The sequence below is a fragment of the Martes martes genome, assembly GCF_963455335.1.
Source record: "Martes martes genome assembly, chromosome: 12".
Taxonomy (NCBI): Eukaryota; Metazoa; Chordata; class Mammalia; order Carnivora; family Mustelidae; genus Martes; species Martes martes.
The window spans coordinates 2388845-2528378 of NC_137900.1; the positions used below are offsets into that span (position 1 = coordinate 2388845).

Consider the following 139534-nt stretch of genomic DNA (forward strand, 5'->3'; position numbering starts at 1 on the left):
GCACCGCCCCCACGGAGTCCTCGCGAGCTGCTGTGGCTGCCCTGCCTGCTCGCTGCCTTCCGAACCTGGTGCTCGGTGTTGTCACCAAAGGCTCTGGGAGGTTCCTGGAGCAGGTGCCTGAAATTGGGGGGATCTCGGGGGCCGTTCTGGGCAGGTCTGCTCCCTCCTGCCTTCTCGGCACCATCTCGCTCCTGCTGCCTTGTGGATTCCTAGGTGGCATCCCTCTCGAAGGGATGGGGACCGTGCTTCCGGCCGCTGCCTGGCATTGCTGACCTCACAGGTGGTGGGGGGGCGCATGAGCCTTGTGTGCTGGGGGTAGGAGGTGTAGGCCTGGGGTCTGGGACAGAGCAAGCGTCTGTCCTACCAGGATGGCCACGGCGCCTGAAGCCCCACGTCTGGCCGCCATGCGGGCACGGCCAGTCCATATCTTGCTTGTACCCAAGGCTGGCAAACTTGGTGTGCTGCGGCGGTCACCTGCGCCCGCCTGGGTCATGTTTCCGCTTCCCTCAGTGCTGGACAGGTCAGCCAGCCCTCCGTCCTTGCAGCTGCCATGACCAGGAGCCGGCGGTATTGTGGGCAGCACAGAGAGCTTGGTGCCCACTGTCACCAAGCGCTGCAGTGTCCCAGGCCTGCATCCTGCCAGTGTGGAGGGTGCCCTTGCCCGTGGCAGCAGTGGGGCCTCCCTGCTTGCTGCCCGTCTGCTCGTGTTTGTCCATGAGCAGGTGTGAGTGCTGCCGTCCCCTCCCTGTGTGCCTTTCCAGGCCTGCGGGGTCACCCACCCCGCACAGACCGTGGGCACCAGTCCCCGGCCGAGGTGCACCCACGGGGGCCGTGCTAATGGCCAGGGGTCAGGAGGCAGCCCAGCACGTGGCTTGCTCTCCCGGCTGAGTTTTGCTCTGCCCAGCTGTGCCGTGGCCAGCAGCATGGAAGTGCTTTGCCCATGCCCCTGCCTCACCTGGCCTCATTGGGAGCTCCGGCACCCGGCTCTCTCTGTTTCCAAGGCTGGGTGCCAACACTCAGAGGAGCTCGTCCAGGGCCCTTTGGTAGAGCCTGCGAGGGGGCAGCTCCCCCATCCTTGTCCTGGAGCCCCTGGCCCTCGGTGACTGCCGTGGCTTGGCCTGCCTGATCTTCAGACACTGAGGGCCTGGCCCTTGGTGGGACCCCTTGTCTGTCCTCACATGGCTCCACGGCCCCTTTCTCCTGGGGGAGCACAGCTCCTTCCTCCTTCCTCGGCCTCCCCCTGCCCCACGCCCTGAATGAGCCCACACAGGAGAACAGTCAGGCCCACATCATGCACAGCCTGCCATTGATAGGGACGAGAATGGGGCAAGCGTGTTCCACAGCCCGAGGGAGGCTCGTCGTGGGGCCTTGTCCCGCTGCTGAAGGGCGCCTTGTGGTGCCTGTGGCTGGTCCCTGTGGCCCCTCCCAGGCTGTGCCTTGCAGACCCCGCCGTGTCAGGACAGATGCCCCCCCCCACCCCCAGCACAGGTCCCCATGAGAATGGCCAGGCCAGACGGGGTCCTGAGTGCCCTGGTCCCATGAGCAGCGTGGGTCAGGGACCGGCGGGTGAGCGCAGCTGCAGGAGAGGTGAGGCTGGCTGGGTGGGTGGTGAGGGTTTGGCTTGTTACCAGAGGTCCAGTGTTTCTCCCTCATTCCTTCTGTATGGACGTTGCACTGTGGTTTTCTCCTAGGGGAATCAAGAGCGTGGACACATCCGAGTTTGATCTTGTGCTCGGCGCTCACCGTGTGCGATCGCGTTTAGTCCCCTGATGGAGCAGGGGTGACATGGGTCATCCCCACCTGGATGACCAGGGAGGGCCCTGTGGCATGTCCCTGCATTTCTCACCATTCCGGGGCACGGCCCCTCGTGCTCCTGGTTCTCATGGCTCAGCTGAGTGGGAATGAGCTGAGGAAGCAGGCGGGCATCCTTCTGTCCTTGAGTGACCGAGGCACGAATGGCCTTCTCCCCTTCTCGAGGACTGGAGGAGTCTGTCTGTCCAGCTGGCCAGCAGGCATGATTCTGCGGGAGCGCTCGCAGGCCTGGGTGAGCTCCCAGGGCATTTGCCTGGGTGGCTGGTTCAGGTCGCAGGGACGTGTCACAGCATATGTGTCTCCAGGTCTTGCGGGTTCTGTAAGGAAGTCATTGAGGGCCAGGGGCACCGAGGGAGCGGCTGGGACCAGGGTCACCCAGGCCTGGTTGTACAGGGATTGTGCAGGGCCAGGGGTGTGTGGGGTCTAGGACAGGCCCCAGGCCCTGAGGGCTCACGCAAGGAAGCGGCTGAATTGTAGTTGGCACAGTGAGGGGCATGCCAGGCACTCTGGCCAGTCTGGCCCAGGAAAGTGGCCAGTGCTGCCCCTGGGGGTGGTGCGAAACACCAGGGACCCTGCGGCGCCTGCTTGAAGAGGCCGCTGGTGTCTCATCGCTGCATAAAAAGACCCCGTGGGGGGGGGGCAGCCCCGAGGCTGGGAACTGTGAGGGCTTGTTCAGAGCTTGGAATTCATACAGGCCTGGCTCTCAACGGGGTGCTTGTAAGCCTTCCAAAAATCAGGGTAGAATTTGCATCTGAATGACCAATCACGCCAAAGCCGGCCAAGGAATGTGTTGGTTTTCTTGTTATTTTGTGCTCCTTGTTAGCAGTCATTTACATTTTTTATTTACCGCCCCTCCCATTCTTAAAACTAATGTTACCTGGCTGTTGCCTTGCTCCTGATTTCCCAGCGTGCACTTCTGCATGTGCACCTTCCTCCCAGGGGCCCCTTTGCGCCCCCTCCCCACCCCTGTGGAAGGGGTAAGGCAGTGCCCCTCCCCCTGGGGCTCCCCCATCCTGCAGGGCACCCAGGTGGGCTCGGAGCTCTCAGAAGGCAGACAGGTTTGGTTTGGACTTCCCAGAATTAACAATTACCTATGAATTACTTCCCAGCTTCAAGACATTGGAGAATTAAATCTAAAAACTCATTTTTTTCTGGAAGAAGAATACAGGAGTTGTGCCCCTGCTGGGCCACGTAACAGACAGCCGTGGGGTCTGCAGGAGGCAGAATAATGAAGGGCTCCTGTGGACATCCATGTCCTGATCCCTGGAACCTACAGATAGTCAACCCTTGAACGGTGTGGGGGTGGGGCGCTGACCCGGCACCATCAAAAATCCGTGTACAACGTTTGTCACCCCCAAAAGCTTAACTGCTTACAGCCTGCTGTTGGCCAGAAGCCTTACCTAAAACATCAGCCGTCAGTTAACACGTGTCTTGTATGTTGTACATGTTATATGCTGTATTCTTAGAATAAAATCAGCCAGAGAGGAGTGAATGTCATTAAGGAAATCCTGGGGAAGAGAAAGTCCATTTACAGTGTTTCCTGTACTAACCAAAAAAATCTATATATAAGTGGACCCATGCCATTCAAACCAATGTGGCCGAAGGGTCAGCTGTATGTTATCATAGGGATTTTGCATGTGTGATTAAGGATCTTGAGATAGGGAGATCATTGTGGATTCTCTAGGTGGGGCCTAAGTGTAATCACAGGTGCCTAATGAGAGCATCAGGAGGGCAGAGAGGAGAGAACATGCTATGCTGCCGGATTTAGGGAAGGAAACCTTTCCTCCAATCTCTTAGGTTCTGTCCATGGAGCCTGCGGATTAAACAGACAAATAAGAGATAAACGGGAAAAAAGTCACACAAATTTTAATATTGTCACATGCACAGGAGCTTTGCAGAAAAGAAAAACCAAAAAAAGCAGTTAGACTTGGGGCTTATGTATCATTTTAATCAAGAGCAATAAATTGGGAGGCAATAAGAGAAAGGAAAGGTGGTTTGGGCTTGGAGGGGCAGTAACTTGTGGGAAGGTGAGTAGGAAGCTGTGGTGAGTAAGGGATGTTTAGCAAGGTTCGTTACGCAGACTCATCTTGGTGCCTTCTCAGGGACCCTTGTACAGAGGGATGTCTGAGTCCTGCTTTTGGGCATGTGGGGAGGGCAGACAGTTCTTCTCATACCCACCATTTCTCAGTTGTCTTCAATTCAAAATAGTCCTGTCGGGGCGGCTTGTATAGGGATGGTGTGTTCTTATCCTCTCTGCCGGCTTAGAAGCAGAGGGAGGGGCACGAGCCCGGGAAGGCAGGAGGCCTCCGGAAGCTGGAAAGGCAGAGAAGTGGGCTCTGCACTGGGTCCTCCCGAAGGAACCGGCTGGTTCCTGGGTGTGAGCCCAGGGAGTCCCACACCAGGCCCGCGAACTCCAGAGCCGTGAGGTAACACATTACGTTGTTCGAAGCTGCTGAGTTTGTGGTGCGTTTCTACAGCGGCCCTAGGAAGCCAGCACAGGTCCCTGAAGACGTGGGCATGTGCCCAGAGGGTCTTCATGACCACTTACAGGGGGACAAGGCAAATGAACGTGTCTGTGCAGCGGGGAGATCGTGACATCCGACATGAAATGGCCTCAGACTGAGTGTGAGGATTGCTGGGTGGGCTCGTATAGACTCAGCTTGGGGGGTGACCGTGTGCACGCCTGGGACGCTGCTCGCTCCGGCTGTTGGTCTGGGACGGGGCTGGTCTGGAGGGGCTGGCAAAGGACGCGCAGGATGAAACACCAGGCGGAGGATGCTGTGTGTCTTGGGACACATAGGGTCAGAGCAGGACATGTGGAGGGCTCTGCCCTTGGCTCAGCTTCACTGAGAAGGAGTCCCTGCTTGGGGCAGGAGGGTCCGCCGTGGCTCAGCCTCTGTCCTGTCCAGCACCCCCTCCTGTCCCGGGGACCTGGCACCCACTGGGCACAGGATTGTCCATGCTTCCACGCTGGGCCAGCAGCCGCAGGCCCTGGTGTGCGCACACAGAGGGCAGTGTGACAGTGCGTGGGAGGGCGCCTTCCCTGGGGTCTCAGCCCACAGAGCAGGCTGGGCCTGGTGGTGGATCCAGGCAGAGGCGGCTGCCACTCCTTGGTGCTCGTGAGGACAGCTGCGGGTTCCAGGTGCAAGATCCTGTGCCAGCCCTGAGTCCCACGGTGCTCCTGCGTCACCGCTGGTTGGATCGTGGCCTGTCACAGGCTCCTGTGGCCTTGCCTGTCACATAGCTTTGCTCAGGGACCATATACACATGCCACGCACGCCACATACACAGACTACATACACACGCCACGCACGCCACATGCACAGACTACATATGTGCCACATACACTGACCACGTATACATCTTACACATGCCACATACACACACCACATACACCACGTGCACACGCCACACATGCCATGTACACACATCACACACACCATGCATGTGTGTTGAGGCCTACCTCAGGGCTCTCCTAGACGGCAGCCTGGAGTGTGTGGCTGGGAATCTTGGTGGGAAGAGTGGGTCTTAGTCCAGAGGTGGCCAACACCCCTCTGACGTCCTCGTTTCCTGAAGCTTCCTGGAGCCTGGCTCCCCCCAGGACCGAGACCCCTGGCCCTCCCTCCACTCAGAGTCTCTGGTGGCTGGTGGGGGTGTGGGTAGCACGGAGTGGGGACCAGCTGGACGCGGCTGACCGCAACTGCCGGGCGGGCAGCCGGAGCTGACCTCTCCCATGTATTGCTGTGTCTTCAGCCAAGCTCTGCCCATCTTGAATCTCAAAAGGCTGGAAGATGGGTTTATCAGCTGTGTGCCTACAGAACGCAGGTGCTTTGTCCACCTAGAGAGGTGCCCTTGTGGGGCTGGCCCTGGTGGGAGGGCAGGGTCATCAGGGACAGAAGGCTCTGGAAGAGAGCAGGCCTTGGGACAGTCTCATGCCACTGGCCCCTGCCTCTCACTCCACGTGCGGGGAGCTGTGCAACTTTGCGGCCACTCCTGCATCACATCCACACAAGTCGTGGAAAGGCCGAGGGCTGAGTACCCTCCAAGAGTTGGTGTGACCACTTGTTGGCTTCCCGTGCCCCCCTGTGTGCTGGTCACGGTGGGGGGGGGTGCTGGGTCACCTCGGAGGGCTCAGGAGGACTGCCCTTCCCTGCAGGGAGGGACGTGGTGCTCAGTTGTGTGGATATGCTGCACTTTCTTTATCCATTCAGGCCTGAAAGGACACTTGGGTCCTTCCTTCTGGGTCCTGTAGTTGGTCTATTGATTAAATTAACATAAGATATTAACGGGAGAAAAGTGAATTTAATTTTGTACCTACAGGAGTTCCAAAGATAAAAAATTGTAAGAAGTGACCAGAGGGCAATTTTCCTACGTGCCCGATGAAAAAACAATCTGTTTGTGAGGAGTGGACAGGACGAAGGGGTTTGGGCTCGGGGTGGCGCATCAGTGGAGTAGGAAGGCCTCAGCCTGTACAACGCTCTGGGCCCTTGTTCTGCGCCTCTGGCCCCGAGGCTGCCTTCCGCTCCCGGTGGAAGGGGGGCATGCTTCCCCGGGGACGCACTTCCTGCTCCCTGCGGAGGGGTGCCGGTGTCCTTCAGTGCTGGCCGTTCTCACGTGCCACGACTCCAGACTGGACGGGGTGCACGTTTTGGGGCAGTGTGTTCTGCTACCCTGGGACGCTCTCAGCTTTCGGCAGCTGGGAGCCCTGCTGCCGTGAACGCGGTGCGCACGTCCCTGTCGGAGGCCCTGCTTCCACGTCGTTTGGCCGGGCTCTCAGCCTGCCTGGACGCAGGGATCTGAACCCTGAAAGGGGCAGGGGCTGAGGAGAGGAAGCCCTTCGGGCTGCCCTCCGGAGGCCGCGCCTGCTGTGGTCTGGGGCGTGCGTTTGGCTCTGTACTTCCGGGCTCACCTGTCACAGGGTACTGTCAGCCCGCTTGGCTTTTCCGTGTGGTGGCTCCCGTGGCTGTCGTTAGGAGAGAGTGCTGGAGGGCACCTGCTGTGTGGGTCTCAGCGTTTCCGGCTCTCACTAGGGTGCAGTGACTGTGCCCCATGGGAACAGCCTCCCCTTAGGTCCAGGCCACCTGGTGGGTGCTGAGCCCACTCGGCCCGCCTGATCCCTGCTTCTGCTGTCCTTGCAAAGGCCAGTGTGCACTTGGCACCGGGGTTGTCCTGTGGCAGTCACTCAGGGCTTCCTCCCCCGACTGCATGTGCTGTGGGGCGGGATGGGGTCTGCCTCGTACTGGGTGACCGGCGTGGGCCTCAGTGACATGGGTGGAGGGACAGAGAAACTGAGGCGGGGTTAGAAGCTGTGCATGGCCAGGCTTGGCGGCCCTGCGCCTGGCTGTCGGGGGACGGCTGTGCGCCAGCCCTCTCGCTGTGCGGGTGCTAATGGCACTTCATCTCCCCAGAGGCTCACACTCCATCCACTTAAAGACTCCAGGATCCAGGGGCAGCCACTCCCGGGCACGGGGAGGGCCATTTGATTTATATTCTCCGAGAGACAGCACGAGCCTGGCTGAGTCACGCCCGCTGGTGAATGAGACTTAGATCAGTCACTTGAGTGCCGGGGAGCGCTGTGTCCAAGGCGGCCTGGGCCCTGCTCCTGCCGTCCCTACACAGGCCTCCTTTTCCGGGCGCTGGAGGCGAGAAGTAGGGATGACAGGGTGGCCGGGCACTCAGAAGCATGGGGTGTGCCCGGAGGGGACGCCTCTCCTGGCCTTGGCTTTCTGTGCGACCCGACCTCCCTCCAGCCCTCCACAGGCCTTCCCTCTATGCGGGCATCAGGGAGCCCGCATAGGCCTGCGCCGTAGGCGTGGAGCGGATGCCACCCCGGGCCCCGCTGGACGCAGCGTCCCTGCTGCTCTTGGCACAAGTGAGTCTACCTGCACTGGCTGTTTTAGCCTGTCCTCGCTCCGTTTGATAATACACGCGTCCGTCTGAGCGTGTCGGTGAGCACTGGCCCTGCAGTCCGAGTTGCCTGCCTGGCGGGCTGGGACGGTGTTTATTTAGCCGGGTCCTGACCGGGGCACATGTATGCTCTAAGTCCTTGCGGTTGAAGCAGCATGGACGTGCACATCCGTTTGAATGGGCGGGATTGCTGAGGCGGGGGGAGCAAGCAGGCGGTGTGTTTGCCGGACTTCTCTGGAAAGCCGGGCTGGCTTCCCCCAACTCCCCGGGCCAGTGCTGGCGCCCAGGTGCTGCTCGAGGTGGGGGTGGGCGTTTGCAGCTGGCAGCAGGCACCCCCTGTAGGCAGAAAATCACTTCCCGCTGAAGATGGAGGGGCTCCAGCCTGCTGACGGTGGGTCTGTGCAGGGGTGTGTGTGAGGGGCTGCCCAGAGTAGCTGGGATAGAAGGGAGGTGGCCCCCTGGGACTCGGGGGGCCTCGGGCAAGCTCGGCAGGTGTAGTTTTGCATCTGTATTTCAGGAAAAAAACTCATCCGGTCCTGAAATTTTGTGAGGAGTGTTCTCCCTGTGGCTGAAATGTTTCTAGAGCCTTCTGTCACCTGGGACGTTTTGGGCAGGATTGCCTTCTGAGGCTGGGAGCCCGTCCGGGACAGCCAGGTGTGCCCACCTCCTGCAGGGCCCAGCCAAGTCCCGGTTGGTCAGGGAGGAGTCAGCCAAGCGGGTTTATCTTGGGAGGCCCATGCCTGCCGGACGTAGGACCTCCAGCTGCATGCCTAACTTGGAGCATGTGTGAGATGTTGGTGAGGAACCGGATTGACCCAGATGGGGCCAGCTGTGTGTAGTAGCTTCACGAGGCCCCTGGGTCAGGGTCTCCCATGTAGGGGGAACGTTGGCTCTCCAGTGCTAAGGACTCAGAAGGCGGTGCTGGGGACTGGACCAGGGGGGCAGACACCGGGTTTCGGGCTCTCAGTGCACGGCTGGCCCCTGGTGTGACTTCTGGAAGTGTCTGGGCCTTTGTTGTCTCGTGTGAAGGAGGGATGACAATGAGGAGGAGGATGGTCTTTGGCCCATCGGGTTGCTGGAAGAGTCTCTATAGGAAGCCCGCATGTCCCTGGTGGCGCGAGGTGACCTGACCACCTCTTCTTCCCCTCCCCCCCACCCCTCCGTAAGGCTGTGCTGGGATGATGGGGACATAGCTGCGTCTCTGGGAGGGTGGCTGGCCGTGGGGGGCTGCTGGGGAAGGTGAGGATGGGGTCTGTCTCCAGACCAGCGGCAGGTAGTCTGTGCCCAGGGGGGTGGGTGGGGCTGATGGGGCGGATGTGGTGGGTGTGGAGGGCAGCCCCGCCCCTCCCCCAGCCCACACATCAGCTTCCGGTCCCAGAGCTTCCGGGACCTGGAGGGTCTTCGAGGCCAGGCGGAGGTGGGTGGGGCGGGGCCGCGCCAGCCCTTAGGGAAGCTGCATCGGGGTGCGGGCAAGGTCAGAGCCTCGAGGAGCCTTCTGCTTTTCCTGTAACCCTGCAGCCAGCCCGGTGGGATCTGGTTTTCTGCTCTCCGGGTGGCACTTCCTCTCCAGGGGTGCCCCCCGCCCCGCGTCTGGAGGTAGGGCTGGCCGGGTGCTGTTGGGGTCCCAGCACGGAGGGCAGTCCAGTGCAGGGACCAGGCTGTGCTGGTGCGGGGTGGGCGCGGGGCTGTCTCTGCTTCTCCCATCTGCACTGAAGGGGCCAGACTCCAGGTTCTAGCAGGCACCAGCTCACGTGTGTGCATTGTGGGGAGCCGTGCCCGGGGCCTGGCCCAGGGCTGCCCCCTCGCTGCTGCTCCGTGGCCTCCTGGACGGCCCTGCCCGCATGTGGCCTTTGGGGGACAGTTGCAGGCCAGGCCCAGGTCCCTCCCTGTGTCCGGCACACAGTGTCTCCTATGTCCCCAGTAGGGACGTGGCGGTGGTTCCGCTTTCGGGTCTGGACCGTGTCCGTGTGTGGTCACAGGAGGCAGAGTGCCTGAGTCAGGTGGGCCGGCTGCGCGTGTGCTTTGTGAAGAGAGGGGTGCCATCCCTGAATGGAGACCGGCCCCCACAGGGCCCTGTGCCGGCCAGCCCGGCCCTGCATATCCTCGGGGTGAGGACGGCAGGACAGAGGCAGTGCTCTGGAGAGTTCAGTCCTAGGCGATGGCCGTCAGGGACCCACCGAGACCTGGGTCACTGCTCGGGGCCACCACGCGTCCCCGAGGCGGGGGCCTTGCTCAGCCTGTTTCTGTGCTGGGACATACCCACCGTGCTCCCCAGAGGCAGCCCAACACCTGGGAGTGGGTAGCATGTGGGGTGGCCCCGAGCTCTGCCCGTCGGGTGGCACGGCCAGCTGGCCAGGCTCCGGGACCAGTTCTGCAGGAAATGAGACCTCCGGTCCCGGCACCCGCAGTAGACAGGGCCGTGGACATGCGCACACCCCCTGCTTCCTGAGTCCGTGGCAGAATGCGGTGCCGTGTCCTCGGCCCTTGCCGGCAGAAAGAGAGGCAGGGATCCTGTCTTCTGCCTGGTGCTGCTCTGCACCCACGTTTGGGGTCCCCCCGGTCTGTCCCCAGGTCCCTGTCAGTGGATGAGGGGCCCAGCTTGCACGGGGGCACCTGGGGGCAGCACCTGGAGGCCTCTCTCAGGCTTGCTTGGCACAACCGTGGCCCTGCCATGGCTGCCATGAGCGGAATCCTGCCGGGGCCAAGCCGCTGTCCTCTCCAGGGATGCGTGGCAAGGCCCTGCTGGGGACAGAGGGGCGGCCTGGCTTCTACTGGAGCAGGAAGGTTCCAGAGGCTCCTGCAGATCTTCCCGTTGATTTTTGGTTCGTGAGCTATGAGGAGACCCCGCTGTGTCCATGCTGCCTGGCTTCTCCCGCACTCCCCAGCATGGGTCCCAGGAGGGAAGATGGCTCCTCGGGCCGGCTGGGGACCGTGAGGGGCAGCCAGCCCCCAGCCCACATCCTCCCACCCAGAAGATGACATGGGGCGGGGACAGAACCACGGCCATGTTTCCGTGTTTCGCGCCTCCTGAGGCACCGGGGAGGTGACACGGGCCTCAGAAAGGGGACGCCTGCCTGCTGCGCCGTCCACACTGTGGGAAGGCTGGATGCTCTGGGCTGCAGGGCAGGTCACAGGGCCGGCATCCAGCGAGCTGGCCTGCGGTCAGAGGTAGACCCCTCTCCTGTGTGGAGGCTGCAGAGTGGACCCCTGGAATCCGGGGTCTGGGCTTCCCTTGACCTGGGACTTCAGCAGAGGTCGCTCCAGACACCCACTTGCCGTCGGGAGGGACGAGAGCAGTTGCTGGGTCCGGTGCAGTTGTTCCAACTACCCTGGGCATGGGGTTTGCTTGAGGCCAAACCTGCACCGTTTCACGTGGCCCTGGTTCCGCATGCAGCATTGGCCTCTGGAAGCATCTGGAAGACGAGAAGGACCACAGGGGAGGGTCAATGGGATGGGGGAGTCAGGTCCAGCGTGGGGCTCCTCGTGCTCCCCTCAAAGGTCAGGCTGTGGCGGTGCTGACATTGGGGTGTGCCTCTGCGTGTTGTTTGGAAAGTAGAGATGATTGAGATTCGGGGCAGAAGCCGTGGGCAGGGGACTGGGCGGGGGGCATCTTGGCAGCTGTGGAGACCCTGGTGCTGTCCAGCTCCGACCTGCCCACAGCAGCCGCGAGGCCCATGGTTGATGGAGCGTGGGCTGGTGTGGTTAGAACATGGATCATAGGGGCCCAGGCTCAACGTGACAAGCGTGGCTGCCAGGCACTCTGTCAGCGGCTGTGGGGCCTGAGGGGGCGTTTCTGGGGGTCCCCTTGAAGGGGTATAGAAGCTGGCGAATCAAAGCAGACGCCTCTATGCAGGTGGCTGTGCAGAGAGGCTGTCATGGCGGCCGACCGGGCGTGGTGATGGACCCCATGTCCCGCTGGGGGCCAGCCGCTGGGGCCCTCACAGTGCTTTCGCCCACGGCACGTGCCTTCTCTAATGGCTTTCTGCCAAGTGGAGAGCAGAGGCCACGTCCCAGAGGGAGGCCAGGTGCAAGGAGAGGGCCTTGTTCTGGCTCAGCCTTCGCAGACTTGAGCTGGATGGCGGCCTGCGGTCGAGCTGGCCTGGCTCAGGGACCCTGCTGTGTATTTTTAAGGAGTCACTAAAGATGAAGGCAAAGAGAGTGGCATTTTGTGGTTTTTAGACTTAAAAAAGAACTGTCCGCCTAGACCTGGGCTTGTCAGGGCTCCAAGGCCCGTCCTCCCACTGTGGCTGAGCGGAGAGAGTTGCTGGTCGTTCTGCAGCTGGGCTGGGCCTGTGCAAGGGGCAGGAGTCGGGTCCCCTGGTGAGACTGCACACTCCCCCTGAGGGCACTTGGCAGGCAGGACACTGCCCCAGGTGGCCTGGAGCACAGTCCTGAGCCAGCCCCGGGGTAGGCACGGTTCCAGACAATTTTGTGACACCTTCACGCCCTGGCCAACGGCAGAGAGGAGGAGATGCCTGCTGTGGGGTTGGGGTGCCCCTTATCTCTGCCCTGAGCTCCTCGAGAAGCATCCATTCACCGTGGAGCCAGACGCTTCTGCAGAGAGCGGTTTCCATCCCTGCCTGCTGAGCCGTGGCCCGCTCCAGCCCCAGGGTGATGGACTGTTCTGGAAACAAGTATAAGAAGGGTAGTGGACATCAGCTCTTTCGTTGCAAAGAATGTGCGCCTCGAGTAACAGAAGACTTCAGTGGGGGCCGGAGGGAAATATGTTCTGCAGATAGGCTCTGGTTAGAAGAGCTCCTGGGTTGAGTTTGTTGGTAGTTAAAAATCAGTCTTTAAAAACAAATTTTAAGGGGTGCCTGGCTGGCTCAGTCGGTAGAGTGTGGGACTCTTGATCTTGGGGTCGTGTGTTCCAGCTCTATGATGAGTGTGGAGCCTACTTTTTTTTTTTTTTTTAAGATTGTATTTATTTATTTGACAGACAGAGATCACAAGTAGGCAGAGAGGCAGGCAGAGAGAGAGGAGGAAGCAGGCTCCCCGCTGAGCTGAGAGCCCGACGTGGGGCTTGATCCCAGGATGGAGCCTACTTTTTTAAAAATGAATTTTAAGTGAGAAATTGGCAAAGATCTGAATGTCCAACATTATCCTATTTAATTATAGGGTTGTGAATTATAGGATTGGAGGGTTGGAGGAGGCTTGGGAGCGCGGGGTGGTACCCACGGGTGAGCGCTGTGCAGGAGACCCACAGTTCACTCAGAGGTCCTGCCCTCCCCTCTGGCCAGCCCACAAGGGACACCCCTGCTTCTTCCTTGGACTTCCTGGTCTCTGTGGCTGCAAGCCTGCCCCTCCTGTGCTGGGGCACTGAGCTGGGATTTCTCTGCACTCACAGCCCCTGGACCTCTGTGCTCTGTGTCAGAGTCCCTTAGATGGAGGTGCAGCAAATGCACAATCAGTCAGAAATGATGGGAAGTCTGTCTGCTGTTTGTGGAGACTTGTATTTTGATGGAATCGTTTATTAGGCTTCAAACTGGAAGTCATATGTGAGCAGCATACGATGTAGCGATTCGGCAAGTCTGTATTACTTGGTGCTCGTCACTGTTAAGTGTCCCCGTCTGTCACCATGTGGCATTGTGAGTGTTACTGGTGATGTTCCCTGTGCCCTACTTCCTATCCCTGAGACTTCCTTCCGTTATTACTGGGACTTTGTACCTCTTAATCCCCATCTCCCCGCTCCTCCCACCACCTGCCCCTAGTGACCCCAGTTTGCTCTCTGTTTAAGAGTCTGGGTTTTTTGTTTGTTCATTTGTTTTGTTTTTTAGATACCCGTGTAAGTAAACCATGTTTCTCTCTCTCTGAATTACTTAGTGTGATAGTTTCTAGGTCCTTCCATGTTCTTGCAAATGGCAAAATGTCATTCTTTTTGATGTCCACATAATATTCCATTCTGTGTGTGTGTGTGCGCGCGCGCGTGCATGTGTACACACACCACACCTTCTTTATCAATTCATCTATCAAAGGACGCCTGGGCTGCTTCCGTATCTTCGCCATTGTCAGTAATGCCCGCAAGCATACGGATACACGTGTCTTTTCAAACTCACGTTTTTGTTTTCATTGGGTAGACACCCAGCCATCAAATTGCTGGACCGTGGAGTAGCTCTGTTGATTTTTCTGAGGAACCTGCGTCCTGTGTTCCACGTGACCGCACGCGTTCACACTCCCACCAGGAGAGCATGAGGGAGCCGTTCGCCTCGTGCTTTCCCCCAGCAGCACGGGAGTCCACCGTTTCCGGAGTCCGAATGGTCCCCTCCTTGGGCACCTCACATGGGTCGGGTGCATCCATCTGAATTCCTGGTGGGGGACTGGGTCAGGATTCTGGGCCCCGTGCTGCCCTGTGGCCCCTCGTCGCTGCGCCTTATAGCAGCTGGCCTTATGGCTGCCCTTCTCAGAGGTGGGGAGGAGCCTCTTGCTTTGATGCGCAAACCCGTGGTCAGGGTCAGGGGCTTTTGGGAGGTGAGGTCACATCTGCAGAACAGAGACTAGACGTGTGCAGGACGTGCCTCGCCTTTGCTCTCGGCTGTGGTCAGAGCGGCCGCAGGTCCGCTGCCTTCGGGCGTGGGCTGCGGCTCCCACGCTCACCTGCACGGTGGGGTTGGAGGGGTGGGCAAGGCCAAGCTTGTCACGAGGGAGAGGGAAAGGCTTCTCTCTCTCCTGATTAATTTCACTAAGGTTTCACAAAAGGACTGTTGGATTCTTTTCCTGTGCGATCTGAGAAGTAAGGCACAGTGAAGGGAGCCACGGAGTTCGGCAGGATGCTGAGCAATTGTGTGAGGACGGTCCCCTGCACTCCAGTGTGGTGATACTGAATTACAGCGCGGGGAGCGGCGGGGGGTGGGGGTTCTGTCGAGAAACAAGTGTAGACAGGTGGAGAGAGCTGGGGCCTGGGACCCGGCTGTCAGCAGGGCCGGAAGTGTCTTTTTTTTTTTAGTCAGGAACCCTGGGGCTCGGAGCTGTTTGGCGGAGGGCAGAGGTGAGGCGGGGTGAGAGGGGGCTCACATACACACAACCTGCCCTCGGTGCTCAGCGCCATGAAATTCAGGTGAACACGAGACATGCCTTGTCCTACCACAGAGCAAGTAGCTCTGAGCTTGTATTTAGGGATGTGACAAAGGCTTAATTGAATTTCCAGAAGACCGGAGTTTTCCAGTTTCAGGTTTCTTGGCATTCAGGTTGTTCATGCAGTCCTCTTGCGGATGCATGCATCACTTTCTTTTTCCCTGTGTTTTGGGGAGCGCACTGGTGGCCTGCCTGTGCGAACAGGTAAGCCCCATGGTCAGTCAGGCTGGCCTGTCGCCTGTCCATTGATTGTGGCCATGCCTCCCCCAGCGTTCAAACGGAAGACGTGGGTCCTGGGTGCTGGGAGGGCACGGCCTCGTCGGGGGACGCTCCCTGGCATGCTCGTGTGTGAAGGTGTTATAAGTGGGCTGTCAGCAATAGCTGACCCAGAATCAGACAGTGAGATGGAGGAATCTGAAACCATTTCCACCGGTGCTCAGGGGTCGCAGTTGCTCGGGTTCCTGGGACATGTCTTGGGCCGCAAGGGGCCCTGGGAGACTCTGGGAGACCCTGGGAGTCGTGACTCTGGGAGTCTTAGGCATGGGGTGGGGTGCCAGGTGTCTCTGCGCTGCGGGAGTGACGGGTCCCACTCCGGGGGTGCCGTGTGGGAGAGACAGAGTGTTGGCCCTGCTTCCAGCGAACACCTCCTACTTCTCAGCAGTCTTCCAGAAAATGGCACGAGTTGTACCAGCTCTTAAAGCAAAAGAAAACAAAACCATATCCCAACCACCAAAAAATGCTAGTGTTTGATTCTGAGGTTTAGAAACTGGCGGATCACTCACAACCATGAGGGGACCAGCACCGATGTCCTCGACACCTTCACGCACCTGCACAGTGCCTGCTGGGGCTGTCATTCCCATTCTCTTTGATTGTCTGTCATGCCTCTGGACTCAGGCTTCCCTTTTGGGGGCTCCCCCAACTGTTGGATTTCGGGGAGGATAAGTTCTCAAGGATACGGATCTGAAACTAATGGCCTGATTCTCTTTTGGCAAATAGCGAACCAAGACCGTGGGGCGTATTGGCAGGCTTACTTTGCAGGGAAGTGACTGTGGTCAGTTGGGGACCCACCAGGTTACATTTCCTTTATGGGCACGATTGCACACTCACTCCTCCCTCCCGTTTGCACAAGTGCATGAATGCCACACCCGTCCTGGGGTCTGGAGATTAGGAAAAAAATTGCAAGGGTTTCTTTTCAGTGCCTCTCTAGTCGTGATGTTGAGGGTACGTGGACGGAGGACTTACGTGTTGAAATAGTCTCCTTTCCTGTTACTTTCAGAGCCCAGATTTCTGAAGACTCTGTCCTGGAAACGACTGAGGGAAGTTTCTGGAGGCACAAGATACAGGTAAAAACATGGTTTCTCCACATGTGTCCCAGTCTAGCAAAGCCGACACCTTGTAGAAGCCTCAGTGGGGTCCGGCACACGGTTGGTCCCAGCTGCCTGTGTGCTCTGCGGGGCCGGGACGCCGCTGCTGCCATGTAGGCATCTGTCCATGCTGGGCGTCTGGAGCCCCACGCACAGCCTGCCTCTCCCCGTCCCACCCCTGCCCTACCTGCCCTGTGTTTCTGTTGCGGGTCTCTGGGCCGCCGGCCCCTGGGGGCCCTGCAAAGCTCCAGCTTCTCTGGGGGTGCCGGGGGCTTGTCAGTGGGTTCCAACGTGCAGGGAGGGGTTTCTGTGTCACCCTGTCTCTGGATTGGGGCCATTTTGTGATGAATCTTCATGTCAACCATGTAGTTCCAGTTTAAAAGGAAAGAGAAATGTCAGTTTCATGTAAAAGCAGAAGGAAAGCCCGCACCCCACTTCTCTTTGTAGTCATTCCTGTTCTGCGCGGATGTGGCTCTGGCTGGCCTCCAGCAGCCCCACTGGCCTCCACATCCGCCGTGCTGTGCCGGCGTCGGTGCCGGCCCCGGGACCTGCCTGGCCGGCTTGCTGGGGCCGTGTTAGCAAATGCAGCTCTACCTCTAGGGCCCTTAGCACTGTCCGTGTTTACGCATGGGCTCACACGTGTGTGCTTTGAGTTCCCTGCCCCGTTGGGCCGGGCTGCTGGCTGGTGTGGGTGACGCACGGAGTAGGAATTCTAAGCCCTGACACTTGGGTTACCAGTATTTTCCCCTCGGGTCATTGATCTTGGATTTTGTTTGTTGATCTCCTTATGTAAAACAAAAAAAATTGTTGGGGATCTTGGGGGAGTCGGGAGGGACAACCAGGTCCGTGCACTGAGGCTGGGTGAGCAGCTTGGAGGTCCCTGAGGTAACGCCCCGGGGACGGGCCCTCCTCCTACCTGCCTCGTGCTAACAGGCACGCAGCCTAGAGAGCAGACGAGGCCCCGTCCCCTTCTTCGAGTACATGCAGATGGGACAGACAGGTCGTGGACATCTGGTGACCCTGGGGGAGGGGCCGGCGCACGGACGACTTCAGGACATGCTGGTCCGCACCCAGGCAGACTGGATGGAGCGTGTGCGCAGGGACTTGGTTCGGTGGGGCGAGGGCTGTCAGTCTTGCACAGAGCGGTGTAAACGTGTGGCTCACTGTGTACAAGACAGACACCAACAGCGCGCTCCCTGGCCGTTGGCCTCCCTCCCCAGCGATAACCACTGTTCACAGCTGGATGTGCATCCGTCTGTGTTTACATGTGTGTCTGTGGGGGCCGGGGAGCGGCACCCTCCCTGGACACAGTGTGGGTTGTCCCACCTGCTACCGTGTGGCCGCTAGCGTGTGGTCGGGGTGTGCTATGCTCACGAGCCCATCTCCTGGGGCTGCCTGGGTCTCCTGCGTCTGAGGCCGAGCTCCCCGTGATGACAGGGCAGGCCAGCCACATTCCAGGGCAGCCCCGCTGTCCCCCAGGAGCCGGCATCCAGCCTGGACAGTGCAGTGGTTGCCCTGGAAACGCCAGGCTGGCGCTAAGCAGGGGGTCAGGGGCATGTGCAGGTACACACAGCCCTCCTCCTCAGAAGGAGACAGCATTGTTTATGGCCATATGCGCGGGGTCTGTGATGCCGCACAGGCACTCTGGCTCCTCCCTCTGTGGGCCTCCCTGCTGGGGCAGCCACGGCTGGCCCCTCACTGCTGCCCCGTGCACCCGCCGGTCATCAGGCTGGTTATCTGACGGCATCACCCCGCTGCTCTCCGCATCCTGGGTCCCGTCAGTGCACGCATGGCACACACGTGCCCAGGTTCAGGTGAGGGAATGAGGTTGAGGCACGTCGGGAACCCCCCACCCCCTGATGGCTTGGTTGTCTCTGCGAGGTGGTGGAGGGTGAGCAGGTGACCTGGCCACTGTCCCCCTGTCCCGCCGTCCATCTCCAGGGCTGAGCCCATGAGTCACGGTGGAGCTGGGGCATCACTCCAGGGGACTGTTCTGAGTTCTGGGGGAACTGAAGTCCACACAGTGGACTGTTTATCAGGCACGTGACACCGGGAGCTCCTGCAGCCCGTCCTCGGGGGGCGGGGGGGGTGCTGTTTTGCAAGGTGATATCGACCCCACAGCCAGCGGCAGGGGAAGGAGCCCAGGGGCGGAAGCCACCCTGGGGGCAGGCGAGGGAGGTGGGGCTGTGGAGTGGGAGGTCAGTCTGGTGACAAGGGCAGCAAGGGGGCTGTGGGCCCACGGGGGGACAGGGATGGGCGTGGGGGGCGGTCAGCCTGGGGGTAGCCGTGAGAACGAAGATGGGCCAGGGGTCAGCCTGGGGGCAGCAAAGAAGGAGGGGCAGCTGTGGTGGGTGCGTGTCGTCTGCTGTCGGCCTGCTGTGCAGGGGGCGTGCAGCTCTGCCCACCCCGTCTGTGCAGAGCAGGCCCTCGGGCAGGGTGCCCTTTGGCGGATTCCCGGGGTGCCGGCATGTGTGCTCAGAATGTCGGTTTGGCATCCTGCTGCGGCCCCTGAGGCCTTCCATGTGACATGAACAGTGTCTCCTCTGTGACCCACAGAGGTCACACAGCCAGTCCCAGATGGCCCCCCCAGTCCACGGAGTATGGCTTACAGGTCCCCACTGGCAGTCCCCGATCACGAGTCAGAACAGAACACCAGATCTGGTCAGCGTGCAGCGGAGGACACACACACCACCGTGTTTGCATGTGCGTACATACACAGGCGTGCATGCGTATGGGTGTGGGCGTCTGCACACACATGTGCGTACGTACAGCTGCACATGCAGATGCACACAGATGTACGTGCAAATACGGATGTGCGCGGCTGCACTGTACATGTGTGCACGCAGGTGTGCGGTTCATATGCACACGCACGGCTGTGAGCTGTATACACGTAGATCCGTGTGTATACACACATGCATGCATGTCCACACTGCACACGTGTGCACACATGCAGACGGGTGGGCAGTTTGTGAACTGACTCTAATCCTTGCTGGTCGCTGGGTATGTGGTTTTCTGACGTGGTTCAGGGCCACTCAGGTGGAAAGCTGACGTGTGACAGGCTCCACCGGCCTGAGCGAGGGGCTCGGAGACCCCCGCTCACTCGCATGCTCGCATTTAGAGCAGGACCGTGCGCTCCTCGTGAATTTGCACAAGGGCGTGTAGGTACCGGGGCTGACGCTGTGGGACTCGGTCTTCTCTTGGGCTCCTGGTTCTGCGTGACTCTTTCCTACTGGGGACACAGTGCACACCTGGCACCTGGCTCCCGGTGAGATGCCTCTGCTTCTCAGAAACGCCCGGGAAAGCCAACATGACAGGCACTTTGTCCCCTTGTGTCCATTTTAGTGTTTCCACCGTGGTCCTTAATGCCACATGGCCCCATAGTCCCGGAGCCCGGCCTCCTGCAGGAGCACAGGGGGCGCCGCGGTCTGAGTGCGAGTGTGCGTGTGCCGCCGGGCAGTGCGGAAACTCTACATGACGACGCATGCTTATTGAGAAAGAAAAACCCACCCAGCCCCTCTCTGTCCTGAAGCAGAGCTCACAGCCCCACCGCCCTCCCCGGGAAGCACATCGGGGAGCGTGGGCCCCTCACTGTCGGCCGTCAGTGTGGATTCTGAGACTGTTCAGGAAGGAGAGGCAGGGTCCAGCCGAGGCTGTTGGGAAGCTCGTGTGTGCTCCTGCACCAGCAACTCGCTCACACCCTCCAGCATGTTGGTGGCCGGGTGGCCCAGGTGGCCGGAAGCAAGTGGCCGCCCAGCTCCTGGGTGGCAGTGTCCAGGTGGGTCTGAGGGAGAGGGCTGTTGAGAACGCTCCCTCTTCTCACATGGACTGGTTGGAGCAACACGTGGCCGCCAGCCCGCGTGGCCACCAGCCCATGTGGCTGCCAGCTGCAAAGTCTCCAGCCTGCATGGGCAGCTCTCTGGAAGGTGTGCATGCTGCCACCCAGCGTCTGCCCAGGCTCGCTTGGTACGTTTGTCTGGGGCGGTGCAGACACTGCTGGAGCTCTGGCCCGATTCAAATCTGTCCATTGTTCACGCTGTTGTTCATTGTTGTTCACACTGGATATTTTATTCGTGAAACTTCCTGCCCCTCAGGCCTCCCCTTGGCTCTCTCCAGCTCCGGCCTTGGTCTCCTAAGTGGGCTGTTTGCGTTTCCCTGGTCCTGCCCTCTGCAGACGGGGCCAGGGCCACAGGCAGGTTCAAGGCCTGACACTCAGTGAAGAGGATGAGGCAGGAAGGGATGTTAGGGAGGCGAGAGTTTTAGGAACGCTCGTGTTTGAACTCTCCCATGTGGGTAACTGGGCTCAGTTCAGGATTCTGGGAGGGAAGCCGCCCTGCTCTGGGATGTTCAGCACGTGCTTCTCCCTCCCAGCCATCAGGGGTCCCTGGAGAGGTCCCTATACGGGCCTCTTTCCTTCAGGAAGCTCCCAGGAGCCCTTCCATGTCCGAAGGTCTCCGATGTCACGGCCACGCGCTGGGTGTGGTGGTCTTCCTTCCCTCATCACACTGCGGGGGCTTTCGCTCCGTAAACACGTGCGCTCCCACGCTGGACATCGTCGTCCTGTTTCTCTGCCCGTTCTTGGCGTCCCCTCCGCCGCCCTCTGCGGTTCCTGCCGGCTGGACGTGGGCCTTCCGACTCCAGGCTCCAGCTCTCTCCCCCCCTTCCCCGGCCGTTACCTGCGCCGCTTCGTGCAACTTGGACGCTGCCGCCTCAATTTTATCTTCCCGTCCTTCAACTGTACATTCTGTTTCTTTAATCAGAATTTGCATTTCCCAGCTCGCTCCCACTTCCTTGGGTGCGTTCCCGTGGTGCATCCCCACCTCCAGGCTCTGGTCGTGGCTCGCAGGTCCACAGAGCGCGATGATCACCAGCCGTGCGTGGCGAGCGGGCGCTGGCGGCGGGCACGGATGCTGTCTGAGCCACGCGGGCTTCAGAGCCCCACGTTAGACAGAAGGTGTCACTCCTTCCCTGTGCTGTTCGCAGATGCGCACTTGCGGCCGCGGGCCGGCTGGATGCGTGCGGCGGAGGGCAGGCCGCGTGCTGGTGCTGTCATGTGGCACGTCCTGTGTCCGGTGACTTCACGTCGGGAGTTCGAGGGCACCACCTCCGGCCTGGACGTCGGCACATGGTGCGACGCGGAGCCCCCTGCCGCATGGAGACCGGGCGGGGAGGGCTCCCCAGCACCTGGCCAGCGACGCTCGTCTGTTTGCTTTCCGGGTTCCGGGCTTGGTTAGGCTTGCTCAGGCTCCCGTGCTCTCCCGCTGTTGTCCTCGTGGCTTACGTCCTTTAGTGGTGCCAGGCTGGCCTTGAGAGAGTTGAGGCAAGTGGCGTGGACGCCAGCTGCGCAGGGACTCTGCGTCTGGGTCCTTGCCTGGCTGCCCAGAAAAGGGGCTTCTGTCAGGGCCCTGGGCAGGAATTCGGTGTTGCCATTGGGCCCTCGCCAACCAAACTTGGCTCCACGGTGATATGTGGGGTGGGGGTGGGGTGACAAAACAGGCCACTGGGCCTTGAATCTGCAGCCAGCAGGTGACCCAGGCTGTGGGCTTGCTCGTGCAAAACCTCACACGTGCGCCCTTGGGATCGGGGAGTACCTCTCCGAGCGGGTGTGCGTCTTTAATAAACTTATTCTTCTGAGCAGGTTTAGAGTCAACGAAATGGAGCAGAGAGCACAGTTCCCGCGTCCCTGCCCCCCGTAAGCACGGGGCCCTGCTTCAGTCCAGCAAAGAGCCTCTGCTTCTGCAGGACCGTCCCTCCCTGCCCTCCTGCCCACAGCCCCTGCTCATACCCTGACGTGGAGTGTTCCCGAATCCCACAGCTGAGTGGGAGCTTGGAGCAGAGCCGCTCCCCATTACAGACCAGTCAAAGGCAGGGAACGTTTCCTCAGGGCAAGTGGCAAGACTGTGTGTGGGGCTTACACACCTGACCTCCAGAACAGATGTACTTGGAGGTGTTCAGAATGGTGTTGACAGGCAGCCTTGTAGAAGGGCTGAGCTCTGTGTGTCCAGACATGGCCTGGATGGAAAGGTGGAGGGGCCATGAGACGGGACAGGCTGTGAGGAAGGTGAACCACAGCCACTCACGCAGGTTTAATCTGCGAGATATTTCACGTGGGTAAGTATTGTGTTCTGATTTACATCAAAATCCTTACTCTGGTCACCACTGCTGATTAGTTAGTACACTATAGGGAGGGATCTGTTTGGAATTATATCCAACTGCTGGTAATAAAAACCTGAAAACCAGTAATTTAAAGAGATACCGACTTGTTAGCAGGTCTAGAGTAGGCAGAAGAAAGCAGGTGTGAGGTCTCCAGTATGTTGGAAGGGTCTCCAGTGGATTTCTGCTTGGCTTTTTGTAGAATGAGACTCTTGTCTTCATGTTTACAAGGTGGCGCCCAGAGCTCCAGCCATCACATAGGGGGTCCAGGCACCAGCGGAAAGACTGAAGGCAAAAACGCGAGCACTAGCTGAGTCAGCCTTCTTTAAGAGCCTTCCTGGATTCCTTACCTAATAACTTCTGTTCACAGTTTCTCGGCTAGAACCGCCACCAAGGAAGCTGGGAGATGTAGTTAGCTGGCCGCCCTGCCATGCTGACTGTGATCAAGATCCTGTTAATAAGAATGGAGGGACGTGGGATGCTGGGACAGGAAGCGGGCGAGCTCTGCCACAGGTGGCAAGAACGGAAGCAGGGTGGAGGGTGGGCAGCTGTGGAGGGGTCAGGAGTCAGGATGGGGGTGGGTTTTGTGCAGGCTGGAGCGGTGGTGGAGATGGCCCGGGGGAGAGCGGGAGGCATCAGCATCACCTGCACACACAGCCCGTCCCCGGGGCCCTGGTGTCCTGCGGCTGCGGAGGATTTCTGCAGGGTACTTGGTGCTCACCGGACACTGTGGGTCACGTCAGGGACCCGACACAGAGCCCTCCCCTGGCTGGGCTTCTGGAGCCACCGTGTGCCCCATTCCTGTGCTGCGGGCAGGAGCGCAGGGTCCCATGCGTGGCCCACATGGTGGGCACGGCTGAGAGCTGGCTCCCTGGAGAGTGAGCCCCCTCGCGCTCCATTCCTCCATGAGACTGTCCTCCCTCTGTCCCTGCTCCGTCCCCCCCCGCTCCGTCCCCACCCCTCCATCCCTCACCTGTCCCTCCCTCTGTCCCTCCACCCTCCCACCATTCCCCTGTCCCTCCATCCGTCCCTCCCCCGTCCCTCCCTCTGTCTCTCCCCACTCCGTCCTCCCCTATCCCTCCCCCATCCCCCCTCCTCCCCCATCCCCCCTCTGTCCCCCTGCCCCCCATACCCCTCCCCCCTCCATCCCCCAGTCCCCGTCCCTCTCCCCATCCATCCCCTATCCCCCTCCCCGCTCCGTCCCCCAGTCCTCCCGTCCTCCCTCTGTCCACCAGTCCCCTGTCCCTCGCTCCCCTGGTCCCTCCCTCCCCCGGTCCCTCCCTCCCCCGTCCCTCCCCATGCCCCCTCTCTCAGTCCCCCTCCTTCCCCTACCTCCCTCCCTCCCCCGTCCCTCCCTCATCCCTCCCCGTTCCTCCCTCCATCCCTACCCCCTGTCCCTTGCTCTGTTCTCTCCATCCCTCCCTCTCTCCATCCCTCTGTCCCTCCATCACTGCGTGGCGCATCTGCTTCTGCATTTAGCGTCCAGTCCCACCCTCGCTGTGGGGTGTCGGGGCTGGCCCTTCCCATGAACCCCAGACTGGGTTTCGGCTTGCAGACCGGCACCTGGCCGTGTGCATCCCACGACACACGTCTGGGGCTGCTTCTGTGCCACCCCAGGGACTGGAGTACCTGAGACAGAGACCACACGGGCCAAACCTAAGAAGGACAGCCCTCCGGCCGTTGGTGGGACAGGGTGCTGGCCCCCACGCAGGGCAAGCCCGTCCCCGCAGACAGTGTGCGCTCTGCCCTAGTTTCACGGCCTCGTAGTGGCATCAGGGTGAGGACAGGCCTGGCCGGCATGCCTTTGGCAGGAAGGAGAAAGGCAGATCAGCGCCCCAACAAGAAAGGGGGGCAGGCAGCTGAGGCCTGGCTGTGCCCACTGTCAGTCCTCCCCCAAGGCCCCCCACGAGTCCTTCCTTTACTAAGTGGAGTGGGGCAGCGGTGCCCAGGGCACAAGCATGAGAAACAGACAAAGGTGCAAGGAAGACCCCGCGAAGTCCACAGTGACACCAAGGGCAAGCCCTGCCGCATGATGGGATTCCAGTGGCATGAGAGGTGACCTCTGGGCAGGATGAGGAGGCAGCCCAGGAGGGCTTTCCGGAGGTAGTGGCTTGGCTAGGTGAACAGAAGTGAGAACTTCCCTCACACCCTCTTGGGAGGTTCAGTTTGGCTGCGGTGTCAGGAAGCAGCCCGAGCTGGTACATGTAGCTCGCCGGGGTCCTGGGGAGGCTGAGCAGGAGGGAACTGGTGAGGGCGGCGTGGCGCCAGCTGCCCCTTGGCCGTCCCTGAGGGGTGGTGATGGTGGGGGTGAAGGGAAGGCTCCACAGAGGGGCTCGGGCCCACTGGCCTGAGCCTTGCAGGGGGGCTGGCTTGGCAGAACGGAAGGAAGAGAAGAGTGAGCAGGGCCCACTCTGGGGGGGAGGTTGCTCCGCTGCCTCACGGGAGAGGAAACCCTGAGGGGCGCGTCAGTGGCTCTCCTGTGGGGCCTCTTGGGGCAGCGCGCCTGGGAGGGACGGGGGTCCTGCCTCCGTTCCGGCAGCTTCTGGTTGGAGCCCCGTCCGGAGAAGCCAGAAGGAATCCAGGTCACCGTCCCACTGGTGTCAGGGCGAACCCCGGCATTTGCCCTGCCTCAGTGGTCCGCAGCAAGGCTGCCCTGCCCCCCAGGATGGCACGTGGGGCAGGGTGTGGGGACCGGGGCTCCGCACACCCCCAGCCCACAGCCTCTGCCCTCCAACGAGCTGCTTCCCAGGGACCCCGAGAGCCCCTGGACGTGCTTTTGTGGCACGGGGACTTCTCGGGTGTGGCTGGAGGACCAGGGCCTGTGTGCAGCAGGAGGCCGGCTGTCCCGCACAGCGAGGTCACGTGTGCGTGTGTGCTCCTGCGCGTGCAAAGTGGGCCTGCGTGCACGCACACGGCTCAGCCTCCATGCGGTGCTCCCGGTCTTTCGGCCCAGCTGACCTCCCTGGCGGGTGCTACAGGAGCTGAGAAGCCAGGGTCCGAGGGGGCACCTGTTGCCTGTTTGCACCTTTGCATGACGTAACCAGCAGGGCATGCACCGTATCTGCGCACGGGGGAGGCCAGGGAGCTATGTGGGCGCTCGTCCCGGTCTGGGTTCTGGCATCTGCCCTGGAGCTCTGCTCCTGGTGACTGGGTGGCAGTGTCAGCGTGAACTTGCACCCTGACCACCCCCGCCCTGGCGGGGACAGATCCCTGGGCGCAGCGGGGAATAGAAGCAGGTGTTACTACAGGCATCCTGACCTCTGACCTTTGTTCTCACTTCTAGAATTTCTTCGTGAAGCCAAAAAGCAGCACACCGCTTAAAATCTGGACAGCCTTCAACGTTGGCGGTGGTGACCTCGCCCAGCGCCTGGGAAATGCGGGTCCTCGGGGTTTACAGTGCCCACCAGCTCCGGGCTGTGCCACGGCTCACAGCCGCCAGGCTCTGAGCAGCGTCTGCCGGGACACCCACAGCAGCCCCCCGGCCCACAAGCGTTTGCTGCCCAAGCCCGCTCTGCAGTGCGCGAGGATGTGTGCCCCTGTCGGGGGGCTGCTTGCCGCCCTGGCCATGGTGTTCGGGATGGCGGTGGCCTTTGCACCCAAGCCCCGGATCACCTGGGAACACAGAGGTACGGGCCAGCCCTGCTCCCGCGGGCGGGCAGGAGCCTAGGACACGTGGGACACTTGTCCGGCGCGTTCAGGGACTGCCCCTTAGGTTTCTGAATCTGGGGCCCTGACAGCCTGAGGAGGTGCTGTGCACTCCCCGGGCGCAACCACTCCAAATGCTTGTCTGGGGACTAATGGGGCCAAGCTTCCTGCCGGCTGCTTTCCTTTGCCGTCCATAGTCTCTGTCTGCTTCCTCTCCTGGGGTCTGCGTCCTGAGAGCCCCGGCCTCCCCGGCGAGAGGAGCGAGGGCTGCTGGCGGGGCTGAGCCGTCTCATGGGCCGTCCCAGGCCCTGTGTGCGCCGGGCCAGCCTTTCTCCTCGCGGCTTTCTCCAGCCCGGGAGAATCCATACAGCAGAGCGCATGGACACCTGGTCCTTACGTGGAACCAGCGGTCCACAAAACCCGGGCTCACAGCACTCGTGCGGATGCCGGGACGGTCAGATCGAAGCAAGTGCCCCCTGGGAAAACACCTGACACGCTTCGGTCCCTGCCAGTCCACCTGATTCTCGTCCTACTTGACCGTGCAATTTCCTCTTGAGAGAGGAAACATCACTTGTTTCTAACTTCGTGGTGCTTAACTCCGAAATCTGCTTGAGTCAAGGGATATATTTACTGGATGGAATTTTTTTTAAGCTTTTGAGTTAAATCACATTTTTTCCTGAATAAGAAAAGCTTAAATAGTTTACATTCTCATATACTTAATCTGTGTTAAGATTAAACACACACACACGAGAGTGTGGACAGCACAGTGGTCAGCAGCCTGAGATCACCTGGGAGGTCACATGCTTGAAGGTCATGCCCCTCAGAGAGCACAGCCCTCAGAGGTCACGCTCCTGGGAGGCCATGCTGAGTGCAGGGTCTGGAACCCCACTGGAGGGAGCAGGCAGGGGCGCTGGGCCATAACACTGGTCGAGCACAGTGGCTCGGGGGCCTTGCAGGGTTGCATGGTGTTGGTGACTGTCTTAGCAGGTCTGAGTGCTGGCCTCGGGCAGGGGCCGCCTCTAGGGAGTGGATCCACATGCAGCCCCAGCAACATGGCGGTGCGTTAAAGCGGGATGGGATGCACGCCATGTCCACGCTCGGGAATGTCTGATGTTCTCTCTTCCCTCCCCAGAGGTGCATTTGGAGAAGTTTCACGAGCCAGGCATCTTTAACTACTCGGTGTTGCTGCTCAGTGAGGACAAGACCACCCTGTATGTGGGGGCCCGGGAAGCCGTGTTTGCCCTGAGTGCGCACAATGTCTCTGAGAAGCAGCATGAGGTAGGGTGTGGCCGCAGACCTGCCCGTGTTTTCTCCTTGACTCTACCCTGGGCCCCTCCTGGGGCGTCAGGCCCTTTCCTGGCCATGTAGCCTCCTGCCCTCCAGCCAGCAAGGGGCCCGTCCCCGCGAAGCCACCTTCTCACCCTGTCTCCCAGCAGCCTCTGTCCTCCCAGGGCTGGTCACTCACACAGGGGCCTCTGTCCTGCGCTCTTGGACTTTTTACCTTTTCATTATGGAAAATCTTTGGCACACACGAGAGTAGAGGAAGTGGGATCGAGGAGGCCTGTCCCACTTGGCTCCGGGGTCACCCTCCTCCACCCACGTCCCAGTGTCCACTCCCTCTACTCGAAGCAAATTCCCAGACACACTCTTCATCCACGAGGGGTTCCCGAGGTATCCCCTTCATAAAGGAAAGGACTCCTTTTTGTCAGGATTAGCAAAATACCACAGTCACATCCCAAAAATGTCATCAAATATTGGTGTTCAGATTCCACAGTCATAAATGATGTTTGAATCCAGTTGAAATTGGACCGTCTGTGGGGCTGGCCACTCTGCCCCGCAAGTGTCCGCGTCCCGCTGCTGCCCTGGCCTGTCTCTGGGAGAGCCACCGCTCCCACATCCTCAGTGACGGGCAGGCCCCCTGCTGCGGCCATGGGTGCGTCTCAGAGCTGCGTCCCAGGACTTCCCCGCTCGGCCTCTCCTCCACGTGGGAGCAGGAAGGCGTCCACAACGGGGTCACCTTCCCTGGGGCCAGTTGCTCCGCTAGCCTGTTTTTGATGAGCTCCTTCTCTCTGAAGGAGGTAGCGGCGTTTGCATTATTTGGGTTTGCAGAATGGCTTTGGAGAGACGCGCGCGGGATGTGGCTCCTTCCCTTGCCACCCGAGCCCTGCCTGGAGCTCAGACTGTCCCTTCGCAGCCAGTGGCAGCTTGTCCTTGAGCGCTGGGTCCTCACACAGGAGCCCAGCACTTGGGGTTGGTTTCTTGCTCTCTCTCACTGTGTCCTGTGTCCCCTTGGGGTCCGGCGAGCACGGCTGGGACCCTTCCACATGCATGCTCCCGTGTCCTTAAGCGTTTTATATCGATAAGATCATCGGCACTTTACCTTCTGAGGGACGCCGCGGTCGGCCTCGGGACTTGGTTCTGCTTTCACGTGTTCCGATGACAACTTCTGTCTCCCTGGAAACGCGCTGCTCTGGCTCGTGTGCCGGCTGGGCCTTCTGGGAGGCGGGTCCGTGCAGGACACGTAGTGCAGGGGGTTCACCTACTGCCGCGGCTCCGGGCTCTTCCGAAGCGCTGGGCACCGCCCGGGTGGCTGCGACTCTCTGGGCGTCCGTCGTGGGTTGTCATAGGGGGAGACCAAACATCCCGGGGAAGGCAAGGCAGGAACGGGGGAGCCATTTGCAGTGTGGGCCTGTGGCTGCCGGTCCTCTGGGGGGCAGGGGGTGAGGCACCCACGGGCTGCCCTGTTCTCATCACACAACCCGGGCATGAAGGGAGCAGGAGCACAGGTCGTGGGAGGCCGCGTGGGGGTGGGGGGCGGAGCTGCTCTCTTGCCCGCCTGCGGGTACAGAAGACCGAAAGGACCCGGGTCCTGCTGTCCACAGAGCGTCCCAGGAACCTGCTTTGCTGCTTGAAAACACCTGCGGTTTAGCCAGTTGATGAACCGTCGAAAACCTCACTGTTAGCACTTTACATTTGCTGCTGTTTTTAGCAAACAACAAGAATCCGGGAGGCCAGGCACCGCTGGCTTCTGGGGGAGGGTCTGGGGGGACTTCCTGGAAGCCCCGGTTGCTCAGGACCTCGGTTCCGCGCCTGCTGGCCAGGCCTGGCTGTGCCGTTGCTTCCGCTGTCGGGGGAGTATCCGAGGCCGACGTGGCAGCACACACTCTGCAAACCGTCCATTTTAACGCTGGGTCCCCCTCTGGAACGGGGCATGTGTGCTGGAACGGACTCTCCTTTCTCCTAACAGGCATATTGGAAGGTCTCAGAAGATAAAAAAGCAAAATGTGCCGAGAAGGGGAAATCAAGACAGGTAATTTTGGTCCCAGGACCCTTGGGTGGCATGGCCACGACCCATCCTGGGGTTCCCCTCTGTGCCCAAATGCTGAGGCGGGGTCTCTCAATGCAGGAGCCCACAGGGCGGGCACTTGGGAAACCCTTCGGTAAAGGTTAACTTAGTTGCATTGATTCAGGTGGTCTCAAACTTGACAAAGAAAATCGTTTCCCGTGCCTGTTGACTAAAGGTGTGAAATGCAGGGCTCGGACCTCCCCAGCACCCCAGCAGCCTGGAGGGATTGCCGTAGGATTTCTGGATTGGGGGCAGGGACCATCCCTTGAGAATCTGCCCCTTCTCCAGGACATACTGGGCAACTCAGCGCGCTGGCCCAAGGGTCCACCTCCCCCAGGGCTCCGGGTTACCCCACCACCGGCTGGGCCTCCTGCCTGCATCTGGGGCCGGGCCCGTGCCCGAGTCTCTGAGCGTAGAACCTCTGTCTTCCTCGGTAGCTGGGCAGGGCAGCTGAGTTAAGGTAGATCTCAGTGGTCGGCTGACTTCAAAATCATTACAGATGGAAAAAAAATGTTTCTGCTGCACTATTTTTTTGCTGAAATCACTAGATCCAAAGTTGCTTTAGGAAATGGGGAAAATGCAGGCTTTGCGTGGTAATCACTAGTGTCGCAGGGAGTTGTCCGAGAGCTAAATTAGGCCGAGCGCACACCCAGCCCGATGTGGAGGCCACTCAGGGACAGTGGTCTCTCCCGGCTTCCGTGGGGAGGGTGACTTACTGCCAACCAGTTAGAAATGATCCTGGGGGCAAACACACAAAAACCCAGGAAATCTTCCCTGAGCAGAGATAATTTCAGACAATAGCACATATAATCCCAGGACGTTCATTTGAGCCTAAAATAGTGTGTTCTTCTATGGCGTCTGGTTTTCTCGTGTGGGCACAGCCTCGGGCCCCTCCCTCACCCAGCCTGTCCCCGGAGACACGCTGTTTCTGGCCACACGCACTGGGGCAGTGGGCTGGGATCCCCGGGGACGGGGACGGCAGGTGGGATGCCGCACACCCACTGTTCGGGCCGCACCAGGCACGTGGCAAGTGTCGAGCGAGAGTAAATGGGTCTCTCCGGTGGCGGGTGTCTTGGCAGAGGGTGAGTCAGTGACGGGGTGAAGGGTCCTGGCCCCCGATGGCCGGCCTGTGGATGCCACAGACGGGTTTGTCCAGGGGGCCAGGTCTGTGACCGTCCCCACCGCCCAGGCAGGGCCGAGCAAGCGTGTGAGGTGGGGGCCAGCCGAGGTGCCGGGGGGGACGGCAGGGTGCTGGTCGTGGCCAGCGGTGCCCTGAGGCTCGGGTGGCAGTGGGGCCGGTGGGCGGCTGATGCGCACGTGTGTCCCCCCGCAGACGGAATGCCTCAACTACATCCGGGTGCTGCAGCCGCTCGGCCCTGGCGCCCTGTACGTGTGTGGGACCAACGCGTTCCAGCCGGCCTGCGACCGCCTGGTAAGGCTGGACACCCCCTCCCGGCGCAGCGGCGGGGCTCCCCGCTCCACAGAGCAGTAGGCTTTTCTGACGGCCAGCAGGGGGGTGCCTCGGGTCGTTGCGGCCTACTCGCCAGGCTCCCGGGAGCGCACTGGCCCTGAGGGCACGGCAGGGCAGGACTCACGGGCCTGGTGGCACGGAGCCAGCAGTGGGGGGCCCCCTGGGAAGTGAGTTGTCGGCCCTCACAGCACCGGCACGCCGTGGTCCGGCCTCCTGCGCTCTTCTTGCCACGTTCCGTGCCTGTGGAGAGGCCTGCTGTGCCCCGCGTGCTGGTCTTGTGGACGGGTCAGGACGCTGCTCCTGGCGGGCATGTTGTGGGCTCGCCTGTGCTACAGGCTGAATGTGTGTGTGTGTGTGTGTGTGTGTGTGTGTGTCCCCCTAATCCCCCAATGTGAGGGTGTTCGGAGAGGGGGCCTGTGAGCCTCCGGAGCCCTCTCTGCACTCCGTGGGACGCGGTGGGGGGAGCAGATCCGTATCGCGCAGCGACCAGCTGGCGCTCCGGCCTCCAGAGCTGGATGGGGAGGGTGCGGCGGCCGCTCTGCTCCGGGGCCTCACCCCGCGGTGTCTGCTGTGGACACAGAGCCCGCTGACGAGGGTGCCGGAGCACACGCCCTCAAGGGGCAACGGCCTGGGTGTGTGAGCGGCTCCCGCTCCAGCCCACCGCAGTCCTCCTGGCCTGGCCTGCCTCGTGCTGCCTGAGGGGCTTTGCCGAGGGCCCCCACCCCGGCCGCCTGGCCCCTCGCTGACCGGGAGCTGGAAGGACGGAGCACGGGTCGGGGGGGCAGCACCCCCTTTCACTCAGGCACAGCTGAGCCATGGAGGACGACCACGGAGAGAGGAGAGAAGTAATTACATGCACATGCGGATGGCCAGGTCGGTCCTCCAGTGACCGTCCCTGAGTTAGTACCGGCCAGGAGGGAAGGGCGCTGCCGTGGAGAGCGTCTTTTGCTGGAACCCCAAAGCAATGAGAATTGAAACAAGAGTCTCCAACCTGAGTCAGAGATGAACGATGGCGCAAAGTAGGGGCCAGTGAAGAACTTGCGTGGAGACTGTGTTTGCGCACAGACCCCCGGGCGGGGGCGTGGGGCCTGGTCAGCTGGCGGTCTGGGCCCACAGACGCTGGTGGTGTTGGAAGCGGTGTGCTCAGGGCTGGACCTCGGTCCTCAGAGAGGCTGGGCCTCTTCCTGTGTGAGGGGACAGCGTGCCAGGTCGTGTTAGACACGTCTGCACACCCAGGGCTCTGCTGGCTGCACACTGGTCAGTCCGAGCTTCTGGCTCCAGGATGTAGGCTCCGACCCCACAGGCCCGTCCGTTGTTAGGTAAGGGAGTCAGGCTTCCCCTTGAAATCCGGACCTATAATTTTTCCCAGTATTTTTAATAAAAACGTTGAAGCAGACAGGCTGATTGCACAGGTGGGAGCGGGGTAGGGGTGTGCAGCCCTGCAACCCGCGGCCCCCAGAGGCCTAGGAACAGCCACACTTCCATACACGGCCAACGCCAGGCCTGTCGTCCCCTGGGAAAATGCAGTCATTCCCATCGACCGCTCTTCTCGGGGCCGACCCCTCGTTCACACGTCCCCCCGACCTCCCCTACACCTGTGGGCCATTTGCACCCCATCTCATGCTCCTGGGCTTGACGGGGAGTCTGCCCGCTGAAGGCAGGCCCACAGCCTCCCCAGGCCCGCGAGTCCTCTGCACCCTGCGTCCATTCTGCTCCCCCCACCCTCAACGGTCAGCCGGCCCCACACCCACCCCACGCACGGTGCGGTGTTCAGCCGGGGCGTGCTGGAGGGCAGGAGGTGGCGTCCACCGCCGTTCCAGCCGCTCACGAGTCCTTCCCCTGCCGTGCGTCCCCACAGACGTGTCTTGTCTCTGACGTTCCTCCCGGGGTGCACTCAGGCACAGAAGCACCTCGGCCATCCTTGGGCGGGCCCTTCCCCATCATGTCACCTGTCATCAGACTCGGTGTCAGTGTCCCTGCACAAAGCTTTCCTGTTCTTTACGCTTCGGGGTTTTGGGCTCCCTGGTTGGGCCAGGAGGGATGCCCAAGCCTGAGATCACCCCTGCCTGGTGTGAGTGCAAAATGCCATTATTTTGATGCTGAAGTCCCACACGTGGCTTTCGGTCACTCGCAGATCGCCTCCCGCCCTGGGACCTGCAGGGCCGCCACCTGCTCCTCCCTCCCCCCACGCCCCTGACAGCACGTGTGGGCGATGGTTCAGGCAGCTGCTGCGAGCAGAGAAAATCAGACATTTCCTAACACTCCTTCTCATCTGATTGCAGGATTTAACATCCTTTAAATTTCTGGGGAGAAGCGAGGATGGCAAGGGCAGGTGCCCCTTTGACCCAGCACAGAGCTACACGTCTGTCATGGTTGGTGAGTCCTTCCCCCAGGTTCGCGCGGCTCCCTCCTGCTTCCGAGTTCCCTGTCCTCACAGAAGGCACCCGGGCCTCTCCGCAGACCCCCACGTGACTGTTTGAATTCATTGTGCAAGAGGGTGACCGGCCACCGCCTGGGGCCACAAGTCAATTTTGCGGGAGGGGATTATTGTAGGTGGGTCATTAGATGCAAATCGCACATCTCTAGTTCACGGTGTGCACGGCCCTGTTGAAGGAGGTCCCTGAGGTGCCACAGCCTCAGGCCAGGAGCCCCGTGCGCCCACCATTATGTCTGTCACTTCCCCGGGGGCAGGGTCACCTGCCGTTAGCGCCCCAACTCCCGAAAAGGACCTTTCACATGGAGTGCACGATTGTCCTGGCCTTGGAAATGCAAGGGAAGGCTCGAGAAGCAGCAGCCCCACACGCCCAGGAGCAGGGTCATGGTCTGTCCCCTCCCTGGGGGGCGGGGTGCCTGAGCCCAGCTGTGACAGGAGCGCAGCCGCTGACCCCCTTTCCTCTTTCGTCTGGGGCCGTTCAAGACGGGGAGCTGTATTCCGGGACCTCCTACAACTTTCTGGGAAGTGAGCCCATCATCTCCCGAAACTCGTCCCACAGCCCTCTGAGGACAGAGTATGCGATACCGTGGCTGAACGGTGAGACGCGGGTGCCCCTGCTGCGGGGTTTCTGGGCGGCTCTGAGCCTCCCCGAGGGCGCTTGGTTCCCTGCCTCCCCCCAGGCTCGTGGTAGCTCCCACACGGGGAGCTTCTGGAGCCGCTGGGACTCCCAGCTCAGTCCTTCCCCATGGAGCCCGTGCTGCTTTGAGGCTACCTTCCCCTCCCTGAAGACAGATGCGGTCACCGTCCTTCAGGATGCGAAGGCCTGACGGTCCCTGGTGACCTGGGCTGACCGGGCCGCTCCCCTTGGGACGACGTGTGCCCAGCGGGTTCCCGCAGCTCCTGTGGGCACTGGCCAGTGGGCCGTGGGCTTGGAAGTCCCCCGGGCTCCCGGACACGGGGCGTCTGGGGGAGCTGGGACCGCGGGCTGCTCCGTTGCTGTGGGCGGGGGGGGGGGTGCTGGGCGCCTGGATCTGCTGGCCAGGGGTTTGAGCACACGTGGCGTCCTCAGCGGGCCTCCGGGGCTGGGGTGCTGTCCGTTCTCACAGGCCCTGTGGGAGGGACACGCCACACGCCCCCTCCTGAGTCGCTTGGGGGCGGTGCTCAGCCCCCGCTGTGCAGAGGGGTAACCGCATGTCTGTGGCTTGCAGAACCGAGCTTCGTCTTCGCTGACGTGATGCGAGAGCGTCCAGACGGCGTGGACAGCGGGGATGACCGCATCTACTTCTTCTTCACCGAGGTGTCTGTGGAGTACGAGTTTGTGTTCAAGCTGATGATCCCGCGGGTGGCGCGGGTTTGCAAGGTGAGCCCAGGCCCTGCGCTCCTGCTGGCTCCCCCCCCACCGCCCCGGGCACTCCCCTGGACGCCTCGCCGCCTGGCCAGGCTCCAAGCTTCCTCTGGAATGTCGGTCTGCCCACCACCTTGCCTTCCGTGCCGCAGACGGGTGTGGATGGGCTGCCAGACGCTCAGCCTGCCCTGGGGAAGCCTGGGGGGGGGGTTCCCCCTGCAGACCCCAGGAGTGTCAGCAGGCCTGCGTCTGACACACCGTCCCCAGATGTCCCAGGTTATAGGAAGTTGGTTTTCGTTCACTGTGTGAGCTTGAGCCCGTTGGAACTGGGATTTCGGGGTTCCAGCATGTAGCTGGGGCTGTTTCTCATGTCCGACGCACGTACGCTCCATCCCACCGTCTCCGGCATCCAGATTTCTGTGTTTCAGGGCTGTCTCCCAAGCAGGTCACGTCAGGCGTGTCCGCGTCGTCCCCCGGGGCCAGCTCACTAAAATATGTTTATGGAGGATCCCGCAAAGCCCTTTGAGGTGACCTGGTCCTGTGCAAGGAGCACGGAGGCCCATGGGAGCCCCTGGTCGGCAGCTCGCTCCAGGGGTCTGCAGTGCGGGTCCGGCCAGGCACCTGCCGCTCTGAGGCGCGTGCGTGGGGACCACCTGTGGGTCCCTCTGCGGCAAGGCTACTGCCGAGAGGCCTCTCTGGGTTTCGTGCTCGGATGGGAGAGGACAGGGCGCAGTGGCTGCAGGCCGTGTGCGGCCCCCGGTCAGCGCGGCCTCGGGGTCCCTCCGGGCGGAGCTGCCCCTCCCCACCGCGCACGTCCTTCCGGTTTCAGGGGGACCAGGGCGGCCTGCGGACCCTGCAGAAGAAGTGGACGTCCTTCCTGAAGGCCAGGCTGATCTGCTCGCGGCCGGACAGCAACCTCGTCTTCAACGTGCTGCAGGACGTCTTCGTGCTCAGGGCCGAGGGCCTGAAGGAGCCGGTCATCTACGGGGTCTTCACCCCACAGCTGTGAGTGCGCCGGCCCGGGCCGGGGGGCGCCGTCTGCGGGCCCATCGCCCGCGTGGTCACGCCGTCCCCTGCTCCCCAGGAACAACGTGGGGCTGTCGGCCGTGTGCGCCTACAACCTGTCCACCGCCGAGGAGGTCTTCTCGCGCGGGAAGTACATGCAGAGCACCACGGTGGAGCAGTCCCACACCAAGTGGGTGCGCTACAACGGCGCCGTGCCCACGCCCAGGCCCGGGGCGGTGAGTGGGGCGGGTCCAGGGGCGGGGCGGGTCCAGGGGGCGGGGCGGGAGCGGGCGGGCCCAAGCGGGCGGGGCGGGTCCAGGGGGCGGGGCGGGAGTGGGCGGGCCCAAGCGGGCGGGGCGGGGCCGCAGGAAGGCGGGCGAGCGGGCGCCCCTGGCGAGCCGGCTCCGCGGAGTTGACGTCGGTCCGGAAATCGGCCTGTTGGATCTCGTGCCTCCCGCACAGAAACGCAGTGTTTGTCAAGGACCTGTGCTCCCCACCCGGTGGACAGGAGTCATGTTTTTGGTTTTGTTTTTCTAAAATTGGTGAATCTGGGTAGAAGACAGTGTGGCTGCTGGGCCGGTTGGACCGCCTCCGCCCCGCCCCGCCCCGCCCCGCCCCGCGGGCACCGGCCTCCTCGCTCCGGGGCCCGTCAGCGGACCTCGGTCAGACCCTCGCACGTGCGGCGAGCTGCCCTGCGTTGCTCAGGCCCCTGGAGAGCCGGGGACAGAGGAGGGGTCCCGCCTGCGCTGACCGTCGTGCTCTTGGAACTGGGCTGCGATCAGTACTTTTTTGGGTTTGAGGAGCGTGATGCATTTCTGATTTATGAACGGGGACAGATGATTCACCAGTTGTGTGTCGCCAGCAGAATCGCGTCTGGTGGCCTTTCCCACCAGCGGTAGAGCTGTGCCTTCCGGCTGCTAGGGGAAGGCCGCCTGTCCGTCCTCTGGGGGAGGGCCCCCGGGCCGCGGGTTTAAGCCCCTCAGGGCGGTGTGTGCCTGCAGACCAGCCGCTCTCCTCCCTGCAGTGCATCAACCGCGAGGCGCGGGCCGCCAACTTCTCCAGCTCCCTCAGCCTGCCGGACAAGACCCTGCAGTTCGTCAAGGACCACCCCCTGATGGACAGCTCCGTGACCCCGATAGACAACAGGCCCAGGCTCATCCGGAGCGACGTGAACTACACGCAGGTCGTGGTGGACCGGACCTGGGCCCTGGATGGGACCCCCTACGACGTCATGTTTGTGGGCACAGGTGGGTCAGGACACCAGCAGATCCCACTCATCCTTGCTGCGGGGGCCCCACACCTCCCCACAGTGCCCGCGGTGCTCACAGTGCTTTACGGAAGAGTCTCTGGGACTGGCGTCCGAGGTCTGTGACCACACAAGTCCCGGTCCCTGTCTGGGGGTTCAGGCGTGGTAGGTTGAGGCTCGCACAAAAGGAGTTCAAATGCTGCCCGTGGGGCCAGCTGAACCTGTCCTGACCCGCCGTGAGAGCCTGTTCGGGGAGAGGACTAGTGGCCGGGCCCAGCAGCAGCTGGTGGGGCCCCACAATTGGCCCTGGGGGCTTTCCAGCATGCTCTGAGCCAGGTTGGGGGGTCCTACCCTCACCTGCCTGGGGCCCCGCAAGGGATGGCACCCCAGAGGGCCAGTGGAGCCTGGGAGCCACTCTGCTCCCACCTGCCGGCACCATCTCGCTGCACTGACGTCCACTGGAGTCAGCCATGGTTTTTCAGAAAACCCTGGGGCTGACCCAGGCCACACGAGGCCGAGGCACGTTAGCTACTGGTTTTTCCTTTCCCACTTCCAGAGTGCAAAGAGCACCGGTTTCTACGTGTCCCATCGAGGCAGAGAGTTGAGAGTTAGAACAGGGACCGTTTGCTCTATGGCCGATGGCAGGGCCGGCTCTGTCCCACCCTCCCAAGCACGTCTCTGACCTCTAGCTTTGCCCTTGCAGACCGGGGCACCCTGCACAAAGCGGTCAGCCTGGAGAACGAGGCCCACATCATCGAGGAGACACGGCTCTTCCAGGACCTCGAGCCCGTCCAGACGTTGCTGCTGAATTCCCAGCAGGTAGAGCGGCTGCGCGGGCAGCCTCACATGTCCGTGTCACCAGCCAGGCCGGGCCGGCACTCACCTGTCTGGGCCAGAGGGCCTGACCTCTGGGCTCTTACAGGTCCTGGGAACCCTGGGCTTTGGGATGGACGGAAGGCAAACTGAGTGATGGAGTGGTCACCTCGGGTTGGCGGAGCCTCACCGTGTCCCTGGGGGCCCCCAGTGGGGGCGTGGGGGCATGCTGGCTCAGGGAACACTCCTGTGCCCCGAGCTTGACAGGGTCAGCGCCTGTCGGCAGGTGAGCTGTCAGTGCAGGAGAGCCGGCCCTGAGCCGTGGTGATGATGCCCACGCGGCCCCCGTCAGGCCCTTCTCCTGCATCCGGTCGGGGTCAGGATCCAGATCCAGTTCGGCTCTCCCGCAGAAGCTAGGAGTGGGTGGGTGAGGCTTCGCTGGCTGCGCTCTGGCAATGCCTTCGTTACGGGCCCTGAGCTCCAGAGCTCACGTTTCCAAGGGTCACAGAATAGCATGCTTTTGACTTTTTTTCTCTACCATTAACAGTGTGAAATCTGGTATGAGCTGGGGGGTAGCACAGAAATAGCCAAGGGGCTGGTTTGGCTCTGTAGGCCGCCCCCTGCCATCTGTCCCTGCGGCCTGGGACATGGGCCTCCCTCTTTCCCGTGGGGGTTTTGGGGCACGTGAGGGGCAGAGTCCAGGACCATGAGCACATGAGCCCAGCAGGCCAGTCCTGCCTTGGTTTCTTCGTGTACCTGGGGGAGAGCGGACCCTGTGAGTGGCCCAGCCCTGCCCTGTGGCCGAAGGCCTCACCTCTCTGTGTGGGCGGCCCCGTGCTGTGAGCACAAGCCCCAGGCCCCGGGAGCCGGCCGTGTGCCTGTTCCCTTAGCTGCATTGCTGGGCCCCGCCGGCCCCGTGTGTGCAGCCTTGCTCGGCGGGCCCTGCTTTGAAGGGCGTTCTCACCCGCTGAGGCTTCCCAGTTTGACCCAGAATGCTCCCGCGCCTCCTCGCTGGGTGCGGACAGAGCGTCCCGCTGCAGGGGGGGCTCCCACAGCCCCTCCGCGCGTTCCCGCAGCCTGAGCTCCGGTGGGGACAGCGAGAAGCAAGGGGCCCGGCGGCCGGGCAGGAGACGAGGGAAGAGCTGACTTCGCGGGCACCCGCGGGTCCTTGGGTCTGATGTCCGGACCCCCGTCCCAGCGTCACGTCCGCTCCCAGCCGCTGCTGTGCGCCGTCTGTCTCGGCACCTGAGGGAAGACGGCCCTGGAGCCGGCCCGCCCGCGGCTTTGCTGTGGAAACAGGAAGTGGGCCGCCCCCCCCCCCCCCCCGCCGCCGCCCCCCCCCCCCCCCCCCCCGCCCGCCCAAGGCGTGTCGCTCACAGGCAGCGGTCCGGACCCGGAGGCCTCCGGCTCGTCAGAAGCCTCAGAGCAGAGGCTGGGCCCCCGGGGCGGGTGCGCGGAGACCACAGCTCCTCTGCGCAGCGGCGCGCGGCCACTCGGGCTTCTGGGCGCCAGAGCAGCCGACCCGTGGGAGGGGGGAGGGGTGGGGGAGGGATGAGGGGTGGGGGAGGAGGAGCTTAGGGCTCAGCCCGGTGCTCGTCTGCGGGGAGCCAGGACTCGGTCACGTGCCCGTGCCCAGGGGGCAGGCCACACAGGGAGCCGTCGGGGGCCGTCTGTCTGTCCTCACGGGGGCCCCTGCACTGGGCCACCTAGACCGGCGGGAAGGCGGCAAGCGTGCCCGGAGCCCCGCGCCTCCTCCCAGGGTGTGCGGCCACGGCAGCCGGAAGTGGGTGTCAGAGGGAGAGAGACGCCCCTCCCCCCGCCAGCCGAGTTTCGGCTCTTGCGGGCAGTCACGCGGGCCTTGGCGGTAGGAAGCCAGCGGGCCGCCACCACGGTGGGCACAGAGAGAGGCTGGGCCGTGCTGCCCCAAGGACACGCGCATTCTTTCATGGTTTATTGATGGGGTGAACACGTGTGGGTCAGTTACCGTTTCGACCTATGTGCACAGCTGAGGAGCATTACCATTTCCAGAACCTTCTCAGCTTCCCAAACGGAAACCCTGTCTCCACTGAGCACTAACCCAGCCCCTGGCACCCACCATCCACATTCTGTCTCTGGGATTTGAGGACCCTGGGGACCACATGTAAGTGGGATCAGTATTTGTCTTGTGACCGGCTTATCTCACTGAGCACATGTCCCCAAGGGTCAGCTGTGTGGCATGTGACAGGATTTCCTTCCTTTTCCAGGAGGAATACTTCACAGTTTGCACACGCACATCCTGTGTCCCCACCATCTGCGGGTGGGCACGCGGGCTGCCTCCAGCCGGGGCTGCCCTGAGCGGGGTGTACAGACATCGGAGTCCTGCTTTCGGGTCACGTGGAAATAGGTGGCAGACGTGCTGTCTGGTCCCCTCTGAGCCAGGCGGAGGGCCGCATCCGCGTGTTGGTGGGGGCGTTCTTTGCAGAACTCCTTCAGCTCCGGACCCCACCACAGGTCGGACGAGGCTGTGCACACAGTGACTTAGCCGGGAGGGCCTGAGCCCTGGGCTCCCAGGGCCGTGGGGACCCGTGAGGGCCAGGGCACGAGCGCGTGCACCAAACCTCACGCCTGGTCAGGTGGTTTTTCTATCGTTTTAAACTCCTTTCATACAGAGGCGTTGGGATGAGGGGCGGGGACCCTGGGCCTTCTTTCCGCGTGGAGGACCTCCGCAGGCACAGCGCCCACGGGACCCCAGACGTCTGGTCGTTCCCCCACCCCACCCTGGTCCGAACAAACATCTGCTCCACTTCCGGAGCCTCGCTTGGCCTGGGGCGCCTCAGTCCTCAGCCCCTGGGGCCGGGGCCAGTCCCCATCGGTCTTTGTCTTGGCGGCATGGTGAACTGCAGAGAGCCGGTCCGCGTTCTGTGCAACACCAGTCTCCTCGTGCGTGGATGGGGCTGAGGGTCTGGGTCTGCCGGCTGGGGCGCGTGGGCCTATGTTCAGCCCATGGTGCCTGATGCTTGCTTGTGGGGAGACCTCAGGGCTGCTGTGTTGTTCCCTCTGGCCCCCAGACTTATGCCCCTGCTGACGATCGTGGCCCCCGCAGCTGTTTTCCTGTGCCTTCTCTCGGTATGGGGTACCTGGTGGCTGTGCTTTATGGGAGCCCAGTCCCAGGGACGGGGTGTATGCGGAAATGGGAGCCTGCGCCCCCCAGGGTCCCTCGAAGTCGCCCGCTCGGCCCTCCTGGAAACCCTCAGCTCTGAGAGCCACGTGACCCCTGGACCGTGATCTAGTGTGGCATCCTCGGTCCTCCTCTGCCCGGTCCCTGCCGATAGGGAGGGGCTGGCCCTGGGCCGGCTGTCCGCCGCTTGTTATTACGGGACAGTCAGCTGTGCCTGTGCAGAGCGGGGGGGTGGGGAGGGGTCACAGGCTAGGAGACAGGCTGGTCTCGGGAACTGGCGCACCAGCCAGACTCGGTCTCCCCAGGGGAAGGCTGTGCCCCACCTGGGTCGGAAACTGCAATCTGTTAAGCTTGGAAATCTCAGGGTTAACCAAAAGATGGGGCGGTGGGTAGGGGTCGCGGGGAGGAGAGTGTAGACGCGAGTGCGGGACTGCAGTCCTGCCGCCGTGGCTGCCTGTCGGGCGGCGTCCCCGTGCGGGAGCCCCGGCCCCGCTGCGTGGACAGCGGTCAGGCATGCTGTGAGCCAGGCTCTCTGACGCGCGGTCTGCTGGCCTCCCCGTCCACGTGCTCCTCCCTCACAGACCTGGACATGACAGCACCTGGCACGTCCTCGGTCCCACGTGCTGGGATCCTGCACGCTCCCCTGCCACTGGGCACCTTTCCTGGTCCTACTGGGTTCGGACGCGCTCAAGCCGTCTGGGCACGGCTGCTCAGGCTGGGCAGGCCTGACGTGGGGCTCAGAGTTGTGCCGTTTGATCTCCGACGGGTGGCGGGGCTGGGAGCGCGCGGCTGGAGGGGCTCTGTGCACACGGAGGGAGACCCGCATCCACGCAGGTCCCTGGACGAGAGGGAAGGGCGCGGGGGCCCGGAGGGCGGAGCCCATGCGTGGACTCGGCTGGGAGACCCCACGGTGCCCGCCTGCTCATGGTTCTGGAAGCTCCTTGATGAGCAGACGCCTGCATGCGCGAGCTGGAGAAGGCCCTGGTGCCGCGTCCACGACGGCTGCCCCCTCACCTGCCTGCCCCATCTCACCCCCGCAGGGCAGAAAGTTCGTCTATGCGGGCTCCAGCTCAGGCGTGGTGCAGGCCCCCGTGGCCTTCTGCGAGAAGCACGCCACCTGCGAGGACTGCGTGCTGGCCCGTGACCCGTACTGCGCCTGGAGCCCGGCCAGCCAGGCCTGCGTGGCCCTGCAGCCGCCGGACAGCCGCAGCAGGTACCAGGGGGACGCGGCGCGCGAGCTCACCCGCCGGTGGGGTAGGCACGTGCGTGTGACCGACTGCATGTGTGACCGCGCCCGCTCGTGTTGCAGGGATCTGATCCAGCGGATGAGCGGGGACACGTCTGGCTGCCCAAGTAAGTGGGTCCCTGTCGCTGCGCTGCTCCCGGGGGCCGGGCGTCATCGGGCCGCGGTGCCGTGCTGCTGCGGCATCTCGCACCGTGTGTTTCCCCTTCTCTCCCTGGAACGGAGGGCGAGTATCCATGAGGATACTGGGGCCGACCCGCCTTCCCTTTGACTTGCAGAAAAGGGTGTTTGAAGCCACATAGTGTGTCTGTTTCCCGGAAGGGCACTTGTCCAACCCACGACATCAGCTCTCGAGACGCTGCTCTCTTCCATGTAGCTTGGGGCTGCTTAAACGACCCAGACAACCTGGCAGTGGGAGGGAGGGGTGGTGAGAGGAGTCCTCGGCCCCTCTGCGAGGCCTCCGCTGGGTCAGGCTCGTCTCTCTGTCCCCTGGAAGGCAGTCGCGCTCCTATCCCTGACCTGATGGCTGCCATCAGCTGGGGCAGCTTCAGGAAGGGGCACCAGGTGCACCAAGAGGCCGCGAGCCCTGCAGCCACCAGCAGATGCGCGTGGCGTGCGACTCCGGGTGCGGCCACTCGGCCTCCCAGGAAGCCAGGGCTCCAGACATCATCCCGGCCGCCCGGTGGCCTCCGGGTGCCGTGTCCCGCTGGGCTGCCATCCGGGGCTCATCTTTGCCGTTCTATCACGCATGTCTTTATCTCCTTAGTCGTCCTGGAAGATTCCGTGTTGCTCCAGTGGGTGAAAAACTTGTGTTCTCGTGCGTGTTAACCTGTTTGTAAAAGAAGGGAGGCGGCGAGCGGGTTGTTGACACTGTGCACGTTTATTTTGATGTTCCAGATAAAACTAAAGAAAGTTTCCGGCAGCATTTTTTCAAGCATGGCAGCACGGCAGAACTGAAATGCTCCCCGAAGTCCAACCTGGCCCGGGTGGTGTGGACGTTCCAGAACAACGAGCTCAAGGCCGAGGGCCCCAAGTACGGCCTGGCGGGCAGGAAGGACTTGCTCGTCTTCAACCTGTCGGAGAGAGACAGCGGGGTGTACCAGTGCCTGTCGGAGGAGAGGCTCCGGAACAGGACGGTGCTGCAGGTGGCGGCCAGGCACATTCTGGAGGTCAGGGTGCTCCCGCGGACCCCCGCGGCCTCCACCGCGCCGGCCGCCCACGCCAAAGGGGACAGGACCCCCCTCAGAGTGTCAACGGAGCCCACCCCAGGCCCCCCAGCCCAGACGCCGGCAGTGCTGGGCCCCGCACTCGGGGCCGTGGCCCCGCCGCCCAGCCCCGCGCCCAGCAGCGCGTCGTGCAAACCCAAGACTGTGGTGAACACGGTGCCCCAGGTGCACTCGGAGAAGACCGTGTATCTCAAGTCCAGCGACAACCGCCTGCTCATGGTCCTCTTCCTGCTCTTCTTCGTGCTCTGCCTCGGCCTCCTCTCCTACAACTGCTACAAGGGCTACCTGCCCGGCCAGTGCCTCAAGTTCCGCTCCGCCGTGCTGCTAGCGAAGAAGCAGCCCGCGGCCGACTTCTCCGAGTTCGAGCAGAGCGTGAAGGAGACGCTGGTGGAGCAAGGCAGCTTCTCCCAGCAGAACGGGGCGCAGCCGCGGCCGGCCCTGGACACCGGCTACGAGACGGAGCAGGACACCACGGCCAGCAGGGCGCCCACCGACAGGGAGGACTCGCAGCGGCTCGACGACCTCCCGGGCCGGGACAGGCCCTTCGACGTCAAGTGTGAGCTCAAGTACGCCGACTCGGACGCGGACGTGGACTGAGGCGGCCGCGCGGAGGCCCCCGGTCGGCGTCGCGCACCCGGCCCGGGGCAGCGTGGGGAGCCCGTGTCTGTGCACCTGCTTCTGTGTCTCTTCCCTCGGGTCAAGCTTGTGAGTTGGTTTCTTTGTCCTTTCGGAAAGCGGTGAGCATCGCACCGGCGTCCTGCGGCGGGCCACGGTCGGGGACGCGCCCGCGGGCTGTGCCGGCGGCTCCCCTCGGCCCTGGCTCCCCACGGCCCCTCGCGCCTCCGGTGCCCCCCAATCCCCCGCCCCAGAGCAGCAGCCACTGAAAGATCGTTTCGTTCCAGATTGGAAATGACATTTTCGTTTATCAGATTGGTAACTTAGCGCCTGTTGTCCAGATTGGCACGAACCTTTCCTTCCACAGGATTATTTTGTAGGGTTTTACTTTTTTTGTGTTGGGTCGTTTGTTTTTTAAGTCACTAAAACAGATATTTTAACGTTTAGCAGACGTACATCTTCCAGCTTCTGTTGTGAGGACAGGCCCCAGCTTACGTTGCTTATGATTCTCAGGGATAAACCTATTTTGGCTAAATGTGTTCCTTTTGCTTCTAGAAACAGACAAAACCATCTCTCGAGCACACCGGTAATTTTTGTTTCTTCTTTAATTTTATTCCTTGAGGAAAGCGTCCTCTTCAGAGAGATTTTCTTCCTATACTTTTTTTTTTTGTTTTCATTCTTTCAAAGAAGAGAGGCCAGTGGGTGGCTGTCCTATGAGCAGGCGGGGTCCCCAGGATCAGAGGAGCCGCCTGGCCCAGGGCCGAGGGGGCACGTGTCTCGCCATCAGATGCCCACAGCCGCTGCTCTTAAACTCCTGTGCAGACAGACAGACGGACATCCGTGCGGCTTCTGTAACTGTCGGCTCCTGCGCACCGCTGCTGCCCACGGGACGCCGCTCCGCTGACCAGAGCCGGCCCCACCTGCGCGCGAGCTGGGCGGCGGCGGGGGCCGGACAGGCCTGTGTCTCGACACCCCCCACGGAGCCGCGGGGTGGGCCACGTGGCCGGCGCAGTCTCTCTCGGCGCGCACGGGAAGGACGGTTTGGCCGTGGTGCCGTCACGGAGCACCTGCTGCTGTGCGCGCGCTGGAGGCGGCGGCGCGCTTGCCGAGGCGGAGAGCAACACACGGATTTCTGTGCCTGCGTGGACAGTGTCCTCTTCAGCATGAGACTCGACCGTTTTGGTGTAAACATTTGTGTTTTGTAAGATTTACTTTGTTTTTATTTTTCTACTTTGAATTGTATACATTTGAAAAATAACCGAATAAACGAGAACCTTACATCCTTGACGTGGGCCTGTGATTTGCCGCGGCCGCAGGGAGGCCCCCGCCCGTCCCTCCCGCCTGTGGGGCGCTGGCCGGGGGCAGGTCTCAGGACCGCCCGGGGCCCTTTCTTCTCCGGTGCTTTGCTTCCTTTCTCTGGTGTGCGGTGGGATCCTGACGACGCCTGCCTCAGCGGCCTCTTTCTTTTCTGTCCTCTGTCTCGCAGCCTCGTCTATGCCCTTCCCTCCTCCGGGGTCCTCCTCCCTGTCCTGTCGGGGCCCTGGCTCCGCTTCCTCTCCCCGGAGCCCCCGGCCGGCCTCGGCCTCGGGGGCTGACAGCGGCCCGCCCGTCACCTTGCTGCCGCCCCTCCTCAGCGACCAGGCCCAGCACGTGCGCGCCCTGGGGACCTTCCGCCTCTTCTGCCAGGCCACAGGTAAGCGGGCCACGGGGCTGGCTGGGGGCGGGCAAGCGGCCTTTTTGTGGGCCAGTGTTCCCTGCCGGGGGCTTCACGGCCGTGGATTCGGTCGCGAGTGCTCAGCTCTGCCTCCGGAGCCTCCGGGCCACCCACAGGCGGGCCGGGCCGGGCCGGGCCCCAAGGCCTCGGTTAGTTGCTCGGCCGTTCGCAGGACTGTGCGTGCACCGACCGTTCGGGGGTCGGTCTCTGTGGCATCTGAGAAATTAGCTCCAGAGCCCGCAGAAGGGGTGTTGTGACTTGGGTGGTGATGTTGCCACAGAACAGCTTGAGAGCCTGGTGGCCCGGGAGATGACGGGAGGGGCCGCTGCACGGCCGTGGTCTGGCCAAGCCACGGGCCAGGGCCCCCTCCTCTGTGCCCAGAGGGGAGAACTAGAGCACAGGAGGGAGACGGGCACGGGCGGTTTCTGTTGGAGATTTTAAACTGCAAGAAGCCACTCGGGCCGCGGAGCCGGCTCGCTGAGCTGTGGCGGGCCCCGTGGCGGCCGCAGACTGCCTGTGTGGCTTCAGGGGGAGTGGCCTGTGCGGGGCACGCTGTGGAGAGACCTTTGGGAGCAGGTCTGTGTGGTCGTGGGTCGCCTGCTCCCTGCCTGGCCTTGGTCTGTGCTGGGCCCCCGTGTGGCTCTGGAGCCTGGCGATTTCCCTTGGGGCCTCCCCGGGCAGGACATTGTCCCTGTCGCAGGGAGAGCGTGTGGTCATACAACCCACAGGGGCGGGCAGGCCACGTGTCCGGGAGTCAAACGCTCTTCCATGTGGCTTCTCAGGCACCCATGTGCTGCTGTGCATGTGCAGCGGTGCTGTCCCTGTGACTGGGGGACAGAGACCACCGTCACCCAGAGCGGGAACCACACCGGGCTTCAACAGGGACCCAGCACAGGCCGTTAGTCGCGGAGCTGCGGGCAGCCGGGGAGGAGGGGTGGGATCCCACTCACGGCGCCAGCAGGATGCACCTCTGCTGGGGGCCAAGGATGGGGACCGTGGCTGGTAGCCTTGTGGCCCAGGAGCAGAAGTGGGCAGCGTGGAGGGGCAGTGCTCAGGGTGGACTGAGCGGAGAGCCCACGGCCCCCGCCCTCCTTCTTCCATGCTCCTCAATCCCCAGGAACACTGGCCCATCTAGAACCTCCCATTATTCCAGTGCGGCCCCATCTGAGGCTGGGAGGTGGCCCAGGAAGGACCAGCCTTTCCCAAGGAGCCCGCATGTCCCATTCCACCCAAGGGAGAGGGCCCCGCGTTTGCCCAGAGCGGGCTCAGTACACACCGCGCACACGGTGTACACGCACCACAGTGGGACTCCCGGAGGCAGGCATGAGCGCCGCGGCCCCAAGGGAGGGCAGCCCCGCAGCGCAGCGGGGACTGAGGGGTGGGCGCTGGAGCGCGCAGGAGGGGAGCGGCCACATCCCGGTGCCCCCACCCCACCCTCCAGAACCCTCACCTGAGCGCTCAGCAGGCAAAACCAGGCGTCGGCCCTCGGGGGAGGACCCAGCCAAGGCAGAGCCGCTCGTGTCCACACTGGGAGACCACTGTTGCCAGAGCGGCGCAGCAGGCGGAGGCCACCCGCAGTCCTCGCCCTGAGGCCGGCCTGCCAGGCTCACTGACTGCGCGTGGACATCTGGGTTTCTCTTCCCCTAAGCCCTGGCCACGAGCCAGGGCTGGCCCACCGTGCAAGTGGCTGTCCAAGTATGTGGTGTTTCAAAGGACAGCGTCTTGGGAGTCGTGGATGTACCACAGCTCAAGGCCTTTACAAGCTGCCGCTCTGGCCGCAGGCCTGGGGCCACCACAGGGCTGTCCCTGTTAAACCACATCGCAGAGCCTGGGGCCATGACCCAACCCAGGCCAGGTGGCCGGCTCGTCGCCCAGTGATTTTCAGGGCTTCTTTGCTCACCCTCTTCCCTCCGTCTGCTGATCTGCCCGGGGGGGGGGGGGGTGTGCGTGTGTCCCCGTGTGCACGCCGCGCCCCAGTGTTTCTTCTTCCTGGCACGAGGCGGGCAGCGGGTTGTGCTCACCGGCCGCGCCTCTGTTCCCAGGCCCGAGCATGCAGAGGGGCAAGTCCAGATTCCAGGGCCGTCCAAGCTGCGAGTCCAGATTCCAGGGTCGTGGTTGGCCGTGTGTGTGCATCTGCAGTTAGGAAGACACTGGCAAGTCGAGGAAAGGGGTCCTGGGCCGGAGCGACGGAAGTCGGCATGTGGCCGTGTTTCAGACTTTCCAAGGATGATGACGCTGTGCCCTTCGTGGCAGGAGTCAGGATAAGCGCTCACCCGTAGCTGTGTTAGGGCGCGTACAGACGGACACGGGGACGGTAGCGAGGGACCCACACATGTCCATGTTCCTGCACGGGCAGACCACACGTCTGCGCCCGCAGGCCGGAGCTCCGGGCTCTCCAAGGAAAGCCAAGCTGTGTGCCCCATGGGCACCCGCATCCGACGGGACTGTGCTTCCCGCTCATTTAGGCCGCGTCACCTTTAAAACTAACAACAGAACCACTGTACTAGAGGGGATGCTTAGCTGTTCGGGGTTTTGATGGCCTTGTATGTTTTAACCATGATGTTGGACACCGGAGTCCCTGCGGCCCCTGGGCGCCGCGGGGGCCGTAGGTGCGCGGCTGAAATATCCTGTGAGCGCCCATGGTGGCCGATGGTGCTGGCGTGTTTCAGGGTGGGGGCTCGAGAAAGGCCAAGGCTGGGCTGGGGGGGTAGCTTGTGAGCTGGTCGTTTCCCAGGAGGGCTGAGACCCCTCCGTGGCTGGGCAAGGCTGGTCGGTCTCCTTGCTGGGGTCTCGATCCTTAGCGGGCTTCGCAGGACACTTCTGCCGAAGCTGGGTCTCCCTTCTGCTGGGCTTGTCCTTGAGTGTGGTCGTCAGTCCCAAGCACCTGGCACCCCGTGAGGCTGTGCACCCGAGCCGGCGACCCCCGCCCTTCCCCTCCCCACCACGATGGGGTCTGGAAAGCGCATTTAGCCACAAGCGCCTCCAGGGATTAGGACCTGCATATTCTGGGGTCACTGTTCAGCCGACCACAGGGCACTGACTGCTTCGAGGAGGAAGGCTGATGGAACTGGGGTGGTGAAGATCCCCCACCCCAGCAGGGTCCCGACTTCTATGTAGTTGTGAACCTGGCCATGCCGGACACCGTCCGGCCCCCGGGGGCCCAGTGTAAGCATCACCCCCGGGTGCAGCCAGGAGCTGGTGGGAGGCCACGGGGGCAGGCTGGCCCCAGGGAGGGTAGACCACAGGCATGGGGATGCCAAGTGGGGACACCTGTCACAAATGTGGCCCGAGAACTTGGAGTGGACCCCATCACACTCCCCTCCAACTTGGGGCTCTCAGGCCCTGCTTCCAGAATCGGGTGTTCTCCCTTGGTGAGAAGCCACTGCTCTAAGGGGCTCTGGTTTTGTCGCGCAGGCTGGGCTGGGGGCAGGCTGGAGCCAATGGCCCCTGCACCCCGTTGACCCCGGGGTAGGTACTGGAACCCGAGGCCAGGGGAACCGTCCTAGGGCCCAGAAGAGATGCCGCATGCCCAGGGCACGAGGGCGTGGCCCTGCGGGGTTGCACGAGGCCCCGGGGTAGGGGGGTATGGCCTGCTGTCTGGGCCTGGTGGTGGGGTGCGGACCCTGATGACGGGTTTAACGGTCACTTTGCCTCCTTGTTCTTCCCCGCATTCGGAAGGAGCTGCAGAGCTGTAAACGGAGTGAGTACAACGAAAGCACCCCTCTAACGTTTTTAAGGCTTTCTTGGGGCTAAGCGTGCGCTTGAAGATTTAACGACGAAGCTTTTCAGGACTGAGCGGCACGTTGTCTGTGCTCAGCCCGGGCCCCCGAAATGTGGTCAGCCGAGCGCTTCGTTCCTTCCGGTCCTGGCTCAGGGTGATGAATCGGCGCCAGCGCAGGCCACCCCAGTTCTTTGTCCAAGTTGGCCGTGAGAACCTTCCAGAAGCTCCTGCGACGCATCCTGGTGGCTCCAGCCCTGGGTGGGTCTCCACGCACGGCACCAGGGGGCAGTCGGGAGCCAGTGGGGAGCCCGGGCTCTTGGGAACAGACACAGATCGCCTCACGTCCCGATCACGGTGCCTCATGAGAGTCCCTGTCCAGACCCGCATCCGCGGCCGGGCGGGCGGGCATGCAGCGGCCCGGCAGCCACAGCAGGGGCGCGGGCACGGGCGTGCCACGGGTGCTACGCGTACGGAGTCCTCGACGGAGGACAGAACGCTGTGGGAAAACAAGTTACAGCGACGGACTAAAGACCCGGGAAGCCCACACAGAAAACAAGAGAAGCCACTGTGTCCCCACGGCCGACGTGGCCAGATGGCTGCTGTGTGAACCACTTCTGAGCAAAGCCTTCCAGAATTTCCTTGACGGCCACGGCATGTTTCTTTCCTCAAAGTACCTTGTTCTCACGGCAAAACCAGTATTTGCTATTGTGGGTCTGGGACTCCAGGAAAGCGTAAAGAGCAGGATCGAAGCGTCCCAGCCGTCCGCCACCTACGGGCAGCTGCCACCAGCCCAACGGCCACTTGGAGGCCTTTTCTCCGGGCGCCCGCACGCGTGTCTGTGCGCGCGTGGACACACACCGATGCTTAAACATCTCCTGTGACGTGGAGGCATTTCCCTGGGTTACAGTCTCAAATGTGACTCATGAAAGACAACAAAGATGGCCGTCACAGCAGCTCTGTGACCCCTGGTCGCTCGTCTCCAACTTCTTACGGACACAGCTCTGCTGGCCCGGCCGGTCAGTGCTCTCGCCCCGGCCTCAGGGCTCATTCCTGGGACCGTCCGGTCCGCGTCTGACTTTCCGTCGGGAGGAAGGCTCTTCGAACAAGCTGAACGCGGCGCCTCCCTGACGAAGGGACCAGAGGGGGAAGGGGCCGTGCCGGTCACGCGGGAATCCGCGGGCGGGCGGTCCTGGAGCTCTTCCTCCTCAAGCCGCCCGTGGCCAACCGCCCGTGGCCAACCGCCCGCGCCACGCACGCCTGCTCCCGCGCCGCGGCTTTGGGTCCTGGGTGCGGCCGCTGGGCTGCCGGGCTCGGCGAACCACAGCCACAGACGGCGTCCCTCCTCTGCCCGGCGTCCTCCACGACGGCGCCACTTATGTCGCCAGCTTGGGGGAGCGGCTGGGTAGAATCCTGCTTCACGAAATGGATTCTCAGGCAGGACCGGATCTGGGCTGGCCCCCAGCCCGGCGGCTGGTGCCACCCACACCTGGCACAAGTGTGGGGGAGAGGACCGCAGAGAAAGAGGGGCCTTCGGTCTCGCTCGGCACCCCGGCACCCATCCTGCCCCCCGGGTTGGCTGGACCCCCCCTTCAGTGCTGGGGAGAGCAGGGGTGGCCCCGCAGAGGCAGAGCCTCTGGTCACAGGTGGTGGTGGCAGGCCCGGTCAGACGTCTCTGTGTCCCCAGGTCCCGCGGACATTCACTTCACCTGGGAGAAGAACGGCCGTGAGCTGGAAACGTGCGTCCCCACGCAGACCCACACGCTGCTCGACGGCACGACCCACGCGCTCAGCTGGCTGCGGGACGCCATCGGGGACAGTGCCGAGTACCGCTGCTCCGTTCTCTCCTCCGCGGGCGACAGGACCTCCAGCGTGCGGATCACCGTCATGAGACACGGTGAGCGGTGTCCCTCCGCGTCCACACCTCCGGTCACACCCCCACCCCAGCACACACGCCTGCCACGTCGCGCTCCGGGTTTCCGTGGGGCGGTGCTGGGAAGGCCGCGTTCGGAGAGCCCAAGGCCCCGGCTCGGGCTTCACATGGAGAGGACCGGGCGGGGTGCACAGTGCTGGCCCGAAAGGTCTCCCCTGCCCCGTGGAGGCTCGCCCCATGTCTCCGCGGGCTCCGCACGTGGCCTTCCCGGACCCCCATCCGCACGGTCCACACTCACGCCACGGTGTCTCCAGGCCTGGCCAGGCCCGTGGCACTGGGAAGCCTGCCCTTTCCTTTCCTCCGAGAGACACTCACTCTGCTCCACTTTATGTCCCGTGCTCTTTCTGGAACTATCCTGCCAAACGTGGGACCGCCTGGCATGGTGTGGAGCAAGGAGGTGCCCTCGGGCCACACTTTGCTCCCAACCAGCCTTGGAGGCCCATCCCAACGCCGCGCGTCTCGGGGAGGGGGTGCCCGTCCCCGCTGCTGGCCTAGGGTTCAGCGCTCCCGGGTCTGCTCCGTCCCCACTGGCGCCTCCGCTTCCAGCTTCGGGGTTTTGTGCTTCCCCTCCTATTTCTGGTCCATTCTCAAGCATTTCCATCGATGCTTAGGAGATGCTGGAAAGGCCCCCACCCTTCTGGTGTGAGTTTGGGAAGAGAAAACTGCAAGTTTTTGCCCCACCCAGAACCCGGTCCTCCCATTTCTGTTAAGTACCCCCCGCCCCGCCACGGTCAGGACACTCGGGCTCCTCACGTAAGCCTGACTCACAAGCCACGAGGTGTCCCGCAGAAACCGCGAGAACGGCACTGGCGGCACAGTCGAGGGCCCCCGCGGTGCTCCTGCTCCCCTCACCCCTGCCCCGCGGTCACTCAGCGCACCGGTGTGGGCGCAGCACGACCGAACACGGACCGCGGGCGGGTGTACCCGCCGCACACACGCGACGGGGGGCAGGGACGCCGGCCGGGGCAGCCCGGTCTCTGCCTGCCGAGCTGCGGGGCCTGGAGAACGCAGGGCTCCTTGCAGGGTGGGAGCCGGAAGTCCCTCCAGACACCCTTGGGGTGAAGGACCCTCGAAGACGCCTCTGAAGCGCTCGCCCCAGCCCTGCCCAGTTCTGCTTTGTATCTCGGGGCGCAGGTTCCTGGCACCCGTTTCTGAAATTCGCAACAGGAGTCGCGGGCCTGATCGGGGACGCAGTCTGACACCTGCGGCTCCTGGGCTCGTGCCGCCCCAACGGCGCCGCGCGGAACTGGCTTCCGAACCCTCAGCTCAAGCTGCCGCGGCAGCCACGCGGAGCAGGCAGCAGCCGAGCGCACCAGGGCGCCGGCCCGCGGAGCCTCGGACTCCCCGGCCTCAGTCGGGACAGGCCTCCCAGGCGAGGGGGCACCAGCCCCAAGACGGGGGGCGCTAGCCCCTCTCTTGCTGCGTAGGAAATTCAAGCAAGACGAGGACGGGGCCGGCGTGACCGTGGGGACCAGCCGCTCCTGGGGCCGGTGGCCCGAGGAAGCCCCCACAGCCAGGAAGGCAGGCTTGGAGGCACGACGCCTCGCCCGAAACCTGGCTGTTGGAACGGCCTCCGCGGACGGTATGGACCCAGGTGCCACCAGGGCCGGCGAGGCTGACACCTGGCACGCCCCCCCCCTTGTCTTGCAGAGGCGACCCACCAGGAGCAGTGGACCAGAGAGCTCGCCGCCTGGAGGGCTGTGGCCGGGGAACATGACCGCGTGATGCGGAGCTGGAGAAAGGCATGGGTACGTGGCCGTGCTGACAGCAGGCAGGGGCCGGCAGGGCGTCCGCCGCCTTGGGACTTGGCCCACAGAGCCGTTCTGCCTTCAGGAACCTTCCGGCTCTGAACTCCGGGCAGATCCCCGGGGAGCGTCAGCACGGTGGGGCGGGGAGGGCCTCTCATGGCGACTCAAGTTGCGGGGCACGTGCGCCGGCAGGGCCACAGGCTCTCGCTGAGCCCGCAGGGAGTCCCGTCCCGGCACCAACGGGCGGCAGGACAGGCGGCCCCCAGGCCCGGGAGTCAGCCGGGCAGGCGCCCCGGAGCTCCACGGCAGACCTTCCGCCGTCCTGGCTGCAGTGGCCACCTACAGCCTCTCCTTGTCGCCGACACAGGCTCAGAGTCTCTGACCAATCCCTTCGAGCTCAGCTCGCACAGGACACCCTCCCCAAAGGCCACCTCCTGGGGGAAGGGCCTCTGTTCTGCCAGGAATTCAAAGGCGGCTGCATTGTTCTTTCAGGAAAGCTGTGACAAGGACAACTTATAGACCTCAGCTGAGCCCGCTGCCCCTTGCCACGCCGCCCCCGGAGAGGCCCCAGGACAGTGAGCTGTCACCTGGCCTGCTGAGACGGGGCTCACCTCAACCACTGAGACAGCAGTCAAAACGTTAAAGACTCAGGTGCTCGCAGGGGACAGGAGAGCCTGTCGGGCAGACATGGGACACCAGGACCGTTAAGCTACGGGTTCGATGCCGGACAGCGGCGTGCGTGATGGCTCCTCTTCCAGAAATGCCACTGCTGTGTTCCCCGGCTGCTCCTCCCTGCCCGCGTGACACCCCCATGCCCAGCCTGCCGCTGCTCCCACCTTCACTGAGCTCCCACGCGCCAGGGACAGGCCCAGAGAGACCAGTGGCAGGAACTGGCCCGACACCTCAAGTGACAGGAGGTATCCCCCTCCCCCCCCCAGGAGCTCCAGGCACTGAGGGCTCCGCGGGCTTCAGCGCGCGGCTCCGCGCGTGTTCTGTGCGTGCCCCGAGCTGGCGTGCCCCATGCCAGAGCCACGGGGGGGAGGCCTCTGCAGACGAGGCTACTCCCTGTGCGGAACCCGAAGGCCTGACGCTGCGCCGCCCGGACCCCGGTCAGATGGAATGACGGTAACCCGCAGCCAGTCCACCCCTCCCAGAGCCTCCCTGCAACCCCCGCAGACGGACGGTTAAGCCTGTGTCCGGACCCCCCGCCCCCGATTCGGAGGCCGAGGACCTGTGAGAGCACGCCTGTCTCCACCGGCTTGCAGCGGGGTCCGCCCGCACGCAGGGCGCCGTCCACTCAGCGGGGTGCACGCGCGTCACGGCGCCCGCGGGACGGGCTCAGAGGCCTGGGCCCTTCCAGGGGCAGCTCTCCGCGGCCGGGAGACTCGCGCCGGGTCCGGACGTGGGGGAGTGCCTCACGCCAACACCGCGACGAGACGCATGCCCCCAGCCTAGCAGGGTGGGGGGTGGGGGTCTGGTGGGACCCGAGCTTAGGAGTTTGGGTTGTCTGCACTGTTGAGAAAATAAACAGGAATAAACGCAGTGAGCGGAGCATGTGCTTAGGAGGCGCGGCCCCGAGGGCACAGGCCGGTGTGTCCCCGGCAGCTGTGGCCGGGCCAACCCTAGCAATCAGTCCCCCGAGAAGCGCCATGCGACACCGACACGGCACTCACACCGCCCCGCTGGGCTCCGCGTGCGCCCCAGGGCCCTGCTGCCAGTTCAAAACGTCCCGCTCTCCTTGTAGATGAACTTGAGAACTTTTCCTCTCCTGTCATCTCTCTCAAACCTCCCGCAGGGGATGGATCACCTGCTGACGCAGGAAGGCGAGAGAGCCCTGCCCCTTGGGGGAGAAGGTGCGGTGTCACACGGCTCCCGCGACAGCTCCAAGAAGCAGGCATGCGAGACTAGCACGGGTGCACCGCCTGGCCCCACGGCCTGCCCTGTCCTCACTCCACTCCACTGCGGGCCCCGCATGCCACTCACCCCTCAGACAAACGACGCCCGACGCCACCGAGGTCCCCTAACAGTGCGCTCAAGGCGAACGTGGCCCCGCGGCTCGCCCCACGCGCACCGGGCGGCAAAGTTCTGTCCTGCCCCCGCCCCATCATGGCACCGGGGTGCATGGGGCTGAGGCAGCGGCTCCCCCCGCAAACCTCTTCCCTTTAAACACCGTGCCTGAGGGGCCCCAGCCGGACTCAGGACGTGCCCACGAGCCTAAGACGGCGGGCTGATCAAATCATCGCTCTTTATTCAAAATAAATAAGCCCTCTTCCCTACAGCAAAATACGAAAGCAAACTTCTATCCCGCTGGCCTCCAAGACAGAAACCACATTCAGAATACATTCGTTTACAAAAAAGAGAAAACATCTGTAGATCAGCGAAACAAATCCCCAAACTTCAATATACATTGTTTCTTTGAAAAATAAAAGCAAAAAGGAATAATTCATGTCAAAAGGTCACAGGTTAGAGAAGCGATTTTCCTCGAGGCTCATTTTAGCAGACCCTCTAAATATCCCCACATCTTCCGGCCAAAAAGCCAGGTCCCGAGAGAGCCGCCCCCAAGCCCATACCCGGCCCGCAGCGCCCCCCATACACAGACACGGCTCAGCTCTTCTGCGGGGGTGGGGGGGTTCTTCACAGCAGAGAATTCGGGGCGCCACGCCTTCCAGCCGTTGCCAGACTCTGTAGCTCAGACCCAAAGCTGCCTCTCGGGGCTCTCGGGCAAGGATCCCCCAGCACGCCCGGGGGCCCAGGGGCCCGGGACACACCTCCTGGATTCACCTCCCGACTCAAAAGCCACACAGCACAGCAGGTCTGCAGAGACCTGAGAAGAGAGGGGCCCCCGAGTCTCTCAGGCCCCCCTTCCTTACCGCACGCAACCCACACAACGCGCTACAAACTCAGCTTCAGCATCTGCGAGGTTGGAGCCTCCAGCTCCAGCGCGCAGCGACTGTACGCCTCCAGGTGTCTCCTCCAGATTTCCACTACAAACGACAAAGGGGCACAGCTGAGGGACACGCAGGGACAGCTGGGGCCGTCTCTGCTGCCCGGGGGGGAAGCGGCTGCCCGGGGGGGCTCAGGTCCCTACAGGAGCCTGTACCTCCCCTCCAACCTCCGTCACCCGTCACCCCCGCAGTTAGTGTCTGAGAGCCTCCCGCCAGGGACCCCACGGGGCTCAAGGCCACGCTCTGCAGGCGCCTCGTGACCTGAGGTCGGAGCCCAGCCGGGACCAACCCGGCCTTCTGCCGCCGCCTGTCAGTCCAGGGGGACGCGGAGCCCAAGGACGCGCAGTACCCCCGCCCCACCCAGCACTCACTGTAGTGCGGCTCTTCTCTCCCGGCCACAGGAGCCGGGGGGCTGTCCTGCGCCGAGCCGCCGGGAGCCGGGGGGCCGGGCTCCCCAGCCAGCTCCTGGCGCACGCTCTCCAGCATGGTCTTGTACGCCTGCCGGGCGGCCATCGTCAGCTCGACCATCCTGTGGAACTGGTCCTGGGGCAGAAGGGAGTGCACGGATGACACCCCTGGCCCCAGAGGACGCGGGTCTCCGCCCACCGGGGAGCAGGGGTGAAGCAGGGGGACCCCCGGCAAGGGTGCTGCCTCCGAGTGGCCCGGCGCATGCCCTGCAGGGGTCACTGCACGCGAGCCCACGGCTCCCGCCCCCGGCCCCAAGCTCACCTGGGCCCCGTCGTAGCTGAAGATGCCCACCACGCTCACGGGCACGGCCTTGTTCAGACTGCGCCCCAGGGCTTTGCGGTTGAGCGCGAACACGAAGGGAATGTTCTGCTCGCAGGCGTAGTCGATGATGGTGTGAAGCGTGTCGTCCAGCCCACCTGGTCAGGGACAGTGCAGCGACCGGGAGATGCGTCACACGCAGCCTGGTACGGTCCTGGCCACAAAGGGATTCCACCTCCACAAGGCGACACCCCCGTGGGCCGCGCCTGCAACCAGGACAAGGCCGCCCCCACACACGCAGCGTTCCTCCCAGCCGGGGGATGCGCGCTCTGAAGAGACGCATAGACGCGTCCTCCGCCAAAGAAAACACCTGGCCTTACGTGGGACACGGGAAGGGAGGCCTTCGCTTTCTAGCAGGGTCCCGGCTCCCGATCCCAACACGGGGATGGGCACACAGAACACCCAGCAAACCTCAGACGCCGGCAGGGGCCAGGCCTCCCCATCTCCATGCCAGGCGCCCCCAAGTCTCAGTGACACCTGAGCTCCGACCAGAGGGCTGTGCGCTGCCGCCTCCCAGTGCTCTCCCCACGCGCCTTTCATTCGCTAGAGGCTCCCGGGACGCAACGCAGGGAAGCGCGGCCCGTGTCTGCCCAGTCCTTTAAGGCCATGAGCCGGAACCGCCGTCCCCAGCCAGAGCAGAGGGGCACTGGGCAGGGGCAGGGTGGGGAAGGCCCCCGAGCACCCACCAGCAGGTGCCTCACAGGCAGGCTGCTGCACAGGCCACGGGCGGACTCCACCTCCGGCCCCTCCCCTCCCTGGAGGCCCAGGCTGGGGAGGGGACCAAGCTCCAGCCCGGCCCCCAATTACTTGGCTGACCCTCACGCAGCCAGCCCCTGCCCTTGGGCGGCTCCGAAGGTCACCTTCGTTGACATAACACCTCTGGGGAGTTATCAGGACTATTCCAAGGTGTGAGCCACAAACCATGCACAAAAACCAAACGGGAAGAACTCTACTTCGGTCATGGAACTACACCGACCTCTGCTGCGAAGGACGGGATGGCTCCCAGGGAATAATCAGAACCTGCGCTGTGCACCAGGCCCCTGGCTAACTGTCTGGGAGCAGGAGCTCCTGGGTGTGCACAGGACTCGCCAAGGGAGAAGCCGCGCCCACACGGATGGGACCCTGGGGCACCAAAAGGTCACCGAGTACATGACACGCCAGGGCCCAGGGCCCAGCGGCGGACTCCCCGACCTCCACCACCCGCCCTGCAGGGTCTGGGCGTGGGGGGGCAGGGCGGGGGTGGGGGGTGGGGGGTGCAGGAGAGGCACGCTGAGAAGGGCAAAGGGGGGCTGTGTGTGTAAGTGACGTGCCCGCCACACGGCGGGGGGGGGGCAGCAGTCCCGAATCTTACTATAAGAGAGGGGAGTGGGTGTGGGGGGTGTGTGTGTGTGTGTGTACAAGTCACGCAGGCAAGCAGAGCAGCTAGGACGTGTAGGGACAGGCGTGGAGATCACCGCAGACCGACCAGACCGCTCGTCCATCACGAAAGACGCACAGAGGGGCTTCAAGGCGCTTGGAAACACAACAGAACAGCGAAAGGAAGGCACCTGTGCCCTCGGCCACACTCATCCCAAGGACAGCAGACTAATTCTGTGTCAACCTAAAACCCTGAAATACTTTTCCTACAACGGGGATTTTCTTGGAAGAATAAAGAATATGACGAGGCCCGCATAGCTAGGTCCGAGAGCACACGGGCGGGTGCAGAGCGGGCGCCCCGGCAGTGACCCGGCGGTGCGGAGCGCGGGCGCCCCGACAGGGGGAGCACTGGGAGGCGGCGGGGAGAGGGCCACTGGGTGGGCCTCTGGAAAGATCCCGCTGAGAAGAAATACAGTCTACTGACACAAATGAAAACATAAACGAGAAAATACCACAAAAACCAATATTTACAAACATAATAAGCTTAGAGCGTTAAGGTGGGCGATCGCATAAAATCTAAATGAAATGAAAACACCAAAACAAAAAGCCTCAGTATAATAACAACACCCAAAATCTCTGCCCGGCCAAAAAACGTTTAAAAAACAGGCAAACGCCACAAACCAAAACAACATTCACAACTCTCGCCCAGAGGACTGACTTACTATGTAAAAAGGAACGGGTCGCTACTGAAAAGATCGGCAAACCCAAAACACAAATGGAAAAGAACGTGAACCATCAATTCACTGAAGCCCCCAAGCTCTTCAACAAGAAAGCAGCTACTCGCCGTCCCCCCTCAAGACAAATGGGGGCCCAACGCCCGCGCCCCCCAGAGCCGGGCCGAGCACCAGACACAGCCGCTGGGGGTGCAGCGGCGTGACCCACAGGACCCGCGGCCGCACCGGGCCTCGCGAGCACGGCGGGGCCCACAGAGACGCTCCCACAAGTAGGAAGGACAGCAAGCAAGGTGTCCTTGTTCTCAGCTTTAGATGCCTGGAAAGACCCAGGGGCTGTCCATGCCGTGGGTGCTCCCAGCTGGGCCCCCAGACCGACGGCTAAACGCTCGGGGCCCACAGCGCCGGGACGCCAGGTCTCCGTCTCTCTCACAGTCACACCCTGACTACCAAGGACCCATCAAATGGGGGCAACGCCACTTGCCTCTGGGGGGCTGCAGGCATCTGGGGGGCTGACTCATTTAAGGGAAACTCAGCACCTGGCTCATGGCATGGCACCGCCCCAGCGAATCGGCAGATGGGACGGACTCGCAGACGGGGCCCACGACATCTGCCAGAGAAGAAAACGTCTGCCATGGCCCCTGTCACCTGGCACCGGTTACAGGAACATCCGATTTTCTTTCACGAGAAAACAAAAGCACATCCCGCTGCTCCGGGAACTGGGGCGTCGCAGTGGCCGGTTTGCTCAGAGACTCACACTCAGGGCCCGTGTCCCTCAGTTCTGCCCAGGCCCTGGCCCAGACCCACCTAAAAACTGAAGACAGAGAGGAGGAAGCAAGCTCTGCGGACAGAGACACTCCGTTCCCGGCCGAAGGTCTGTGTCCCCAGCCAGCGGGGAGAGCACGAGGGGAGCGGCCGAGAAGAGGCGCGCCGTCCTCAGCTAGAGCTACCATCCTTCCCCACGGCCCGCCAGACACTCCCGTGGCCCTGGGCGCCAGCCACGCAGTCGCACTCTGCCTCGTGTCCCCCATGCCCGGGGCCCATCACAAATGCTGTCTGAGCAGCTGCCGGCCCGTCGAAGGCCTCCTTTCCAGGCAGCCCCTGGCTGGTGCCAGGACTGGGGTCTCCAGAGGGCGCCCGCCACGCTAACTGGTAAGAGGGACCACAGGGCGGGAATGAGGAGGTTCACGCCGAGCGCCTCCTCTGCCGGTCAGGTCCCTGCAGACGACCCCCCACGTGTGCCTCCGTGGGACTCCCCTGGGAGAGACTGGGCGACTGCACCTGTCTGTTTTACACAGCGGCAAGTCTAGATGGTTCTGCCCTGCCCAGCGTCCAGCCCGCAGTCTCAGTGAGAGCCGCAAGCACCTCCGTAGGCCCAGTTCCAGGATTCGGACGACACAACTCAGAAGCAAAACGCTCAAAACAAGCACCATGTAAAATTCAGGTTCAGAATTCCCAGACGAAACGCCACCTGCGCAGACACAGTCCTCCCACACGGCTCAAGGGCGGGACGCTGAGTCCTCCCTGTAAAATACTACAAGCCATCGGCTACCTTTTCCTCGCAAAGACACGTATAAGACGTAGCGACAAGTTCCCTCAGCCTCAAGGCAGAAACGCGCGGGCACAGACGGCAAACAGCGGACCTGCACGTGCCAGCGACGGAGCCACTTGCCGGCCAGGCTCACCCCCACCCCGGGTCCGGGGAAAAGCACCGAGCAGTGCCCGCTGCACACACACACCCGTCTCTCGGCGCGCTTGTCACAGACACAAGTCACAAGCGCAGTCAAGAGCAGGAAGCTGAAGCGCCCGAGAGGCTGAGCCCGCCGACCTGACAGCAGGGCGAGCGGGGGGAGCCCACGGCCCACCCCCTACGGCCTCGCTCCAGGTCCCCGGGGCCCAGTGGCCACGTGCACCGCAGGCACTTTCCGCACGGGGGAAGGTTCAGAGGAGGTGAGGGCGGCTGGCGGGCACACCCGCTAACCCGGGCAATGCCAGGCCCCGACTTCTAGGAGGGATTTGAGGACAGAGGCAGGGTGGAGGCTGCGGCCCCACCCCAGGCTGAGCGTCTTGCCCGGGGGCATCAAGACATCCCCTTGGGGGGGGCTCCCCAGCACAGCAGCGGCCCAGCCAGCCAGCCTAGCGTGGCCCCACGGCAGCAGCATCACTGAAGAACGTACTAGAACTGTATCTCCGGGGTCCAGTGGCCTCGCTCTGGCAGGGAGTTGGGGTGACGCCGGCGTGCACTAGCTGGGCAAGCACGGCCCTGCGACGCGGCTCCCGGCCTCTACGCGCCAGCCACAGCGGCTGAGGACGAGCACACGATGACGGCCAGCGGCCATCCGCGCAAGCCTGCGGCCTGAGACCCAAACAGCCACGCAGCGGCAAAAGAGGCACTCAGGGTGGGGGTGGGACGTGCACCCCCCCTCCTCTCTGCACGCAGCTCAGGGTACTGATCGGCCCCACAGCAGCAGGGCGGCAACAAACACAGAGACTTCAGGACAGCAGAAACAGCTCCCGGAAGTCAGAAGAAAGAGGACCGGGAAACCCTGCTGCGGTTCAGCGGACGCCGGCAGCAAAGAGAGCCGAGGGACGGCCGAGAGGACAGCGGTGCCGGAGGCCCGGTGCGCAGAGCGTCCCACGGCAGGGCCCACGCGCCACCCACCCTGCTGCTCGCAGAGCCCCGGGCACGGGCAGCGCCCACCCACTTCCAGAGAAGAGGAAGGAGGACGGAGAGCGGGTGGCGCAGGGAGACCGGGCTCCGAGCCCCATCCACCAGACGCACGCTCGCACCTGCCTTCTCACCAGCCGCGGACCTGCACTCCTGCCGGCATCCGCCCGGCCCGCTGCCCAGCAAGAGCCGGGGGGCCGTCCCCTAGGACAGCCACAGGGGGGTGCAGAGAGCCTCGAGGAGCCCAGACAAAGCCGCGGAACGTCCCAGGCACCAACAATCTCGGGGGAGGCTCAGGCCGCAGGCCAGGAGGGAGGGGGTGGACTCGTGTTCAAGCCCAGCGCTGTGAGGGACCCAAGGATGGGGCGCAGCGACCACACAGCCAGAGGACAGGGGCCCAGAGCCCCCTGATGTCCCGTTCCCGGGTCAGGGCCTGCCCCAAGCGGCTGCTCTCGGGCCCCAGGGACCCCACACGAGGCAGGAAGCCTCCCGTCTCCGGCTGCGGAACGGCAACGGCAGCCAGGGAAGCTCCGTGCAGGAGCCAGAGCGGCTCCCTGTGAGGTGACCCAAGCCACGCGGGCGGCAGGCACACGTGCTCCAAAGGCTCCCCTCGGCCCCCCGAGGACAAAGACACAGGACACGGGTTCCCCACGACCCGTCCCCCCAACACACAGCCCCTGTCCGTTAACTGGCCCAACCCGCTGCATCCCGCAAAACACAGCCAACCTGCCGGGGCCGGTGAGACAGCCGAGCCCCAGGACAAGCCGCCTGTGCTCCGGCACCGAGCAAAGACACGCCAACTGGACTGCCGTGCAGCCGGTCACAGAAGCCCCACGGCAGAAGCCCCATGGCAGGAGCCCCGGGGGCCTGCCCACCTCCCCGGAGGCCCGACGGGCCAGCCAGACCGCCAGCCGGAATGGCCCGGGCCCAGCTGTGTCAGAGAGCGGCCGCCGGGCGGCCCGGTGAGCGGCAGACACGGGCCTCGGTGACGGGAGCGAGAGCCCGCCCGGGCCGCGTTACCTTTCGACTGGATCTTCTCGCAGTTGGGGGAGATGATGACGCACTTGAGCTTCCGGAGCCTCAGATGCTTGAGCACCTCCCGCAGCCCCAGCACGAGCCGGCGTTTGGTCTTCGCCTTGACCGGATCCTTCTGGTACGTGCGGTCTTGGAAGCGCACCAGCTCCTTCAGCAGCTCCGTGACGCAGGCGTCCACCTCCTTGCTCAGCATCTGGCTGCAGTAACTGAGGGAAGCGCCTGCTGGCGGCGGCCCTGTCGGGGGTCCCCGTGGGGAGCAGCCCGCACCGAGCTGGGGCCCCCGGCCGACGGACCGCACGTCCTCCCGGCTCCCAACCACGAGGGGCAAAGCCTCCTTCTGCCCGGCCCGGGCCCCGGGGCAGTACCGGCCACAGAGAGCCACAACCAGAGCGCGCCCCGGACAGCAGCGGCACGGGAGCAGGTGGCGCTCCCTCCGACGTCCCCGGAAACTCCAGACTGCGAAAGGGGGGCGTCACCTCTCCACCTGGCCTGCTGTGACCGCACATGAGCACGACAAGGACCTCGCAGAAGCAGAACGGGCAGCCCTGCCGTGGGTTCTGACCAGGAGGAGCGCCAGGGCCGGGCCTGGTGCCCTGAGGACATCGGGGCGCGACAGCCCCACACTCGACATCAGAGTGAGCCCAGCCCGCCCCTGGGCCCACGGTCACTCACTCCCGGAACCTCCTGCTGTGGATCTTGGGGCAGCCTGCGCCGCTGGGGACCAGGTGGCAGCCCTCCACCTCCTTCTGGAGCTCAGCTCTCAGCAGTCCTTCCGACTCGCCCTCCAGCGCGGGCGCAGAGGACGACGACACGTCGGACCCCTCTGCAACAAACAGAGAAGCGAGTCAGCACACAGCCCGGGCCACGCTGGGCGCAGGGGCCGAGGGCGGGGAAGGCCCGAGCGCACCTCACAGGGCGGCATCTCTCGGGCAGCCCCTCCCGGCAGAAGAACAAAGGTGACAAGTGCTCCAGCCACGCACCGATGCTCTGCAGGCTGTTCTGAAGGCACAGCTCGGTAAGGGGCTTACTGACACGTGCCCGCTGCGACCCCATGACCCTCACACTGCTGGGCAGGCGGCTTCGCCATTCGTGCTGTTCATTCTCAGGGGGAGCATCCGATGCCACACAGCGCACCCTCGGGGGCCTCGCCCCGTCCCTCGGCCCGCCCCCCTAGAGGCACAGGGGCCAGGAGCACTGCCAGCCCACGGAACACCATCTAGCCGGCCAGGCGCACCCCGACAGCTGCCGCCCTGAGCTGGCGCGGTGCAGGGTCCCCCGGGATGTCGGTACCTGAGGGGGCAGCCTGCTCTGGGGCCCCGTCGTCACCACCGCTCTCGCCATCCAGCGCGGCGTCACTGGCGGGAGCAGGGCTCCCAGTGTTTTCTTGGAGACGCTGCTGCTTTCTCTCCTGCCGTTCTTTCAAAATAATCTTTAAAATGAAACAAGCAATTAAAACACCTAAATACTTGTCCTTACGAATAAGCCCTCCTGCTAAACAAGCCACCCCACCTCAGCGGGCGGGCACGGTGCCTTCCTGCACCCTCACAGCAGCAACACGGCCTCTGTCCCCAGGGGCCAGGCCCACGTCCCCCAGATGTGCAGAGCCGGGCACGCAGGACCCAGGCCAGACAGCACCGGCCGCGACAGCCCCAACAGAACCCATTTTCCATAATCTGCACACCAGCCAGATCACCCCGGGAGGGTGCGGGCAGTAGCCCCCGTTCCTGGTTCTCTGTCCACAACACCTGCCGAGTGTTACAAGAAAAGGAGCCCGTCTCCAGGAGTGGAGGCGCCCTGCTCCGTGCCCTCCGCCGCCCCACGCAGGGAGGGGGATCGTTGCCAGAGAACCACACACACATCCCGAGAGCAGACGTTCCAGCAGAGTGAACGTCAGATCCGAAGACGCCACAAGCTGGAAGACGTGACACAGACCCGGCAGAGTCGGGTCTCCGAGCGCCGGCCTCCCCCGCGTACCTTCTTCAGCGAGGTTGGCTTCTTGGCCTTGGGGCCCTCCCTCCGCTTCCCCTTCTTCATCAGTGGGCCACTGGAGTCCAGCGGGTTGTGCGGGGTCCTCACCTGGCTCAGGCGGCCCTTCTTCCCCGACGCGGTGTCTCTGGAGAGGACGGGCACCGCCCCGACTGCGACACGGGGGGACACGGGGGACACGGGCATCAGGCGCCCGCCGCCCAGCCCGTGACTTCCCTCATCCCCGTCGGACTGACCGTTACACGGTCTGCTCGCTGACAACCCCATGAAGTTCGGATCTTCCGGCAGAGATCCGAAAACACCATCACTTAGCTGGGGTCAACCAGTGTCCCCTACCGCGTTCCAATCTCCATGTGGCTCAGCGAAGCGTGAGGTGGGGGACCCCACCCTCTGCAAGTGAGGTATTTCCAGGCAGCGCACACCTACGACAGCCCTTGTGACGGGGTCCGGTCCCTCCCCACCACTTTCGACACCGTCTCTCAGGAGGAGGCTACTGGTGTCCAAACTCGCATGGTCTCTCTCACTAGCCTGGAAGATTCTCTGCGTTCTCCAGGCAGAAAGACACCGGCCTAGATCCCGTCCCACGCCGCCGGGGACACGCCGCCGGGACGAGCCGCCGCCATCAGGGCATCGCAGTCGCCGCCCCGCACTTCCACCGCGCGCTCCCATCTGGCGCCGCCTCCCGCCTTCTTCTCGCCCCCCAGAAACTGTCTGTCTGAGCCCGCTTCCTCTCCCTGCCCTTCCGTTAGGACAAATTCCCAACACACGCCCAAGAAAAGAGAACGTCCAGTGACAAACCCCACGTCCCCACCGGCCGGCTTCCACGACATCAGTGTTTTCGCGCCGGCTGACCCGCCCTCACGGGCTCTGACGGACGCGGAGCTCTGGGCGTTTTCGCAGCTGGGCGTGCGGGTCCCCGCCTGAGGGTGCGACAAGCCCGCAGCCCAGCTCTGGGCCTCTTCCAGCCACAGCCCCACACGGTGGTCCGCGTGGCGGGACCTGTGCACCCGTGGGATACGTCTGAAACGGACGTGGGATGAGCTCGTCTTGAGAAAGCCACCCACGCAGACCCTGCTCCCACCTGCTCGCTCCATCCCCGATGCCACCCCCCAGGGCCAGCCCTCGGCTGGGCACCTGGGACTCCTGCTGCCTGGGCCTCTCCCGGCTGCCCCATGCCAGGCGACTCGCCACACGGCATCAGCGGTGCGCTCGGGAGGCGCTGGCACACGCACAGGGAGACCGGCCCGCTCCACCCCGAAAAGCAGCTACCATGCGGGATGAAGCACTCGACCATCACGGCAGCCCTCCAGGAAGTGCCCGAGGACTGCCGACGAACTGCGGAGCGCAGCCAGTGCGCCCGTCCGAGCCCGGCGAGCCCGGCCGTCCTCTCCCTGCTCACAGCTGCTTGGAGCAGGGCGGAGACGCCGCCATAACCTGCGGCTCCCGCCTTCCCCAGAAGGGCCGCGGGATGGCGCACGCGCCCTTCAGAGAGGGGATCCGGCAACGGGCGGTCCCGCCAGGCCCGGCCGGGGCCCTCTGCGGGCCCAGGGCCAGGGGACCTCCGCCCCACATCCCTGCAGCGACAGGGCCCTGGTGCGAGTGCAGGCGTCCACGAGGCCTGGGACCCGGAGCAGGGCGGGACCCGGAGCAGGGCAGGCCCCGGCACGGCCCGCAGGCCGGGGCTCCCCGAGCCCGCACATGCCTGTGCGCAGACAGCGGAGGCCGGGCTGGCCGCGCCCGGGAGCCCCCGAGAGCCAGAGCAAGCAGCCCAGGCGCGGAGCCGCCGGCAGGTGCGGCACGGCCTGCAGAGCCAGGCCAAGGCCATCACTGAGGGAAACCATCACCGTCGCTACTCTCAGGGAGAAAACACCACCCCGAAACCAGAGCTGCTATGACGTATTAACTGAAATATGGCGTATTCAACAACAAATTCCGAGCCTTTCAAAGAAACCAGGAAATGTGACCCAAACTCAGGGAAGAGAAGTTCAGAGAAACCACGTCGGCCGGGCAGGCTGGGGGCGCAGCCACCAGGACTCTGGGGCAGCCTGAGGACACAGCCCAAGCCGGGGGGCGGGGCAGGTGCGGCTCGGGACAGAAACCAAGGAAGCCGAAAATAAATACAAACTACTCGGTTCCGAGAAAACACTTAAAGAGACGAAGAAAACCTAAACTGAGCCCAGGAGACCAGCGGGGCATCAGCGAGCAGACCACACGGGTAAGGGGGCTGCCCGGACACAAGGAACCAAAAAGGCTTCAGAAGAAATAAAGGCCCTGGGGGCATATCTAAAAAGGGGGGGAGGGGACGTGCCTGGGGGGCTCAGTGGGTTAAAGCCTCTGCCTTGGGCTCGGGTCATGATCCCAGGGTCCTGGCATCGAGCCCCGCATCGGGCTCTCTGCTCAGCAGGGGGCCTGCTTCTCTCTCCCTGCCTGCCGCTCTGCTTGCTTGGGATTTCTCTGTCACACAAATAAATAAAACCTTACCAAAAAAAAAAAAAAAGGCCCCTGGGGTGCCTGCGGGGCTCAGTCGTTGGGCATCCGCCTTCAGCTCAGGTCACGATCCCAGGGTCCCAGGATCGAGCCCCGCGTCAGGCTCCCTGCTCAGCGGGGAGTCTGCTTCTCCCTCTCTCTGCCTGCCGCTCCCCTGCTTGTGCTCCGTCAAATAAATAAGATCTTAGAAGAAGGAAAAGAAAGAAAAGCAAAGCAAGGAAAAGAAAGGGAGGAAGGGAGGAAGAGGGGAGAGGAAAAAAGGCCCAAACTCCCCAAATCTGACGAAAGCACGACTCGGGGGCCCGCGCACAGCCAAGGTGGGGCGCGCGGAGACGCGCAGACGCGGCCCGGTGCCAGCGCCGAAGGCCACACGGAGCGCGCGATGGGACCAGCGGCCCCGCCGTGTCCCGGGAGCCAGCGGAGGCCAGAGCACAGGCACGCGTCGTCTTACCCGCCCCACAGACACGGCGTCTCACAAACCGAAGGCCGGCGGCCGTGCCGTGTCGGCCCGTCCACGGGCGCAGTCGTCTCGCCCAGGCCGCGCTCCCTGTCTCTGTGTCACAGTCCTCACCACTTCTTGAACTCCTTCCTCGTCACTTTTAGTGCTTCCGGCGACCCGGAACCAGCGACCTTCAGTTTTACTATTGTAATCGTTTGGGGCACCACAAGCCGTGCCTACAGAGACGGCCACCTTAGTCCTGCCTCCGGCCTCCCCTCGGACAGGCCAAGTAACAACCCTCCGGCGGCCCCTCCGTGCTCAAGCACGAGGCAGGCGCGCGCACAGCGGAGACCGGCCAAAAGCTGAGCTGCCCGTGTCAAGCGCTCGCCAAGTTCCGCTACGCGGGCGGTGTCTGGAGGGAGCCGCGTGGGCACCGTGACCGCGCGGGCACTAAGGGAGTGAGAGCCTCACTGCCGAGAGGGAGAAAGTGTCCGTCATCCGGACGGAAGCTCAAACCAGCCACGACCTTCTCCTCAGCCCAAGCGGGAGGCCCTGGCTCTCTCCGGTTCTGTGCAGGCAGAGAGAGGGGAGGACGCGGCACGAGCGAAGCCTGAAACGAGCAGAGATCCGTGCTTGAGGTTTCAGGAAGGAGGCCGCGTCCGTGGCTCGAAATTGCAAGGTGAAGCGGCACGCGCTGCCGTAGGAGCTGCAGCGAGTGACCAGGAGATCCGGAAGATCCGGAAGACGGAGAGCGTTCCCGAAGGCGGCTGCCCTGACCAGCAGATTTTCAGGGTGGACGCGAGAGCCTCCCACGGGAAGAAGGTGCCATCGAGGACTTTCCCGGCCAGACAGGAGGAGTCCGTGCGGCCTTCAGAGCTTCCACGGACAGGCTGATCGTCTGGTCGGGGCCAGCGCGACGGGTGACTTTCAGCTAAATGCTCCCGGACCATTCTGAAAATCTTACGGCCTTTAAGAATGATGCTGTATCTTGGGGTGCCTGGGTGGCTCAGTGGGTTAAAGTCTCTGCCTTCGGCGTGGGTCGTGGTCCCAGGGTCCTGGGATCGGGCCCCGCATCAGGCTCTCTGCTCGGCGGGGATCCTGCTTCCCCCCCACCCCCGCATCTGTCTCTGCCTGCCTCTCTGCCTACTTGTGATCTCTGTCAAATAAATAAAAAAAATCTTTAAAAAAAAAAAAAAAAGACTGATGCTCAATCGTACTTCTGGGGACAACAGCAAGTGGGAGGCTCCTAGGCTCACCTCATCCCACGGTCACACTAACACAACACTGACATGAGTGTAAATAACCGAGAAAAGGACCCAAAGACGGGCAGAACAGACTCTCCACAGCTCAAGGTAGAGAACAGGCACATCCAAGAGGGACAGAAAGGGCCGGCATGGTCTGGAGCCCGAAGAACCCAAAGGCCGTCTGCAGGAGGGAGGAACGCACCGGGTGCGGAGAGGGGGAAATTCGAGCAGACCCCACACCGGGCACCCGGGGTCCGCACTGGGAAGATGAGCCCCCATGATACTCGGCTTTGAAAACCAGACTGGCTGAACCTTTCAGGTTCTTACAACCAGTGGGGCTGAGCACCTAAACCTAAAAACCAGCGGCTCCGCTCCGGGGAGCTGGAGGGTGACGGGAAACAGCACTGCAGGCTCACAGAGCCAAGGCAAAGCGGCAGCAGGCTGGAGAAGGCCCAGCGCATCCAGGAGGGACAGCTGTCTGCGAATCTCAGAGCCTGTGCTGGGAGCGCAGGGATCCTTGGAGGGAGACCTCTCCAAGAACGAAAGAGCTGGCAGGTGCCATGTCCCTCCCGCACACCCCCAGCCCAGACATGCAGAAACCTGCAGGAGCCAGCACAGGGCTAAGAGCACGTGCCCGCCACCCCCATCCCAGCCTCTGCAGGGTTTTCCAGGGCAGTGACAGCGCCCTTCCCACAGGGGCCCAGCCCGCACTGAGCACCTCACTCCCACATACCTCCTGCGGCCCCATCCCCTCCGGCATGGCCGGGTCCCCCAGGAGCTGTCCCTGTGCACTGCGGGTCCCTGCTGGCAGTGGACCAGCACGTACCTTGCTGGCTCCTGGTACCCCGTCCCTGCGTTCTCCTGCGAATCTAACCCCTCCAATATGCCTTAGGCCCAAGCCCATCCCAAGTGGTGCCAGCAGCCCCGAGAGAGAGGCCTGCACCCCTCCACGGTGACTCCTGCCCCCAGGAGTGGGGAAGATAACCACACACACCAGTATGACTGCGACCCCAGCAGCGGGCTGGCGTCAGACATCTGGCCAGACTGCAGGGCCCGCCCAACCACAAAAACTTCTCCGGTGGGGTCCGATGACAGTGCAGCTCCGGCAAACAGCTGGCCCGACTCAACTTGGGCTAAGGCGACCCCAGCCTGGCCGGCTACCAACCCCCGGGCCAAACCCTGCCCTCACCAGGCAGAGAGCGCCTCTGCGGAGGAGCAGAGTGAGGAGGAAGGGGGCCAGGCCACAGCAGCAGGGCACTCGAACCACACAGGAGACTGTCCCTGAAGCGCCAGGCCCTGGGGAGCAGGGGACACTGCACCGCTGGACACAACCAGAGCCCCTCTTCCCGGGGCCACGGCTCTCAAGAGCGGGAGACGCAGCTGACTTTCCCAAAACAGGGAGGCAGACACACAGAGTTCGACAAAAGGAGGGGACAGAAGAGCGTGTCCCACGTATAAGAACAGGAAACAATCCCAGCAAGACAAGAGGCTGAACAGAATCAGCATAAGAAACCCGCCTGACGGAGAATGTAAAGTACTGGTCGTCAAGACACTCGCCGGCCAGAGAGAAGAGCGGACGATGCCTCACTCGCGTCAGCGAGACCCGATGAGAGACAGAAAACACAAAAACCACCGGAGACGAAGAACTCAGTGACTGGAACTAGAAAGACGCTACGTGCACTAGACGGTCAACTAGACGAGACGCGAGAGCGGACCAGCGACCCGGACGACAGGGACGGAAGACAAGCTCGCTGAGCAGCAGAGAGAGGAAGAGTAAGAAAAGCTGCGAACGCGTCCCGGAAACTCGCCGTCAGCACCACGAGCAGACCCGCCTGCGCTACGCGGTCTCCGAAGGAGCGGAGAGAGAAAATGGGGCAGAAAGTGTATCTGCAGAAAGAAAGCTTCCCAAATCCGAGGAAGGAAAAAGAAATCCAGATGCCGGAGGCACAGCGTCCCCCACAAAATAAACCGAAGGAGGCCCACCCCAAAATACTTAGAATTAACGTGGCAAAAAGTACAGATAAAGGGAGAATTTTAAAACCAGTAGGAGAAGAGCACCTGGGTGGCTCAGTCAAGTAAGCGTCCAACTCTCGACTTGGGCTCAGGCTGTGATCTCAGGGTTGTGGGATAGAGCCCCACACCAGGCTTGTGCAGGGCGTGGAGGCTGCTTAAGATTCCCTCTCCCTCCCTCTGCCCCCTCCCCGCCCTCTTTCTCCAAAACAACAACCAAAAAAATAGCAACCAACCCGCGAGAGAGACGGTCATCCAGCGGAATCCCCCTCAGGCTGCGAGCAGATCTTCCAGCAGACGCTTCAGAGCAGCGTGATGGGGTCAAGGTGCTAAAAGGAAAAAATGTGCCAGAGAAAACTCCATCCAGCCAGGCTGTCATTCAGAGTAGGACAGAGAAACAGCTTCCCAAACAAAAGTTATAGGAATTCATGAGCACTAAACCAGCCCTACAAGAAACACGGGAGGGGTATCTGCGAGCGGAAAAGACCATAAATAGGAGTGAGAAAGGTTAGAAGCACCAAAGCAGTAAAATTAAGTCTATCTCTAAAAATCAGTCCAGGGATTCACAACACAGAAGGATGTAAAGTACGACCCCATGTCCCTACAACGCGGCGGAGAGCAGTAAAACGCAGTGCTTTGGGAATGGGTGAAACGCGGGAGACCGTCAACATCCCACACAGCCAGTTCAGTGCATGAGACGTGAGACGCCAACCAAGCATCACACAAATCACAAACTCGTAACAGATATTCCAAAATAAAGAGAAAGGAATCCACGCAGATCATTCAAGACGGCCAGCAAACCGCGAGAGGAGAAAGAACAGAGAAGAACTGCAGAAACAACCGTAAAACAAGTAACAAAATGGCAGTAAGCATGTCCTCCTCCCTGACGTAAGGGACTAAGGGCTCCGAAGAGAAGACGCAGGTGACAGAGCGCATATGGAAGTCAACACCCGTCCACACGCCGGCCTCCCAGAGACTCACTTCAGACCTAAAGGCGCACGCAGGCTGAGATCACGGGGACGGAAGAGTATTTCTGTGCAAAAGGAAGTGAAAAGAAAGCTGGGGCAGCAATGCTGCAGGCGACAAACCAGACCTCGAGACAGAGACAGGAAACACAGAAGGACCCTACACCATCACCAAGATGGCAGTCCAGGTGCCCAGTGCCTCAGAGGGTTAAGCCTCTACCTTCAGCTCAGGTCATGATCCCAGGGTCCTGGGATCGAGCCCTGCATCGGGCTCCCTGCTCAGCAGAAAGCCTGCTTCTCCCTCTGCCTTTCCCCCTGCTTGTGCTCTCTCTCTCTACCTCTCTCTGACACATAAATAAAATCTTTAAAAAAAAAAATTTAAAAAGAGGACAATCCAACAATAAGACATAACAATTGTAAATATTTGTGCCCCCAAAGTAGGAGCACTCTAATACATAAGGCATTTAATAACAAACAAAGTAATCAACAGTAACGCACCCCGCAGGAGGGAACTTTAACCCTACTGACATCAACAGGTAGGTCAGCCACACAGAAAATCAAAAAGGAACCAGTGGCTTTGAATGACACACAGGACCGGATGCATCTAATGACACATTCTCCAGAACAGACCACCTATTAGCCCACAAAAGAAGTCTCAGCAAATTCAAGAAGCTTTAAAGTCATACCGTGCATCTTTTCTGACCACAACGCTATGAAACTAGCAATCAACCAGAAGGGAAAATCTGGAAAGAACACGAACACATGGAGATTGATGACATGTTATTAACAATAAATGGGTCAACTTAGAAATCAAAAAGTATATGGAAACAAATGCGAATGAAAACACAATGGTCCAAAATTGGGGGGATGCAGCAAAAATGGTTCTAAGAGGGATGTTTGTAGCAACAGAGGCCTACCTCAGGAAGCAAGAAAAATCTCAAATAAACAACCTAACTTTATATCTAAAGGAACTAAAACCCCAAGCCAGTAGAAGGAAGGAAATCATACATATTACAGCAGAAATAAATAATATGGTGACTAACAAAAACAAAAAACCACAACAGAACAGATCAATGAAACCAGGAGCTGGTTCTTTGAAAAGATCAGCAAAACCGATAAATTCTTAGCCAGACTCATGGGAAAAAGATGACTGAAATCAACAAAATGAGAAATGAAAGAGAATCAAAACCACAGAAACACCAAGGACTGTAAGAAAACATTATGAAAAATTGTATGTTAACAAACTGACATAGGGCAGAAATAGGTAAATTCCTACAAACATATAACCTCCCTAAACTGAATCAGGAAGAAATGGAAAATTTGAGTAGACCAATTACCCACAACGAAACTGAAGCAATTAATCAAAAAACTCTGAACAAACAAAAGTCCAGGACCAGATGGCTTCACAGGTGAATTCTACCAAACATTTAAAGAGTTAATACTTACTCTTCTCAAGCTATTCCAAAAAATAAAAGAGGAAGGAAAGCTTCCAAATTCATTCCATGAGGCCAGCATTACCCTGATACCAAAACCAGATAAAGACACGACAATAAAAGAGAACTACAGGCCAGTATCTCTGATGAACACAGATGCAAAACTCCTCAAAAAAAGACCAACTGAATCGAGCAATACATTAAAAAAAATCATTCACCACGATCGAGTGAGATTTATTCCTAGGATACAAGGGTGGTTCAATATTCACAAATCAACACGACACACACACCAATAAGAGAAAGGATAAAAATCATACACTCATTTCCACAGATGCAGGAAAAGCACCTAACAAAGTACAACACCCATTCCTGATAAGAACCCTCAACAAAGTAGCTTAGAGGGACTATATCTCAACATAATAAAAGCCACATACGACAAACCTGCAGCTAACCTCACACTCAACAGTGAAAAACTATGGGTTTTCCCCTAAAATCAGGAACAAGACAAGTAGGTTACCGCTTTTATTCAACACAGTAGCCAAAGTCCGAGCCACAGCAGTCAGAAAACAAAAAGAAACAGAAGACTTTCAAGATGGTAAGGAAGTCAAACCTTCACTACCAACAGATGATACAGTACTACACAGAGAAAATCCTAGACTCCACCAAAAACTAATGTCGCAGGATACAAAATCAATATATATAAATCCGCAGCATTTCTAAGTACCAATAATGAAATACCATGCAGAAAAATTAAGACAACAGACCCATTTACAATTGCACCAAAACCAATAAAATACCTAGGAATAAACTTAACCAAGAAGGTAAAAGATATGTGTACTGTGAAAACTATAAAATACGGACAAAAGAAACTGAGGACAACACAAACAAATGGAAAGCTACTCCACGTCGGGGCGCCTGGGTGGCTCCGTCAGCTGAGCCTCTGTTTTCAGCTCCGGTCATGATCCCATTACAACCCCAGTGTCCCGGGATGGAGCCCCACGAGCACGAAGCCTCTTCTCCCTCTCCCTCTGCCTGCTGCTCCCCATCTGCTTGTGTGTGTGCTCTCTCTGTCAAGTAAAAAAATCCTAAAAAAAAATAAAGATATTCCATGCTCATGGATGGGGGAGACAAATGCTGTTAAAATGTCCATGCTACCCAAAACAATCTACAGATTTAATGCAATCCCTCTCAAAATACCAATAACATTTTTCAGAGAACGGGAACAAATACGTCTAAAATTTTTATAGAATCACAGAAGACCCTAAATAGTCAAAGCAAGCCTAAAATAAAGAACAAACTGAAGGTATCACAACCCCAGACTTCAAGTTATACTACAAAGCCACAGTCACCAAGAGTATGGTCCTGGGGTGCCTGAGTGGCCCAGTCAGGTGTCCAACCCATGGTTCCAGCTCAGGTCATGATCTCAGGGTCACATGAGTGCACAGCCTGCTTCCGATTCTCCTTCCCTCTCCCTCTCTCTAAAATAAATAAATAAAGCTTAAAAAAAATTTTAAAAATCAGTACAGTATTAGCACAAAAAACAGAAAAACAGATCAATGGAACAGAATAGAAAGCCCAGAAATAAACCCAAAATTATATGGCTAATTAATCTTCAACAAAGGAGGCAAAAATATTCAATGGGGAAAAGCTGGTCTCTTCAACAAATGGGGGGGAAACTAGACGGCTACTCGCATAAGAATGAAACAACTAATTTCTTATATCACACACAAAAATAAATTCGAAATGGATTAAAGACCTAAATTTGAGCCCTGAAACCATTAAAATCCTAGAAGAGAGCACAGGCAGTAATTTCTCTGCCATCAGTCACAGCAACATTTTTTTTTTTTTTTTTGATGTCTCCTGAGACAAGGGAAACAAAAGCAAAATCATGCTACTGGGACTACAGTATAATACAGAACTTCTGCACAATTAAGTAAACCACCAACAAAACTAAAAATCTACTGAACAGGGTGAAGATATTTGCAAACGACATTATCGAATAAGGGGTTAGCATCCAAAATCTATAAAAAGAACTTATACAACTTACACCTAAAAAAACAAATAATCCATTTTAAAATGGGCAGAAGACATAAACAGACATTTCTCTAAAAAAGACATCCAGATGGCCAACAGACACAGGAAGATGCTCAACATCACTCATCACCAGGGGAATACAGATCGAATCCACAAAGAGTCCCTCACACCTGTGAGAATGGCGTCAACCGAAAACACAAGAAACAAGTGTTGAATACGCTGTGGAGAAGAGGAGCCCTCATGCACTGGTGGTGGGAATGCAAGCTGGTGCAGCTGCCCAGGGAACCAGGATGGAGGCTTCTCAGAAAGTTGAAAGTAGAGCTACCCTGTGATCCAATAATTCTACTACTGGCTAGCTCGCTCCTGAAAGAAGACAAAAACACTTAATTCAAAAAAATATATGCACCACTATGTTTACTGCAGCATTATTTACAAAAGCCAATACGGAAGCAACCCAAGTGTCCACCGACAGATGAACAAGGACGTGGTATATCATACATACACTGGAATATTACTTAACCACAAAAAGAAAGTAAAGAAAATCTTGCCATTTGCAACAACAGGATGGATCCAGACAGTGTAACAATAAGCGAAATAAGGCAGACAAAGACAAATAACATGATTTCACTCATCTCATGTGAAATTTAAGAGACAAAGGAAAAGGAAAAACACAAACTCTTAATTATACGAAACCAACGGATAGTTACCAGAGGAGAGCTGGGTAGGGGAACAGGTGAAATGGGCGATGGAGTTTACGATCACACGTATCGATCGTGATGCACCGAGTAACACACGCGACTGCTGAATCTCTGCGCCGCGCACCTGAAACAACTGTGCCGCTCTACGTGAAGTACACCAGAATTGAGGAGGAAAAAATTATGCTACATCTACTTTGCCTGTCATCCTTACATGGAAGAGAGCCTGGAGCCAGCGCATCTGTTCACAACACGGCTCACGGTTTTATGCCCACTGTTGAGACCTATGGCTCAGAAAAAAAGATTCGGCTCAAAAGAGAACCGCTCATTGACAGTGCAACTCGTCACTCAAGAGCTCTGGGAGGATTAACAAGATTAACACTGTTCTCACGCTGGTAACACATCTATTCTGCAGCCCATGGATCAAGGAGTTATCGTGACTTCTGAGTCTTTTTTTTTTTTTTTTAAAGATTTTATTTATTTATTTGACAGAGAGAGATCACAAGTAGGCAGAGAGGCAGGCAGGGAGAGAGGCGGAAGCAGGCTCCCCGCTGAGCAGAGAGCCCGATGCGGGGCTCGATCCCAAGACCCTGGGATCATGACCTGAGCCGAAGGCAGAGGCTTTAACCCACTGAGCCACCCAGGTGCCCCTTGAGTCTTATTTTTAAAGAAATACATTTCATAAGGCTGTGCTACCACAGACAGTGATTGCTCTGATGGGTCAGGGAACAGCAAACCAAAAACATCCTGGAAATGATTCACTATCTGGAAGAGATCAAAATATTAACATTCGTAGGAGTCTGAAAGAAGTTGATACCAGCCCTCATGGGTGGCTTTGAGGGGTTCAAGACTCCATGGAGGAAGTCACCGCAAATGTGGGAGAAACAGCAGGAGAAGCGGGATCAGAAGTGTGGCCTGAAGACGGGACTGAACTGCTAGAATCCCGTGATCAACCTTGAACAGACGAGGACTTGCTTCTTACGGATGAGCAAAGAAAGTGGTTTCTTGAGATGGAATCCACACCTGGTAAAGATGCCGTGAAGACTGCTGAAGTGACAGCAAAGGATTTAGAACATCACACGAATGTAGCTGTAACGCAGCAGCAGAGTTGGAGAGGATGGACCCCAGTTTTTCAGTTTTTTTTTTAAGGTTTTATTTATTTAAGAGAGAGAGAGAGAGTACGAGCTTGGCGGGGGGGAGCAAAGGGAGAGAGACAAGCAGGGAGCCCAACTCATGGCTCGATCCCAGAACCCTGAGATCGTGACCCAAGCCAAAAGAAACTTTGCTTCACCGACTGAGCCCCCCAGGAATCCTGCGTTCCAGTTGTGAATGAAGTTCTGCTGTGGGTAAAACGCTACCATACAGCATCACAGGCTACAGAGAAACTGCTCCTGGAAGAAGAGTCAGTCCATGCGGCAAACTCCAGGGTTGTCTTACTTTCAGAAACAGTCACAGCTGCCACCAACCCAATGGGTCAGCAGCCTTAGACAGCAGACAAGACCCTCCACCAGCAAAAAGATTATGGCTCCTGAAAGCTCAGATGATGGTAAGCATTTTTTGGAAATTTTTTAAAAATAAGATATGTACACTGTTTTTTAGAACAGCACTGTTGCACTTAGTGGACTACAGTTCAGTGTCAACATGACTTTTAAATGCCCTAGGAAACCAAAAATTCATTTGACTTGTTTTACTGCGATATTCACTTTATTGCCATGGTCTGGAACCACACCTGTGGTATCTCCAAGGAATGCCTGTAGTGAGGGAGAAAAAACTGCCAAGAAGCAATTCTATATCCAGCAAAACTATCCTCCCAAAACTAAATGCAAAATAGAGATGTTCCTAGACAGACAAAGCACGAGAGAACTTGCTGCTCAGCGGAACTCCTGTACGATACGAGAGGAAGGCCTTCTGGAGAAATGCTGAAGAAGTGCCACTGGGCGGTATCTGACCCCAGAGGGACAGATCCCGAATACTAACAATCATGAATAAAGCTGGGAAACATAAAATTCTTTTCTCAGTCCTTGTCTTAGTTTCTTCAAAAGACATGAATGCATCGGGCAACCCTCACAACACCGTACCATCTTGTTTATGACATACACAGGCATGACACAGACGCCAACAACAGCCCAGAGAGAGAGAGGGAAACAAGAATTACACTGGTGTAAAGCTTCTCCAATGCAGAAACTCAGACGTATACTGTAATTCCTAGAGCAATCACTTTCCTTAGTCATGAGCAACCGCTTGCTTACCTGTTTTTAAGAAAATTGTTTTTTTTAGGTAAAGAAAAAATAAATGAAGGATTCAAAATGGTACTTTAAAAGTTATTTACTTGGGGCGCCCAGGTGGCTCAGTCGGTTAAGAGTCAGACTGTTGATTTCAGCTCAGGTCATGATCTCAGGATCGTGGGATCCATCCCCAGGCATGAAACCTGCTTAGGATTCTGTCTCTCTCCCTCTCCATCTGCCTCTCCCTGCTAAAAATAAACAAATATATAAATAATATAAATAAGTAAAAATAAAATTATTCACTTAACATAAAAGAAGACAGTTTAGAGAGGAACCAACAATTAAAAAACCCAGCAAAACAGCACACATAAATCCAACCACAGTAACAATTGCACTAAATGTGAACGAAGGAGACATTCCACTCAAGAGCAGAGACTGTCAGACTGCATAAGGAAGAACAATGTGGCCATCTGCTGTCTAAAAGAAACACACTGTAGATTTCAAGACACCATCTGCTAAGTAACCAGGGCTAGTCCTCCCTGTGCCGCTGGTAAAAGCACGACTCTCCTCATCACCATGGCAGCCAGGTGGGCAGACCTGATTTGGGGTTGAGAACAGACTCAAGCCCAAAGCCCTCTGAGTTGTGTTCTAGCCAGCAAGCTCTGCAGGGAGCTATTCAGCACTGGCTCAGCTAAGAATGAAGAGAAACCCCGAATTCCTCTTAACTGGTTTTTACTTTTCATGGGAAAGATGGTTCCATTAGTAATGTCAAAAGGGAAGGTGACAGGCACATCAGGATTTGGGCATTCCTGGGACTCTGGCCAAAACATCATTTCAATATTATCAAAATCCCAGCCTCACAATGCAACAACCTGAAACTACTTAAAAATGTGACCTGAGATGGAAGAAGGTATTCGCAAATGACAGTACAAAGGGCTGATATCCAAGATCTACAAAGAACTCCTCAAACTCAACACGCACAAAACAGATAATCACGTCAAAAAATGGGCAGAAGACATGAACAGACACTTCTCCAAAGAAGACATACAAATGGCTAGCAGACACAGGAAAAAATGTTCCTCATCATTAGCCATCAGGGAGACTCAAATCAAAACCACATTGAGATACCACCTTACACCAGTTAAAATAGCCAAAATTAACAAGACAGTAAACAACAAGCGCTGGAGAGGATGTAGAGAAAGGGGAACCCTCTTTCACTGTTGGTGGGAATGCAAGCTGGTGCAGCCACTTTGGAAAACAGTGTGGAGATTCCTTAAGAAATTAAAAATAGAGCTCCCCTATGACCCTGCAATTACACTACTGGGTATTTACCCCAAAGATACAGATGTAGTGAGAAGAAGGGCCCTCTGTAGCCCAGTGTTCATAGAAGCAATGGCCACAATAGCCAGACTGTGGGAAGAGCCAAGATGCCCTTCAACAGACAAATGGATAAAGATGATGTGGTCCATATATATACAACGGAATATTACTCAGCCATCAGAAAGGATAAATACCCAACTTTTGCCTCAACATGAACGGGACTGGAGGAGATTGTACTGAGTGAAGTAAGTCAAGCAGAGAGTCAGTCATCATATGGTTTTACTTACTTGTGGAGCACAACGAAAACCATGGAGGATATTAGAAGGAAGGGAAAAGTGAAGGGGAGGAAATCGGAGCGGGAGACGAACCATGAGAGACTACGGCCCCCAGGAAACCACCTAAGGGTTTTGGAGGGGCGGGGGTGGGGGAATGGGTTGGCTCGGCAGTGGGTATTAAGGAGGGCACGGATTCACGGAGCACTGGGTGTTCTATGCAAACAAGGAATCACAAAACGCGACATCAAAAACTAATGATGCACTGTACGGTGACTAACGTAACACAATTTAAAAAAAAAAAAGGTGACCTGAACCGAAAAACATAAAATTTGTCTCTTAAAAATATTTTAGAACAATTTGACCACCTGTATTACGTATTTTTAGTCACAAGTGATTACAGAATTATCTTCTTGGTTTCTGATTGGCCAATTTTTTTACTGAGATTTTTTTATTAATATTTCATTTACTTATTTGACAGAGATCACAGGCAGGCAGAGAGGCAGGCAGAGAGAGAGAGAGAGAGAGGAGGAAACAGACTTCCTGCTGAGCAGAGAGCCCGATGCGGGGCTCGATCCCAGGACCCTGGGATCATGACCTGAGCGGAAGGCAGAGGAGGCCCTGACTGGCCAATTTTAAAGTTTCTATTTCTCCTCCGCCTCAGTGGGGTCTGTAAACCAAAACAGAAGGTGCTTCTTTAAAAGAACTCTGATCTGACAGAGGGCTCCCGCCTCTGCTCAGCTGCTATTTCACACACGACCACACCTAAAAGGTTCAGCTTGACCCTAGTCCCATAGAGCCACCCCGGACACCTCACAGGACCCTTCCTCCGCCCTCCGGCTCTCTCCTTCTGCTGAAGGTCTGGAAAGCTCGGTCCACAGCTCCCACAGCCCCCCGCAGGCTCCCCGGAGGCTGCACCCCGCAGAACCGGAGAGTGGCTGAAAGTCTTCCAGACTTCTCCGCGCCACTGAAGGCTACTACTAAGGGACCTGCTCTGAGAAACACGAGACTGAGGGACTCCTGCCCTGACCCACGAGTGAGGCCCCGCACGAAGTTCGTGCGTTCTCCATGTACCATGCTGTTTTGACATCTTCACGGCTTTCAGCAAAGGAAACAACGGCCCTCCTGGGCTGGCCAGTTCTTAGAGTCACCTAAGGGTCCAGCCTGGAACATGCCTCTGTCACGCAAGCCAGCCTCCCCCCCACCCCCTGAGCCAGACCCCCTGTGCCTGGCCTGTCCCCCGAGGGCCGGGGCCCAGGCAGCGCTGGATGCCTCCAGGCCGGAGCTCATGGCAAGCACCACGCGGACCAGTCCTACACGGTCCCCCCACCCCGCCGCTGACCTCGGCCTGCCACCTGCGCTGGCGCTTACCCGCCGGCTGCGCCCGCCTGGAGGACCCGGCCTGCACCACTCTTGTCTCTTGTGGCCACAGCTGCCTCGCCCCTCATCAGAGCACACAGAACGAGCCCCCTGCTGACTGCCGAGGAAAGCTGCCTCTGCCCACAGGTAACCCAGGAGTTCCCCACGCCCGCCAAGGCAGCTGGACTGGTCTGAAAACCACCCCGTGTGCGGTCGGCACCCTACGGGCCTTCCCCAGAGCAGCAGAGAAAAGCAACGTGCAGGGAAGGCCACAGAGGGGCCGCGGTCCCGAGCTCCGGCGCGTGTGGGCACTCAGACTCGCGGGGTACCCAGCGGCCGGTCCTGCCGGGAATAAAGCGACCAACGTCACGGAGACAACCAGGGAAACTCACATACAGACCAGACAGTGGAGGCCGGTGAGAAACGCACCCTAAGAGTGACAGAGAACGGCCGCGGGGTCCGGGCAACACACGGCCACTGTCGGTCAGACAGGCCAACCGAGGAACCTGCACGGGAAATGATGTTAACATCTACCAGTCGCTGAAAAGCACTCCCGAGAAATAAACAGTCATTCACAGACACGACGGGAGTGACAAAGAGCTGACAACGGCCGGACGTGGGGAGCGGCCACGCGGTAGGCTGCCCTGCACTCCCTCCACCTTCGGTTAGTTTCCATAATGGAAACGAAGACAGAACAAAACATCCTCTCGCGTGTTTGCTAAAAACAAATCTTCCCCAACCCTGACCCCATCCCCAGGGACCCAGGTCTGAGACGGGCCCGGAGCCTGCACGCTCCGCGCACTTACCCGTGACCCACCGCGAGGGCCACGCTCATACGGCCGCCCCGCCCGCGGTGCTTCGGCTCGGTTCCCGCCGCGCAGAGCTGGAAGGCCGTGCGTGGGGCCAGCGGTCCGCGCCACCGTGGGGCTGCCACGCGAGCTTCCTTCTGCCGTAGCCACGGAACGCTTAGAAATGCTCGCTGCGTACCAGCCGGCAGCCCGCATGATATGACCCATGGCACTGCGACGTTTCAGCTTCAAAAATACGCCACCGCCACCCCGATCCCCGAGAAAGGCTACAACTGACATCGACACGACCAAATGGTGGTGAGGCTGCGGGACTGGCCGACTCTCTCAGTACTGGTGAGCGCAGCACCCAGGCGGCTCGGAGACAGGCCCGGCGAGTCTATAAACTAAGCATATCCCGCCCGCACGGCCCAGCGCTGCACTCCCAGAAAATCAAACACGGGGACTCAAATACTGTCACCTGAATGATACAAAGGCACCAGTCACAGCAGCCAGAGGTGGAGACAACCTCCACGTCCATCAGGGGAGGACGACTGGGTAAACACAGGGCAGCCCAAGGAGTACGAGTCAGCCACGACCACAAGCCCAGCACAGACGCGGGAACACGGGTGAACGTCCAAGGCGCTCAGCCAAGTGGAAACAGACGGACACAAAAGGTCACAAGTTGTACCGTCCCGTTTACATGACCCGTCAGAAGAGGTAAATCGGCAGAGAAAATGCACACCGGGGGTTGCCAGGAGCTGGGCAAACGGGGAGCTTAGTGGGCGGGCTCTCCTGGCAGGATGAAAAAGCGCAGAACCAGGAAACGAGCCCACGCGACACTGCGGACGGACTCACGCCGCTGACCGGCCCGCCTCAGAACGGGTCCTCTGATGGGACTTGAATTTCACCCGGATGAAAAACAAAAAATGGGGGCGCCTGGATGGCTCCGTCAGCGAAGCATCTGCCTGCAGCTCAGGTCGTGATCCCGGGGTCCTGGGATCGAGTCCCGCATCGGGCTCCTTGCTCAGCGGAGAGCCTGCTTCTCCCGCTGCCTCTGCCCCTGCTCCTGCTTGTGCAAGCGCGCGCTCGCTCTGACAGACAAAATCTTTTTAAAAATTAAATAAATGAAACCCCAAAAAACAAAAGGAACTACAGGCACATATATACAACAAGAGTAAATGTGGAAACACCCTGACGAGTGAAGGAAGCCTCACAGAAGCCTATGCAGTAGGAGCCCATTTCTATGCAGCTCCAGAACAGGGAAGAGGAACCGTGGGAGACAGAGAATACACAGGGGGCTGCCTGGGGACACAGCAGGGACCAGCCGGGCGGGGCTAAGGGAGCGTCCAAGGGTCGGGACGGAGGCTGGGTTCCCCTGCGAGGACAGGCCTATGGTCTGTGCGTCCCACTGTACACGGCTCCCCTCCAAAGACAAGAAGAGCCACGAAGGCTAGTCAACGGCGTGCGCTCAGGTCGGTGACACGCACGTGGAGCACCGAGCGGTGGTATCGACCCAGGTCTGCAACTCTGAAGTGCAGCAGAAAAATCAAACACTCGTGGGTGGACAGGTCAGGGTCAGCCAGCTCTTCCCTGAAGGGCCACGTGGTACATACTCTAGGCTCCTGAGCACGTGAGTGCGCAACGCTCCCCTGCCCTGCCTCAAACCGTCACAGGTAAGGAGGCGGCAAGAATCCGGACTGTAACCGGCCCTGAGCACCCGGTCCAGGGGCGCCAACTCCATTCAGTGCTGTGCAACCACCGCTCCCTCCTATTCCCCAAAGGCTTCCGGGCCCCACACTGCAAGTCTGTCCCCACAGCCTCCAGCCCAGGAACCCTCCAGGCCTCTCGGGGACTGTCTACTCCGGATCTCTCCCGGAGCGCGGGCCCGTCGGTGCGGGCTCATCTCGGAAAACACGTGCGCGGTCACGCAGGTCACGGCAGGCGGCACGAAGGCTGGGCCACATCCTGGTCACCTGTTTGTGCCGATACACATCAGCGGCCGTTTCCTTTTCCGCTCTTCGGAACGCTGCCGCTGTGAGCAGGGGCCTGCGCGGGGCCGGGTCCAGCGTCCTGCGGAGCTGCCGGACGGCCTCCCAAAGCGGTCTCGCCCTCCCCCGTTTCTCCAAATTTCCGACGACAGCTACCACGGCAGACACGAAGAACCAGCTCCCTGCGGCGCTGGCTTGACTCGTCTAGATTGAGGGCGTCCGGCGGCTGCTCATGTGTAACCGGCCACGCGAGTGTCTTCTTGCGGAGCAACGTCAAGTCCTTTGCCTATTGTTTAGTGGGGTTTAACGTCGAGCTGTAGGATTCCGTCGTAGTCTCCGGACATCAAATCCTTATCAGGTATATGATTTGCAAACATTTTCTTGCTTTCTGTAAGTAGATTCTTCTCATTTTTTTGGATAACGTCTCTTATTACACAAAAGTTCTTCTTTTTGATGAAATCCTGTTTATCTACTTTTGCTTTTGTGGCCTGTGCTGTCGGTGCCCTAGCTAAAAATCCACTGCCTAAGCACAGGTCGTGAAATTTACTTCATTCTTTTTTTTTTGAGAGAGACTCCCGAGCAGACTGCCCGCCGAGCACGGAGCCCGAGCTGAGGTCACAACCTGAGCCAGAACCAAGACTCGGATGCTTCGCTGACTGAGCCGCCCAGGCGCCCCACCTCCGTGTTCTTCAAAGGCCTCTGCGGGCCTCATGCTTGCATCGGGTCATCGCTCCGCGGGAACCACCGCACGCGGGGTGAGGCGGGAGGCCAGCTTTCTGCGGCAGGTGGAAATCCAGCCGTCCCAGCACCATTTTTCAAAACTGTTCCTTGTTCTTTCAACGAACGTATTTTGGTCAAAAACTCACCGGCCATGGTTATGTGGGTTGATTTCTGGACTCCCAAGCTATCCCACTAGTCTCTCTCTCCCTACCCCAGTGCCATGCTGCTCGGACCCCACACACACGCTTCCGACCTCTGAGACTGGCGCGGAGCGGCCTGCCTGACGGACACCCGGCCATCCCTCGGAGACGGAAAGCTGCACTTACCTGAGAACACCACGGGTCTGGAGGATGGCTTCGCACTCTGAGAGTGCTGCTTCTTCTCCAGGGCCGCCAGCATGCCCCCCAAATCCAACTGCACTGGAATCTGGCTCTTCTTTCCGCTATTTTTATAATTATTCTAAAGAATTAAAAAGTCAGAAGTTTTCTTAGGATGGTGTATTTTACAAACCGTGCTTTTCACTTCACAAGAAAAAGTCATATAAAAGATAAAATGAAACCTATTTATAGTGACCATAAAAAATCTAAAAATTAAAGAAAAACCCAGATAATCCCACATCATCCTTCAAGGTGACTGTGGTGGTCTCTTCTCTCCCCCCTCCCAGCCCCAAGTCTCTGTCTGCACCTGCACGGCGAAGGGCACACACCTCCAGGTAGGACACCAGGACGTGTGTGGAGTCTATGGCAATGGGAGTCCGTGTGTGAGGCCAACTGATTGATGTAACTGTCTCACGGGCACCACGCAACTTCCGACTGCCTCGGGGAGCCAATCGGATGCCATGAAATCAGAGGGCTGGGACCAAGAATTTACACAAGTCCAAAATGCACGCGGCAGATGTGCAATTTAGGCACAGTGTGCTCTACTTGAAATAAATGCTACTCTGAAAGGGCCGTGACCTGGGGCCTGAGGACGCGGGCCCCCGCAGCACACCTGCCCTCGGCACGTCCTCTCCTGCCCAGCCGTGGGCCCACGTCACCGGGCGAGCGTGACATGCCACACAGGTGGCTACAGAGACTCCTCAGGAGAGGACCAAACTGGACCACGGGAATCCCAGGGAATCTGCACAATGTCAGAACCCTACTGCTCACGAACGTGAAAATAACTCCCCCGCTTCAGAAGGCGAAATGACAACGAAAGTGCTGGGGACTCGTGAAGAAATGGGGCCAAGTGTGCGAGTTCTCCACCCGGATGACGAATCACAAGTTCATCCCCGAATCCACCGTGGGGCAGGGGCTCGAGGAGAGCCCTCTCTTCACCTTGTCCCGAGCGCTCAGGGTTGAATTTGCAGGGGGGGGGGGGGTCCTTATTATTTTGTCAGACTCTGCCATGTCACAACAGAATTCCTGTTTCCCAAGCAAACAGCCAACTTTCCCCGCTCTCCGTCGAAGATCCCCAGTCTGTGGCCGCCTTCTGATGCAGCAGCGGCAGTACCGCAGTCTTCTCACAAAGGTGACAAAATGTGCGCGCTTAGAGCATCGACACCCTGCGTGTGATTCCCCAATGAAAGAAAAAATCAAAACAAAACCACCTTTCTCGTACATAAAGAAGTCTGGAAGATACTTTTTTCTCAAGAGTTTAGTTAAGCAGGAAGAGTTAAGCCTAAAGCAATGACCGCGTCAATCTAAAAATTACCTGTGCCTGCTGTCGGGCCTGACATCTCGGAGACGCTACTCTCTCTCTTCTTTCAGACGCAACAGCCAGATTGGGGAACTCCTCGGCATCCTAGGTAAACCACATACCCTTTAGCTCTTTGCGCATCATGAGAACCGAGCGTGCCCACGTGTGAGCTGTTCCTTGCCCGGGCTCCCTGTCACCAGCTCCCACAGAGCTCGCAAGGGGACCTCAAACTGCCCCAAACCGTTTTACTCTTAGAAATAGATTTAAAGACCACAGTTCCGATCCCGCAGCCCTAGAGAGCAAGTGGGCGGGGGCCCCGAGGCTGAGGGGGCCCTGGGCCCCCGGGGCACAGTGTGCAAGCACCCAGCCTTCAACTGTGTTTCCATTAGAGTACCCGTCAGTCTAGTCTCAGGAGTGCTGCTCTAGTCCCGTGCACTGCTCCCAGACTAGAAAATAGAAATGAAATAGAAAATAGGGTAACAACCCTCTAATGACAACGGTGAAGTCATTTAAAAACACCTTAGATACTTTTGTTAGCATTTTACGTGACTCAGAGAAGTGACGTGGGATAGGGGAGCAGAACTCCATGAATTATTTGTTGGCCCAAATCATTAACACTCTGCCAGGATCACAGGTCTTCACACATGCGACCCTAGTGTCCTTAAGGGAGTGCGCCAAGAGCTCTGGGAGCCCCCAGGTTTGTGGGAAAGTCTCAGGTTTGGCCCTAAGCTGGAGGGCAGGCAGCAGAGCCGAGCACTGGGAGTCAGGCTGAGCCTGGTACGGAGTGTGAACCCAGGGCGACTCCCCGCAGGACAGGGGCTGTCCTGTGGTACCGCAGGAGAACAGTTCCCAGAGGGATTTTGCAGGTCTGTGGAATTCTCTCGGCCAGGGCCCATGATGGAGTTATGGGATTCTAATTCTCCTCCCGAGTGAAGCACATTACAGTCACATTTCTGGATAGAAAAGGAGACCCTGCAAACGCTAGCATCCCAAAGCAAGGAGAAACAGGTGACCAAGACGCCGAGGAGCCAGCGCGAGCACCACGGCACCCACAGCACCAGCTCTCCCCGCAGGCACAGGCTCTCGACTCCGCACGCAGCCTGCCGCTTGCCAAGTGCCCGCCAGGACTCAGGCGCTGCGCGGGGCCACCCAAGGGGAGAACACGGGGGGCGCCTATTCCCTGTAGCACTGGGCAAAGAGTACAGAAGGACGGGCTGGAGAGTGTCCCTTCGGAAGCCCGTGCGGGTATGTACGTCTGCTGGGGCGGGCCCGCTCTTTAGACCGTGAAAGTATAATAAAGAGAACCGTACTTCAATCTTTGGCGGCTCCTGAACCGTCAGGACTTCGTACTCTGATTTAGATTTCTCTTTCTTTTTCTTGTGCTTTCTTGAGGCTTCATTCTGGTCAGGATCGCCACGATGGGATGCTCTGGACTAGAGAGAAAAGTCCAGAGAAAAAACACAGCAAAGTCATGAGTTTATAAGACACTCGCTAGAATGTTTCCTTCCACGAATCAGCGCATACTGGAGATACCAAGTTGTTCAGCCAGAAGGCGGCTCTCAGAGCTGGGCTCCTCACCTCTATTTTCCAAAGACCAGCACTCAGGACAGTACTTTTCAAGGAAAAGAAATCTGCTAAAAAAGCTGTCCTATCCAATTACTTTGAAACTGGCAGACTTGGATATATCTACTTCTGGGCCGAAGAGATCATTTTACAATCTCTAATACCAACCCAAAGTCTTTTCATAAATCCAGGTGTGTTGGGAGCGCCTGGGCAGCTCAGTGGGTTCCGTGGTGGCCTTCGGCTCAGGTCATGATCACAGCGTCCTGGGATCAAGTCCCACATCAGGCTCCCTGCTCAGCAGGGAGTCTGCTTCTCCCTCTCTCTGCCCCTCCCCCTGCTTATGTGCACTGCTGAGTGCTCCTTAATAAACAAAGTCTTTAAAAATAAGGTAAATAAAATAAACCCGGACGGGGCCATTCCTAGCAGCCTGGTGGTCCTTAAACCCGATCACACATCTGAATCCCCTGTGGAGCCTTCAAATCAGACAAACGTCTGCACCCATCCCACACCTGCTGAATGTGACCCCACAGCTCCCACCCTCCCTCTCAGTCAGGTCAAACACACCTTGGCCCCAGGGCCTCTGCACATGTGCCCACACTGGTATCCAGGCCAGGAGTGCGCTGTCATTCCAGCTCAAGAGCCGGCCCATCTCCACGGCCCCCACCATCCCTTCTGGAACACTCATCACAACCAGTCTGCGCCACGCCAGTCTACCAGAGAGCAGGGCCTTTCCTCCTCGGGGGCCCTGCTTTATCCCCGGCGGGGACTGTCCCTCCAGCGGCTACTGGAAAGAATGTTCACCTCCTGACCTAGAGGACCTGCCCCTGACATCTTGTGAAGTGGAAAGGTCAACTTTGAAAGATAAGTGTGTAAAATGGTCTCATTTGGTCTCATTTTTGTTTAAAAGGAAAAAAAAAATACTTAAAAAACCAAGCTCTCTTTGCTGATGTTCTAAGAAGCCTGAGATAGAATATGTATCCTATCGTTAACGTAGGCTTCCAAGGAGCGGGCAACAAAAGGAAGACGGCCCCGGTCCTAAGTCGCTCTTTGTGGCTTACATTTGCTATTTCAGTATTAAGAGCTCACAACACAGAGTTTCAGAGGGAAACACCATCCTGACCCTACCACCCCCGTAACGCAGGAGACCACGCCCCCGGGTTGTAAGACTACAGGTGATCTAAATTTTTGTCTTTATCTTAGAACTTTCCTAAAATAAACTTTTCTCACACTTATAATTAGAAAACCAATTTTAGGGGTGCCTGCATGGCTCAGTTGGTTAAAAGTCTGTCTTCAGCTCAGGTCATGATCCCAGGGCCCTGGGATCAAGCCCCGCATTGGGCTCCTTGCTCAGCAGGGAGCCTGGTTCTCCCTGCTCATGCTCTCTCTTAAATGTAATCTTTAAAAAAAAAAAAAAGGTTATGGGAAAATAAAACAAAATCATTAATATTAACTCTTAGAATCTGAACCATGCATGAGGAAGTCTGGTTCAGAGAGCGAGACGGCAGCCCCAGCCTGAGCCCTGCCGTGCCGCCTCTGCCCACATGCCCACAGCTGGTGGCTCCACGTGTACTCAGAGAGGCTCTCGCCTGTGCCTCCCGTGTCCTTCACATTGTTCATAAGCTGTGAGGACAGGCACCCAGGTCTGACCTCGCTCTGTCAGCAGCACACGTCCCCTCCGTCAGCACAGCTCCCGTTTGTACGGGGTGATCTGTGACACTCTGGGTAGCAGAAACTGTCCTCTTAGAAAGGGCGTCACTGCACATCAACAAACACGGCCATATTCCCACCCAAAGTAATGTACCAACACACAATGAAAATCAAGAACAAAATCTAGACCAGAAACAAAGGCTCATGGAGAAATAAATCCAGGGACAGATGAAAATGACAGCTTAACATCTGCATTGAAACGGAAAAAGGATTCTGCGATGCTGTCTCACTTCAGCTGCCATCAACCAGAAATCAGTAACCTATACCAGGCGACCACAAAAGGTGGAACTCAGCGGTCTTGCTGGCCTCACCCTTATGGGTAAAAGCAATTTAAATACAACAGACAAAAGACTAAGGGCGAGGAGGGCAGGACTCCACACGCCGGAGCGCGAACTTCGGCAGCATCTCTCCTTTGAAGACTCCAGAACACGGTCACGGATGCGTCAAGAGCACGGGCGTAAAACGCACGCCGCCCCTCACTCGGAAAGCTACCACTTGTGTTCCCTGAGGTTCCGAGTACAACCGACTCACATTAGTGACTACAGCACGGAATGCAACACTGTTAGGATCTGAGGAAAAAAAAGACTACCTGGGGGCACAGAAGACCAACATAAGCCAACACGACACGTACCTTCTTAGCGGAGTGGACGTGTTTCTCTTTGCAGGAAGGATCTGAAGATAAAACTTCAGGAGGTGACATACTGACGCTTTGAGGGTCTGCTGACGAAGCGACCGTCTCTAGGTTTATCATGGAAGTAACGTTTTTAGGGGCTGCAGACCGTTCTGTAGATAACGTCTGCCGAACGACATAACCCATTGGTGTCCAAGAGAGCTCTGCTCGAAGATAACCAAAGTGCGTGAGCCACCCCAACGGTAAAATAAAACTGCTTAGAAATTCTAAACACACATTATGTGAGGTCATTACTCAGAGCATAATTAAATTCAAACTGGTGCTCAAAACATTCTCTTGGAAACTAGAGCATTTGCTAAGCTTTCTTCTGGGAACACACATGCTGAGTTAACTTGTAGGCTGTGTGATTTTCCTAGCAACTGGCTCTTTAATTTGGGGGGGCAGGTGGGTAGACAAACCACAGTTCTGGTTAAAAAGTAACAATCCACAATTAAGTCCACATGACAAACACACAAAAATTAATAGGGCAAAGATCAAGTTTTGGCCCTACTAACCTTGCTGTGTACCAATAACACCGAAAGTCAAAGATCATGGTCCTCAGCTACCAGAACAAGTGGTAATTTCTTTTTTAACCTCAGGCCCAAGTACAGCCACACTTCTCCCCAGGCGGCCCGGACAGAAGAGGACCCGGGCCGACCCTGGACAGCCAGTGGCATCCCCCCAAGTGGACAAGATGGGACGCTTTTGTGCCAGAGCTACACACCATTCAAGTCCCCTTTTATGTGAAGGTTTCTACCAAAGCACACACATACCACACGTGAGAACGCAAAAGAACACACACTTGTGGACATATCACGAATAATTCTATAAAAATGTCTTGTTAGGACAAGCTACTCAGAAAGATTAAAGGCAGAATAACTGAACGTGCTCTGATACGTCACTCTGGGGCAGACCAGCCAGATCTCTAAGTACACTTTGAGGCTCTCAAGAGCCTTCCAGGGGTCCGAGGTCAAAACCATTTCCCTGACGGGAGGAACGGGCCCTGCGCTGCCCCGCGCTCCTGCTCCTGTGTGTCCAGCGGGGTTTCCAGGATGCCACATGACGCGGTACAGTGAAACCACCATGCGCCGAGGCCGCCCTGGGCCGGCTGCAGAGTCGCACACATGACAAATGCTGCTCTCCTCACTACGGTCTAACTTTGGAAAAGTTATTTTTCATAACAATATGCTATGTTGGGACACCGGGGCGGCTCAGTCAGTTGAGCATCTGACTCTTGACTTCCGCTCAGGTCACAGTCTCAGGGTCCTGGGATCAAGCCCCGTGCTGGGCTCTGTGCTTGGCAGGGAGTCTGCTTGAGATTCTCTCTCCCTGCCTCTCTCCCCCTCTCTCTCCAATAAATAAATAAATCTTAAAAAACAAAAAATGCTACGTTAACAGGTAATGGTTTATCATTGTTACTTGCAAGAGAATAATGAAGTAATTTTTAGAATTTCTTAGTTTTAACTTTGAATACTGCGACTATGAATCACTATTGTGCAAATAAACAGAAGCTCTCTGGAGCTTTTTAAAGGGTGCTGAGGGATCCTGCTACCCGAACTATGGGAACCACTGGTGCAGGCTACACTTCAGGAAACAGTCATTTCTGAGTTCATAAAATTTCTCCCTTAACTGAAACAACCCAGACATTTCACTTGGAATTCTCCGCTCCCACTCTACGTTCCTCGCACAACGCTGTGGGATCTCGTGTATCACTCACAGCTTCTCACAGTGAGACCACCTTGTCCGCACCCACCAGCTGTCTTAGAGAAGCCTTCGGAACAAAACCCATTCTGAGGCACTGGGCTTGCACAACGGGGTGCTGCTATCTTAAAGCCGCGGCAGCCCCTCTTACCTCTGGTGCAGGAGGAGGGCCCGGCCACAGCGCGGCTGGTCATGGACTCCGCTGAGTCCGTGCTTCTCACCACCCCTTCACCCTAAAAGGCAAACCAGCATCTGCTTACTATTTCAAACTGAAAGTAATCACTTAATTTTTAAATACAGCTTCTCTTGCCATTTGTAAAATCTCTAAAATAAATGCTAATTAAAAATTCCAGGTTGCCCGGGTGACGCAGTCTGTTGAGCCTCGTTTCAGCTCAAGTCATGATCTCAGGGCTCTGAGACTGAGCCCCACGTCGGGCACGGCATTGGATGTGGAGCCTACTTAGGAATTCTCTCTCTCCTTCTGCCTGTCCCATCACGCCCCCCACCCAGCTCTCAAGCTCTAAAAAAAAAAAAAAAAAAAAAAAAAAAAATCCCAGATAAGTAAAATCATATGTAACATCAAATTTCACTCCTTGTAGAGAAACCACCCACAGTGTTCAGCTGAGCCCACAGTGTCCCCCTACTTCTCTGCCAGGGGAAAAATAGGCCCCACAGAGGGGATCAGAGCATGCGTACCACACAACTTGCTAAACTACATGAGAGACAAGTCCTGCATCAGCACAAGTGTGCCCCAACCATGTGAGGCCGCAGGGCCCCTGCCTGGGGTTGGGGCCGGGGGGGGCACCGTGTACCATGCCCACGCACCGAAGTCCCAAAAAATCCTTGAGAAGGTCCACAGAGACAACAAATGTACAAGAACATGAGGCAGCAAATGACACACGGGCGGGTGAGCACACGAAGACAGACGTCAGGGTGAGCTCAGGGTGATCACAGCACTCAGGGCAAAAGGAAAGTGATCCATTCAAATCTGAACGGGCGTAAATTCTAAAGCTCAGAGCCTTCCAAACTTTTCCCACTTGGCCGATTCATTAAATCGGAGCCCAGTAACAAAATGTAAAATTACTGAAACAGCCCATTCTCTGAATACAACTTACCTGGCTCACTACGGCTCACCTGTCTGAGAGCGTTACAGAAATTACACATATCCATCAAGGGTCAGGTTTTCAAAAACTACTTAATGACATGGAAAAATGCCAAAAGTCTTAAAAACTCAAACACAAAGTCCTACATGTGCCTATCTTCAAACTGAGGGGATCCCCTCAGGCCCCACAATGCACCATTAAAAAAGATTGAAGTGTTTAACATGGTTTTCTCTTGAACAACTTCAGACAGTTAAAGGTGACCCTTGAGCAACATGGGGGTTGGGGTGCTGACCCCTGGAGAATCTAAACTCCACATGGAACTTCTGACCCCCCAAAATGACCGACAGCCTACTACTGACCAGAACCCCGACCGACCACATGAAGAGTTAACACGCAAAGCACACATAACGTGCATCACATCCTGTATCCTAACAGTACAGTAAGCTAAAAAGAACATCACTAAGATAATCACGAAAAGACATTTACAGTACTATCCTGTGTTTATCAAAAACACCCACGTCTAATGCAGCTCAAACCCCTGCTGTTCAGGGCCAACTGTTTTAAATATTTCTCATGTTCAAAGATACCCCTAAAATAGGGAGAAAAGTCTCTTCTACAAGGAAAAGTTAGAAGTCCCCGTGTAATTAAAGAGTATGAACACATCCTCAGGCAAGGAGTCCAGACGCACCCCTCCTCCCAGTACCACGTGCCTCACTTCATGTCCAGACACGTGTGTGGCCGGTGACCACGACACAACAGCTCCCTGGCGGCCTGTCCTACTTCCCCAGAGGCTCACAGGCTTGGGTTACGCACTGACCACCAGGGATGCAGAGGGGCAGCCCCTCGAGCCTCAGCTACTCCACACACACAGCGGGACCAAAGGGGTCACACAGCTGCCAAACCAGAGTCCTCTAGCCCAGCCGGCCAGCCTGCCTCCCTCGTCACAGCTAAGCCACAGGAACGCGCAGCGCAAAGCGTCAAGGTCAATGCGTGAGGGACCCGGTACCTTCTGCACATGGCAAGCCACGCCCCCCCTCCCCCCCCCGCCACTGGGTGTCAGTGGCCCGGCACCCAAGCACATTCTAAGAAGCAGAGCCCCCACCATTCCACAAGTAGGTGGCCGGGGGGCTCCTTCCAAGTGTCCTCCTTCTCACCCTCCCACCCTCTCTTGGCAGAAACTGGTGAGAAGCCACTTTAGGGACTACTAACCTCAGGATGTTTTTTCCTAGAAGCTGGATGGACTGAAACTCCAAGACCCAATGCAGAGCACGGCGTATTTTAAAATCATTAAGTGACAAACAAAACACACAGTGACTGTTGCTGCTGCTGAGCTCGTGATGGCATCAATGAGCACGGTACAGACAGAAAGCCTGGAAAAATCGGAGGCTACCCTATGCAGTCTGACACACTACTGCTGGCCTGAGAGAATCCGTTTGTCTCTACTGCAAACGTGCCGTCGGAATGCAATGCTGGGAGTGAGGGGACCACCGGGGGCGGTCTATGCAGCAGGACCGTGCCGGAGCCCGACCCCCATCCCCCGCAGCTAGCAAGCACCAGGAAGCACATTTGGCGATTCTTTTAGAATGAGCTGTACGAGGGCCCACACCAGGCTGGAGAGTCCGAGCAGACGGTCCTCTGTGTGCACGGCCAGGCCCCCACGGGAAGACGGAGCGTAACGAGAGGCACCTGCAAAGGCGCGTGGGGAGAAGGAAGGAACGGAGAGAAGGGGAGGAGGGAAACAGAGCGGGGGCCCCGCACTCACCTCGGCAGGCCTCACCACCTCCCGGAGAAGAGAAAGGTCGGCTGAGGCGGGGCGCAGAGGGCCCCACCTGGGCGGCTTCCGTGTGTCCGCGACCTCACTGTTCTCCGCAGCCCGCAGCTCAGGGAAGTCCAACCTGGTAAACTCAAGCCCGGGTTTGGAGGCAGACACACTTTTCTCAACGATTCTGGATTTCCTGTCTGTCCGTTTCTGGTAACTGTCTGTACGAACAGAAACAAAAGGGGTGACAATGTAGGTGTGGTGTGAAGACCCAGACGCACACCTCACCCGCAGGGCGGGATGTCTCTCGCCGCCGACGCCCCGACACGGGCCCATCCGAGGCCCTCCGCCGTCTGCCGGCGATGCCACCTGCGGAGCGACGGGAAGCAGTGAGGGCCGGAAGCGCCGGCTGCCGGGGTCGGGCCCGCAGGCAGGAGAGAGCAAAGCACGCCGCAGCTCCAAGGCGTGATCCTACAGCTCGCGAACTAGTTACCGCAGCCTGATCTAACTGTCCTCCACACACGCGGCAGTTCCGCAGATTTATAGCGACGCCAACGAATTTCTTCTCGGCGATACCTCTCCTGCACGTGAGAGGAACTTTGGAAGAAAGCGGGCAGAAGTAAACTCGGAATCCTGATGTGGGCTGGAAGGCCACGAAGCCGGTCACTACGGTTAACTGTACAACTTTCCTTGCAAACTGCCCTGCGCCAAATGGTTTCTGAGCGAACTTGACACAAAAAGAAAAACTTATATACCAAGTAAACGTAAGTTACACATGTAAATAAAATGACCGTTCCTAGTAACTACACTATTACAAAAGTTTTGGCTCTCTTCATAAATAAGCCATCAAACGGCACTAGTCCGTACCTGCCACCGTGCAGCGGCCAGCTTTCAGCCACAGCCTGGAACAGCAGTTTCCAAGGCCAGAGCAGACATGTCCCTGAGTAACTACACTGCCCCAGGCTGGCTGTTGCTCAGGATGGGATTCAAAATGCAAACTCTCTCACCTGTTAAAAAGTGTCCCAACGGGGGCGCCTGGGTAGCTCAGCGGGTTAAAGCCTCTGCCTTCGGCTCAGGTCATGATCCCAGGATCCTGGGATCAAGCCCCGCATCGGGCTCTCTGCTCCGTGGGGAGCCTGCTTCCTCCTCTCTCTGCCTGCCTCTCTGTCTACTTGTGATCCCTGTCTGTCAAATAAATAAATAAAATCTTTAAAAAAAAAGTGTCCCAACAAAACACCAGAGAAGCTATTTCAGGAACGAATACGGTCAAATATAGTCCAAGGGATGCGCCTGTGATTTACTGAAGGACGTGTCTTGAGGCCTGTGGGTGCCACTTACTTGCCATGTGGCTTTGGGCCAGGTCCTGCCACGCTAGGGCACACCACAGAGCCCCCCCACGACAGGTCCTTCCCTGGGCGGAGAGGCCTCCAGGATCGACCAGAGTCCAACGGCCTCCGCAGAAGAGGTGTACAAAGAACAGTGACACTTCCAGGGCGGGCGGGGAAGGACAACAGAACATCAGACAGTATGTCGTTTTCACCTGGTTTCAAGGTTGCGTCCGCGTGAATGGACACAGGATGTGAACCTCTAACTGATTTTATATCAGATGACAGAGATCCGTCCGCCTTCTTGCTGTCAAACTTTTGCTCGTCATACGTTTTCTTCTGTGGGGAGAATTAAAAAGCCCCATGAATTAAGCAAACCAGTACCATGAAAAAAGGCTTAAAGCAGGAAATCCCTAAGTATCCACAACAACTGTTTCAAAACCGGATAAACAAAAATCAGTTAAATATACAAAAAAGATAAACAATACTTAAATACCATGTGAGAACCAACCAGCTCTTTCCACCTTAAACGCTACGGTACCCCCAACCAGAGCAGCGAGCTAACCTTGAACGGGGCTCTCGGGTCTTGTGGGAGAGGGCACATCTGCTCGGCTCGCGGCTTCATGGTCTGGAAAGCTCGGTAGGCGCCGGGGTGGCTGTAAGCATAGGGCGAGCCGGGCACCGGGCAGACGCTCTGTGAACACTCGGCAGGGTAGGAAGAGTAGCTGCCCGGATGAAGAGTGAGCTCCGAAGACAGATACTGAGGAGGAAAAGTGGAAGCTCCAAAGGCCACATCTTCAGTATAGAGCTTCTGCCTAAACAAGGAGGTAGGTTTTAGTTGAGGATTTCACACCACAAATCAAGGAGCTCTTCTGTAAGAAGCACAGTTAAACCCTCGAGTGCTTCTAAGGTCGCTCACTCTGGCACAGAGATGCCGCGAAGAGTGGAACAGAGGCTCCGGCCTCCTCCTCACTGGTGCTGCGTGCTCACCGATGGGCTGACGCCCTCGGCTCGATGGCGGCACAACAGGCAGCAGCAAAGCCCAGGGACACCTCCGCAGCTCTGCACCGCCACGCTGCCAGACGTCTGCAAAAGCCTCCGGCAGCCACCGGGGGCCCAGAGGGCCACCCAGACCACTCTCCCTGCAGAGAGGGCTTTCACAGAGCCCTCGCCACCCCATCCGACCTCCAGCCCGACCAACCCATCCTGTGCTTTCCAGCCTCACAGGGCCAGAGCTGCGAAGGGGACACTGAGCCTGTTAGCCCGGGAGCTGCAACGCGCCAGCCAGACGGGCGCCGTCTGTGCACACCGCCATGCCCCCGTTTGCTCAAACTGCTAGGCGAGGCCAAATATAATTTAACACTGATTTTGTGAGCAAATCAGGTATCCAGCCAGAGGCTTCAATCCTCCAGCAACGAGGGACGATACAATGGCCAAACACGGAGCAGATGAGCTGAGACACAAAATACACTGTTCTCCGTCCCACAAATGAGCACCAGCCAATGTTTCTGGGACTTCCCAGAGCTAAAAATCTTCCTGTAGAAAATCAACGGAATCCCAAAGCGCGCTGGCCCACAGAAAGGCAGGAAAACCAGAGCTGCTGACGAGGCACCCGGGCGACCCTCTCCTGGCTGGGCCGCCGGCAGGCGCATGCACGGGCAGCCCTCTCCAATGCAGTCATCGTCCTGCTCTGGGGCAAGGAAGGGCCTGCACCGCACTGCAGGGCAAAGGAGTCACCACGCACCCCTGGGACACACTTGCCAGAAGGTTCCCTGCATCCACGCACATGCAGTTCCTAACTGGACAGCCTGCTGTCGCGATCTCTGAACCCGCCATACTTTACAGGATGTTCACACCCAGGAAGACCGTTCGCTAACTCCAATAATGAACTCTTCCTAATGAAAACCCAAGAAGGAACCCGTACACTGTACCTTTCTCAGCACACCTGCCCTAGCGCTGCTCTTTGCAGAAAAGAAAACGATTTAAAGCATCGTCCTGCTCCCAGATGCGAGTCCCTGTTTTACTTTATCTGAAGCTCAGAAGATCTAAGGGCGGGGGTGGGGGTGTGTGTGGGAGGGGCTGAGAGCAAAACACGGCAGAAAAGACGCTATTCCCACACCAGACGCCAGATACATGAACAGACCAACGAAGTTTAGCTAAAGAAGGAAAGGGAGGCAGGGTCCAGGGCTATGAAGGCTGCGTCCTCCAATGACCCTACGTCCGCGACCCCAGAGCCCTGGGCGTGCGTCCTGGCTCGATTCAAAATCTAGTCTTCGACTTTGGACAAGTGCTCACTGATCTCTCTTCCTCTGGGAAGTTGGTTTTTTGCTTTCCATCCATGGCCAAAACAATTATATGCAGAGAACGACACCCAGTAAAATCTCACGGCAACAACTCCCAGCACCCACCGGGGCTCACAGCAGCTTGTGTGTAAAATTCCAGTTGCCACAGACTGCGCAGCCGGCCCCCCAGCACGAACACACGCCTGCCCGCACGCCTGCCCGCCCACACCTCCCTTTACAACAGCAGCTTCTCCTGCAGCTCATCCGACCGCCTTCCCCGCACCCACAACACCTGCTGACTTCCCCACCTGCCTCCCAACCGCTACCGGTCTCCAGGACATCCTCCCTGCAAGCCCCGCCGCCGCCTCCTCACCATGGCATCTGCCCGGCTGGCCCTTCTGTCACACCCCCTGAAAAGCCCCGCCAGCCTGGACTCACAAGCCCGTCCCCCCTTCCAAAGGCTCGGCCTGGAGGGCCCTCCTCCACGTCCCCTTCCTCTCCAGTCAGACTGAGCCCAGACCCCTCCTCGGGCTGCTCAGACTTCACATACGGACTCGCAGTCGCACACCTCGGCCAGCTCCAGGCCTCACTCAGTCCCCAGGTGGCTCCCGCCCAACAGTTCCCTGTCCCCTAACGGGCACCGGAGTCCAGGCTGGGCTGCCGGACCCCGAACGGCCCCTCTTGCATGTACTCAGCCAGCAACTGCCACAGCCTCTCTCCCACCAACGGCCACCCGGCCCCCCCGGAAGCCTTCCCCAGGCCGCAGGGCTCCGTGTACTTCTTCCCTAGCTTCAGTGCCTGGAACCCAGTCCGAGGCTTCAAGCCCCTCTCCCTTCAAGAGAAAAGAATCCAGGAGTGAGCATCCCGAAAGCGCGTAAGACACGACCAGCCGTGCCCCACCTCCTGCCCAGCACGCCTGGTCCCTGCGGCCATACCGGGGGCTGCTCCGAGCACGACGCCTGCTCCCGTGCGCTCCAGTCGCCCCCACCGTCGCGCAGTGCTCAGGCCCCAGCAGCTCCTCCAGCCACACTCCGTCCAGGACTACTAGTTCTCACAGCCAAGACTCCCTCGGCAGTGCCCAGAGCGGGCCTCGGACCGCAACAGGCTGAAGTGCTCAGCAAACACTCGTCCCCGCAGCAGCAGCAGCAGCTCTGGGGAGCTCGATGAGTGCAGGCCAGAAGCACAGACGGTCATTCTGCTTCGGGCGCTGCCTACCTGAATGACTGAACATACGTTTCTGGCGCCAGCTTCTCAGGTGTAAAAATAACACGACACCACCTGCCCACCTCGTGGACTGGCACAGGCACGGGAAAGGCAGGAAAAGACAACGCTGCTCCCTACAGAAAAATGCACTCGGCTCTTTCCCCGCAGGGAAGAGCCCCATTTACAGGAAACCCACCTCGGGCAGCTATCTCAGCCTCCATCAGAATGAACGAGGTCATCGGTTCTCAGATGCGTAAAGTATCCCCATTCTGTCCCCTTCAAAAGCTCCTGTCCTTCCTAACCCTGCCCCTCTGCTTTCACACCTCTTTTGTCCTTAATTGTTTTCTCATCAGGCAGGAATACTGTCAGCCAATCTTTTCCTTGGTTATATGTAATTAAAAGAAGAAAAATTAAAGCTAAAAAAAATAAGAGTTTAAAAAACCTAATTTTTCAGGCGCCTGGGTGGCTCAGTTGGTTAAGCGACTGCCTTCGGCTCGGGTCATGACCCCGGAGTCCCGGGATCGGGATGGAGTCCCAGGATCGGGATGGAGTCCCACATCGGGCTCCCTGCTCAGCAGGGAGTCTGCTTCTCTCTCTGACCTTCTCCGCTCTCACACTCTCAGCTCTCACTGTCCCTCTGTCAAATAGATTAATAAAATCCTTTAAAAAAACCAAATCCCTAATTTTTAAATTCAACAGCGCACACCCTTAAGCTTCTGATTCTCCTCGATTCATGCTACTTCCAGAACATGACTTTAGCTGTAGGAATGTTTTCCACCTTTACTTTGGGTAACTGGAACCCCACCCGAAACAAAGAGCTTCGAATCCTTGTCACTGAATGAAATATATTTTATACTTAACTTTGTGAACCACCCAAGGTAGGGAACAACTCAAATGAGGCCCATGCCAACCTTCCTTTAACAAAGGAAGAAATCACAGTGGAAAACCTGAGTGTTCCCAGCAAAGCACACAGAGGCAGAATTTCAACTTGGTCAAAAAATACAACCTATATATACCAAACAACTCGATGGTTTTATTATTCATTCCAAACTTTGTCCTTGTGAATACAAGCCTAGAATTTGTATGAAGTGTACAATCGACACTATGCAGGCATGAAAAAGAAACAAGTACGACCCACAGCAAAGGAACATACAGACAAGGACTCTTACATAAGCACAAAGGTGATGCAGACCGTTAAAAAATCAGGTACTCTACACAATTACATGAAGGGTTTAAGGCACGGTTTTCTAAATTCAGTTATTAATGGAAACCGTTGTATAAATACCTAAAGAATGAAACTTGAGAAGAAAAAGGGAAATTGCCAAACCAACGGAAGCCTTCTTTCAACTCAGATTTAGAAGAATTTTATAACCCAAGCTTCTAAACATTGCCCAGGACATTTATAAAGAAAAGTGGTAGAAAGCAAAACTCAGAAATTCCCAAAGAACTACCCCACAAAAAGAGCAGCCATGGTTGCGAGCCCACACTCCAGCCACAAGCAAGATTTCACAACGTTACAACCTACAACCACAGCCACAGCGCACGCTGATTTCTCTGGGCTTGCCTTTGCCCCCTTTCCTCTCTGCACCCCCAGCCATCTCATCACCCCTTGGACATGTGATACAGTTCAGACCCCATGCACAAATGAACCCTGAAAACTACATTTCCTACTAGGGAATGCAAGGCAACCTCAACACTTCCTTTGCCCAAAATAACCGAGTATGGAGAGCTGAGGTTGCTGTTTTTGGGGTAGGATGCAGTTAAGCTGTGCCACTGCCTCGGGCCCCTCTTGGCTGAGGAGCAGCCTCGTACTGAGAACACGGGCCATGTGAGGTGCAGCGACTTCAAAGTGGAATCCCCCCTCAGTCCCCAGGGAGGGCAAGACATGGAGAAGGATACATACTCAGGCACGGGGAGCTCCTGAACACACGGGTAGTAGGCGGCCGCACAGCCAGGGAACACACGAGCTTCGGAAGATTCTGACCATGCCACGTTGAGCCCAGCAAATTTGGGGACAAATGGTTTGACATCTGCTGACAACTTGATGCCCTGCGGAAAAAGGGGGGGGGGTTGACTACATACATTTGGATGTAAAGCAAATGTGAACAAAAAACCCACGGAAAGTCGCTGGGTTCTAGCAGCCCCAGAAATGCCTGTTCCAGGAGTGTCTGTTGCTCAAATACTTCGGCCTCATAAAAGCAAGAATCTGGCTGCTAACAACCTCTCCCCCAGTGCTTTTTTAGTAAAAGCAGCGGTCTACTAAATATTAAAGACGGGGTGGGGGAGGGGGAGAGCCAGCAGTGAAAGTGGGAATAAAATCCAACCCAGCTGACGGAGTTGGGACAACCTCGACCTGCGTGCGGGTGTGTCACCGTCTCCGCCGCGGTCACGGAGAACCGAGAACCGAGAACGGCCGAGGGCAAGCCCGGCCGCTGAATGGCTGCCTCAAACACTCAAACGCAGTGCGGAGCTTTATTTCCATCGAATTGCTCAAAGAAAAGTTATATAAGCCCTTTCCTGTCCCTGAGCGAACCGCCAGGAGTTGTTCTGTTGAAGAGTCAAAGCCAGCCCTGCCAGAAGGACACTGTGCTGTCACCAAGCCCTGGGATGTGACCGTAGCAGCGGCTCTTCCCGCGTCCGCGGCCGCCCCGCGAGACTGACTTCGGCGCCTTCCAATCCGTCCGAGGGCCGGTCGCGGCGGCCGCCAGGGCTCCATCTAGCGGTGCGGCCGAGCAGGCCGAGCGGACGCCCGCGCTCCAGCCAACGTTTGTGGGAGCTCCCGGGCGCGAGCGCGGCGACCCGGCGCGGGGGCGCACTCCCGGGCGCCCGGTCCTCCCCCGGCTAACCGCGGCCGCCCCGACGCCCCGCGCCGTCCCCCGCCCGCGCCCGCCCCCCACTCCGGGACGCCGTACTCACCTCGCCCACGGGCTCCCGAGGCCCCTCCGACGCCATGGCGCGCGGCTCAGAGAAGGCCCGGCCCCGGAGGCCAGCAGCCGCCCCGTCGGCCGGCGGCACGGACGCGCGGCGCTCGGACTCCCCGCTTTTCCGCCTTCCGAGCGGACGCCAGGAAGTGCGTCACAGAAACGCACCCAGGCCCGCCCCCCGGCCCCTGCTTCCGACCGGAAGTGGCGCGCGGGCGGCCCTGGTCCCGCATGGCGGCGGCCGTCTGGCCGTGGCACCCGCCCTCACCTAGGAAAAGACATTGGTCATTCCTGGGACGCTGTCTGGCGTCCAGCCCCTGGCACCCGAAGCGGAGGACGTGGACTCCAGGCCCAGGAGGACTTGGTACCAGGGGCTGGAGCACTGCGCAGTGAACAGGGACTAGAATTCCCAGACTGCTCAGTCCTTTCAACTATTGGGAACAGCCCGGCGGGGGCTGGGCAGGGGCGGGTCCGCGCGGGAGCAGGTGGGGCCTGGGAGCTAGGTGAGGGTACAGGGGCTGGCAATCTGGAGCTGCCCTGCAGAGAGGCCTGAGTTCGTTCACTGCCAGGTACTACTCCAAGCAGCTAATGCGGGCACCGCCCAGTTTCCCCTCCCCGCCCAGGTGGTCTCCCGTGCAACCCGCAGGTGCATTAAACACGCCTGACCGCGCCCCCACAGGCCTGGCGCGCGGCAGTTACCCTTGTGGGGGGCTGCCGCGGGGTCACTGCTCCCTTTACTTGGCAATCCCGGAGTCTCCCTGGCTGGCTACAGGATGGGTCCCTGGGGGCACAAGTAGGATCTGGGCGGCTGCGCAGCACCACCTGTAGCGTTTCCTGTCCTGTATATTCCGGTCAGTATATAAAGACGCCCCTTTCTCAGGAGAGGAGCATACGGAGGACCACCAGACTCGGGGACTTACGTTTCAAAGTGTTCCCCAGCACAGCAAATTAGCTCAGGAATATTTCTGTAGCAGCTAAAAAGACAATTTACAAACAGACACCAACTCCGTAGGAATGGTGTTTTACATTTTAAAATGCTCTGCTATTTTATAGGAAACATTACCACTACTTGGCACATGGAGTGAAACAGAAGCAGGGATAAGTGGTTTCCCTCAAGGCCACCAGATGTGGCAGTCCTTAGAACTGCACAATTCTCCAGACACTAAACTAGCAATAGAGCTATGAACTCTGTCTCTATAAACTGTTTCTTCGAAGGTGAATTAAGTCACACCCTCCCCAAACCACAGTTATCTTAAACCCATTTAATCCCATTTCTTTAAATTTATTTCCTCCAGACCAGAACTGTAGAACTGAAATCATCTATCCTTGATAGACACAAGTCAGCCTTAGAAAATAAACCCCAATAACTTCAATGATAAATGCAACATACAAACTTTATTTAACAAAAGTAACAGGTAAAGTCCAACAGGCACTTATATTAAAGAGAAAAACTGACTAGAAATTTTATCTTAAACACCTTATAGTAACCTACTTGCCGTTGCATTTAACTGAGCTCTGTTGCTGTGAAGAATACAGCTCATGCACAGGTATGGATCAACAATTTGTACATTTTTCAAGTATTCACTGAATACTACCCTTATATACACATATACATTAAATTTGAAAAAGACTTAATTGACAATCCCCAGGTAGACTTCATTTTTGTTGCTCTTTTGGAAGAGGTCGTCTAAAGAGAAGAATATGTGGTTCTGTGGAAACAAAATATATAATTTTAAAATATGGTTAATTTTCATTCATTCAACCAAAATTTGAAATCCTCAAACTAAAATAAATCTATTATCAACTGTCACTTATCGAAATATCTGAAATAAACTTTGCTTCAAAAGTCACTGTCGGGACCCCTGAGTGGCTCAGTGGGTTAAAGCCTCTGCCTTCAGCTCAGGTCATGATCACAGGGTTCTGGGATAGAGCCGCGCATTGCCGGGGGGGGGGGGGGGGGGGGGGTCTTTGCTCAGCAGGGAGCCTGCTTCCCCTCCCCCCCTTTGCCTGCCTCTCTGCCTACTTGTGATCTCTGTCTGAAAATTAAATAAATAAAATCTTAAAAAAAAAAAAGTCACTGTCAACTATAAACATTAGAAAACCACCTGATGGAGTAGAACATTCCCCACAGTGTTTTACCTACCCTGGAAAAAGAGATGTCAAGTAGAGAAGCCACTTTGAGGAGGACGGTTTCTACCTTTAGGATCTCAATTCCAGTGAAAAGGAAAGACACCCAACACCAAACTCAAAAACCACCAAACTGTAAAAAGTGCAGATCCCAGGGGCCCATTCCTGGGATCTGTCTCATTGGATGGGAGCCCCAGGTTCTAGAGTTTTGAACTCCGGTACAATTAGATGCCCCCAATCCCAAAAAAGTTTTAAGTCAGTTTCTGATGCTATTGCTGCTTTTCTTTCAGAGCAGAAAACAAGCTCTGTTCCACCTAATTGGGTTTCTATATCATGCCCTCAAAATTTGCTCAAAGCGTTATAATCGTTTAAGTTAGATTTATTTAAGGATACCACAAAAGCAGAATTGAACCCCGTGAGTTTTAGTTTACCATTTCATATCCGGGAAACTCTGGTAAAATCCACACAATAAAACACTCGTAACACATAGCAAGGTTCACTCACTAGGTTATCTTATCTCACCTTGGTGTGGCAGATCCCAATCATCCTTTAATAGAATACTAAAGAAAAAAACAAATCACTCCAAATTGGGTTAACTTCTATGCAAAGAACTTAGGGACACTTAAAAGTGTCTTAAAGTAAGTCCTTAGCTTTTAAAGAGACGGGTCACCAGGATTACTTATACTTAAAGTAAAATACTTTATTAATGACACACTTTAAAAGAATTGACTTTTTAACTGCTAATCTTTCTGCAGGTAAAATTCCTTTCACTCGTGTGGTATTATTTACTACAAAATGTAAATTCTTCCTAGAGAGGAAAGGAATCAGCCATTCAAGAAGAGTCAAACTTACCAGGGTTGCTTTGGGAATACCAATGAATGTCAGTATTACTTAATTTTCAACAACCACAACCACTATTTCTTTGATTTCAGTGGATACTTTCCTAAACGGCAACCCCTACCTGGCTCATGAATCATGTAGTGAACCCAGCCTAGACTCTGTTGGACGCCAAGTCTCCTCCACTCCTCTTCCGACATCAGATGGGTTTTCGGGACTTGTTTGGAAAGTTCTCTGGGTAACATGACATGCCTGTTAAAAAGATATAGCCAAGTATTAGCAAATACACCTTTCCTACAAATATGGTCGTTTTAGAGATGCATTTTTAGGACACTTGACATTTGAGTTCAAAATAAAGATCTTTAAAGCAACCCTTGTTACATTACTGGTGGCATCAATCTTGAGAACTGTCTACTACCTCTAATTCTGATTTTTTATGGCCTAATGTTCAAAACAGGAAGAATATACAGTCAAAAGCAGAAAGTATTTTGTTGAGGATTTGCCTTTTCTTCTCTAAGAGACTGCTTGCGGTTTCAATGTTCTTCAGGAATAGAATCCCCCAAATCCAAGTCGGGCTCACAGCTATCCAAAACATCCCAGCTTCCCCTACAGCTACCTCTGGTGACTTAAATCCTGGCAAATAGGATATAAGCAAAAAATACACAACTTATGGAAACTGTCTTCAAAAGGAAAGAACATGCCCAACTCTTATTTCTAAGTCTTTCCTGATGGATTATGAAGCCGACTAATGTGATCAGGGAGCCAGAGAAGCGTCTAAGACCACAGAAGCCTAAACTGAGGCTGAACCCTGATTTTAAAACTGACATCCCAGACCCATGGAGACTTCTGTATAAGAGGAAAAATAATTTGTTAATTTGGGTTTCCCATTACTCAACATTCTAGATCTGTAGTAGATGAGTCCTTGTATACTCTACAAGTTGCTTTGTTCAAATTAAAAAGCAAAAAAAGAAACCCAAGTCTCATGTATGTATGTGCACCTGGCAACCTCGCACAACGACTTTAAGTTTTCCAATAAGTTACTGACTTTTATCCGAATGACCTATATCCAAAACTGATACTAAGTTTTTTTAGGAAGATATGCAATACTCTTCAATGTCAAAAGCATCAAGAATATATACAATTGTAGCTTTGTAAAATTCTAAAAGACAAGTCTGTACCCCTCTTAACTACAGTAAAAAGTTCTTTATAAATCACAATTCACAGACCCATTTTTACCATTTCCAGTAGCAGTAAAGTTATACAGCCATCAACAAGCACTAACCAAATTTCTTGACCGATATAAAACCTCTATCTACCTGACAGTCAGTTGGCTGTGGGGATGAGAAATGTGCATTCTGGTCAGTCACACCTTCTGGCACTAAAGAAAACTGAACCCAAGCCTTGCACAGTGGCAGTATCGTAGCCAATGAGCTTCATCCGAGGCGCAATTATTGCTAATCCAAAACTGAACCCATAACCCATAATGAGCCCTAAACATTCATCAACGTAAACTCTGGTCTGCGGCTGGTGAGTTAAATACCCACCTGGTATTATTTACACAAAAGAGGTCAGCCTGTGTTCGCCCCAGAACGACTGTGCCACGTTGCTAGGTCTGCCCGGAGGCCACCCAAGGAAATCACGCTACTGTTTCTACTAACTGCGGCGAACTGCAGCTGACCTCCCACAACACTGCGACAGGCGCCGACGCCCGGCACAGACGAAGCCCCGTATGTAACTTCTGCCTCCCCCAAACTTAGTTACTGATCGCCAACCTCTGACCAAAGCCTTACTGACCGCATAAACAGCCACTTAACACATACTCTGCATGTCATCCTGAAATGCTGCTCCAGCGTCTACACCGATTCCTCCCTGGCCTCAGAATCGAGCGCAGACCGGCATCTGCATTCGGATCACCTACAGCCACATAAACGTGCCCCCGTGTTCCTCCGGGGTCACAACCCCTTCCTCGCCCATCCATCGTGCAAACAGGCTCACCTTCACGAAGTCGGACCCCAAAGGGGACCTCTTCAGCAGCTTCAAGCTCACAAGACCCCACCTCTACTCACTACGTTTCCCGGCCACGGGACGGAAATTACCTCCCAAAGCCAGCGCGTGCTCCTCCGAACGAACAAGCAAACACACACAAAGCAAGCCGCGGGGGAAGGCGACCGGGGAGGCCGATTAAACCGGATCTACTCGGGGACCGCAGGACACCGCCCCGGAGGGCGCACGGTTGCTGGAGGAGCGGGCCTGGAAAAAGCTCATCTACAGCTTCTATGGACCTCAGCCCACACCGTCCTCTAACAACTGGACCCGGGGGCCTTCAGCAGACTTCACCGACAGGACCCCCCCCCCCCCAGGAACACAGGACCCGAGGCCCAACGTGCAAGCGCGGACTGAAGAAGGGCCCGCGGCACCACCGCGGCCGAGCCGCCCCGGAGCCGCGCTCAAGCCCGGGCCTCACGAGCGGGGGCTCGAGCCCGCATCCCACGAGCAGCCTCGACACCTGCTGGGTCCGGGGACTCCGGCCTGCGACGGCGGAGCGCGCGGTCAGCGCACCCACGCCGGCTACTCCCCCGCCTCGCCCCCGGCGCGCGGCGCAGCCATACAAAAGCCAGGTCCCCGGCGGCCACGCCCTCGCGTCCCCGCCCCCGCCCGGATCCCCCGCCCCGCCCCCGACACAGCTGCCCGCGACGCCGAGGCCCAGAGCCGCCCGGCCGCGCCCAGAGGCCGGGGGAGTCCCTGCCGGACGGCGGAGGACGAGGAAGAAGAGCCGACCCCGCAGCCCCCGCCCCGCTCGGCCGCCGCGAACAAAGGGCGGGGAACGGAAGGTCGCAGGCCCCGGCGCTCCCACCCCGGGCAGCCACCCTGACTCGACCTCCGACCTCGGGCCCTGACCCGAACCCCGGGCGACGCGCGGCGACCCCGACCCCGGTTCCCGTTCCGCGGCGGAGGCCGCCCCGCCGGCCGCACTCACCGGTACTCGTAGTGCTCGTCGAAGTACTTGTCCGAGTAGTAGATCTGCTTGTGGGCCATCCTGCGGGCGGGCGGGAGCGTCGGGGCTCGAAGAGCGGGCGCAGCGGGCCACACGTCCACCTCACGCCAAGGCAACGACTCGACTGCGACCAACCGACCACAGGCCCAACGATCCCGGTTTGAATCCGACAGCCCACCGCCGATTGGACGGAGACGCCAGCCAATTGCCTCCCGCGCAAACTGCCGGTAGGCGGGACCGGCTCACAGCCTATCGTCACCGACCCTCCTCGGCGCCAGCTCTCAAGATTAGCCAATCAGAGAGCTGTTGCGGGGTCGCCCGAGGGAAGAAGTAGATGATTGGCAAGACGGGGAGAAGGGAAGCTCCCTGACGGAAAGGGGCGTGGTCAGAAGAGGGCGGAGCCCGGACGTTAAGCGCCCCAGAGAGCGTGCGCAGAGGTTTAGAACTTTCCAGGTCGGCGGGGCTGTTGGGCTGGGTGAACCTGCGGGAGGGGTGAAGTATCGCGAGGTTTGGCGAGGCGCGGGCGGGGCTGCATGCTGTGCGACCGCCCCCGCGCAGGCGCAATCTCGGCGGCCGGGAAAGGGCGTCGAGAGGTCCGGACCTGAGACGTCGTGCGGGGGGGAAGGAGAGGGCCCGGCTTCCCACCCGCGGCGGGCCGGGTTCCCGAGGTCCGGGAGGCGGCGGGTGAGAGGGCGTGGAAAGGCCCTGGGGGGCGCGGTCGAAGCCCACGTCGAGCAGACTGAGGGGCCGGAGGAAGAAGCACACCGACCCGGGAGCCGGCTGCCTTTCGGTGACGGTCAGAAGCGCCCGGGCGGAGTGTCCCCGCGCTCCGCGGCCGCGAGTGCCACGTGCGGGAACCGGGTTCGCCGCTGGAACAGGTGCATCGGCGGGCGCGGGCCGGGAGCCCCGTCCCCGCAGAGTGTCTGGTCCCAGCCGCCGCCGCCCACCTCCCGGCCCCAAACCTGTCGGGCCCCGCACCTGACCCCCCACCTACCCGCCGCCGCCACCTGCCCGGCCCCGCACCTGCCGGCCGCCGCTGCCCACCCACCCGGCCCCGCACCTGACCCCCACCCACCCACCCGGTCCTACACCTGCCGGGCCCCCGCACTTGACCCCCCCCCGCCCAACCTGCCTGGCCCCGCGCCTGCCCGGTGGCCTGAGTAACTGGGTGCCGCGATGGCGAAAGATGGGATAACCGTTGCGGGGGTGGGGGGTGGAAAGGGGGACCACGGACTTTCTAGCTGAGCCTGGGAAAGAAAAGCTTCCTAGGAGATTTATTTTTACGAAGACGTATTGAGGAAAATTTCAAGTGGAAAAGTACAATAATGTCACCTCCTAGGTGCTGGTCACCGAGCTTCAGCAGTCAACGTTTTGGCCCTCTTGTTTCCTCTACTCCCCCCCTTTTCCCCAGCACATCTTTAAAGAGATCCCAAATATAGTGTCATTTTGCTATGAAAGGGTACCTTTGCATATATCGCTGCATTTATGGTGTATGTCTCCAGAAAACTTTAAAAATATTTAGCACTATGCTATTATTACACTTATAATCCTTCATGATCCCGAGCCGGTTTGCATTCAGACTTCCCTGTCTCGCAGAAGCCTTTTGATGGTTGGCAAATCCACATCCAAACCTGGGCCTACACCTCGCATTTGGTTATTGTCTCTTTTATTCTTTTAAAACAATCCCCTCCCCCGACACACTACCGTTTAAAATAGGAATGTCTCTGAGAAACCAAGCTTGCTGCCGGTGGAACACCCTGCAGTCCTCATTTGGGTAATGCTCCCTTGTGTAATTTACTGTTTTTCCTTGTAATCTGTTTGTCCAAATCCAGTTAGCAAGTAAGTGGTAGACTCGGACTTGAGCCTGGGCAGTGCACCTCGAGTTAGGTGTCTTCCCCACGGCTGTGTCCTGTCAAGGACCCTACGACAGAGGAACCTGCGTATATGAAGGCACAAGGGACCCGGCATATGCTGGGGATTTAGAGTGGGTTGGAAAGGAAAGTTGTGGGAAGCGAATCCGGGGGGATCGGTGTCATGGACCGAGAAATAGCCCCCAGAGTTGTCCAGGTCCTGATCCCTGGGACCTGGGGTTATATTACCTTACTTGGCAAAATGGACTCCGCAGATGTGACAAAGTCAAGGATCTGAGGTGGGGAGATGATCCTGGATTACAGGGTGGGTCCAGCGTTATCACGAGGGTCCTTATGAGAAGGAGGCAAGAGGGTCAGAGAAGCAGCTGTAACAGAAGCAGAGGCGCGAGTGCCGTGAACACAGGTGGTCCCTTGATCCTGGGAAGGGAATGGGTGGGTTCTCCCCCAAAGCCCCCAGAAGAAACACAGCTAGCTCTACTGCACAGTGACTTTACCCCGGTAAAGCTTAGTATTTCAGACTTCAGAGCGCTGGAACGGTCAGATAATAAATCTGTGTTGTCTTAAGGCACTACGTTTGTTGTAATTTGTAAAAACAGCAGTAGGAAGCTAAGGGTGAATTAGACCGGACTGGGAAGGGATTCTGACTCCTTTCTGATCAGTCCGGTCATTCTGATGAATGTGAGACTGTAGATGTTCTCAGCAAGGTCAGATGAGAGCTGACAGAGGTGACTGGGGGGCATCACCTTCCCGGGGGGCTCCCTTATAGGAAGACGTGGCCCTTGATAGGATGAGGGGAACTGCTCTGCCCTGCCAGTGGCCCACGACAAAGAGGCCACTGGTAAGAGTAGCCCCTCTTGGTCCATATTCAGTCACAGAGACCGGCAGTGTGCTAGGAGAGCCCTACCCCTGGGGGCAGCACTGGTTCTCCCACTCCAGTGATAATCTTGCCTGTCTAGGAGGCACTTTAAGTTTGGCATAAACATTTCTTCATTGTCCCCTCCGGGCTCCCACGTCAATCCTGTGAGGAAGGCAGGGGAGATAAAAGCAGCTCAGCTACAAAGCCCTCCTTGACCAGCAGTTCCTACTCCAGACAAGTTACATTTCTGAATGTGCCTGTTGTACAAAAAGCATGAGTTCACTGTGTCAGTGGAAGAGATTTCCGACAGTCCACTCCATGTGTAAGAAGTATGAATAAGCATGTAACTTAAAATACAGGTTTCTGCTCCACTAATACGAGCACGAGATCATGAACTCATTTGGAACCAAGAGCACACAGAACAAAGCTCGAGTTAAGAGTTCCAAAGGCTTACTCTCCTCTTGACGTTGTGCTACTAATTGTGCCCAAGGAAGAATCAGATTGTGTATGCCATTTTCAGTGAGCACACCCGTGCTGGCCAGTTTCATGTACTTCTGTATATAATTCTTCTTTTAAAAGTTTAATTCCCACCAAACTCCTAGCACCCTTCCTAGTACATTTTATCCAATTTATGTCTGAAAATTACAGAAATAAAAAATCCTTGTTAAAAGCAAGAAGATGCTTGCTCGTTCCCTTTCTCAACAATCCCAAATCAGAATTAACCACTATGGTGCGTCATCCACTTGGACTTTTTTTGTGTGTTTAATACAGACGCATCACTGTCCGAACTCAGGATTCGTATGTACTTCCTTACTTCATAAAATAATCTACAGCTTGCTTTTTTCACTCTCTTCCTGGGACCCCAATAACATGAATGCTCTTTCCGGGGATCTTACCGAGGCCATCAGTGTTCTGTTGCGAGGATGTTCGAGATGGTCTCCTCCCACCTGCACGGGCCTCTCCTGGTCCCTGTTGGTTCTTCTCCACGTGGGAGCTCCGCCGGGCTCAGCCCTCAGACGGCTTCTCCTTGTGGTTCTGCTGCTGTGACCCTGGCACGCTTAAGAAGGCCGTCTTCTTGGGAGCAGACCATTTTGTCACGGAATGTCTGTCCTTGTCTTGGGAATTTTCTTTGCTCCGAAGTCCGCACTGTCTGATAGAAACGTAGCCGCGGCAGCTTTCTTTTCATTAGAGTCTGTATCCCACAGCTTTCCCGTCCTGCTACCTCCAGCCCACCTCCATCTTTATATTTGATGTGAATTTCTTACAGACACCACAGGGTTAGGTAAACTAGTTTTATCTATTTTCCATCTTTATCTTTTCATTGGTATTTAAGGCCTTCTACACCAACTATAATTGTTGATGTTTGTTTGGCTTTAAGTCTGGCATTTTTTTATGTTTCTGCTCAGTCTCTGTTTTAACTTCTGCTTCCCCTTTACTGTCTTCTTGTACGGGGCTCCAGAAGCCAGTAGAAAACTGAAGATTCCTAGATCCATTAAATCGAAGCAGTAATTAAAAGTCTTCTAAAGAAAACACTAGACCTAAAGGCCTTGTGGAAGCCTTCTACCAAAAGCAGAAGAGTTTATTAGGCAAGAATAATGTTGATTCAAAAACCGAACATGGACAATAGGAGAAAGAAAAGGAATGCCCCTTTCATGCATACAGATAACACGCAAACACCCGAGTAAAATGCTGGCCAGCTGCATCTCATTGTGGTTTTTCTTCTTTAAGATTTTATTTATTTATTTGACAGACAGAGATCACAAGTAGGCAGAGAGGCAGGCAGAGAGAGAGGAGGAAGCAGGCTCCCCTCAGAGCAGAGAGCCCGATGCGGGGCTTGATCCCAGGACCCGGAGATCATGACCTGAGCCCAAGGCAGAGGCTTAACCCACTGAGCCACCCAGGCACCCCGTCCATTGCGTTTTTTAAAAATATGGCATGCCATCCTACAAATGCAAAGATGGTGTAATATGAGAAAATCTGTTAAAGTAATACACCACATGAACAGCATAAAGGAGAAAAAAAGATGAAGAGCAGAAAAAAACATTAATAAATTCACCATTCTTTTAGAATACAAAACACTGTAAACCCGCCACTCACTGGTGATAGCACACTTTGTGATAGGAGTAGGAGGAAGCTTTGTTAACCTCATCAAGACAGCTAAAAAAAAAAAATGAACGTAATTCTTACGCAGAAACATCAGAAGTATTCTCTTTAAAATTTCCTATTATCTCCAATTATATTGAACAATCTGCTGGAAGTCAGAGCCAACACATTAAGGAAGAAATTGAAGACATAATAATTGGAAAAGAAGAAATAAAGCTCCCTTTGCAATCTTCACATCTGGACATAAGATCAATGTACCAATCAACTGCATTATGACATACTGGGAACCAATAACTAGAAAACGTATGCAAAAAGAAATATGATTACATCAGCACCACATGTCACATACTGGGGATAAGCCCAAGAAAAAATTCACAAAGTCCTGAAAAGCAAAACTGTCAACTTGAAAGAGGCATAGACTTGCACGAATGGAGAGACGTACTGTTCTTGCGCTCGGGAAGCCGTGACCCGGTTAGGATACAAATTCTCTCCGAACCGATCATAATGTCAGTCCAATTGCAATAAAACACCACATTTGAGGAATAAGTTCCTTTGATGAGAAAAGGGCCTGGAACAGCACAGACACCTCCCCGGACTGTGTCACCGCGAACTGGCCAGAAAGCGCTCCAAGAAGCAAACTGTTTTCTTTGAGCCCCGGTTAGGACAGCTGTCTGGGAAATGCGATCCTCACAGGCACCAAAGTGCTCTGGAGCGCGAACGGTTTTTACAGGGTTATCGCCTTTTTACATAAGGAGCCATAAATCATTATGTCAGAAGTCCATTCTCGTGAAAGTTCAAAAGACCGTAGATGAGCACGTAGGCGGGAATCACGCGTTTTAACGTCGTGGAAAGTAGGTGCTGGGTCGGTTCTTAAGGACAAGATGTTTCCTTCGGGCTCCTTGTTCCTAAAGCAGATGGACGGCGCACGCTTGACGGGCCATAAATTGGGCTATGGGTTTAAACAAAGTTTATGTACAGTCATGCTGACTTGGAAAACCTAAAACGGCTTTCCCTTATCTTTCAGGCCCTTCGAGAGTTCTGTCCTCTGCCCAGAGATCATGATTCGTGAAGAAACGGTCCTAATGGAGACTGTGGCCGGGGCTTGTAGAGGCTGAGACAAGGCGGCAGGACACGGCAAGCCGCCCCTGGGAGGCGGCAGCCCGGCCAGCGTAGCGTGGCTCTGTGGCTGTCCCAGGTGCCCTTCTCCGTGCAAGGACGTGCCCTTTCCCTCCCAGCTCGCTAGACGTTCATCATAAATAGACACTGTACTTCACCAAAGATTTTAATTGCACCTATGTTTGATTTTGTTTGAATTATGAACATAAGTCGTAAATGTCCTAAAAGATGAAAAGGTATCAGGAGCCGCAGTCGCCAGGACGTGCCAAATGAAAAATGTGATAAAGCTGGAAGCATCGTGGGCCTAAACGACGGCCTGACCGGCGAGCTTGGGAAACGCCAGCAAGGGACAGAGAGAGAAGAAGACGCGAGTAAAGACGAGCACAAAAAATGGCTGTGAATCCCTCCCCACCGGCCCCGTCTGATATATATATCAGGAAATACAACCACAGAGAGATTCCAGTGTGATTCACGGACACCGAGACAGAGCAAAGTTCTGGAAGGTTCCAGGGAGAAAGCCGGCGCTTCCGGAGCAACAGGCCGTGGGCAGCGGCCGCCCCAGAGGAGCCGCCGGGCTCCGGGAGCACACGCACTGCTGCGTGACGTGTTGATGGGAGGACGAGAAGTCGATGCGGGAGGAAAGTCACAATGTACTTTGTAAATAAAGCAAAGCAAGTAACTTAGTACATCGATGGAGGAGGAACAAGACTTAACCGTCCAGCGGCCAGCACGACTGGAATAGAAGGACCAGAGGGAAGTGAGCACACGCCGAGGTACCGAATCCTTGCAGCTGCTGGTAAATTTAGGCGGTTGAAGGAGATTAAGAACCCATCACCAGAACAGTCTGCTACGATCGCTTTGCTCTTGCTATCATCTGCAGTAGCAAAATTAGATGCTTGCACACCACACCGTAAAGCTTAACTTACAAACAGAAATACCTCCCATCACAGGACACATGCCCTTGGTTCACGGTGTGACTCTACACTCACGTCAACAGATGGAGTCCTCTTCTCCACCGTTGGTCTGGCCTGGAGACTTGTGTCACAAGCAAAATGTGGCGCAAGGGACATTATGAGACTTCTCAGGCTAGTTCTTAAGAGGCATTGCAGTTTTTGCTTTTTCCCTCTTAGAATGCTGCCCTGGATCTTTGGGTCCACAGGCCAGGGAGAGAACTCGGTGGGGCCCAGCCAGCCAGCCAGCCAGACATCCAGCCATCCAGCCATCAATCCAGCCAGCCAGCCAGCCATCCAATCCAGGCATCAATCTATCCAGCCATCCACCCAGCAATCTATCCTGCCAGCCATCCATCCAACCATCCAGCCATCCAGCCAGCCATCCAGCCATCCAGTCATCCAGCCATCCACCCATCTGTCCAGCCAACCATTGGCACCAGCCACCAAACATGTACCTGAGGTGCCGAATGCAGCATCTGAGTGAGACCAACAAAAACGAGGAAGGGAACTGCCAACGAGCCCTCAGAATCATGAGAAAAAATAAGTCACTGTCCCCAGTCACTAATTTGGGGGCGGGGGTAGTTTACTTTGCAAAGACAGTCAACTGACAGGCTCCCCTTCTTGTGTCAGATTTATAGCTCACACCAGGAAGTCTGACCAGGGAAGACGAGGCTGCATACAGCATCACAGCTGCCCTGAGCTCCGGGACAGGACTCGCCTGTTGTTTTCCAGCCTCCACCGCACCGGGAGGATGTTGGGCTCAGGATGAGCACGACTCAATCCTGAACTACACACTAACCTGACAACCGAGCAAGATGGACCTTTAAGCAAGTTGGTCCAGAAGAGAAGGAAACGGTCTCATTTTGGAATCTTTATGCCAGAATCAGGGAAGGGTGATAAGAGAACAATGAAAGCAAAAGTCGTTCCATTTTAAACACGGGCGTGAATTTAGCTGAGTGAACCCTCCCGTGTTTTTAAGAAACAGCATCAAGGAAAATTTGTCTCAAAAACAAAACAGCAACGACTGTAATGGCAGTGAGCCAATCCAACAACGTAATTCACACACAATGGACAAAAGGGAAAGGAAATGCCATGTTAATAGATGCAGAAAAAAATCCGATAAAGTCAAGCTCCGATTTAGAATAGTCATTATCAGCACAGAGGACAACTTTCTTACCTGGTAGAAGGTACATACCCAAACAGGAAACACATATTTCGTGGAGAAACTTTAGATACGTCCCCTTTAAGAGTGGAAAGAGCACAAAGACACCTACCACCACCACCTGCGGATCATTTCCTAGGGGTACCGTGATGGGGAAAAGTTGAGAGCCTGACCCAAGTAGCTAAACCTTAGCCTACAATGAATGCACGGGGCCTTTATGGGGGCAACAGAAGGTGTATACAAATGCAAGATCTACAGCAATGGAAAGTACCACGACTGAGGGGCTGCCCACGTATAACACGGGGAAATGTCAGGGCTCCCCAAGTAATGTGTACGCTCAACACAATCCCGATAAAAACTGCAGGGTTTTTTAAGGAAGTTGAAAAACTTTTTCTAAAACTCATATGGAGTAATAAAGATGCACAAATAGCTAAATTAGTTTTGGAAATGATGAGGGGACCTGGGACAAATAAAACAATGGGGCAGAAAAGAAAATCTCTGTACAGTGAGAGTGGATATTTTGATAATCATGGCGCCATATATCCATGGGGAAAGTGCACAGCTGAGAGAACCATCCCAATGTATGGGAGAAAATGTGGGGGAAAAATCAAACTACGAGACTAAAGATAAAAAATGTGGGAAGAGGTCTTTATGACCTTGGGCCCACAAGAGGCAGAATATTTATGCAACATGATGTAACCACAGGCAAGCCATTGATGGATTTGACTACGCGAAGAGTGATTAATTCTGTTCAACAAAGACACCTAGATCGGACCACAATATCCGATCGGAGACAAGGTATGTTTACAATCAACTCTATCAGGTGCTTGACACAAGATATTTGCAAAATAATTCCAATGTGGAATTAATATCAAGATTTTACTAAGAACATCTACAGAAGCATAAGAAAAAAAAACAAAAAAACAAGTCCAACAGAAAGTTGGCCAAAGATATAAATAGGCTTTTCACAGAAGGAAAACATCTGGAAGGCTAATGGTGTACAAAGATATGACCAAACTCATTGGTAATCAGACAAATACAAATTAAAACAACCATAGCTGCTTCCTTATATCCATCATATTGGCAAAAGTCAACAAGTCCAATATTAGGGAAGTGGTCATAAGGACATGAGGGCATGGGAGTACGGTCTACTAGTGGAGTATTAAGCTCATACAACCCTCCTGGAAACAGGCTGGCAGTATTTATTTAGGGAAATTACGGGTGTGTGTTCCCCCGACACCGCACCCCACCATGCATTCTACACCCCAGAACACAGCGCGCCCAGATTCAGAAAGTAGAGGTCTCTATAGCTATGTATCTACTACCTGTCCTGCTCCGGGCCAGCACAATTAGATCTAGACAACATTAAGCAAAAATAGCCTTAAAAAATGGAACAGGATAGAATCGAAACTCAATATCGTTTATGTAAATGCAAACCAGAATTTTTTTCCCATACAGAAAATATATGGAAAACATCATTTATTTTACAAATGTGATTTGTATTCATATCCCCAGGTCCTATTTGTAACACACGATGGTGGGTACCTATACGGAAGAATGACGTGCGAACAGAGAGGGCGAGCGGAGGAGAATGCAACCCAGGAATTACACGGGCCAATGAGAATACTACCCCATCACCTGAGAAGCGTGATTATTAATTCAGTTCCCTTCCCATGTGGTGCAGACACCTTCCCCGCCTCTGGAAACTGAAGGTCTGGCTACATGACCAAGTTATTACTATTCTTACTATAACATTCTCTGTTAATTCTCTGTTAATTTTTTGTAGATGAGAAATTGAACTCTGCTAAGGATTTTTATTAATTACATAATAAAGTAATTCCACAGGATTGTGGAATCCTTCTATTAAAAGTTCCTTACGTGTGTGAGCAGAAGCAGCCACGAAAGAGAAGTGTTTCTTAAATCAGGTTCCACCGTTCTGAGGGGTCCTCGGGTTCCCCCCAGACCGATCACATTTGAGGCGGGGCCACAGAATGACTCTGCATCGTCCGGAGGACTTCGAGGCAGCTCGTGAGCTGTTGTGGCCACTGAGAACCCCACCGAGTTAGACTGTGTCCAGCGAACACAAGAGGTGCGCCAAGGGCAGGCTGGCGGCTGTCAGGAAAAGCCGGAGAGGTGTGTCTTTGTTTCCGATCGTTCCAGCCTGAAGGTGCCAGGAGGACATCCGCTGGGCATGGGACAAGTCAGCTCGGTTCCAACACCGCCCGCCGGGAGACGGCGCAGCGTCGATCCCACGAGACCACCCCGCACCCCACATTTCACGCGCCGGGCACAACAGCCTCCTCCAGCTCCGGGGGGGAGTCACAACCCCCTTGATCCCTGTGCTCCCGGCCGGGGGGCTACGGGTCCCAGGCTCCCACCACCCCTCCTTGGGTCCCTTCACTTGCTGGTGCGGCTCACAGAACTCAGGGGAACGTGGTACTTACTAGGTCACCAGCTCATCCCAGAAGGACGCAGCTCAGGAGCAGCCCGCTGGAGAGACGCGCGGGGCCGGCGGGCGGGAGGGAGCGGGGCCTCTCCCTCTCCCGGAATCTCCAGGGACCAGTCCACCAACCCAGAAGCTCTCCAAACCCTGTTCCTGAGGGGTTTTATGGAGGCTTCGTTACTCACGTGCCACTGATTAAGTCACTGACCTCCAATCCCTCTCCCCTCCCTGGAAGTCCGGGGGTGGGGCTAAAAGTCCCCACCCTGTGGACACCTGTTGGTCCTCCTGGCGAGGACCCCTCCCCCGCCACACTTGGGCGACCTAGGGGCATTCCAAGAGTCCCATTAACAAAACAAAAGTCACCTTTGGCACTCTCCTCACTTTGGAAATTCCTAGAATTTTAGGAGCTCAGTGCCAGGACTAGGTTAAAAGACCAAATACGTATTTTTTTTTAATTGTAAATCACAATGTCACAGTTTGAAGCATCAAAGAGCCCCGTGGTGCCAGTAAGTCACACCAGCCTCCGAAGCCCATCCTTGGGCTGGTTCACCAGCTCTGTGTTGACCGTCAGATGCGTTTCAGCAAAACGACATCACCCGTCACATGAAATGTAGGTCAGCTTAGTTTGTGTTTAAACTGAAGTTCCTGTATTTTGAATCTAATCAATGCTTCTGTTTTTAATTGTTTAAGAGATATAAACCTTACTCTGGTTTTGTCTCCATGTAAGTAACATTATAATGAAAGTGTGGGGATTTTTTTCCCACTATTATGGATGTCCAATGAACACAGGGGATCTGGGAGATTTACAAGCCGTCTTACTCTTCTCAGCCTGAAGCTCACTAGACCGTGGGGGGCAGCCCCCCACTAGCCTCCAGGCAGGTTTCCGTCCACGGGCAGGGCCTCCGGGAGGGGGGCGGATGCCAGGCTGTCCGCAGGGGCGCGGGCTGCCTCCGATGCACACCACACAAACCTTCCCCCAAAGGGGAAACTTTCCACCCAGAGTCCTAATGATCAGAGATGTCTGTGGTGAAGAGTCAAGTTTTAGAAGAACGCAAATGCTGGAGGGTTGAGGAACGGACTCCGTTTAATCATTCTGCTACTCGTGAGGGAGCAGAAGGCGAGCTGAGGACAAAGCAGAAGCTGACACCCTAGAAACCGCCCCACCCCTCAAGGTGGGATAAGTGTGACATTCCTCAGGCGCTCCAGGTGGCCCTAAAACAAAGGAAAGGGGAAAAACAAAATGCCAACTGATAAAGATCACAGGTCCGTAAGTTTGCAACTGTCTTAAGGAATTATGAGAAAAAAGCAATCTCCAGAAACCTGTAGACTCAATTTCCTGGAGCCCTAACATCACCCCCCAGCCTCCATGGGTCCCCCCAGCCTCCATGGGTCCCTCCATGGGATTTTCTCCAGAAAATCTTAAGTAATCAGTCACTGCTCATGACCCCAGGGCAGCTCTTTCTGCCAACAGATCCTGTCCCCACGCTTTAATAAAACCACCCTTTTTGCACTGAAAACCCTCTCAAGAAAGAATTCTGGGTGGTTGGCTCACGGACCCTACTGCAAACCGCATCACTACGAGCTCACAGCGAAAATGCACTGCTCTGTGGGTTTATATTTTTACGTGGGAGAAGGGAGTAAATTAATTTCACTGGAGGAGAGGGAGGCCTGTCCAGAGACAAGCCCTCGGAGAAGTGCTTGGGTACCTGGAGCTTCTCAAGGGGAGGGAGGGAATCTACCAAGCAGGAAGGAAAGTCTGGATCAAAAACTAAGACTTAACCATCCTGGGGCCTCCGTGAGCAGCAGACCTCGGTCACTCCCCTGCAGAGGGCCGTGACGTCGCCACCTCGGATTCTGTTAAATATTTAGGGAGGTAAGGTCTGTGCCGAAGCACACGCGGGAAGTGTTTTCACCCTGTTCTGATAGTTTGGTAGGATGTGTGACAATTTCCCACACAAGTAATTAATTACAAAAGAGAAAAATCATAATGATAAAAGGAAAACTGGACCACACCTTAACCAAGTGATCAAAATGCACATCACCCAGGATGTGGGAAACAAAGGCGGAAGGAAAACCATTAGCTTTCCTTACAGTTCACAGCCCACTGACAAGTCCTTGAGACAGACAGGCTGACCTTCCTCTGGGAGCCCAGCTGCCTCCATGTTGATACTTGGCTAAGTGACAGAGGAAAGATGTCAGGGTTTGAAGCTGATGGTCAAGAAAGAATTCTTGAGATGTCTTTGGTGCAAAAAGGTGGTTTTATTAAAGCATGGGGACGGGGCCAGTGGGCAGAAAGGACTGCACTGGGGTCGTGAAGAGTGGCCCATTATATACGTTCAAGGTGGAAGGGGGTTAGGGAGAGCGTGAGTCTCTAAAGAATTTGGAAGCGAGATTTCCAGGACTTTGGGGGGGCTCGCTGCTGTCGGGAGAAGGTCATTTATTACCTTAGTCATGAGACCCTCCAGATGCATACCGTTGGGCCATATGCTTAGGGGTGATTGCCAACACATCTTGGAAGGGAGGCTAGAGATAAAGGAAGTTTCTAAAAGAATTTTTCTATGTTAAAGTAGACTTACAGGATCCTATAGGTCAGGCTAAAATGGACTTTTGCCTTCAGCAAAGTGTCAACATCGAGGCAGTGGAGTCCCGAGCGCAAGGTCCCTCCGCCTGTTTCAAGGACTGTCTCGGGCTGTAGGTGGTAAGGACATTTAATAATTTCTCTTCTGCCTTTGTTCCCACATCACTTAGAGCACATAACCTGCCTCAAGTGTGTGTGTGTGTGTGTGTGTGTGTGTGTGTGTGTGTAGCGTGCGCACGGTGTGGGTATGAGTGTTTTTGGGTGGGGTGTGGTGTTGTGCCTGGGGCACGGCCACATCACATGGCAGTGGTCAGTGTTGGGTCGGTGGCTCCGGGAATGCAGGAGGAACAACAGAAATGACCGCCCGGGCCGCCTTCTTCCAGCCCCCCTCCCCCCCCCAACCCTTGACTCTCCCGCCAAAAAGGTGTATGTACGCCCAGGTCACGGCTCCATAGGTAACCCGATACCTATGCAGGAAACAGGAGTATCAGGACCCCCCCATACCCTACAATCACCAAATACCCTACCATATATGGACGTGAGCCCATGCCCTGCCTCGGCCGATAAAAGACCCCCCCCCCACCCGCCACCCGCCGACTCCCTCCCAGCGAGACTTCCTCGACTCCCCCTTCCTGAGTCGCTGAACCTCACCCGAGAGTGCCCACCTCCTCCCGGTGTGACTTTCCTGGCTCCCCTTCTCCTGAGCCCCAAAACCTCGCCAGAGAGAGAGCACCTTTAATAAATCTTGCCTTGCGCCTGCCTCGCCCGGTGTTGCGCTCACCTGGTCTGCGGAACTAGCCAGTCAGTGGGGAACTGGGCCTGCCGACCCCCCAAGGACAACGCCTGTGCATCCCGCGATGCTGGGGCAGCCCGTGGCCCCCTCCCTCCGCCTCTCCTTGTGCAGAACCACGTGAGGACAGCCTTGGGATGAGCTGACCAGGATGGACAGAAAGACGGCAGGGAGCCTGGGGTAAGGCCGTGGCCGTCCCTGGAAGAGCGACCTCTGGGTGCTCCCTCCGTTTTAGGGGCTCTGGGGGACAGCAGCCAGGGACACTTGGAGGAGGAGAGGTTTGAGTAGAAGGCCGAACATCCCCGTAGCCTGCAGACCACAGGGCCTGAGCTCCGGAGCCGTGTGTGCTCCTGGTAGGAAGAAACCACGACGGTCGGTGGAGGTTAGCTTCCCACCCGGCTGCTAGGCGCCCTGTGTCTATGGTAACCAGAGCTGGAGGGGGGCTGCCGTGGCTCTGTTCATGCCATATTCCTGGGACAATCATGGCGACCATTAGCACGTCTCTTAGCAGTGGCCTCGGGGCGAAGGGCAGGAGGCCGTCACAGGGATGGGAAGGGGCCAAGGCCGAAACCAAGGGAGCAGTGGGACGCCACCGTCCTGCTTGTTTGCATCCTTCGCATGGGGCCTGCCAGCGGCCCGGGACTTGGAGGGACCCAGACCAGAGTTCTGCAGGCACATGAGACTGAGTCACTCGTTGGAAGAGCCCTGGCACCTGCACTACCTGCGCTCAGTAGAAGGCTCAGCGTGAGTCTCCCGCTGTAGCAGAGACCCACGCCAGTTCCATGGGCTGGAGGACCAGCTCCGAACATCTGTCTCTGCTCTCTGGGGCCCCCAAGCACAGACGTGTGTCCGTGCAGCTCCTCCGGCCACAGCCACGAGTCCGGTTTGCCAGCCACACACCCACATGCGGCCCCAATGGGGCACCACGTCTTGCTGCGGAAGCAGTGGCCAGACGTCGCCTCCGGCGGGGCTCCATGGGGAGCAGGCGAGGGCGTTTGTGGTATTTGCAAGATGCTAGTCAGAGGCCCCTTGGACACGTCTGTGGAAAGACAGTTCCGAATGGGTGCTGGGAGGCAGGGCGTCCACGCCTCAGCCCTCCGTCCACGCAGTTCCTGGGCTGCAGCCCATGGGGCTTTGTCCCCCAGCCACAGGGCTCGATAACCCACGTTAGAACGAAAACATCTTCTCTTGCAGGAATGTGAATCTGGAACAGAGACCCCCAGGGACGGAAGGCAGTCGGAGTGACCAGGACCGTTGGTGACGGCGTGGGAATCACGTCACGGAGACCTTTGGGTTGCTGTGATTTTTGTCCCTTTTGAGGCCTGGTTGCCCAGGTTGACCAATAATTTTGTGAGTCACCCAATCCCATTCCAGCAAGTGCCATTTTTACTGGACTTAGGTGGACTTTGACACCTGTTCCCAACTGCTGTGACTGACACTTTGTTTTCACAACATTCAAGTTAATCGCTTATGTACAGGGTGTGTAAGTCGCAAGGCAAGGTCAGGGTCTCACTCATGTTCGTGTCCCCAGGGCCGATACATCCCCTGGTCTGTGGCGGGCACCGAGCCGCTCCTGGTTTTGCTTTGTCTGACCAGGGGCAGAGTCATTTTTCTGTAACGGAAGAGGTCACCTCCGCGCCGTCTAGGCTTGCGACCAGGAGGAGTGCGGAAACCCAAGCGGCAGAGTCGGCGAGGTCTGAGGACGGTCTGAGAGGCTTCCGGGCTGACTGCAAGAATTCTGTGCTATCGTCGCCGTCCAGATACCTTTATTCTGAGTGTCTATTTTGTTTTGTTTTTTGAGAGAGAGAGAGAGATTGTGATAGCAGGGTGAGGGACAAAGAGAGAAGCAGACTCCCCACCGAGCATGGAGCCCAGCGTGGGGCTCGATTCCAGGACCCCAGGATCATAACCTGAGCCGAAGGCAGACGCTTAACCAACTGAGCCCCCCACGCGCCTCTTACTCTGAGTCTCTACCAGCCTGCTGGTTCGTTGGGATTTTACAGTTCCAGAAACTTCCAGAAGAGTGGAGTATAAAAGACAAAGCAGAAACCATCCATAAAAATCAACCCTTAACTCCTACCCGTCATCATTATAAAGTATTTTAAGTTACATCTATTGCAAAATTTATTTGCATGCGGGCAGTTTTGACATCTACCGCTCTAGATCATTCCATTGTATGTGACCTTATTCCTGACTGTCGTTACGGGTATAAATTAGTGACCGCTGACTCACTTACACTTTCTTGGCTTCCTCTTGCCAAGTGTCCGGTGAATCCCTGCTTCTAAAAACACGTCCAGGACGCTGCCAAAGTGGAAAGCGTGGGCAACGGCCTCAGAGTCATGTGCTTTGTGTCTGTGGTCAGCCCGGGGGGCACCTCGTGCGAAAGCGAGCGCGCGCCTGCCAGGCAGCCCGTCCTCTGCCGCAGCGAAACGGGCTCGAGGACAGGCTACTGTGAGGTCTGGTCTCTAGGGGTGCACTGGGAGCCCCGGTCCTGCGGAGACGTGACGTTTCCAGGCGGATGGGCTACTCTCTGCTTGTTAGGAGATGAGGCCGGGGAGGCGCTCTGTGTGTGTTTAGCCCCGCATCCTTAGGACGCATGACAGCTTTCCATCCAGAGGAAGGTCGGGGGGGCCCTCCTCATGGGGACCGCGAGGATGGCTGTTTGCCGGGGACCGATGTCTTCTGGGGAAATTCGCCACGATCTGAGGCTCACCCCCGGGGCACGTCTGTTCCGGGGCGCTCCCACCTGCCCCACTGCCTTGGCGCACAGGACCGGTCAAACAATGGTCGGACACCTTGGCCGGCTTCTAACACGTGTTCAGCCACGGGAGAGGAGTCACAGGCTCTTTGGTACACGGTGGGTGGTTTCAGAGTGCACGTGGCTGCCTCCAAATTCACCAAATAGAGATGTGAGATTGGTCTTCGGAAACGCGTGGCGCCTTCAGTGAGTCATGCCGAGCGATGTAAGCAGGCCACCAAATCCCTCCTCGGCTTCGGCTTCGGCTTCGGTGATGCCGGCGGCCGACCCAGCGCCGTCATCGCCGTGACTTCCCCAGACAGTAGTCTCCCCTCCAACGTCAAGGAGGAATCGAAATGCCGGAGAGGATGTCTTTTGAAAATAAAACACGAAAACCTCAATATTTGGAGTTCTTCTCCCAGGAAGATGTAAGGAAAGCGGAGCACACGAATAAACTTATTTTAGGAACCGAAATGACTTCAAGTGGGAAGTCTCAGGCCTTGCTGGCAGGGAGTCACGCAGGGAGGGTTTGCAACACTGTATTTCGGCAGTGACATTTCAGACCAAAAACACTACCTGTACAATGCGATCCTGTTTTTAACACTATGTTGCGGGTGTATTTTCAGTGGGAAGACAGAAACAAACGGAGACGCTGAGGTGGCTAATTCCGCTAATTCAAGCGTCTGTTCTCCTCAAGCAGGGTAATCTGCAGGTTCCAGTCTGTTATTCAGAGGAGACGTCACGTGCTTATAAACATCGTCGGGACACACTGATTTTCCCAGTCGTTCCAATGACCGTATCAGCAAGTGGACCCGTGTTCCGGGACGGCGGCATTCGATGCTTCAGACAGGGACAGCCCCAGGGAGGCAGACGGCGAGGTCACCCTACACCCCCACGGGAGGGTCACAGGGGCCCGGCTCTCTCGTCTGTGGATGTCTGTAGCCTTCCCAGGGCCTGTGCTGGGGGAAATGTTGTGAGCGAGAGGAACGTGGACGTGGACCTTGTTCCCACGGAGCTGTCAGATGGCAAACGTAGAGACAGTGGGGGTGATTCCGGGCAGAGGTAAGTGGTTGGCAGGAGCCCCGGGCTGGTGACGTGCCCGATGGATGGGTGGGTGGCTGGGTGGGCGTTGGCTTAGAGCAGGTCCCCAGGAGAGGCCCCACTGGGCAGCGGCCATAACTCTGAGCACTGACAGCAGAAAGGGGACAGTGGGGGAGAGGAGGGCAGAGCAGAGCATGGGAACCGCAGGATCTAGGTCCCCAAGGGCATGGGGCTCAGAGAGGAGCTGGGTTTTATTGCAGATACAGTGGGAAACCACGGGGGGGGGGGGGTGATAGAGAGCGGGGTGGCCTGATGGGGCGGTGATGCCTGGTCTGCACTTCTCACTGGAGCCCGCTGGACCGCGAAGGTGCACAAGGGAATGCCCGGGCACACTACCTTGCCCACGTGCCCACACTAACCCACAGAAAACGCACGTTCTTAGAGAAATCAAGAAAGCAGGTTGTCCTTCTGTACGCATACAGGGCGAGCCTACTCTTCTAAGAAGCCATTTCCCACTGTTGTATGTTCAAGGGACGCTCCTGGGCGAAGGGGGAGACCTTGACCTGAGCGATCCCCACCGCCAGTCCTTCTAAAGCCTTCCCTGTCCTGTTACCACGGTCTCCTCTGCAATTCCGGCGACAGCCACGAGGTGGCTTGTGACCAGTTCATGTCCCCATTTCTCCCAGGGCTAAGTCGGGAGGGCGGTGGGGGGCCCAGGGAGGTTGGGGCTCCGGGAGGGGACTGGCCACTGCAGGGACAGAGCCTCCATGGCGCAGGGCTCATAGCTGGGAAAGGGTTGTCCTGAAGTGTGGGCTTTTCTCATGAGCATCTCTTAAATTAGCAAATAAACAGAAAAAAATAAATAAATAAATAACAGGCAGCAGGAAAGCAGAAAATAGGAGAACGCCTTTCTTGAATCCAGGTTTACATCTACTGCCCGGGAAAAGATGCGTCCTTCCTAGGAATGAAGGACACTGAAAACTCGGATCACGGCGCTGAATGCAGACTCCTACGGAAATACAACGCTGTTGTAGCTCGTCATAATGACATTTGCTGTGGACTTTCTGTTACTGGTTCAATGCGTAGCTGAAACCACGGCACAGGTCCAGAGGCTGGAATGACTGTTTAATTGTGCTGTGTTACGTATATTTCTCATTGTGGTATAGACACCGTGTCTCCTGTACCCCAGGAGGAAAGGAAAATCCTGTAATTCTTGGACTTTCAGTGATTTGAGCCCACTAACTGGGTTAAAACAAGAACAAAATGAAGATCAAGGGAAGACGTTGGAGCAAGAGGAAGACAGAGTGAATTTCGTCGTTTGCAGAAAAACCCTGGAAGCCAGCGGGTCCCCAGAAGTGGCCCAGAGCAAGGAGGGGCAGCAGCCCCTGGCATCGCTAGAAATGCAGATTCTCAGGCCCACCCTGGACCCCTGGGATTAGAAATTCCAGGGCTTATGGGTTTCAACAAGGTTTTTTCCCTTCCCGTCTGAGCGGCCACCTGTGTTCTCCATACTCTAGATTGGCCTGAGCCCCACCCATTGCTTTTTCTTTTAAATTTTATTTATTTATTTGACAGAGAGAGGGAGACAGCAAGAGAGGGGACCCAAGCAGGGGGAGTGGGAGGGGGAGAAGCAGGCTTCCCGCTGAGCAGGGAGCAAGAACTGGGGCTCCATCCCGGACCCTGGGACCATGACCTGAGCCGAAGGCAGACGCTTCACGACGGAGCCACCAGGCGCCCCCCCATTGTTTTTTTCGAACATAAAATTTCATCACGAAATAAATGAAATTGCAAAAGACAGTACTCAACGCATGTGTGAAATTAGAAGGTGAGAGATGACACCGACCCCCCGATCAGGAACTGGGATATTGCCAGTGTCTGGTTCCTGAGACAGAGGCCGGGGGGCGGGGCGTGGGGACAGTGGGGGTTTTACATGTCTGCTCGGTTTCAGCTGCTTTAGGTCTGTAGGATTAGTTAGACCCTCTCCAGGAGGCCCCGTAACTTTAACGTAACATGTGATTCCAGTCTGTGTTCTCCCGTCCAGGCTCCTTATTCTCCAAAATGCTCCGGATGAGTCAGCTCCTTAAAAACATCTCATTTTTGTCAACTTCACAGTCCCCATGACTGGCTAGTTTTGAGGCTGGAACATACGAGTTTTAATTACCCACAGCTTCTAATTTTTGCGGTAATTCATAATATCCTCATGAAAATTCTATGATTCAGTCCTTCCTTTTTTTTTTTTTTTTTTTTTTGTAGAAATGGCTGCTGCTCAGGCAAAGACTGATGAAACGAGCTACACAGGCATTAAAACTTAATGCCTTTCTGTTTCATTTTTACCCACATGAGGAGTTACCATGGTGACTGAGAAGGGTCCAGGTAGCCAACTTGCAGATGTGCTCTGCTCCCCCCCCACCCCCCCCCACCCCCCCGCTCGGTCTCTTGCTTACTTCCCCATCGCAGGAACTAGTTTCCAGGGAAAGCGGTTTTTTCTCACCTTGATGAGTTTGGGGAGCTCTTAATGTGTTGCCGCACAGCCTAGGCTCCCCACCGCCTCTCGCCCGGTGCGAGGACACCCTTGCAGCCACCGCGGGGCAGACGCAGGCGACCGCCCGCGGGAATGGCGGTCCTTCTGCGCTCTCGCCTGCGCACCATTTCTTTTTCATCCGCAATCGTCTCGTTTCCACCGTGAAATGGGACCACCTCCTCTGCGACCGCAGTAGGGGGGTCTTAGCATCCCGCTGGCTGCAGGCAACAGAAACTGACTGGAGAAAGGGTGTTTCGGGCAGCCCGGGGCCATGATGCTGCTGGGACAGCAGGCCGGAGCCTCTCTTTGTGGCTTGCGGCCGTTCCTTCTGTTCTTGCGGGGGTAGAAACAGGTCATAAAATGTACCGTTTTACCATTTTAAGTGTCCAGTTCTGTGGCATTAAGAGCCTTCGCATTCTGCCACCGCCGCCACTGCCACGTCCATCTCCAGAACTTTCTCACATTAGAGACCACTAAGTGACGACGATCCTTTGGGCCTCCCCCGGCCCCTGGGCACTGCAATTCTACCTTTGGTCTCTACGAATTTGACTCCTCTAGGCACGTCACAGAAGTGGGATCACGCTGGGCTTTGCCTCTGAGACGCCTCCGTCCCCATCCCTAGAGAACCCCCATGGGGGCTGACAAGAGGACACACAGCCCAGTCTCCTGGTGGCGGGATGTGGAGAGTCCGGCAGCCGGCGCGCTGATCTGGCGGAGGGTGGATCATGAAAAAGGCGTCAGGGCGTGCTCAGAAATACGCGGAGAGCAGTAAAACATGCTGTCAGAGTGGGGAGACCTGAGGGAGAAGGCACAGAACCATTTATGCAAACCTCCAACACACACACCGCACAACACCACCATGGGAGGACCTCACGGGAGCCTGACCGGTGGGGAAGGGAGGGCGAGGGGCCCGGCGGGGACTGCAGACAAGAGGGGCTCCTCGCACGCACAGACTGATGCTGATTATAGTCTACAAACAAGGGTGTGTGATCAACTCAACCCACTCGACGTAAGTTGAAAAACAGCATTTTGCCAAGGTCCACTAGCCTGTGACTTGTTGCTCGATGGTGGTTTGCTCAGCACAAAGCATCCGAGTGGAGGGGTTGCACGAAATCTCTCTCCCGATAGCGTTATGTCACCCGTGTTCCACAGAAGGCTCGATTTTACCCAAAGAACCTGGAATTCATTCCTGCACTCTGTGTTATGGCAAAGCTTGTGTTACCATGGTTTCTTAAAACAAAATTTCAATTAGCAGATGGGGCTACTGAGAGGGAAGTGTCTTCCTGGTGTAGAAATTTGGAGCAGCATTCAGGCTAAAATAAACACATTTCAAAAACGCCTGCCATTTAGAATGACCGTGAACGACGGCCAACAGTACGGCGGTCCATTAATTGTGTTAAACATTCTTGATTGAGATATGTATCGTGACGACGAGCACATTCCGTACCAACGTTTAGTTTACAATATTTAAAAAAATTTTATCGATAATATTTTTAAACTTGTAGAACGTTGGACAGAGGTAGATGAAATACAGAATTAGAATACACCGTGGGTGGTCACCAACCATTGGAGTGTTTTGGAAATGTTGAAATGAACCCATGGAGAGCATCGAAATCATCACCGGAATTTAAGTGATGCGGAGAATCCTAAACACCGGGACCGGACAAGGTGTCATATGAAGTCAGGGTTTGTCACGACTGGCAGTCTGTTCTTGCGGGAGGGGACCGGGAGGGGGGCTTGCGGCTCAGAGTGAAGACCACATTTCCCAGCGTCCCTTGCAACTCTGGGTGGTCCGCGGCTCCAGCTCCGTTCACCGTCTTGGGGGCTTCCTTAGGGTGCAGCAGCACACATGCCTTGTCTTCAGTCATGTCTCCTCGTTGCTTTCTGGAACATGGGTGGATTCATGCGTGAGCCAAATCAGCCTCTCCCTGGGAGGTGGGGGGGATGCAAACACGTCTGGAGTCTGTCGCTTGTGAGGAGCCCGATCCCAGCGATGGGGGTTCTCCACAGACGTAGGTCTGAAAGGTGAAAGGAGCAGCCGGTGGGCCCCGATGTTCCCACAGACACGTACATTCCCCTCACCACGGACGCTCAGGACACGCAGGTGGCGCGGTCTTCTGTCCTCCTGCCTTCCCAAGACCCCTGGGTGGAGATTTGGGGCGAGGCACCAAGAGCTGCAAGAAGCCGCGAGCTCCTGTTCCACTAGCTGTGTTTGGGGTCAGGAACGACCCATTTAGAAAAGCCCCCTGTGCGTCCCACCTTACTCTGTGACTCCGCAGAACCTCTGTTCCGGCGCTGCACTGCCGGTGGGCTTCAAGCATCCCAGACCAAGCGCGGGGCGGCCAGCACGGCCCTCCGTGGTGCTGCTGCTCCCCCGAGGTGAGCTGGAAATCAGGCCCGGCTCCGTCTGAGATCCACCCCCAACTCCCACATCCTGCCTCCCACTGAGCCCACTCTTTCCTCCATTTCTGGGTCACATCCTGTTCTACAGCCTGAGACACTCACCTACTGCCAGGTCCTCCAGTCCTCGCTGTCTCTCTGGTCTGTCTCCACACAGAACACGGAGACCACCTCACTGCCCGCTCGAAAGCCTCCACAGGCTTCCACCAAAGAACAAGGCCCGGAAACTTCTGTGTCCAGAAAAGCCTTGCCATGGCTTGCCCTGCTGGCCTACTCTCCCCCTCCTCTCCAGCCACTTGGCCTCTTTCCGTTCTTCCCATGCTCACGGCCCCTCTGGCCCCAGGGCCTTTGCACATGCAGCTTCCTCTTCCAGGAACACTCCTCCCCAGTCAGGCGCTTCAGATCTCAACTCCCACATCACCTCTTCAGGGCACCTTCACTGTCCCTCCAGATGACGTAGGGTCCCACCGTTAATTTGCTTTCAGGGAGGGACTGTTCTGTCTGTGCTCATCATTTGGGTCCTGGTCTGAGATGTGGAGTGACACCCATTACTACACCTGTCATCCTCCTGTTCACCGGCCGAGTCCGAGACCGATATAGGGGCAGAGGTAGTCTAACTGGGCAATTCCAGGCCTCAACTGCCCCAGCTTGTCACACTTGTGTGGATACAATGTGATACATCGGCAGGTGTCCCCACAGTCTTACAATAAAGAAGTCTGCTTTGCACCAGGTCTTCTGACAAGTAAATACAGGGAGGAATCATTGGAAACACGCACGGTTACTGCGTGCAGCCTGAACAATGTCTCCCCGCCCCGGTTTGGGAGCACAGATGGGTAGTGCTGCGGAAGTGTGACGTATGTGCTGGTCTGGACGAGGGCAGCTCCCGCCAGACCTGGCACCTCTGGACACCAGGCCCCTGTGCTTTCCCTCCGGTGAGGGCTGTCCGCGCAGCACCAAACCCATGTCTCATACGCATCAGGTATTTTGGAATCACTGCAGTGATTGAAAAAAGTAGGCTGTGAACTCATGTCTGTCCATCCATCCATCCTTCCATCTGTCATCTGTGTTTCTGTCCCTCGGTCTCCCTTTATGTTTCTGGGTCTGTCCCTCTCTGCCTTTCTGTCCTCTACCGCATCTCTCTGCCTGTCTCTGTCTCTCCGTCCTCCTCCCGCACCTCCCTGTCCGCCCGTCTGGGTCTGCATTGACGCGGGTCGCACACACGGAGCAGCTCCCAGCACCTTCGGGAGGGAGCCTGGTCGCCACCAGCACCGACGAAGGACCAGAGCTCGAGCAGCCAGGACGCTTGGCCTCTTTTCTGTCACTAAGGCTCTACTGGGACCGGTTATTTTTGCCGGTTATGAATTTTGTGTGTGCTTTCTGAGGTCTCAAATCTGGGTTCCATCTGGTACCCATTGGATGTGGGGAGGGTGACCAGCTGACCCGTTTGCCTGGGACTGGGGACAGGTTTGATGCCGAGACTCCTGGTTTGACACCAGCATGGTCCTTGGCAGCCGGGCCTGTTGCTTGGTGAGGCTTGGACCCGTGCACCTGCGCGCACGTATACAGAAAGGAGCCTGAGGTCACGGGTGAGCCATCAGGACCGTGTGTGAGCAAGTGCGTCCCCGAGCCTCCAGCCCTTCTGCCCTTGGTCTCGGCTCGCTGACAACGTGGGCTCTAGGCTGTGACACGGGATTCAGCGTTTCAGGGAAGCACATGTGTGGGGTGACGGGCCTTGCCTGGCAGGCAGGGCCACCCGTAGACTGACCCTGAACTTGAACTTGGCCCCCATTGCAGGGACCTCTGGCGGCTGCCCTCCCAGGGCATTTCAGGGGAGGCCTTCCAGAGCTGGATGGTATCTTCTGTCCTGGGGAAAGGGTTTTGCTGACGAAGGTGCCATGGGCCACAGACTCTGGTTAGGAGCGTCACCACACTGTTCCACAGACACCTTCTTCTTCTGAAAACGGGAAGCAAAGTCAGAACAGGAGCAACCGAGGAGGCTAAGAAACGGAACCGAGTGGCCCAAAGAGTGGAAGCAGCTTCCAAATGAGGAAGATTCGAAACACGCGCAAGAGAGGTAACAGAAAGCAAAAGCAAACACGAGCTTTGTGCTGATGGGACCTCCCACCAACAATCGTCTCGAGCTTCTTGTCGCCGCATCCCTGGAAGGGATTCAACACATTAAACTGCTTCCTGCGAGGGGCTCCTGGGTGGCTCAGTGGGTTAAAGCCGTTGCCTTCGGCTCAGGTCATGATCCCAGGGTCCTGGGATCGACCCCCGCATCGGGTTCTCTGCTCAGCAGGGAGCCTGCTTCTCTGTCTCTCTCTGCCTGCCTCTCTGCCTACTTGTGATCTCCGTCTGTCAAATAAATACATAAAATCTTTAAAAAAAATTTATTAAACTGCTTCCTGCGAGAGTGTTGGAGACACGCAGACTCCGTGGTGAGCAAGAAATGATGGACATGCGGGGGGCGGTGCCTTCAAGGGTCACAGGGTCACAGCCGTCATCCCAGACCCGGCCAGGTGGGCAATGAGGCCGGCAGACTGGGACGGTGAGGGGTGCGGCCCCGGAGCTAACATCTTTGCTAAAACTGAGCCGCAACAGGACATTCGCTGTGGGGGCTGCGGGCTGGTGGGTCACCGCGTGTCATCAGGTCCAATATGCCGGCGGGGAACCGCGGCGACTGTCCCTGATCCTCCCAGGTACCCAGGAGAACCAGGAGGTGCCAGCACCCTCTGTACCAGGATGGGCAACATCCCAGCTGGGGAAGGGAAATAGCTCACCTACCCACCATCGGTCTGTTCTGCTCGTCTAATGGTGGCCGCAGTAACGTTTGCCCCCGGGGCCACTCTCCCTATGCTGCCTTCTTGCAACGAGGCCATGAACCAGCCCCTCAGAGGGGTATTAGCTCTTGCAGACAAAGAAGCCATGGGGCCAGTGCAATTCAGGGTACCCGGCAGAGTTCTGGGGAGAACGGTGAGCCTGCCGCCCCATGGCACGGAACAGCACGGCCCAGAGAGTCCCCAGAGGTCGCAGGGCCTGCCTGAGGTCCTCAGTACCAGGGTGCACCCCCAAACTGCCTGGGGCCTCCCCAGACATGCTGCCACATCCACACTCTGGAGAGTGACAGAGGGCGAAGTGTGAGCCATGGGGGCTCCTGGTAACCGAGTGGGCTGAGACAGCGTGCCCGATGCCGTGTTTGTGTTGCTACGCTCGAACGTATGCCCATGAGTGTTGGCTCCACACGGGGTCCTTTCTGGGCAAGAGAGGGACCTTTCGCTGCACTTGCAAAGTGGGTGGGAAATGGTATCCCGCCATGCATCCGTGTCCCAGCCATCGATCCCTGCAAACTGTTTCAGGGAGGCCTTCTAGAAAAACTACAGGGAGACTCTTAATAGAAACGAAGCCTCTTGCCCAAACGCAGCAGAAATGTGTGCTATTAAAGCAAGGGAAACTTTTCTTTCTAATTCCAGGACACCTTCTTAACCTCCGCTGATTACAGTTCTCACTCTCCTCGTAACGTATGATCCTAATACCACATAATCCGAGTCATTCTGTAGTCACTAAAGCATTGTACAAATTTGTAGTTTCACGGGTGTCTGGATGCTCCAGGGCTTATCTGCTCTGGGAGAAGTCCTTGGCGATGAGGATGCCGTCGTCGTGGAGTGCAATTTCAATGTCACAGATTTTGTGTCCTAACTGGGGTGGGTGCACCTGCCGACCTTCCTTCTGGAAGCGGATCCCCTTCCTGGTGATAGTGGGCAGGGGGCGTCAGTGGCCAGCCCCGTGCTCCCCACCAGGGAGCAGCCTGAGACCGGAGGGGACACGCGGCTTCTTCTCAGGGACGGGGGGAGACAGGGTTCCAGTCTTCTCTCCGGACATCAGTAAACAGCGTCAGCCTAGACGTGCGGCCAGCTGTCTTTGCTCTCAGCTGGAGGCAGCAGGTGGGCAAACCTGGGACAGATGTGACAGGGAGGGTGGCAGACCCAGGCAGGGCGGGTCCATTCTGACCGCCTGCGTGAAGCCCTCGGCCAGTTAAGTACCTTCACGACATTTGGTTGTGAGAAATAATAGAGCGAGATGGTTTGTGCCTTGTGACGACGACAACGGTACTTTTAGCTTACGGATATACAAGAACAGATGCGAGCTGCTTGGGGCCTGAGAAGTATAACTTGTCAACTCCTGGGGTAAAGAAGAAGACGGACTGCTCTGATAACATGGTAGACCGGAAAGTCTTCCTGACTTTGTCAGTGAAAACAACTTAAAGTAATGATTAATAATAACCCATTTTTAAATCAATCAATGATCTGGAAACAAAGTGTGATTAATTTTAATCTCAGCCTGATGAAGCTATGGTGCACAGATGTTTGGTAACCCCTACTCTAGATGCTGCTATGAAGGTATTTTGCAGATATGATTAACACTTACAGTTGGTTGACTTTGAGTAATGGACATTACCTTTGATGACATGGGTGGGCCTCCTCCAATCAGTTGATGGCCTTAAGAGCGGAAACCTATTTCCTGCAAAAGAAGAATTTTGCTTTAAGACTGCAGCGTCAACTCCTCTCTGAGTTTCCAGCATTCCCTACAGCCTTCAGATCGCCAGCCCCCGGGGGCCGACGGCCCCTTCCTCACAGGGTGTTTCTCTGTACCTGCCTGGCTGGGTCTGTGGCGTGTCTGTGTGTACAGGGTACGCGCACCTCTTGGCCCTGTTGTTCTGGGGACTGATTGACAGCACAAAGCCAGGGATTGTAAGGACAAGAGGGAGTTGAAACGAGGACTCGGAAGAGGGAAGCTCGTTACTGATCCCAGCTCTCTTCTGGCGGGCGTTTGCTGGACCAGGTGTAAGGGCTAATGAGAGAGCCTCCCACGGGAGCCGGGAGCCGGAGAGCCTGCTCCGTCCGTGCAGGGGCGGCGTGCGAGCAAACCCTCGCTAGCACTCGGCGAATACGAAGAGGATGGCCTGCATTCCCTTCGACGAGGAAAAAGCCTCCCCAGACATTTGAACCACAAGCCAGTGTTCGCATAGACATTCACCTTGAAGTCACACCGGGATGACCCCAAACGCCCGGAATTTCTTTTTGACAAGGTCTCTGACGGCGCTCCCGGGAAACTTGTGGGAATAAACTCCCATCCTCTCCGGAGACACCTAAACCCTATCCTGAACATCAGAACGCTCTCCTGCTTGAGGTTAGGGAAAGAAGGGGGCAGTCCTCAGTCGGAGTGCACGGAGAGGAAGAAGCTACCTTGGGCGGGAACCGGCAGCCATAGTGGCCAGAAATAGGTCCCCGAAGTCTCCAGACGCTGGAATTTTTAGACACAGGATACAGAGTCACTGCGATTAATATGTTTAAGTAAAATAAAAGGAAGTTTGAAAACAGAATAACGAACAAGGAACCGTAGAATGACCCGCGCGTCTTGACCTGCTCACCAGCGTCTGCGTCACTTGCCTCTCTTCGAGCGCCAGCTGGAACCAGAGGACCGCGGTGCCGCGCCTGCCCCGAGCACGGCAGCCCCGCGTGTGGACGGGTCCTCCGCCGCGCTGAGCCGGGTGTCCTCGGCTGGAAAATGGGGAGCTGGAAATCTTGTCCTTTCCCACGTGGAAGGGCTGTGAATTAGAAGGGAACAGGCTGTTCGGTGTCATGTGTACCTGGTTCTCTTCCTTCGTGAAGGATGAGTTTATCAGGTCCCGTGTGCGTCCTGAGACGACGTCTGAGTGGAACAAGGGACCCAGGGCACAGACAGAGCACAGGGCTGGCTGACAAGGGAGCTACCTCAGATCGTGAGTCCCAGCAGACACACGTCACCAGCCCCCAGGAGGAGTAGAGCGCCTGGGGACAGCGGCTCTCAGGCAGACCTGGGAAGGTTGGCCTCCCTGAGGGCCAAAGCCGTTCTTCTCCAAACCTTGCTTCCCTGCTCTGTGCTGAGGGTGTAGGCATGGTCCTGGCCTGGGCTGAATGCTGTGTCCCCAAACCCACCTCCAGTGGGCTGGGTGTCTGCAGGGGGCCTATGTGGGGTGCTTAGGGTAAGATGAGATCACAAGGCTGGGGCCACGATGGGGGAAGAGACACCAGAGCCTCTCCTCCCCGTCTCCGCCATGTGAGGACCCGACAAGGGGGCCCTGTCTGCGAGCAGGATGAGCTCCCACGGGGTCCCCGCCACACTGGCCTCAGATGAGAGATGAACGCCCGTGTCTGAGCTGACTGGAGGCCCTGAAGTGGCTGGGAAGGGGGATCCCTATGGGACCTCGGGACACCCAGTCCTCACACCCCTGTTGGAACTTCGCAGCCACCTGGGCTGGCCCCGACGAGCACGGCTGCCCGTCCTGCCCTTGCCCAGCCGGGTGTGCTTCAGCTGGCGTACAGGGCTGCGGCTGGAGCCCCGAGCAGACGATGGGGAGTCAGAGGCTGGGCTTCAGCATGGCCGTTCCGGACAGCAGGCACCGGGCAGCCTGGACCAGCTCCCGAGCTCTTCCCGCTGGGCTGGGCCCCGAGCTGCGCGAGGTTCTCAAGCCCTGTTTCAGCCAAAGACAGCCCCCTTGTGCCATCAGAAAGGTCCTCCCTCCACATGCAGAGCTCAAGAGCAAAAGAAAAGGGAATCGAGAGACTTGGACCTCTCCGAGGCATTATCACTTGCAACAATAAAACGTATCCCCCACAAAGAAAACAGTCCATCAAAATTGGCTTGATGGAAGATTCTGGATTCCGATCAGGATTCTGATGAAATGTTACAATCTGCCAGAATATGATTTCGCAGACATGGAAAAGGAAACTTCAAAAATATTTTGATTTGCTTCATTTGGGGCTTTCTAAATATTTAATGTTTAAAACCTTTCAGATTATTGATTCAAAATGATGTTTATTTCCTACAACTTCTGTTTGGTTTACATTGGGCATTTATAAACACTCAACAAAACCAGTCTCGTGTGGCATTTGGTAATGCTGGTAATTGCTATTATTGTTTTTCCTTAGAATTCTGTGGTTTAAGTCACAGGAGGGTGGTGAAAAGGAAGGCCAATGTGATCCGGAGGGCACAGAAGCTCAGAGGCGACCCTAGCAAGTATCGGCCCTTTTCCCTCCCATGGGGAAGATCGCTAACGGTTTCTGCCGAATTCATTGTGAGGATAGGAGGGAAATGGCCCTAAATTAAATCTCAATATTCCAGCCAGCCCCACCGCTCAGGCTAACAGCATCTCAAAGTGCAGATAACTCACTGATGCTCACGGGTCCCCCTTAGCAACTGGGTTGCTATGGAAACACATTGTAACTCGCTGAGAGAGGCAAGCAGGAGCTGGAGGAGTTTGCAGGAATTTCTCATTGAAATAATTACAGTAGTTCTCAGTGTGTTTAAGAAATGAATGTGCCACGACTTTTTTTTTTCATTTTCCTTTTCAAAGCATGTTTGTGACAAGTCTTGCATCCAAAGAATTTAGCACATGTGTTTGCTATATTAAATTGTAATAATACTGCATTTTTTTAAAGCCATGTTTGGGAGGCACTTGGTGGTCAATTATTTGTTTTAGGATACGGAATTTCATATGCATTCAAATATTTGTGCACACGTGAAAATGCCATGGAGGGGCTTGTGTCCATGAGAGGCAGAAAGGGTATGGACGCAACCCGTTTTAATAACAGGGTCATTACAGATTTGACCTGAATTCATGTTAACTGAGTGATCAGGCGCCATTCATGCTTTTGTCCAACATTATTTATAATGAAGTATCATTTATTTGGGTTGGAGAGTATCGCCAGTGTAACCAGTACTGAGCCTTCTGCGTGTCTGATTTTTGGGAAATTTCTAGGGCTGCCTTGAGAGATGTTGTTTCTATTTAGAACACATTATGTGCTTCTCTGAATCAGAACTACTAAATCATTCTCTACAATTCTTAGTAGTGAGGACCTGACTTTTGTTTTAAAAAGTAGTCTTTTATCCCGGTGCAAGATAGATCTGTGTTCCTGATAAAACTGTTAGGAATTATAGGAAAAAAATTACAGAAAAGCACAGAGACAAATAGATTCCCCAGAAATCTCGCCTCTGAGAGAGACTCATCACCAAGGTCTGGCATTCTTCCTTGAAGTCTTTATTTTTAGGCGTTTGCGTTGTTTTTCGGTCTAGCGACAGTGGTCGGGACAGTGTTCAGGAGACGGGCATCCAACCTACAGAACGAAAACGCTCAGCCCCTCCGCTGAGAAGAGCACCCCAGCAGAAACCGTGCGGGCTCCCTGACACACAGAGAGGTCAGCTCTTAACTGGAAGAAGATGCGCCTCCATGGAGAAAGTAATTAGCACGTTCAGTGTGGAAACACCGTTCTAAAACCGACGCTGGCTGCCGTGTTCACTTCCGAAGGCCGTCCTGCAGGCCCTGCCACGGGGAGGCGGGTTCCCTGCTTCTGCTACACCGGGGTCGCCACTGCTTTTTTACTGACTTGTGGTTTTCATCTATTTTGATGTACAAATGTCCAGATTTTTCTAAGGCAGAGGACCTTAGGACCAATACCTTATATGAAGACCGTCGTGAGTAAAGCAGGTACAAGGTAAACACCTGTAATAATGGCGTCATCTACCGTCTGTGCAGAAAATACAACTGGGTCGACATCTTCCCTCCTCCAGGGGTCCGGGGTGTGGGGTTTTTGCTCACAGCATTAAC

At 57.4% G+C, this 139534-nt stretch overlaps 3 protein-coding genes across 13 annotated transcripts; 1 reads left to right on the forward strand and 2 right to left on the reverse strand.

The window, feature by feature from the left end:
- Positions 1–9262: 9262 nt before the first annotated feature.
- Positions 9263–54513, forward strand: SEMA4D (semaphorin 4D). 9 transcript variants are annotated; one of them, XM_080819921.1, is made up of 17 exons: positions 25687–25930; positions 27082–27227; positions 29197–29259; positions 30629–30727; positions 33049–33142; positions 33684–33797; positions 34409–34560; positions 35375–35550; positions 35630–35786; positions 36575–36797; positions 37500–37615; positions 41807–41979; positions 42076–42119; positions 45337–45543; positions 50970–51179; positions 52866–52963; positions 53456–54513. In XM_080819921.1, exons 1-17 carry the CDS (start codon positions 25831–25833, stop codon positions 53480–53482), a joined length of 2199 nt encoding a protein of 732 aa, XP_080676047.1. In that variant the 5' UTR covers positions 25687–25830; the 3' UTR covers positions 53483–54513. The 9 variants fall into 9 exon arrangements, with proteins under 9 accessions (XP_080676043.1, XP_080676047.1, XP_080676050.1 ...); XM_080819924.1 differs by lacking the exon at positions 53456–54513 and adding an exon at positions 42907–43239 and having other exon boundaries at positions 52866–53140; XM_080819919.1 differs by having other exon boundaries at positions 41807–42119.
- SECISBP2 (SECIS binding protein 2) lies at positions 42871–102503 on the reverse strand. 3 transcript variants are annotated; one of them, XM_080819926.1, is made up of 18 exons: positions 102356–102503; positions 101343–101488; positions 96520–96769; positions 96170–96293; positions 94633–94850; positions 91919–92000; positions 90028–90230; positions 87437–87559; positions 86142–86231; positions 84776–84908; positions 64459–64622; positions 63775–63913; positions 63157–63307; positions 62470–62690; positions 56638–56792; positions 56280–56451; positions 55834–55947; positions 42871–43082 (listed from the first exon to the last, which is right to left on the reverse strand). In XM_080819926.1, the coding sequence occupies exons 1-17, from the start codon at positions 102389–102391 to the stop codon at positions 55856–55858; spliced, it is 2499 nt and encodes an 832-aa protein (XP_080676052.1). In that variant the 5' UTR covers positions 102392–102503; the 3' UTR covers positions 42871–43082; positions 55834–55855. The 3 variants fall into 3 exon arrangements, with proteins under 3 accessions (XP_080676052.1, XP_080676051.1, XP_080676053.1); XM_080819925.1 differs by lacking the exon at positions 42871–43082 and having other exon boundaries at positions 55192–55947; XM_080819927.1 differs by lacking the exons at positions 42871–43082; positions 102356–102503 and adding an exon at positions 101973–102081 and having other exon boundaries at positions 55192–55947.
- Positions 102504–103736: 1233 nt separating this feature from the next.
- Positions 103737–108481, reverse strand: CKS2 (CDC28 protein kinase regulatory subunit 2). Its single transcript, XM_080819634.1, has 3 exons — positions 108302–108481; positions 105449–105576; positions 103737–104069 (listed from the first exon to the last, which is right to left on the reverse strand). The coding sequence occupies exons 1-3, from the start codon at positions 108358–108360 to the stop codon at positions 104017–104019; spliced, it is 240 nt and encodes a 79-aa protein (XP_080675760.1). The 5' UTR covers positions 108361–108481; the 3' UTR covers positions 103737–104016.
- Positions 108482–139534: the final 31053 nt, after the last annotated feature.

What these genes read in the sequence shown, in the direction of transcription:
- SEMA4D (XM_080819917.1), top strand. Translation starts at nt 25,831, where the DNA reads ATGTGTGCCCCTGTCGGGGGGCTGCTTGCCGCCCTGGCCATGGTGTTC. An exon ending in TGCGATACCGTGGCTGAACG is followed by an intron (nt 33,798 to 34,408) that starts GTGAGACGCGGG and finishes TGTGGCTTGCAG; the next exon opens with AACCGAGCTTCGTCTTCGCT. An exon ending in GGGGTCTTCACCCCACAGCT is followed by an intron (nt 35,551 to 35,629) that starts GTGAGTGCGCCG and finishes CCTGCTCCCCAG; the next exon opens with GAACAACGTGGGGCTGTCGG.
- CKS2 (XM_080819634.1), bottom strand. Translation starts at nt 108,360, where the DNA reads ATGGCCCACAAGCAGATCTACTACTCGGACAAGTACTTCGACGAGCAC. An exon ending in GACGAGCACTACGAGTACCG is followed by an intron (nt 105,577 to 108,301) that starts GTGAGTGCGGCC and finishes TCTTTTTAACAG; the next exon opens with GCATGTCATGTTACCCAGAG. An exon ending in CTACATGATTCATGAGCCAG is followed by an intron (nt 104,070 to 105,448) that starts GTAGGGGTTGCC and finishes TTGTTTCCACAG; the next exon opens with AACCACATATTCTTCTCTTT.
- SECISBP2 (XM_080819926.1), bottom strand. Translation starts at nt 102,391, where the DNA reads ATGGCGTCGGAGGGGCCTCGGGAGCCCGTGGGCGAG. An exon ending in GCCCTCCTCCTGCACCAGAG is followed by an intron (nt 90,231 to 91,918) that starts GTAAGAGGGGCT and finishes ATCTTCGAGCAG; the next exon opens with AGCTCTCTTGGACACCAATG. An exon ending in GAGAGAAGAGCCGCACTACA is followed by an intron (nt 55,948 to 56,279) that starts GTGAGTGCTGGG and finishes TGTCGTTTGTAG; the next exon opens with TGGAAATCTGGAGGAGACAC.